This window comes from Patagioenas fasciata, unplaced genomic scaffold (genome assembly GCF_037038585.1).
Source record: "Patagioenas fasciata isolate bPatFas1 unplaced genomic scaffold, bPatFas1.hap1 Unplaced_1, whole genome shotgun sequence".
Taxonomy (NCBI): Eukaryota; Metazoa; Chordata; class Aves; order Columbiformes; family Columbidae; genus Patagioenas; species Patagioenas fasciata.
In genome coordinates, this window is record NW_027288510.1 from 1,556,549 (window position 1) to 1,699,812 (window position 143,264).

A 143,264-nucleotide genomic window follows, 5' to 3' on the forward strand; every position below is an offset into this window, starting at 1 on the left:
TGTCGGGCTCCGTCAGGCCCTGTCGGGTTTCCTCGGGCCCTGTCGGGCTCCATCGAGCCCTGTCAGGCTTCGTCGGGCCCTTTCGGGTTTGCTCGGGCTCTGTCAGGCTCCGTCGGGCCCTGTCGGGTTTCCTCGGGCCCTGTCGGGCTCCATCAAGCCCTGTCAGGCTTTGTCGAACCCTGTCGGGTATGCTCGGGCCCTGTCGGGCTCTGTCGGGACCTGTCTGGTTTCCTCGGGCCCTGTCGGGCTCCGTCGGGCCCTGTCGGATTTGCTCGGGCCCTGTCGGGTTTGCTGAAGCCCTGTCAGGCTTCGTCGGACCCTGTCGGGTTTGCTCGGGCCCTGTCGGGCTCCATCGAGCCCTGTCAGGCTTCGTCGGGCCCTTTCGGGTTTGCTCGGGCCCTGTCGGGCTCCGTCGGGCCCTGTCTGATTTGCTCAGGCCCTGTCGGGTTTGCTTGAGCCCTGTCGGGCTCCATCGGGTCCTGTCGGGTTTCCTCGGGCCCTATCGGGCTCCGTCGGGCCCTGTCGGGTTTCCTCGGGCCCTGTCGGGCTCCATCGAGCCCTGTCAGGCTTCGTCGGGCCCTTTCGGGTTTGCTCGGGCCCTGTCGGGCTCCGTCAGGCCCTGTCGGGTTTGCTCGGGCCCTGTCGGGCTCTGTCGGGCCCTGTCTGGTTTCCTCGGGCCCTGTCGGGCTCCGTCGGGCCCTGTCGGATTTGCTCGGGCCCTGTCAGGTTTGCTGAAGCCCTGTCAGGTTTCGTCGGACCCTGTCGGGTTTGCTCGGGCCCTGTCGGGCTCCGTCGAACCCTGTCGGGTTTACTCGGGCCCTGTCAGGCTCCGTCGCGCCCTGTCGGGTTTCCTCGGGCCCTGTCGGGCTCCATCGAGCCCTGTCAGGTTTGCTCGGGCCCTGTCGGGTTTGCTCGGGCCCTGTCGGGCTCCATCGGACCCTATCAGGCTTTGGCGGGTCCTGTCGGGTTTGCTCAGGCCCTGTCGGGCTTTGTCAGCCCCTGTCAGGTTTGCTCGCGCCCTGTCGGGCTCCGTCGGGCCCTGTCAGGTTCTCTCGGGCCCTGTCAGGTTTGCTCGGGCCCTGTCAGGCTCCGTCAGGCCCTATCGGGTTTGCTCGAGCCCTGTCGGGCCTTGTCAGGCCCTGTCGGGTTTGCTCGGCACCTGTCGGGTTTGCCCGCGTCCTGTCGGGCTCCGTCGGGCCCTGTCAGATTCGCTCGGGCCCTGTCGGGTTTGCTCGGGCCCTGTCAGGCTCCGTCAGGCCCTGTCGGGTTTGCTCGTGTCCTGTCGGGCTCCGTCGGGCCCTGTCAGGTTTGCTCAGGCCCTGTTGGGATCCGTTGGGCCTTGTCGGGTTTGCTCGGGCCCTGTCGGTCTCCTTCGTGCCCTGTCAGGTTTGCTCGGGCCCTCTCGGGTTTGCTCGGGCCCTGTCGGGCTCCGTCGGGCCCTGTCAGGCTTTGTCAGGTCCTGTCAGGTTTGCTCAGGCCCTGTTGGGATCCGTTGGGCCTTGTCGGGTTTGCTCGGGCCCTGTCGGTCTCCTTCGTGCCCTGTCAGGTTTGCTCGGGCCCTGTCGGGTTTGCTCGGGCCCTGTCAGGCTCCGTCAGGCCCTGTCGGGTTTGCTCGTGTCCTGTCGGGCTCCGTCGGGCCCTGTCAGGTTTGCTCAGGCCCTGTTGGGATCCGTTGGGCCTTGTCGGGTTTGCTCTGGCCCTGTCGGTCTCCTTCGTGCCCTGTCAGGTTTGCTCGGGCCCTCTCGGGTTTGCTCGGGCTCTGTCGGGCTCCAGCGTGCCCTGTCGGGTTTGCCCGGGCCCTGTCAGGCTCCATCAGGCCCTGTCGGGTTTGCTCGGGCCCTATCGGGCTCCGTGGGGCCCTGTCGGGTTTCCTCGGGCCCTGTCGGGCTCCATCGAGCCCTGTCAGGCTCCGTCGGGCCCTTTCGGGTTTGCTCAAGACCTGTCGGGCTCCGTCGGGCCCTGTCGGATTTGCTCAGGCCCTGTCGGGTTTGCTCGAGCCCTGTCGGGCTCCATCGGGTCCTGTCGGGTTTGCTCGGGCTTTATCGGGCTCCGTCGGGCCCTGTCGGGTTTCCTCGGGCCCTGTCGGGCTCCATCAAGCCCTGTCAGGCTTCGTCGGGCCCTTTCGGGTTTGCTCGGGCCCTGTCGGGCTCCGTCAGGCCCTGTCGGGTTTGCTCGGGCCCTATCGGGGTCCGTCGAGCCCTGTCGGGTTTGCTCGGGCCCTGTCGGGCTCCATCGAGCCCTGTCAGGCTCCGTCGGGCCCTTTCGGGTTTGCTCGGGCCCTGTCGGGCTCCGTCGGGCCCTGTCGGGTTTGCTCGGGCCCTGTCGGGTTTGCTCGGGCCCTGTCAGGCTTTGTCAAGCCCTGTCGGGTTTGCTAGGGCCCTGTCGGGCTCCGTTGGGCCCTGTCTGGTTTCCTCAGGCCCTGTCGGGCTCCGTCGAGCCCTGTCGGGTTTGCTCGGGCCCTGTCGGGTTTGCTAGGGCCCTGTCGGGCTCCGTCGGGCCCTGTCTGGTTTCCTCAGGCCCTGTCGGGTTCCGTCGAGCCCTGTCGGGTTTGCTCGGGCCCTGTCAGGCTCCGTCGCGCCCTGTCGGGTTTCCTCGGGCCCTGTCGGGCTCCATCGAGCCCTGTCGGGTTTGCTCAGGCCCTGTCGGGCACCATCGGACCCCGTCAGGCTTTGTCGGGTCCTGTCGGGTTTGCTCAGGCCCTGTCGGGCCTTGTCAGGCCCTTTCGGGTTTGCTCGGGCCTTGTCGGGTTTGCCCGCGTCCTGTGGGGCTCCGTCGGACCCTGTCAGATTCGCTCGGGCCCTGTCGGGTTTTCTCGGGCCCTGTCAGGCTCCGTCAGGCCCTGTCGGGTTTGCTCGGGCCCTGTCAGGCTCCGTCGGGCCCTGTTAGGTTTGCTCAGGCCCTGTCGGGATCCGTTGGGCCCTGTCGGGTTTGCTCGGGCCCTGTCGGGCTCCTTCGTGCCCTGTCAGGTTTGCTCGGGCCCTGTCGGGTTTGCTCGGGCCCTGTCGGGCTCCTTCGTGCCCTGTCAGGTTTGCTCGGGCCCTTTCGGGTTTGCTCGGGCCCTGTCAGGCTCCATCAAGCCCTGTCAGGTTTGCTCGGGCCCTGTCAGGCTCCGTCGGGCCCTGTCGGGTTTCCTCAGGCCCTGTCGGGCTCCATCGAGCTTTGTCAGGCTTTGTTGAACCCTGTCGGGTTTGCTCGGGCCCTGTCGGGTTTGCTCGGGTCCTGTCGGGCCCTGTCGGGCCCTGTCGGGTTTGCTCGGGCCCTGTCAGGCTCCGTCGGGCCCTGTGGGATTCCCTCGGGCCCTCTCGGGTTCCGTCGGGCCCTCTTGGGTTCCGTCGGGCCCTGTCGGGTTTCCTCGGGCCCTGTCGGACTCTATCGAGCCCTGTCAGGCTCCGTCGGGCTCTTTCGGGTTTGCTCAGGCCCTGTCGGGCTCCGTCGGGCCCTGTCAGGCTTTGTCAGGTCCTGTCAGGTTTGCTCGGGCCCTGTCGGGCCTTGTCGGGCCCTGTCGGGTTTGCTCGGGCTCTGTCGGGCTCCAGCATGACCTGTCGGGTTTGCCCGGGCCCTGTCAGGCTCCATCAGGCCCTGTCGGGTTTGCTCGGGCCCTATCGGGCTCCGTGGGGCCCTGTCGGGTTTCCTCGGGCCCTGTCGGGCTCCATCGAGCCCTGTCAGGCTCCGTCGGGCCCTTTCGGGTTTGCTCGGGCCCTGTCGGGCTCCGTCGGGCACTGTCGGATTTGCTCAGGCCCTGTCGGGTTTGCTCGAGCCCTGTCGGGCTCCATCGGGTCCTGTCGGGTTTGCTAGGGCCCTATCGGGCTCCGTCGGGCTCTGTCGGATTTCATCGGGCCCTGTCAGGCTCCGTTGGGCCCTGTCAGCTTGCTCGGGCCCTGTCGGGTTTTCTGAAGCCCTGTCAGGCTTCGTCGGACCCTGTCAAGTGTGCTCGGGCCCTGTCGGGCTCTGTCGAGCCCTGTCAGGTTTTCTCGGGCCTTGTCAGGCTCCTTCGGGCCCTGTCGGGTTTGCTCGGGCCCTGTCGGGTTTGCTCAGGCCCTGTCGGGCTCCGTCGGGCCCTGTCGGGTTTCCTCGGGCCCTATCGGGCTCCGTCGGGCCCTGTCGGGTTTCCTCGGGCCCTGTCGGACTCCACTGAGCCCTGTCAGGCTCCGTCGGGCTCTTTCGGGTTTGCTCGGGCCCTGGCGGGCTCCGTCGGGCCCTGTCAGGCTTTGTCAGGACGTGTCAGGTTTGCTCGGGCCCTGTCGGGCCTTGTCGGGCCCTGTCGGGTTTTCTCGGGCTCTGTCAGGCTCCAGCGTGCCCTGTCGGGTTTGCCCGGGCCCTGTCAGGCTCCGTCAGGCCCTGTCGGGGTTGCTCGGGCCCTATCGGGCTCAATCAGGCCCTGTCGGGTTTCCTCGGGCCCTGTCGGGCTCCATCGAGCCCTGTCAGGCTCCGTCAGGCCCTTTCGGGTTTGCTCGGGCCCTGTCGGGCTCCGTCGGGCCCTGTCGGGTTTGCTCGGGCTCTGTCAGGCTCCGTCGGGCCCTGTCGGGTTTCCTCGGGCCCTGTCGGGCTCCATCAAGCCCTGTCAGGCTTTGTCGAACCCTGTCGGGTTTGCTCGGGCCCTGTCGGGTTTGCTCGGGCCCTGTCGGGCTCTGTCGGGCCCTGTCTGGTTTCCTCGGACCCTGTCAGGCTCCGTCGGGCCCTGTCGGGTTTGCTCGGGCCCTGTCGGGTTTACTGAAGCCCTGTCAGGCTTCGTCGGACACTGTCGGGTTTGCTCGGGCCCTGTCGGGCTCCGTCGAACCCTGTCGGGTTTGCTCGGGCCCTGTCAGGCTCCGTCGCGCCCTGTCGGGTTTCCTCGGGCCCTGTCGGGCTCCATCGGACCCTATCAGGCTTTGGCGGGTCCTGTCGGGTTTGCTCAGGCCCTGTCGGGCCTTGTCAGCCCCTGTCGGGTTTGCTCGCGCCCTGTCGGGCTATGTCGGGCCCTGTCAGGTTCTCTCGGGCCCTGTTAGGTTTGCTCGAGCCCTGTCACGCTCCGTCAGGCCCTATCGGGTTTGCTCGAGCCCTGTCGGGCACCGTCAGGCCCTGTCAGGTTTGCTTGGGCCCTGTCGGGCCTTGTCAGGCCCTGTCGGGTTTGCTCGGGCCCTGTCGGGCCTTGTCAGGCCCTTTCGGGTTTGCCCGCGTCCTGTCGGGCTCCGTCGGGCCCTGTCGGGTTTGCTCGGGCCTTGTCAGGCTCCATCGAGCCCTGTCGGGTTTCCTCGGGCCCTGTCAGGCTCCGTCGAGCCCTGTCGGGTTTGCTTGGGCCCTGTCAGGCTCCGTCGGGCCCTGTCGTGTTTCCTCGGGCCTTGTCAGGCTCCATCGAGCCCTGTCAGGCTTTGTCGAACCCTGTCGGGTTTGCTCGGGCCCTGTCGGGTTTGCTCGGGTCCTGTCGGGCTCTGTCGGGCCCTGTCGGGTTTGCTCGGGTCCTGTCAGGCCTTGTCAGGCCCTGTCGGGTTTGCTCGGGACCTGTCGGGTTTGTCCGCGTCCTGTCGGGCTCCGTCGGGCCCTGTCAGATTTGCTCGGGCCCTGTCGGGTTTGCTCAGGCCCTGTCAGGCTCCGTCAGGCCCTGTCGGGTTTGCTCGTGCCCTGTCGGGCTCCGTCGGGCCCTGTCAGGTTTGCTCAGGCCCTGTCGGGATCCGTTGGGCCTTGTCGGGTTTGCTCGGGCCCTGTCGGGCTCCTTCGTGCTCTGTCAGGTTTGCTCGGGCCCTGTCGGGTTTGCTCGGGCCCTGTCAGGCTCCGTCGAGCCCTGTCGGGTTTGCTCGGGCCCTGTCAGGCTCCGTCGGGCCCTGTCGGGTTTCCTCGGGCCCTGTCGGGCTCCATCGAGCCCTGTCAGGCTTTGTCGAACCCTGTCGGGTTTGCTCGGGCCCTGTCGGGTTTGCTTGGGTCCTGTTGGGCTCTGTCGGGCCCTGTCGGGTTTGCTCGGGGCCTGTCGGGCTCCTTCGTTCCCTGTCAGGCTCCGTCAGGCCCTGTTGGGTATGCTCGTGCCCTGTCGGGCTCCGTCGGGCCCTGTCAGGTTTGCTCGGGCCCTGTCGGATCTGTCGGGCATGGAGACCCCCGCTTGTCCTCAGGGTCCATTGTGACATCTTGGGCACCTCCCATTGACCCCAGGACCCATTGTGACACCATGGGGACCCCCCCTTGTCACTGGGGGCCCATTGTGACACCATGGAGACCCCCGCTTGTCCTCAGGGTCCATTGTGACATCTTGGGCACCTCCCATTGTCCCCAGGACCTATTGTGACATCCTGGGGACCCCCTTGCTCCCAGGGCCCATTATGGCACCATGAGGACATCACCTTTGTCCCCAGGAACCATTGTGACATCCCAGGACCCCGCTTTGTCCCCAGGGCCTATTTTAGCACCATGGGGACCCCCTTTTACCCCAGGGCCCATTGTGGCACCATGGCAACCCCTTTTGCCCCAGGGCCCATTGTGACATTCTAGGACCCCACTTTGTCCCCAGGGCCTATTGTGACACCATGGGGACCCCTCCTTGTCACTGGGGACCCATTATGACACCATGGGGACCCCCCCTTCTTCTCAGGACTCATTCTCACATCCTGGGCACCCCCCATTGTCCCCAGAACCCATTGTGACATCCTGGGGACCCTCATTGTCCCCAGGGCCCATTGTGACATCCCAGAACCTCCTATTGTCCCCAGGGCCCATTGTGACATCCTGGGGACCCCCATTGTCCCCAGGGCCCATTGTGACATTCCAGGACCCCCCATTGTCCCCAGGGCCCATTGTGACATCCACTGCACCCCCTTGTCCCCAGGGCCCATTGTGACATTCAGGGGACCCCTCTTTGTCCCCAGGGCCCATTGTGACATCCTGGGGACCCCCCCTTGTCACTGGGGCCCATTGTGACGTTCCAGGACCCCCCGTTGTCCCCAGGGTTCATTGTGACGTCTTAGGACCCCCCATTGTCCCCAGGGCCCATTGTGACATCCTGGGGACCCCTCTTTGTCCCCAGGGCCCATTGTGACATCCTGGGGACCCCCCCTTGTCACTGGGGCCCATTGTGACGTCCCAGGATCCCCCATTGTCCCCAGGGCCCATTGTGACATTCAGGGCACCCCCTTGTCCCCAGGGCCCATTGTGACATTCCGGGGACGCCTCTTTGTCCCCAGGGCACATTGTGACATCCTGGGGACCCCCCCTTGTCACTGTGGCCCATTGTGACGTCCCAGGATCCCCCATTGTCCCCAGGGCCCATTGTGACATTCAGGGCACCCCCTTGTCCCCAGGGCCCATTGTGACATTCTAGGGACGCCTCTTTGTCCCCAGGGCCCATTGTGACATCCCAGGACCCCCCTTTGTCCCCAGGGCCCATTGTGACATCCAGGGGACCCCCTTTGTCCCCAGGGCCCATTGTGATATCGAAGGACCCCTCTGGTCCCCAGGGCCCATTATGAAATCCTGGGGATGCCCCCTTATCACTGGGGCCCATTGTGACGTTCCCAGGACCCCCCATTGTCCCCAGGGCCCATTGTGACATCCTGGGGATCCCTGTTTGGCCCCAGGGCCCATTGTGACATCCCAGGACCCCCCATTGTCCCCAGGGCCCATTGCGACATTCAGGGGACGCCTCTTTGTACCCAGGGCACATTGTGACATCCTGGGGACCCCCCCTTGTCCCCAGGGCCCATTGTGACATCCCAGGACCCCACATTGTCCCCAGGGTCCATTGTGACATCCTGGGGACCCCACTTGTCCCCAGGACCCATTGTGACACTATGGGCACCCCGCCTTGTTCCCAGGGCCCATTGTGACACCGTGGGTACCACCCTTGTCCCCAGAGCCCATTGTGACATCCAGGGGACCCCCTTTGTCCCCAGGGCCCATTGTGACATCGCAGGACCCCCCCTGGTCCCCAGGGCCCATTGTGACATCCTGCGGACCCCTTTTGTCCCCACGGCCCATTGTGGCACCATGGGGACCCCCTTTGTCACTGGGGCCCATTGTGACATCCCAGGACCCCACTTTGTCCCCAGGGCTTATTGTGACACCATGGGGACCTCCCTTGTCCCCAGGGCCCATTGTGACATCCCGTGACCCCCCTTTGTCCCCAGTGCTATTGTGAAATCCTGGGGACCCCCTTTGTGCCCAGGGCCCATTGTGGCACCATGGGGAACCCCTTTGTCACTGGGGGCCATTGTGACATTCCAGGATTCCACTTTGTCCCCAGGGCTCGTTCTGACACCTTGGGCACTCCCATTGTCCCCAGGGCCCATTGTGACATCCTGGGGATCCCCCTTTGTCCCCAGGGTCCATTGTGACATCCTGGGCAACCCCATTGTCCCCACGGCCCATTGTGACATCTAGGGGACCCCCTTGTCCCCAGGACCCATCGTGGCACCGTGGGGCCCTCCTTGTCACTTGGGCCCATTGTGACACCATGGGGACGCCCCCTTTGTCCCCAGTGCCCATTGTGACATCCTGCGGACCCCCCTTTGTCCCCAGGGCCCATTTTGACATTCAGGGGACCCACCATTGTCCCCAGGGCCCATTGTGACATCCTGGGCAACCCCAATGTCCCCAGGGCCCATTGTGACATCTGGGGGACCCCCTTGTCCCCAGGACCCATCGTGGCACCGTGGGTGCCCTCATTGTCACTTGGGCCCATTGTGACACCATGGGGACGCCCCCTTTGTCCCCAGTGCCCATTGTGACATCCTGCGGACCCCCCCTTTGTCCCCAGGGCCCATTTTGACATTCAGGGCACCCACCATTGTCCCCAGGGCCCATTGTGACCTTCAAGGGACCCCCATTATTCCCAGGGCCCATTGTGACGTCCTGGGGACCCCCTCTGTTCCCAGGGCTCATTGTGACTTTCAGGGGACCCCCCCCTTGTCCCCAGGGCTGATTGTGATGTCCTAGGGCCCCTCTGTGTCCCCAGGGCCCATTGTGACACTTTAGAGACCCCTCTTTGTCCCCAGGGCCCATTGTGACATCCTGGGGACCCCCCCTTGTCCCCAGGGCCCATTGTGACATCCTCGGCACCCCCTTGTCCCCAGGGCCCATTGTGATATTCAGGGGACCCCTCTTTGTCCCCAGGGCCCATTGTGACATCCTGGGGACCCCCTCTTGTCCCCAGGGCCCATTGTGACGTCCCAGGACCCCCCATTGTCCCCTGGGCCCATTGTGACATCCTGGGGATCCCTCCCTGTCCCCAGGGCCCATTGTGACGTCCCAGGACCCCAGATTGTCCCCAGGGCCCATTGTGACATCCTGGGGACCCCCTTTGTCACTGGGGCCCATTGTGACGTCCCAGGACCCCACATTGTCCCCAGGGCTCATTGTGACATCCTGGGGACCCCCTTTGTCTGCAGGGCCCATTGTGACACCATGGGGACCCTCCTTGTCACTGGGGACCCATTCCGACACCCTGGGGAGCCCCCCTTGTCCTCAGGGCCCATTGTGACATCCTGGGCATCCCCCTTTGTCCCCCGGGACCATTGTAACACCGTGGGGACCCCCTTTGTCCCCAGGGCCCATTGTGACACTGTGGGGACCCCCCTTGTCCCCAGGGCCTATTATTCCGTCCCGGGACCCCCATTGTCCCCAGGGCCCATTGTGACACCTTGGGGACCACCCCTTGTCCTCAGGGCCTATTGTGAACATCCTGGGGAACCTCCATTGTCCCCAGAGCCCACTGTTAGTCGTGGGGACCCCCCTTGTCCCCAGGTCCCATTGTGACATCCTGGGGAGCCTCTTTGTCCCCAGGGCCCATTGTGACATCCTGGGGACCCCCTTTGTCCCCAGGGCCCATTGTGATGTCCCAGGACCCCACATTTTCCCCAGGGCCCATTGTGACATCCTGGGGAGCCTCTTTGTCCCCAGGGCCCATTGTGACATTCAGGGGACCCCCTTTGTCCCCAGGGCCCATTGTGACGTCCCAGGACCCCCCATTGTCGCCAGGGCCCATTGTGACATCCTGGGGATCTCCCATTGTCCTCAGTGCCCATTGAGACATATTGGGGACCCCCTTTGTCACTGGGGACCCATTGCGACATCCCAGGAACCCCATTGTCCCAAGGGCCCATTGTGACATCCAGGGGACCCCCCTTTGTCTCCTGGAGGCATTGTGACACCGTGGGGACCTCATTAGTCCCCGGGGACCATTGTGACATCCTAGGGACCTCCCTTTGTCCCCAGGGCTCATTGTGGCACCATGGGGACCCCCTTTGTCACTGTGGCACATTGTGATATCCCAGAACCCCACTTTGTCCCCATGGCCCATTTTGACATCCTGGGGACCCCCTTTCTCCCCAGGGGCCATTGTGACATTCAGGGGACCCCCCCTTCTCCCCAGGGCCTATTGTTACGTCCCAGGACCCCCATTGTCCCCAGGGCCCATTGTGACACCATGGGGACCACCCCTTGTCCTCAGGGCCTATTGTGAACATCCTGGGGAACCTCCATTGTCCCCAGAGCCCATTGTGAGATCCTGTGGAGCCCCTTGTCCCCAGGTCCCATTGTGACATCCTGGGGACCCCCTTTATCCCCAGGGCCCATTGTGGCATCCTGGGGACCTCCTTGTCCCCAGGACCCATCGTGGCACCGTGGGGACCTCCCTTGTCACTGGGGACCCTTTGTGACACCATGGGGACCTCCCATTGTCCTCAGGGCCCATTGAGACATCCTGGGGACCCCCTTTGTCACTGGGGACCCATTGTGACATCCCAGGAACCCCATTGTGCCAAGAGCCCATTGTAACATCCTGGGGACCCCCCTTTTTCTCCAGGACGCATTGTGACACCGTGGGGACCTCATTAGTCCCCAGGGCCCATTGTGACATCGTAGGGACCTCCCTTTGTCCCCAGGGCTCATTGTGGCACCATGGGGACCCCCCCTTGTCACTGGGGACCCATTGTGACACCATGGAGACCCCCCCTTGTCCTCAGGGTCCATTGTGACATCCTGGGCACCCCCCATTGTCCCCGGGACCCATTGTGACATCCTGGCCACCCCCTTGCTCCCAGGGCCCATTTTAGCACCATGGGGACCGCCTTTGACCCCAGGGCCCCTTGTGGCAGCATGGCAACCACTTTTGTTCCCAGGGCCCATTGTGACATTCAGGGGACCCCATTGTCCCCAGGGCCTATTGTGACACCATGGGGACCCCTCCTTGTCACTGGGGACCCATTGTGACAACATGGGGACCCCCCCATGTCCTCAGGACTCATTTTCACATCCTGGGCACCCCCCATTGTCCCCAGGGCCCATAGTGACATCCTGGGGACCCATATAGTCCCCAGTGCCTATTGTGACATTCCAGGACCCCCCATTGTCCCCAGGGCCCATTGTGACATCCTCGGCACGCCCTTGTCCCCAGGGCCCATTGTGACATTCAGGGGACCCCTCTTTGTCCTCAGGGCCCATTGTGACATCCTGGGGACCCCCCCTTGTCACTGGGGCCATTGTGACGTCCCAGGACCCCCCATTGTCCCCAGGGCCCATTGTGACATTTTGGGGATCCCTCCTTGTCCCCAGGGCCCATTGTGACGTCCCAGGACCCCACATTGTACCCAGGACCCATTGTGACATTCAGGGGACCCCCTTTGTCACTGGGGCCCATTGTGACATCCCAGGACCCCACATTGTCCCCAGGACCTATTGTGACATCCTGGGGACCCCACTTGTCCCCAGGACCCATTGTGACACTATGGGGACCACCCCTTGTGCCCAGGGCCCATTATGACACTGTGGGTACCACCCTTGTCCGCAGGGCTCATTGTGACATCCCAGGACCCCCATTGTCCCCAGGGCCCATTGTGACATTCAGGGGACCCCCCTTTGTCCCCAGGGCCCATTCTGATACCGTGGGGACCCCCTTTGTCCCCAGGGCATATTGTGACATCCTGGGGACGCCCTTTGTCCCCAGGACCCATTTTGACACCGTCGACACCCCCGTTTGTCCCCAGGGCCCATTGTGACATCCTGGGGACACTCCTTGTCCCCAGAGCCCATTGTGACATCCAGGGGACCCCCTTTATCCCCAGGGCCCATTGTGACATCGCAGTACCCCCCCTGGTCCCCACGGCCCATTGTGGCACCATGGGGACCCCCTTTTGTCACTGGGGCCCATTGTGACATCCCAGCACCCCACTTTGTCCCCAGGGCTTATTGTGACACCATGGGGACCTCCCTTGTCCCCAGGGCCCACTGTGACATCCCATGACCCCCATTTGTCCCCAGTGCTATTGTCAAATCCTGGGGACCCCCTTTGTCCCCAGGGGCCATTGTGGCACCATGGGGAATCCCTTTGTCACTGGGACCCATTGTGACATCCCAGGACTCCACATTGTCCCCAGGACCCATTGTGACACTATGGGGACCCCCCCTTGTTCCCAGGGCCCATTGTGACACCATCGACACCCCCCTTGTCCGCAGGGGTCATTGTGACATCCTGGGGACCCTCCTTGTCCCCAGAGCCCATTGTGACATCCAGGGGACCCCCTTTCTCCCCAGGGCCCATTGTGACATCGCAGGACCCCCCTGGTCCCCAGGGCCCATTGTGACATCCTGGGGATCCCTCTTTGTCCCCAGGGTCCATTGTGACATCCTGGGCAACTCCATTGTCCCCAGGGCCCATTGTAACATCGCAGGACCCCCCTGGTCCCCAGGGCCCACTGTGACATCCTGGGGATCCCCCTTTGTCCCCAGGGTCCATTGTGACATCCTGGGCAACCCCATTGTCCCCAGGGCCCATTGTGACATCTGGGGGACCCCCTTGTCCCCAGGACCCATCGTGGCACCGTGGGGACCCTCCTTGTCACTTGGGCCCATTGTGACACCATGGGGACCTCCCCTTTGTCCCCAGTGCCCATTGTGACATCCTGCGGACCCCCCTTTGTCTCCAGGGCCCATTTTGACATTCAGGGGACCCACCATTGTTCCCAGGGCCCATTGTGACCTTCAAGGGACCCCCATTGTTCCCAGGGCCCATTGTGACGTCCTGGGGAGCCCCCTCTGCTCCCAAGGCTCATTGTGACTTTCAGGGGATCCCCCCTTGTACCCAGGGCTGATTGTGACGTCGTAGGGCCCCTCTTTGTACCCAGGGCCCATGGTGACATCCTGGGGAACCCCCTTGTTCCCCGGGCCCATTGCGATGTCCTGGGACCCCCCATTGTCCCCATGGCCCATTGTGACATCCTGGGGATCCCTCCTTGTCCCCAGGGCCCATTGTGACGTCCCAGGACCCCCCATTGTCCCCAGGGCCTATTGTGACATCCTCTGCACCCCCTTGTCCCCAGGGCCCATTGTGACATTCAGGGGACACCTCTTTGTCCCCAGGGCCCATTGTGACATCCTGGGGACCCCCCCTTGTCCCCAGGGCCCATTGTGACGTCCCAGGACCCCCCATTGTCCCCAGGGCCCATTGTGACATCCTGGGGATCCCTGCTTGTCCCCAGGGCCCATTGTGACGTCCCAGGACCCCCCCATTGTCCCCAGGGCCCATTGTGACATTCAGGGGACCCCCTTTGTCACTGGGGCCCATTGTGACATCCCAGGACCCCACATTGTCCCCAGGGCCCATTGTGACATCCTGGGGACCCCTCTTTGTCCTAAGGACCCATTGTGACGTCCCAGGACCCTGCATTGTCCCCAGAGCCCATTGTGACATCCTGGAGACACCCTTTGTCCCCAGGACCCATTGTGACGTCCCAGGACCCCCCATTGTCCCCAGGGTTCATTCTTACATCCTGGGGACCCCCTTGTCCCCAGGACCCATCGTGACACCATGGGGACCCTCCTTGTCACTGGGGACCCATTGTGACACCATGGAGACCCCTCCTTGTCCTCAGGGCCCATTGTGACATTCTGGGCATCCCCCTTTGTCACCCGGGACCATAGTAACACCGTGGGGACCCCCTTTGTCCCTAGGGCCTATTGTTACGTCCCAGGACCCCCCATTGTTCCCAGGGCCCATTGTGACACCTTGGGGACCCCCTTGTCACTGGGGACCCATTGTGACACCATGGGGACCACCCCTTGTCCTCAGGGCCTATTGTGAACATCCTGGGGAACCTCCATTGTCCCCAGAGTCCATTGTGAGTTCCTGGGGACCCCCTTGTCCCCAGGTCCCATTGTGACATCCTGGGGAGTCTCTTTGTCCCCAGGGCCCATTGTGACATCCTGGGGACCCCCTTTGTCCCCAGGGCCCATGGTGACATCCTGGGGACCTCCTTGTCCGCAGGACCCATCCTGGCACCGTGGGGACCTCCCTTGTCACTGGGGACCCTTTGTGACACCATGGGGACCTCCCATTGTCCTCAGGGCCCATTGAGACATCCTGGGGACCCCCTTTGTCACTGGGGACCCATTGTGACATCCCAGGAACCCCATTGTCCCAAGGGCCCATTGTGACATCCTAGGGACCTCCCTTTGTCCCCAGGGCTCATTGCGGCACCATGGGGACCCCCTTTGTCACTGTGTCACATTGTGATATCCAAGAACCCCACTTTGTCCCCAAGGCCCATTTTGACATCCTGGGGACCCCCTTTCTCCCCAGGGCCCATTGTGACATTCAGGGGACCCCCCCCCTTGTCCCCAGGGCCCATTGTGACTTCCCAGGACCCCCCATTGTCCCTAGAGCCCATTGTGACATCCTGGGGATCCCTCCTTGTCCCCAGGGCCCATTGTGACATCCTGGGGATCCCTCCGTGTCCCCAGGGCCCATTCTGACGTCCCAGGATCCCCCATTGTCCCCAGGGCCCATTGTGACATTCAGGGGACCCCCTTTGTCACTGGGGCCCATTGTGACATCCCAGGACCCCACATTGTCCCCAGGGCCCATTGTGACATTCAGGGGTCCCCCCCTTGTCCCCAGGACCCATTGTGATGTCCCAGGACCCCTCATTGTCCCCACGGCCCGTTGTGACATCCTGGGTACCCCCCTTTGTCACTGGGGCTCATTGAGACATCGTGGGGACCAACTTTGTCCCCAGGGCCCATTGTGACGTCCCAGGACCTCCCGTTGTCCCCAGTGTCCATTGTGACATCCGAGGAGCCCACTTTGTCCCCAGGACCCATTTTGATATTGAGGGGAACCACGTTTGTCCCCAGAGCCCATTGTGACACCATGGGGACCCCCCCTTGTCACTGGGGACCCATTGTGACACCATGGAGACCCCTGCTTGTCCTCAGGGTCCATTGTGACATCTTGGGCACCTCCCATTGTCCCCAGGACCCATTGTGACATCCTGGGGACCCCCTTGCTCCCAGGGCCCATTGTGGCACCATGGGGACATCCCCTTTGTCCCCAGGGCCCATTGTGACATTCCAGGACCCCCCATTGTCCCCAGGGCCCATTGTGACATCCACTGCACCCCCTTGTCCCCAGGGCCCATTGTGACATTCAGGGGACCCCTCTTTGTCCCCAGGGCCCATTGTGACATCCTGGGGACCCCCCCTTGTCACTGGGGCCCATTGTGACGTCCCAGGACCCCCCATTGTCCCCAGGACCCATTGTGACATCCTGGGGATCCCTCCTTGTCCTCAGGGTCCATTGTGACGTCTTAGGACCCCCCATTGTCCCCAGGGCCCATTGTGACATTCAGGGGACGCCTCTTTGAAACCCAGGGCACATTGTGACATCCTGGGGACCCCCCCTTGTCCCCAGAGCCCATTGTGACGTCACAGGACCCCCCATTGTCCCCAGGGCCCATTGTGACATCCTGGGGATCCCTCCTTGTCCCCAGGGCCCATTGTGACGTCCCAGGACACCCCATTGTCCCCAGGGCCCATTGTGACAGTCAGGGGGCCCCTTTGTCACTGGGGCCCATTGTGACATCCCAGGACCCCACATTGTCCCAAGGACCTATTGTGACATCCTGGGGACCCCACTTGTCCCCAGGACCCATTGTGACACTATGGGGACCCCCCTTGTTCCCAGGGCCCATTGTGACATCCTGGGTACCACCCTTGTCCGCAGGGCTCATTGTGACGTCCCAGGACCCCCCATTGTCCCCAGGGCCCATTGTGACATCCTGGGGATCCCTCCTTGTCCGCAGGGCCCATTGTGACGTCCCAGGAACCCCCATTGTCCCCAGGGTCCATTGTGACATCCTCGGCACCCCCTTGTCCCCAGGGCCCATTGTGACATTCAGGAGACCCCCTTTGTTCCCAGGGCCCATTGTGACATCCTGGGGACCCCCTCTTGTCACTGGGGCCCATTGTGATGTCCCAGGACCCCCCATTGTCCCCAGGGCCCATTGTGACATTCAGGGGACCCCTCTTTGTCCCCAGGACCCACTGTGAAGTCAAAGGACCCCCCATTGTCCCCAGGGCCCATTGTGACATCCTGGGGATCCCTCCTTGTCCCCACGGCCCATTGTGACATCCTGGGGACCCTCCTTGTCCCCAGGGCCCATTGTGACATTCTAGGGACGCCTCTTTGTCCCCAGGGCCCATTGTGACATCCCAGGACCCCCCTTTGTCCCCAGGGCCCATTGTGACATCCTGAGGACCCCCCTTGTCCCCAGGGCCCATTGTGACATCCTGGGGATCCCTCCTTGTCCTCAGGGCCCATTGTGACGTCCCAGGACCGCCCATTGTCCCCAGGACCCATTGTGACATTCAGGGGACCCCCTTTGTCACTGGGGCCCATTGTGACATCCCAGGACCCCACATTGTCCCCAGGGCCCATTGTGACATCCTGGGGACCCCACTTGTCCCCAGGACCCATTGTGACACTATGGGGAACCCCCTTGTCCCCAGGGCCCATTGTGACGTCCTGGGTACCACCCTTGTCCGCAGGGCTCATTGTGACGTCCCAGGACCCCCCATTGTCCCCAGGGCCCATTGTGACATCCTGGGGATCCCTCCTTGTCCGCAGGGCCCATTGTGACGTCCCAGGACCCCCCATTGTCCCCAGGGCCCATTGTGACATCCTCGGCACCCCCTTGTCCCCAGGGCCCATTGTGACATTCAGGGGACCCCTCTTTGTCCCCAGGGCCCATTGTGACATCCTGGGGACCCCCTCTTGTCACTGGGGCCCATTGTGACGTCCCAGGACCCCCCATTGTCCCCAGGGCCCATTGTGACATTCAGGGGACCCCTCTTTGTCCCCAGGGGCCATTGTGACGTCTAACGACCCCCCATTGTCCCCAGGGCCCATTGTGACATCCTGGGGATCCCTCCTTGTCCTCAGGGCCCATTGTGACGTCCCAGGACCGCCCATTGTCCCCAGGGCCCATTGTGACATTCAGGGGACCCCTCTTTGTCCCCAGGGCCCATTGTGACATCCCAGGACCCCCCTTTGTCCCCAGGGCCATTGTGAAATCCTGGGGACCCCTTTTGTCCCCAGGGCCCATTGTGGCACCATGGGGAACCCCTTTGTCACTGGGGGCCATTGTGACATTCCAGGATTCCACTTTGTCCCCAGGGCTTATTGTGACATCTGGGGGACGCCCTTGTCCCCAGGACCCATCGTGGCACCGTGGGGACCCTCCTTGTCACTTGGGCCCATTGTGACGTCCCAGGACCCCCCATTGTCCCCAGGGCCCATTGTGACATCCTGCGGACCCCCCGTTGTCCCCAGGGCCCATTGTGACATTCAGTGGACCCACAATTGTCCTCAGGGCCCATTGTGACGTCCCAGGACCCCCCATTGTCCCCAGGGCCCATTGTGACATCCTCAGCACCCCCTTGTCCCCAGGGCCCATTGTGGCATTCAGGGGACCCCTCTTTTTCCCCAGGGCCCATTGTGACATCCTGGGGACCCCCCTTGTCCCCAGGGCCCATTGTGACGTCCCAGAACCCGCCATTGTCCCCAGGGCCCATTGTGACATCCTGGGGATCCCTGCTTGTCCCCAGGGCCCATTGGGACGTCCCAGGACCCGCTATTGTCCCCAGGGCCCATTGTGACATCCTGGGGATCCCTCCTAGTCCCCAGGGCCCATTGGGACCTCCCAGGACCCCCATTGTCCCCAGGGCCCATTGTGACATTCAGGGGCCCCCGTTTGTCACTGGCGCCCATTGTGACATCCCAGGACCCCACTTGTCCCCAGGACCCATTGTGACACTATAGGGACCCCTCCTTGTGCCCAGTGACCATTGTGACACCGTGGGTACCACCCTTGTCCGCACGGCCAATTGTGACATCCTAGGGACACCCCCTTGTCCCCAGGGCCCATTTTGACATTCAGGGGACCCCCCATTGTCCCCAGGGCCCATTGTGAAATTCAGGGGACCCCTCTTTGTCCCCAGGGCCCATTGTGACATCCTGGGGATCCCTCGTTGTCCCCAGGGCCCATTGTGACGTCCCAGGACCCCCCATTGTCCCCAGGACCTATTGTGACATTCAGGGGAGCCCCTTTGTCACTGGGGCCCATTGTGACACCATGGAGACCCTCGCTTGTCCTCAGGGTCCATTGTGACATCCTGGGCACCCCCCATTTTCCGCAGGACCCATTGTGACATCCTGGCCACCCCCTTGCTCCCAGGGCCCGTTGTGGCACCATGGGGACACCCCCTTTGTCCCCAGGACCCATTGTGACATCCCAGGACCCCCCTTTGTCCCCAGGGCCATTGTAGCACCATGGGGACCCCCTTTGACCCCAGGGCACATTGTGGCACCATGGCAACCCCTTTTGTCCCCAGGGCCCATTGTGACATTCTTGGACCCCACTTTGTCCCCAGGGCCTATTGTGACACCATGCGGACCCCTCCTTGTCACTGGGGACCCATTGTGACACCATGGGGACCCCCCCTTGTCCTCAGGACTCATTCTCACATCCTGGACACCCCCCATTGTCCCCAGGGCCCATTGTGACATCCACTGCACCCCCTTGTCCCCAGGGCCCATTGTGACATTCAGGGGACCCCTCTTTGTCCCCAGGGCCCATTGTGACATCCTGGGGACCCCCCCTTGTCCCCAGGGCCCATTGAGACGTCCCAGGACCCCCCACTGTCCCCAGGGCCCATTGTGACATTCAGGGGACCCCCTTTGTCCCCAGGGCCCATTCTGATACCGTGGGGACCCCCTTTGTCCCCAGGGCCCATTGTGACATTCAGGGGACGCTCTTTGTCCACAGGGCCCATTGTGACATCCTGGGCACCCTCCTTGTCCCCAGAGCCCATTGTGACATCCCGGGGACCCCCTTTGTCCCCAGGGCCCATTGTGGCACCATGAGGACCCTCTTTGTCACTGGGGCCCATTGTGACATCACAGGACCCCCCTTTGTCCCCAGGGCCCATTGTGACATCCTGGGGACCCTCCTTGTCCCCAGAGCCCATTGTGACATCCCAGGACCCCACTTTGTCCCCAGGGCTTATTGTGACACCATGGGGATCTCCCTTGTCCCCAGGGCCCATTGTGACATCCCATGACCCCCCTTTGTCCCCAGTGCTATTGTGAAATCCTGGGGACCCCTTTTGTCCCCAGGGCCCATTGTGACACCGTGGGGAACCCCTTTGTCACTGGGGGCCATTGTGACATTCCAGGATTTCACTTTGTCCCCAGGGCTCGTTCTGACACCTTGGGGACTCCCATTGTCCCCAGGGCCCATTGTGACATCCTGGGCAACCCCATTGTCCCCAGGGCCCATTGTGACATCCTGGGGACCCCCATTGTCCCCAAGGCCCATTGTGACATTCCAGGACCCCCCATTGTCCCCAGGGCCCATTGTGACATCCACTGCACCCCCTTGTCCCCAGGGCCCATTGTGACATTCAGGGGACCCCTCTTTGTCCCCAGGGCCCATTGTGACATCCTGGGGACCCCCGTTGTCACTGGGGCCCATTGTGACGTCACAGGACCCCCCATTGTCCCCAGGGCCCATTGTGACATCCTGGGGATCCCTCCTTGTCCCCAGGGCCTATTGTGACGTCCCAGGACCCCCCATTGTCCTCCGGACCCATTGTAACATTCAGGGAACCCCTTTGTCACTTGGGCCCATTGTGACATCCCAGGACCGCCCATTGTCCCCAGGACCCATTGTGACATCCTGGGGACCCCATTTTCCCCAGGACCCATTGTGACCCTATGGGGACCCCCCCTTGTTCCCAGGGCCCATTGTGACACCGTGGGTACCACCCTTGACCGCAGGGCTCATTGTGACATCGCAGGACCCCCCTTTGTCCCCAGAGCCCATTGTGACATACAGGGGACCCCCTTTGTCCCCAGGGCCCATTGTGACATCGCAGGACCCACCCTGGTCCCCAGGGCCCATTGTGACATCCTGGGCACCCCTTTTGTCCACACGGCCCATTGTGGCACCATGGGGACCCCCTTTGTCACTGGGGCCCATTGTGACATCCCAGGACCCCACTTTGTCCCCAGGGCTGATTGTGACGTCCCAGGGCCCCTCTGTGTCCCCAGGGCCCATTGTGACACTTTAGGGACCCCTCTTTGTCCCCAGGGCCCATTGTGACATCCTGGAGACCCCCCCTTGTTCCCAGGGCTCATTGTGACTTTCAGGGGATCCCCCCTTGTCCCCAGGGCTGATTGTGACGTCCTAGGGCCCCTCTGTGTCCCCAAGGCCCATTGTGACGTCCCAGGACCCTCCTTGTCCCCAGGGCCCATTGTGACATCCTCGGCACCCCCTTGTCCCCAGGGCCCATTGTGACATTCAGGGGACCCCTCTTTGTCCCCAGGGCCCATTGTGACATCCTGGGGACCCCCTCTTGTCCGCAGGGCCCATTGTGACGTCCCAGGACCCCCCATTGTCCCCAGGGCCCATTGTGACATCCTGGGGATCCCCCCTTGTCACCAGGGCCCATTGTGACATTCAGGGGACCCCCCTTTGTCTCCAGGACATATTGTGAGACCGTGGGGACCTCATTAGTCCCCAGGGCCCATTGTGACGTCCCAGGACCCCCAATTGTCCCCAGGGCCCATTGTGACATTCACGGGACCCCCCATTGTCCCCAGGGCCCATTCTGATATGATGGGGACCGCCTTTGTCTCCAGGGCCCATTGTGACATCCTGGGGACCCTCCTTGTCCCCAGAGCCCATTGTGACATCCAGGGGAACCCCCTTGTCCCCAGGGCCCATTGTGGCACCATGGGGACCCCTTTGTCACTGGGGCCCATTGTGACATCCCAGGACCCCCCTTTGTCCCCAGGGCCCATTGTGACATCCTGGGGACCCCCATTGTCCCTAGGGCCCATTGTGACATTACAGGACCCCCCATTGTCCCCAGGGCCCATTGTGACATCCACTGCACCCCCTTGTCCCCAGGGCCCATTGTGACATTCAGGGGACCCGCCATTGTCCCCAGGGCCCATTGTGACATCCTGGGGACCCCCCCTTGTCACTCGGGCCCATTGTGACGTCCCATGACCCCCCATTGTCCCCAGGGCCCATTGTGACATTCAGGGCACCCCCTTGTCCCCAGGGCCCATTGTGACATTCAGGGGACCCCTCTTTGTCCCCAGGGCCCATTGTGACATCCTGGGGACCCCCCCTGTCACTCGGGCCCATTGTGATGTCCCAGGACCCCCCATTGTCTCCAGGGCCCCTTGTGACATTCAGGGCACCCCCTTGTCCCCAGGGCCCATTGTGACATTCCAGGGACGCCTCTTTGTACCCAGGGCACACTGTGACATCCTGGGGACCCCCCCTTATCCCCAGGGCCCATTGTGACATCCCAGGACCCCCCATAGTCCCCAGGGCCCATTGTGACATCCTGGGGATCGCTCCTTGTCCCCAGGGCCCATTGTGACGTCCTAGGTCCCCCCATTGTCCCCAGGACCCATTGTGACATTCAGGGGGACCCCCTTTGTCTCTGGGGCCCATTGTGACATCCCAGGACCCCACATTGTCCCCAGGGCCCATTGTGACATCCTGGGGACCCCACTTGTCCCCAGGACCCATTGTGACACTATGGGGACATCCACTTGTGCCCAGGGCCCATTGTGGCACTGTGGGTACCACCCTTGTCCGCAGGGCTCATTGTGACATCCCAGGACCCCCCATTGTCCCTAGGGCCCATTGTGACATTCAGGGGACCCCCCTTTGTCGCCAGGGCCCATTCTGATACCGTGGGGACCCCGTTTGTCCCCAGGGCCCATTGTGACATCCTGGGGATCCTCCGTGTCTCCAGAGCCCATTGTGACATCCAGGGGACCCCCTTTGCCCCCAGGGCCCATTGTGGCACCATAGGGACCCACTTTGTCACTGGGGCCCATTGTGACATCCCAGGACCCCCCCTGGTCCCCAGGGCCCATTGTGACATCCGGCGGACCCCCCTTTGTCCCTAGGGCCCATTGTGACATCCTGGGGACCCGTTTCTCCCCACGGCGTATTGTGGCACCATGGGGACTCCCCCTTGTCACTGGGGGCCCATTGTGACACCATGGAGACCCCTGCTTGTCCTCAGGGTCCATTGTGACATCCTGGGCACCCCCTTGCTCCCAGGGCCCATTGTGGCACCATGGGGATACCCCCTTGTCCCCAGGGCCCATTGTGACATTCTAGGACCCCACTTTGTCCCCAGGGCCTATTGTGACACCATGGGGACCCCTCCTTGTCCTCAGGACTCATTCTCACATCCTGGGTACCCCCCATTGTCCCCAGGGCCCATTGTGACATCGTGGGGACCCCACTTGTCCCCAGGGTCCATTGTGACACTATGGGGACCCCCCCTTGTGCCCAGGGCCCATAGTGACACCGTGGGTACCACCCTTGTCTGCAGGGCTCATTGTGACATCCCAGGACCCCCCATTGTCCCCAGGGCCCATTGTGGCATTCAGGGGACCCCCTTTGTCCCCAGAGCCCATTGTGACATGCTGGGGACGCTCTTTGTCCCCAGGGCCCATTGTGACATCCTGGGGACCCCCTTTGTCCCCAGGGCCCATTGTGGCACCATAGGGACCCCCTTTGTCACTGGGGCCCATTGTGACATCTCAGGACCCCCCCTGGTCCCCAGGCCCCATTGTGACATCCTGGGGACCCCCTTTGTCCCAGGACTTCATTGTGACATCCTGGGGACCCCCCTTGTTCTCAGGGTCCATTGTGACAGCCCAGGACCTTACATTGTCCCCAGGGCCCATTGTGTTACCTGGGGGAACCCCTTGTTCCCAAGGCCCATTGTGACATCCTGGGGACCCACCCTTGTCCCCAGGGCCCATTGTGACATCCCAGGACCCCCCATTGTCCCCAGGGCCCATTGTGACATCCTCGGCACCCCCTTGTCCCCAGGGCCCATTGTGACATTCAGGGGACCCCTCTTTGTCCCCAGGGCCCATTGTGACATCCTGGGGATCCCTCCTTGACCCCAGGGCCCATTGTGACGTCCCAGGACCCCCCATTGTCCCCAGGACCTATTGTGACATCCTGGCCACCCCCTTGCTCCCAGGGCCCATTGTGGCACCATGGGGACACCCCCTTGTCCCCGGTGCCCATTGTGACATCCCAGGACCCCCCTTTGTCCCCAGGAGCCATTGTAGCACCATGGGGACCACTTTTGTCCCCAGGGCCCATTGTGACATTCTAGGACCCCACTTTGTCCCCAGGGCCTATTGTGACACCATGGGGACCCCTCCTTGTCCTCAGGACTCATTCTCACATCCTGGGCACCCGCCGTTGTCCCCAGGGCCCATTGTGACATCCTGGGGACCCTCATTGTCCTCAGGGTCCATTGTGACATCCTGGGCACCCCCCATTTTCCCCAGGACCCGTTGTGACATCCTGGCCACCCCCTTGCTCCCAGGGCCCGTTGTGGCACCATGGGGACACCCCCTTTGACCCCAGGGCCCATTGTGGCACCATGGCAAGCCCTTTTGTCCCCAGGGCCCATTGTGACATTCTTGGACCCCACTTTGTCCCCAGGGCCTATTGTGACACCATGGAGACACCTCCTTGTCACTGGGGACCCATTGTGACACTATGGGGACCCCCCCTTGTCCTCAGGACTCATTCTCACATCCTGGACACCCCCCATTGTCCCCAGGGCCCATCGTGACATCCACTGCACCCCCTTGTCCCCAGGGCCCATTGTGACATTCAGGGGACCCCTCTTTGTCCCCAGGGCCCATTGTGACATGCTGGGGACGCTCTTTGTCCCCAGGGCCCATTGTGACATCCTGGGGACCCCCTTGTCCCCAGTGCCTATTGTGAAATCCTGGGCACCCCCTTTGTCCCCAGGGCCCATTGTGACATTCCAGGACACCCCTTGTCCCCAGGGCCCATTGTGAAATCCTGGGGACCTCCTTTGTCCCCAGGGCCCATTGTGACGTCCCAGGACCCCCCTTTGTCCCCAGGGCCCATTGTGACAGGGTGGGGACTCCCTTTGTCCCCAGGGCCCATTGTGACATCTCAGGATCCCCCTTTGTCCCCAGGGCCCATTGTGACATCTCAGGACACCCCAATTGTTTCCAGGGCCCATTGTGACATCCTGGGGACCGCCCAGTTGTCTCCAGGGCCCATTGTGGCATCCTGGGTACCCCTTTTATCCCCGGGGCCCATTGTGACATCCTGGGGACTCCCCTTGTCACTGGGGACCCATTGTGACACCATGGGGACCACCCCTTTCTCCCCAGTGCCCATTGTGACATCCTGGGGACCCCTTTGTCCCCAGAGCCCATTGTGACATCCTGGTGAGCCCCCTTTGTCCCCAGGGCCCATTGTGACATCCCAGGACCCCCCTTTGTCACCAGGGCCCATTGTGACGTCCCAGGACCCCTCTTTGTCCCCAGGGCCCATTGTGACATCCCCGGACCCCCCATTGTCCCCAGAGCCCATTGTGACATCCTTGGGACCCCCATTGTCCCCAGGGCCCATTCTGACATTCAGGGGACAGCCTTTTTCCCAAGGGCCCATTGTGACACCATCGGGACCCCCGTTGTCCCCAGGGCCAATTGTGACACCATGGGGACCCTCCTCGTCACTGCGGACCCATTGTGACACCATGGGGACCTGCCCTTGTCCCCAGGGCCCATTGTGACATCCTGGGGACCCTCTTGTCCCCAGGGCCCATAGTTGCACCCTGGGGACCCCCTCTTTATTCCCAGTGCCCATTGTGACATCCCAGGACCCCCCTATGTCCCCAGGGCCCATTGTGACACCATGGGGACACCCCTTTGACTCCAGGGCCCATTGTCACATCCCAGGACCTCCCAATTGTCCCCAGGGCCCATTGTGACATCCTGGGGACCCGCCCTTGTCCGCAGGGCCCATTGTGACGTCCCCGGACCCCCCATTGTCCCCAGACCCATTGTGACATCTTGGGGACCCCCTTTGTCCCCAGGGCCCATTGTGACATTCAGGGGACAGCCTTTGTCCCAAGGGCCCATTGTGACACCGTTGGAATCCCCGTTGTCCTCAGAGCCCATTGTGACATCCTGGGAACCCCCTTTGTGCCCAGGGCCCACTGTGACATTTCAGGACCCCACTTTGTCCCCAGGGCCCATTGTGACATCCTGGAGACGCCCTTTGTCCCCAGAGCCCGTTGTGACATCTAAGGACCCCCCAATTGTGCCCAGGGCTCATTGTGACATCCCAGGACCCCCCATTGTCCCCAGGGCCCATTGTGATGTCCTAGGCCCCCCCTTTGTCCCCAGGGCCTATTTTGACATCCTGGGGACCCCCCTTTGTCCCTAGGGCTCGTTGTGACATCCTGGGGACCTCGTTTGTCACTAGGGTCCATTGTGGCACCATGGGGATGCCCTTTGTCCCCAGGACCCATTGTGACATCCTGGGCACCCCCTTTGTCCCCAGGGCCTATTGTGACAGGGTGGGGACTCCCTTTGTCCCTAGGGCCCATTGTGACATCCTGGGGACCTCGTTTGTCCCCAGGGTCCATTGTGGCACCATGGGGACCCCCTTTGTCCCCAGGGCCCATTGTGAAATCCTGGGGACCCCCTTTGTCCCCAGGACCCATTGTGACATCCTGGGCACACCCTTTGTCCCCAGGGCCTATTGTGACAGTGTGGGGACTCCCTTTGTCCCCAGGGTCCATTGTGAAATTCTGGGGACCCCCTTTGTCCCCAGGGCCCATTGTGACATCCTGGGGACCCCACTTTGTTCCCAGGACCCATTGTGATGTCCACAATGGCCCCGTTGTCCCAAGGGGTCATTGTGACATACTGGGGACCTCCTTTGTCCCCAGGGCCCATTGTGACGTCCCTGGACCCTCCATTTTTCCAAGAGCCCATTGTGACATCCTGGCGACCCCGCTTTTTCCTCAGGGCCCATTGTGGCACCATGGGGAGCCCCTCTGTCTCCAGGGCCCATTGTGACATTTAGGGGACTCATCTTTGTCCCCAGGGCCCATTGTGACATCCCAGGACCCCCCTTTGTCCCCAGGGCCCGTTGTGACATCCTGGGGACCTCGTTTGTCACTAGGGTCCATTGTGGCACCATGGGGATGCCCTTTGTCCCCAGGACCCATTGTGATATCCTGGGGACCCCCTTTGTCCCCAGGGCCCATTTTGGCACCACAGGGACGCCCTTTGTCACTGGGGCCCATTGTGACATCCCAGGACACCCCTTGTCTCCAGGGCCCTTTGTGACATTCAGGGGACCCCTCTTTGTCCCCAGGGCCCGTTGTTGCATCCTGGGGTCCCCCCTTGTCCCCAGGGCCCATTTTGACATTCAGGAGAGCCCTCTTTGTCCCCAGGGCCTGTTGTGACATCCTGGGGACCCCCTTTGTCACTGGGGCCCATTGTGACATCCCAGGACCCCCCTTTGTCTGCAGGCCCCAATGTGACATTCAGGGGACCCCACTTTGTCTCCAGGGCCCACTGTGACGTCCTAGGACCTCCCTTTGTCCCCAGGGCCCATTGTGACACCGTGGGGACCCCCTGTTTTCCCCAGGGCCCATTGTGACATCTGGTGGACCCCCTTGTCCCCAGGGCCCATCGTGGAACCGTGGGGACCCTCCTTGTCACTAGGGCCCATTGTGACACCATGGGGACCACCCCTTTCTCCCCAGTGCCCATTGTGACATCCTGGGGACCCCACTTGTCCCCAGAGCCCATTATCACATCCTTGGGACCCCTGTGTCCCCAGGGCCCATTGTGACGTCCCAGGACCCCCCATTGTCCCCAGGGTGCATTGTGACACCGTGGGGACCCCCTTTGTCCCCAGAGCCCATTGTGACATCCTGGGGAGCCCCCTTTGTCCCCAGGGCCCATTGTGACATTTCTGGACCCCCCACTGTCTCCAGGGCCCATTGTGAACATCCTGGGGACCCCTCTTTGTCCCCAGGGCCCATTGTGACATCCTGGGGTGCCCCGTATGTCACCAGGGCCCATTTTGACACCGTGGGGACCCCCTGTTGTCCTCAGGGCCCATTGTGACATCCCAGGACCCCCAATTGTCCCCAGGGCCCATTGTGACACCATGGGGAACCCTCTTGTCACTGGGGATGCATTGTGACACAATGGGGACCCCACCTTTGTCTCAAGTGCCCATTGTGACATCCTGGGGACCCCCTTTATCCCCAGGACCCATTGTGACGTCCCAGGACCCCATTTGTCCCCAGGGCCCATTGTGACATCCCAGGGCCCCACTTTGTCCCCAGGGCCCATTGTTACAGGGTGGGACCCCCCTTGTCCCCAGGGCCCATTGTGACATCCTGGTGACTCCCTTTGTCCTCAGGGCCCATTGTGGCACCATGGGGACCCTCTTTGTCACTGGGGCCCATTGTGACATCCCAGGACCCCACTTTGTCTTAGAAGGTCACTAATCGGACTACTGGTACATCCTGACTCTGCTTTCTCAATAAACATTGAAGAACACCCGGGGTTTGTTTGCTCCAAGGGAAAACTTCCCTGCCACGGTTCCTGGTTCCTGGTCCTGTTTCCCGGTCCGGTTTGGCTTCGCTATCAGAACAGCTGCTGCCTCCACAGCCGCGCTCAAAGTCCCCGTTGTGACACCGGGATGGCGGGAGAAGGGGGGTGGCGGGGGCGGCAGCGGCGGCGATTGGGGGGGGGCAGTCGGGGCTGGGCGGACAAGCGGCGGCTGCTGCGGCTCCTCAGGCAGCGACAGCAGCAGCGATCGGGGGGACGTGGGGGGCGGACAAGCGGCGGCTGCTGCGGCTCCTCAGGCAGCGACCGCAGCAGCGATCGGGGGGACGTGGGGGGCGGACAAGCGGCGGCTCCTGCGGCTCCTCAGGCAGCGACAGCAGCAGCGATCGGGGGGACGTGGGGGGGCGGACAAGCGGCGGCTCCTGCGGCTCCTCAGGCAGCGACAGCAGCAGCGATCGGGGGGACGTGGAGGGCGGACAAGCGGCGGCTCCTCCGGCCGCGGCCAGGACGTGGCTTCGCCGGCACCGGGGCCCGAGACCGCGCGCTGTGGGGCTGCGGGGCGGCTGTGGGGCCGGGGGGCTCCGGGGGTCCCGCAGCGGCCGCTGTGGGGCGGGATGGGGCGGCTGTGGAATTACCTGTGGGGCACTCATGGGGCTGCTGTAGGGGTCTTAAGAGGCATGTCTGGAGCACTTATGGGGCGACTATGGGGCAGGTGCTGGGCTGCTACAGCGGGACCTGTGGGGCACCCAGGTATGTGCACCCAGCACCGCGTGCACGCACACGCAGCTACACACTGATGTGTAAGCAAACACGTGGCCACACACACGCACACTTCCACAAGCGTGCCCAGTCCCATCTATTGACAGAAAGACGTACGTGAAATGTACTGACATGCTTGAGGGTAAACACGTGCGTGGATGTTTGGCACACTGCACACACGCACACGTCTGAACGATGATGCTCCAGCTTTAGCATAAATGGAGCTGACATCAAGGCACTCACATGTGGACAGACCAACGTTTATAGGCACTAAGGCTTTCGCGCACAGGTTCGTCCAAGAACAGGCACATACCTGCAGGCACCTCCGAATGTGTGTTCTGTGCATTCTCTTAAGGGACGCTAGATGGCAGCAAAGACCATGAAATTATTAACCTCAGTCTAACCCTAGGTTTATGACATTTTTTCTTACTATAGATGCGTTTGATGCTAAAAATTCCCCCAAATTGTAATGAATATGCGATAATTGTGTGAATACAAGCATCGCAAGAGCATCCAGTTTTTGGAGCACTTATGGAACATGATAAAGCCAGGCAGAGCCTGACAAAGTGCGACAGAGCCCAACAGGGCTTGACAGAGCCTGATAGAACTCAACAGGGGCCGACAAATCCCGACAGCGCCTGACAGCGAACAGTGGAGTCTGGCAGGGCCTGACAGAGGCTGTCACAGCACGACAGAGCCAGAGGAGCCTGACAGAGCCCAGCAAACCCGACAGGAATAGACAAGGCCTGGGTGCACAGACCTGGGTGCGTGTGGAAAGGTTTCTGCCTGTTTTCCAGTGAGGAATGGTGTGTGTGCACGTGGACAAACAGAAGGCGAAGCAGCTCGGTTCCAACACTGAAGAAGGCTGTACAGTCACGTAGACACGGGGGCTGCTCCGCTCCTGCTCTCTTGCAGGACACAGAGGCCTCAGAGCCCTGTTCAGTTCAGTTCAGTTCCATACAATGTTCACTGACTGCAAGAAAATCCCTCAAATCCCCCACAATGTGGGGCTCAAAAGGGAGTCCCCCTGAAAAGAGGGGGTCACAGTCCAAAAATGCCTGAAAATTCCTGGGGGAGGATAAAACTTATTAAACCCTGTAAATATGAGCGTGAGAATTTCAAACAGAGAGAAGTCTGTCGTTTGTATTTATATATTGCAGAATGGTATTCATGTAGATATAAAATGATTTTAAAATAAAACCCCTTTTCTACTCTGTTATATAAAGGATTTTAGAATGTAAAGAATTTCTGTTGATGGTTTTAAGAATACAAACATCTTATCTATTTGTAGATTAAAAAGTGAAGGACTTGAAAAAGAAAAAAATATCTAGATAGGAACTTAAAATAGAAAAAAGTGTGAGTAGGCAGAGCTATGTATAATTACTACGTGTTACATAGTCTAAATAGGTAATAAATATCATCTATATATATCCACTCACACCCGTATACATACCTTTAATTTATTAATAAATGTAAATCGATATCCCAGTCTAAATATATATAATTGTAAATATGTCAAAATCTGTAAATTTGAAAAGATACCTGAGTGTTAAAATGGAAGTTTAAATGTATTTAAGTGTAAATAGACACCGGATCAGAGCGCAGCGCGGGACAAACGGGGACGGGTGATGATAGGCGGAGAGAATGGAAATTGACGTGCTTAGCTGGCCAATCAGATTGCGGAGAGGGAAGAGAAGGGGCGGGCCGCGGGGGCAGGGTTGTCTCGAGGGCTTCCCAATGCGCATGCGCAGAAGTGGGCGCTGCGAGGTGCACGGGGCGCTCTCGGCGGCCACGTGCGCGCACCGTTGGAGCCCGGAGCGGACTCGCTGCGCCGCTGTTTCTGCGAGGCCCCGGGGAGTGCCCGGCCCGGCCCCGCCCGGCCCGCTCCGCTCCGTCTCAGAGCCGCCTGGAGAGCCGGGTCGGGCAGCCCCTTCTCGGCTCCACCTCTTCCCGAGCTAAGCCACGCCCCCTTGGGGCCGTGCCATGTTGACCGCACCCTCTCCCTACCCCAAGAGGCTCCTCCCATGGGGGCGTGCCCCAGAGAATGCCCGCCCCCAGACCACCTCCCATGGGGCGTGACACAGAGGCTCCGCCCCCCCGAGGGGCTCCCCGTGGGCGTGCCCTCTCAGTACCCGCCCCTCGGCACTGACCCCACCCCATGTAGGCGGGGCCACACCCAGCTGCCCCCTCCCATCTGTGACCCATAACCAAGCCCATAGCAGCCCTATGGCTGCCCCACAGGTCCCGCTGTAGCAGCCCAGCACCTGCCGCTTGTCCGCCCAGCCCCGACTGCCCCCCCCCAATCGCCGCCGCTGCCGCCCCCGCCACCCCCCTTCTCCCGCCATCCCGGTGTCACAACGGGAGATGTTGCAATGGGCCCTGGGGACAAAGGGGGTCCCCAGGATGTCACAATGGGCCCTGGGGACAAGGGGGCCCCCAGGATCTCACAATGGGCCGTGGGGACAAAGAGGGGTCCCCAGGATGTCACAATGGACCCTGGGGACAATGGGGGGTCCTGGGACGTCACAATGGGCCCTGGGGACAAAGGGTTCCCCAGGATGTCACAATGGGCCCTGGGGACAATGGGGGTCCCCAGGATTTCACAATGGGCCCTGGGGACAACGGGGGTCCCGACGGTGTCACAATGGGCCCTTGGGCCAAAGGCTGTCCCCTGAATGTCAAAATGGGCCCTGGGGACAATGGGGGTCCCCAGGATGTCACAATGGGCTCTGGGTACCATGGGGGGTCCGGGAACGTCACAATGGGCCCTGGGGACAAAGGGGGTCCTGGGACGTCACAATGGGCCCCAGTGACAAAGGGGGTCCCAATGGTGCCACAATGGGTCCTGGGGAAAAAGGGCGTCCCCAGGATGTCACAATGGGCTCTGGGGACAAGGGGGGTCCCCACGGTGTCACAATGGGTCTTGGGTACAAAGTGGGGTCCTGGGATGTCACATTGGGCCACAGTGACAAAAGGGGTCCCCATGGTGCCCCAATGGGCCCTGGGGACAAAGGAGGTCCCCATGGTGCCACAGTGGGCCCCAGTGACAAAGGGGGTCCCCACGGTGTCATAATGGGCCTTGGGTACAAACTGGGGTCCTGGGGTGTCACACTGGGCCACAGTGACAAAAGGGGGCCCCATGGTGCCACAATGGGCCCTGGGGACAAAGGGGGTCCCCAGGATGTCACAATGGGCCCTGGGGAGAAAGAGGGGGTCCCCATGGTGTCACAATGGGTCCCGAGTGATAAGGGGGGTCCCCACGGTGCCACAATGGGCCAGAGGGACGAGGCGGTCCCCATGATGTCACAATGGGCCCTGGGGACAATGAGGTGTGCCCAGGATGTCACAATGGGCCCTGAGGACAAGGGGGGGTCCCCATGCTGTCACAATGCGTTACCAGTGACAAGGGGGGTCCACATGGTGTCACGATGGGCCCTGGGGACAAACGGGGGTCCCTATGGTGTCACAATGGGTCCCCACTGACAAGTGGGGTCCTGAGATGTCACAATGGGTCCTTGGGACAAAGGAAGGTCCCCAGGATGTCACAATGGGCCCTGGGGACACTGGGGGTCCCCATGGTGTATACAATGGGTCCCCAGTGACAAAGAGGGTCCCCAGGATGTCACAATGGGCCCTGGGGACAAAGGGGGTCCTGGGACTTCACAATGGGCCCTGCGTACAAGGGCGGGTCCCCAGGAGGTCACAATGGGCCCTGGGGGCAAAGGGGGCTCCTGGGATGTGACAATGGGCCCTGGAGTCAAAGGGGTGTCCCCATGGTGTCACAATGGGCCCTGAGGACAATGGGGGTCCTGGGATGTCACAATGGGCACTGGGAAGAAAGAGGGGGTCCCCAGGGTGCCACTATGGGCCCTGGGGACAAGAGGGTCCCCAGGATATCACAATGGGCCCTGGGGACAACGAGGGTTCCGACGGTGTCACAATGGGCCCTTGGGAAAAAGGCTGTCCCCTGAATGTCACAATGGGCCCTGGGGACAATGGGGGTCCCCAGGATGTCACAATGGGCTCTGGGGAGAAAGGGGTGGTCCCCATGGTGTCACAATGGGCCCAAGTGACAAGGAGGGTCCCCATGGTTCCACGGTGGGCCCTGCGGACAACGGGGTCCACCGGATGTCACAATGGGCCCTGGGGACAAAGGGAGGTCCTAGGATGTCACAGTGGGCCCTGGGGACAAAGTGGGGTCCCCTGACTGTCACAATGGGAGCTGGGGACAAAGGGGGTCCTGGGATGTCACAATGGGCCCCAGTGACAAAGGGGGTCCCCATGGTGTCACAATGGGCCATGGGGACAAAGGGGGGTCCTCGGATGCCACAACGGGCCCTCGGGACAACTGGGGGGTCCTGAGATGTCGCAATGGGCCCTGGGGACAATGGGGGGTCCCCACGGTGCCACAATGGGTCCCCAGTGACAAGGGGAGTCCCCAGGATGTCACAATGGGCCCTGGGGATAAAGGGGGTCCCCAGGATGCCACAATGGGCCCTGGGGAAAAAGGGGGGTCCTGGGATGTCACAATGGGCCCTTGGGAAAAAGGCTGTCCCCTGAATGTCACAATGGGCCCTGGGGACAATGGGGGTCCCCAGGATGTCACAATGGGTCTTCAGTATAAAGTGGGGTCCTGGGATGTCACAATGGGCCCTGGGGATCAAGGATGGTGCCCAGGATGTCACAATGGGCTCTGGGGACAATGGGGGGTCCTGGAATGTCACAATGGGCCCTAGGGACAAAGGTTGGTCCCCAGGTTGTCACAATGGGTCCTGGGGACAACTGGGGGTCCCCAGGATGTCACAATGGGCCCTGGGGACAAGGGGGATACCCACGGTGTCAAAATGGGCCCTGGGGACAAAGGGAGGTCCCCAGGATGTCACAATGGGCCCTGGGGATGACGGGGGGTCCTGGGACGTCACAATGGGCCCTGGGGACAATGGGGCGTCCTGATATGTTACAATGAGCCCTGGGCACAACTGGGGGGTCCTTAGATGGGGGGTCCTTATGTGGGGGGTGATGGTTAAAGTGTAAGTATGGAGAAGCTTGGCAGATTGATTATATTACACTTCCACAAACACGCCAAGGTAAGCATTATGTACTTACAATGGTGGAAGCAACCACGGGATGGTTGGAAACATCTGCCGTACCTCATGCTACAGCCCGAAATACCATCTTGGGCCTTGAGAAGCAAGTCCTTTGGTGGCCGGGTACGCCAGAAAGAATTGAATCAGACAATGGTACTCATTTCAAAAACAGTATTATAGACAATTGGGCCAAAGAACATGGTATTGAGTGGGTGTATCATATTCCATATCATGCACCAGCCTCTGGGAAAACTGAAAGGTACAATGGTTTGTTAAAAACTACACTAAAGGCACTGGGTGGTGGAGCCTTTAAAAACTGGGATTCACATTTAGCAAAAGCCACTTGGTTGGTCAACACCAGGGGATCAACCAATGGAGCCGGGCCTGCCCAATCAGAAATTCTATGGACTGTAGAAGGAGATAAAGTCCCTGTAGTACACATGGAAAATATGTTAGGAAAGGCAGTCTGGGTTCCTCCTGCCTCAGGCACAGGCAAACCTATTCGTGGGATTGTTTTTGCCCAGGGACCTGGCAGCACCTGGTGGGTGATGCTTAAGGATGGAGAAGTTCGGTGTGCACCTCAAGGGGATTTGATTTTAGGTGAAAATGTGCAATGCTGAACTGTACGATGTGAATTGCCGCACTAACAATGTTTAATAAGTGTCTTTCAGATCAAGACAATGGTGATGAAACCAGCGCTGGCTTCTTCGAGTGGCGCCCGACACCTTCTTCGAAGTTGGTGTCCTTAACCCACCAACAGGGGTCATGAGATGCACTTGGACCATTTTCCCTGCCCTGGGAGACTGTGGTGACAAAATGAACTTAATGAACTTTTCAAAGGATGGTCCACTGATTAATTACTCCTGTGTATATATGTACATATGTATATATATATATATATATATATATATATATATATATATATAGTAGTAGTGATTAATTAGATTGTATTGATAGATTGTATTGATAAGGTTTAAGTATTCAGTGAATGTCATATGATAAGGGGTGGAATGTCCTGGTTTTGTTAAAAACAAGTTTCTCTTTTAGCGAATTTTTGCCTGTCAGCTAAAGCCTTCATGTCAGCTGCATTTTCCTGGAGAACCCGACACATGTTTTGGTTAAACCCAGCAAGGGAATGGAAACTTATTGACAAGCACGGATGGACATCTCGCGAGAGGGGCAACGAGAAACTGGTGATCGAGAGACTGACCAACGGTGAATAACATTCCGTTCACGTGAATACTTCATATAAAAGCGGGAGATCACGAGAATCTCGTCCCTTTTCCTTCCCTTTTGCCTTTTTCCTTCCCTTCTGCTCATGGCCGACATTAGGAGAGGACCTTGCTGGTCGTCCCTGCGAACGGAGGCCAGTGAGAGACTGAATCCAGCTCCGGTTGGCTGCAGAGTCTGATCCAGGACTTTGGGTGCTGGCTCTGCAGTTGCTGAGACTTACAAGATGGGTTTTGTATATTTGTATTATTTTCTCTGTTCTTATCAGTAGCATCAGTAAAACATCTTTAACTTTTCCAACTCTCTTCTCTCTGTCCTTCTTTCCCTCCCGATCGCCTGTCCTGAGTGGGAAGGGGGGAGAGGGAGGGGCAAAAGGGGGAAGTGGGGGGGAGAAGAGGTTAACAATACATCTGCCAGGGTTTGATTGTCACCCCGCAATCCTAACCCTCGACACTCTGTCTACAACTACCTAGTAGGGAGTTATAGAGAAGACTGAGCCAATTTTTTTTGGAGGTGTATAGCAAAAGGACAAGAGGTAACAAACTGCAGGAAGGGAAATTCCAACTGAAATAAAAATATATCAGCTTCACCGTGGAGTGGGTTTAGTGGTGTGACAAGGGTCGGAGAGGTTATGGGAACTCCAGTCATGGAAACATTCAAAACTTGTCTGATCAGCCTGACCTGACTTTGAAGCTAGCACTGCACAAGAAGGGTTTGGACAAGAGAGTGTGAGCTAAATTATGAGTTTATGAAGATTGAATGAAAGTAACACATGGAAATGCATTCCCGGAGTCCAGAGCTTCTTTCACACTCAATTTCAGGAAGAAAATTGTGTTCCCGTAGGGACAAACAGGATATCAGGAGATCTCAAAAACTCAAGAATATTTAATGTGAAGGAATAATCAAGAATGAATCCAAAAGGTAAGGAAGGATTTCAAGAAAAATTGGACCACTATTTAAATAAACATCATGAAGCCCAGGAGCCAGACTCCCCCACTCCTGAAGCCACGTGATAAACAAAACAACACCTGAGCTCAGTCGCTGCTCCTGCCCCAGCATCCAGACCTGGCAGGACATTTCCTAATATCCCACAACCTGAGCACCTTTCAAGCAGGTTACAGTTAAAATTAAAGCTTCCCATGGAAATGCTGCTTTTCTCTCTCTGCCTTTCAAAGCACAGATTAACTAGAAGTCAGGAGTTAACACGACCCACATCTAACATCAAAAGCTGCTGATGTTTAGCTGAGCATAAGTGACAGGTCTGATTCTTTCTTGGCACAAAAGAGTTATTAACTTTTTCAAGGCCCTGTTTTTGCATTTCCCACTACGTCATTACTTCAGTTCTTGTGTGATGGACCAGACCACAAGGCACCAAACTTTCAGTACGTACTTAGGAGAACAGGTGTTAAGAAGGACAGCAACAAGTTACAAACCGGGGTTCTACAAGAGTTTATGGTGTTCCAAACCTCTCGATTCGGCTGCTGAGAACCTTCTCAAATTTCACTAATCAGCCTTAAACTCTGAAAGGCTCTTTGAGCAGTAATATCTACTGCTTCAAAGTATGAGATTTCAGGGGAAAAAAAAGTCTCTCCGTTGTTGGAAGAAAATATTTCTAAATCTGAACAACTTCCCCTTGGTACAGAACTGGCTCTGGTGGAAATTCAGTTTTAGCAATTAAGTCAAAGCTGGGTTTGATTCAATTATCACCTTTTTAAATGCCACCCTTCAAGCACATACTGAGCATCTGACCATCAAGAAGCTAAGAGGACATGCCAGTACAGGCCAACAAGCTAAGCTGGATCTAACTTCAGGGCCAGTAACCCACTAACTATCCACCACCTGCTTCAGTACAATAAAATAATTTGCCTGTGTGGTGGAACAGTGCCATTAATCCCCACATTTACACGTGTGGAACTGAGGCTCCCAAAGATGAGCGCAGCTCCATCGCACTCACCATCAGTCATTTAAGTGCTGAAGTCGGAAGCCCAAAGCTCCCTTCAGCTGGTCCCTTCTACAGCCAGAGGGCGTTTCAACCCACCCCAAACCTGCACATCCATCTGGAACTACTCATCCCTCCCCGCTGACCACAAGAGGCTGGAAAGTAACTAAGCTTCTCAAAGCCATGGGCAATGGTTCTGGAATCCATCCAAAACTAACAAGGAATTAAGGAATGGCCTAAGGTCACCCACTTTACTCAGGGCACACATGTGCTGTGTCATTTTTAGGTAGGAGACTGCATTCTGCCCACCAGAGCTAGAGGAACACAGCTCCGCAGCCTCTTGTAGCATCGGGACAAGCTTCAAGTCCCACAGGACAGCAACTGCACTTACTTGGAAGATATTGGAGAAGTCTCTCAAGTTGAAAATGTAGTGGAACTTGATGGCTGTTGGAAGGAATGTAGCGGCTACTTTCTGGTGCAGTCCCAGGGCAAGGGCAATCAGCTGCTGAGCTGATTTTTGCACAGCCCCCGAGAAATTTCCACTTGTCAGGTGCTGCGTTAAAATGGTGCTATAGATCCTGGACAAGGCATCCTGCCCAGGGATGGACAGCGCGAAGACACAGAAGTGACGCTGAGGGAGAGAAAGGAAGGCATGGAAAGGTCAGAGAGGTAGAAAAACACCTTTCAAGCAAAATGCCCTTGGGGATTTGCTGTGATAATCTCATCTAGGCTCCCTTTCCCATGAAATGCTGGACCAGATGATCTTTTGAGGTCCCTTCCAACCTGGGTTGTTCTATGATTCTCTGATTTGCAGTCCACCTGAACAAGGTTATTTCCCTCTCCCAGTTTGCCAGCAGAGCTCAGGTGGGAAGTGACATCACTCTGCTCACTAAACCAGGGATTTTCAACTGCATCTCACCAATGCTACACTGGAAGTGCAGTCCATTGAAGAGCCAAAGGGCTCTGAAGGTCCCACCGACCTCTGACAAAGCCCAGTCACTGTCTCTATTAAGAGCAGCCCCTGGAAGGTGCCATCTCCCAGAGGACCTCTTTACTAATTTGGAACTTGCAAAGTTGCCCATGGGACACTTCATTTTAACTCCACACCTTGCTGAAGAGGAGCCAGGGTCCAAGCTGACTCTGGTCATTAGGTTTCTCCATGATGAAATGAATTTTGCTCACTGCTACCCAGTCCCTCCATCGGTTGGCAGCTCCCAAAAGTCAAAGTCTAATGTTTAAGATCTCTTCCCAAATCTTCTGTTATCAGCAGCGCTTGAACTGCTTTTTGTTTGGCTTGGGGTTTTTTTGTTCGGTTAGGTTTTTGGGGGGATTTGGTTGGTTGGTTGGTTTTGGTGTTCTTTGTTTTGTTGGTTTTGTTTGGTTGCTTGGTTTGGGGTTTGTTGGGGTTTTTGTTGTTGTTGCGTTTTGGTGTGGCTTGGGTTTTTTTTTAGTTTTGTCTGTTTTCTTCGTTTGGGTTTCTCCCCCACACCTCTTTTTACTGACAGCTGCAGCAGACAATTCTGGAAAGCAGGCGGCGTTAATGCGCCATGCTTCAGAGCTAAATACGAGCTAAATGAAGGCAAAATCTGCCTGTATGGACCAGAAGGTTGTCCTGAAAGTAGGTGTTAAGCTGGCTGGCAACTTTTGACTTCCTCCTCTGACGGAGCTGCAGAATGCGAGGAAAAACAAACAAGGGAATAAGGGACCCAGTTCGGTGCTTCACTATTAGGAATCACAGTCACTCGACAGATTCGTGCCATTTGTACTGATAAAACAACAGCAGGATCTGCCAGTGGTTGTCCTCTAACCTCACGTTTAAATGATCCACCCCAAAATAAACCCAGCGATGCACCTGCCGTTGTGCAGGGCTTTACCTGCAGCCGAGGGTTGATGGTGAAGCTCCCCGCCGTCGGGTTCACGCACGACACATACTGCACGTTCGTGATCTCCTTCAGCGACAGCTTGGTCCGGTCGTACCTTCGGGCAAAACACAAGCAGCAGCACAGTGACCACGGCCACTGCCTCTCTCAGTACGTGTCCCTGGGCTGCCAGAGGCCGCTTGTCTTCAGGGGGTCAAATTCTGCGTCTTGCCAAGATGAGGCCCAGGCCCAGGTTGCCGGCCTATCTGTACACGGCCTGGCACACGCGAGTCCTGCTCCTGGTGGAAATCCTTCAGCTTCAACAACCTGTAGCTAATATTTCTATCAGTAATAAGCACTGAGCAAAGCCCCTGGGCCATACTCTTCACTTGCATGGAAATGGCAGAAAACAGCAGGAGTGTCTCTGGTTTGATCCCAACCCGGGACAGGGTGTGAGAGACTACAAGGGTGACTCTCAAACACTGTGGCAAACCCAGCCCTGCAACACCCAGTCATGGGAGACGGGCCATCGTGAGCAGGTGAATGGTGATTTACATGTCAAGGCCGAGGTGACAGCCACAGACAAAGGCTGGGTGACACAGGCAGTGCTGTGTTGAAGGACACGCAGCCTGTGCGCTGACAGGCCCGACACGGTGTCAAGGCCCAGGCTGAGAGACCCTTCGGGCCTCCCCCATCTTCCACAATCACCCCCAGTGACGCCTGCACAAAAGCCCAGGTGATCCCGAGGGCTATAAACCCTATAAAACCTGTGCCAGCACGGGCAGGGTGCCACCCTGGGGACCCTTCCACCCACCGGGCTGACCACGGGAACCGAACCACACACCACAGGGTGCTGAACCCTGACTACAGACCCAAGCATTCCTGCGTAGGAACTGGACCTGAGACTACAAACCCCTCAAACACACCACGGAGCCCTAAGGGTGGTGAGACCTTTCCTTTCCCTTTCCTTTTCCTTCCCTTCCCATTTCCTTCCCCCTTCCTTTCCCCTTCTTTTCTTCCTCTCTCTTTCCTTCCTATATTCCTATTTCTTTGCCTTCCTTTTTGTGAGTAATACAGTAACATAAGGTTTAGAGCCCCACTTGTGCCACAAAACTCTTTCATGTGAATCTTTTCGCTGCTAAACTGTTTATCGATTGAGCTTAAGTAACATAAATCCTTCTGCCACTGAGTCATTTGCCAATTGGACCAAGCTACAAAAAATAAAGGTCTTTTGTTTGTGGACCTTCAGGATTGTATGTACTTTTTTCCAACCCAGGGGACTGACAAATCTCAGTCACACTTCCCCCAACCATAGCGCCAGGTGGGACATGACAAGGGTCAGCAGGCTGCTGCTGCCGGGGGAGGACAGGGAGTCCTGGGCTCCCTGGTTTAAGAAGGACAAGGAATTACTGGAGAGAGTCCAGTGGTGGCTACAAAGATGCTAAGGGATCTGGAGCACCTTTCTTGTGACAAGAAACTGAGAGAGCTGGGGCTGTTGAGCTGGAGAAGAGAAGCTGAGAGGGATCTGATCAATGGGATCAATATCTCAGGGTGGGTGTCAGAGGATGGAGCAGACTCTGTTCAGTGGTGCCCAACGCCAGGGTGAGGGGCAACGGGCACAGACTGAAACACAGGAGGCTCCATCTGAACATGAGCAGAAACTTGTTTGCTGGGAGGTGCCAGAGCCTGGCCCAGGCTGCCCAGAGCGGGTGTGGAGGAATTGAAAACCATTCCAGTGGTTAAAATTCAGACAGTCAAGAAAACACACCTTCAATGAAAATAAAGAAATAATGGGAAGGGTTATTAGAATGGAGTCGTGAGACAGGTAAACTGAGCCTGGGCAGCTAGGAAGTGTCAGGTAGTCTGTAAACCCTGCCGTACCCAACCAACGGGGAACTGGGGAGGGAATTTGCAGTTGGGATTAGGGGTGGATATAAGCAGTGGCTTTTTGCCCTGTTTTGTGTGCCTACCTTTAGGTGGAACACCCGACCTTGCAAAATCGTTAATAAAATATGCTTTGCTGAGAGATCCTACCTGAGCCTATTATACTGGTGAGATGATAACTTCCTGCATGCAATACAGTGCCCAGTGGGCACTGCTGAGCACATGGGCAGAAGGCCTCGATGTGTCTGGGAGGGGACCCATGGCATGCTGCATCCGCCCGCACCTCGCTGCATCCCCTGTACGTTGCTGCATCCGCCCGCACCTCGCTGCATCCCCTGTACGTTGCTGCATCCGCCCGCACCTCGCTGCATCCCCTGTACGTTGCTGCATCCGCCCGCACCTCGCTGCATCCCCTGTACGTTGCTGCATCCGCCCGCACCTCGCTGCATCCCCTGTACGTTGCTGCATCCGCCCGCACCTCGCTGCATCCCCTGTACGTTGCTGCATCCGCCCGCACCTCGCTGCATCCCCTGTACGTTGCTGCATCCGCCCGCACCTCGCTGCATCCCCTGTACGTTGCTGCATCCCCCCGCACCTCGCTGCATCCCCTGTACGTTGCTGCATCCCCCCGCACCTCGCTGCATCCCCTGTACGTTGCTGCATCCCCCCGCACCTCGCTGCATCCCCTGTACGTTGCTGCATCCGCCCGCACCTCGCTGCATCCCCTGTACGTTGCTGCATCCGCCCGCACCTCGCTGCATCCCCTGTACGTTGCTGCATCCCCCTGCACCTCGCTGCATCCCCTGTACGTTGCTGCATCCGCCCGCACCTCGCTGCATCCCCTGTACGTTGCTGCATCCCACCGCACCTCGCTGCATCCCCTGTACGTTGCTGCATCCGCCCGCACCTCGCTGCATCCCCTGTACGTTGCTGCATCCGCCCGCACCTCGCTGCATCCCCTGTACGTTGCTGCATCCCACCGCACCTCGCTGCATCCCCTGTACGTTGCTGCATCCCACCGCACCTCGCTGCATCCCCTGTACGTTGCTGCATCCCACCGCACCTCGCTGCATCCCCTGTACGTTGCTGCATCCCACCGCACCTCGCTGCATCCCCCTATGCCTCACTCCATCCCCCACACCTCGTTGCATCCCTCTGCGCCTCACTGCATCCCCCTACTCCTCGCTGCAGCCCCTTGTGCCTCCAACGCTCCCTCCCAGCTCCCTCACCCTCTATCTGCCTGACTTCCCTGACACCCACAGCCCAAGATTTCTGCCTCCGCTCCACTGTCTCTGTTCCTCGGAAGCTTTTGGCAGAGCTCAGGCATGCACACAGCTGAGGAGAGTGGAAATTGCAATGCGTCCCTGCCCTGTATTCCCTGTGGAGAGAGATGCAAATATTCATGTCCCACACAGAGCTGCTGGCTAAAGTGTAAAACACACCAATCTCCTTCCAAAACAGTCACTGCTTTTCCTTCAAATCACCTCTGGCTAGATAACGGTTGTTTGCTGCTGCCTGACAGAAGACAATGTTAGGTGCTCACAGCAGGGGGGTTCACCCCAGCTGAGGCCAAATCCACAGCCGCCTCTGCTCTCAGCGTCGCGGGGCAGCAAGGCCGAGCATCGCGCTCCCCTCGCAGGCTTTGCACTGGGACCACAGTCACAAGCCACAGCAAGAGCAGAGCAAAGCTCCTCTCAACCCAGCTATGAGTAAGCAATCAAGCGGTATTAAAGAAGCGATGGACAACGTCCTCGGACACACGGTGTGAACTGTGGGGTTGTCCTGTGCAGGGACAGGAGCTGGACTCGATGATCCTTGCGGGTCCCTTCCAGCTCAGGACGTTTTGTGATTCTAAGTGAATTTGTTTGCTGGGGACAGGGGAAGCCCTGAGGGTGCTCAACTCTCAGTTCACCCAGAGCCTCCCAACTAGCTCTAGCCCAGCAGTATGCAATGGGAAGAGGGACCCACGCTTTGAGATTCTCTCAAACCCACTCCCCAGCACTGGAGCTGAACAAAAAGGTCTCCGACAACCAAGCCCAAGCAGGCTCCTACCAGTGGCCGTAGTCCAGGTGCTGCCGGATCAGCGTATGGGGCTGCACTGTCCCGTAAGCGTCCACCTCGGGCATGTTGAGATCATCAATGAAGTACACGAGCTCCTTGGTACCTGGAGGGCCATAATTCCTACCAGCCTTTTTCTCCAGAGGTTTCTCAAGCATACCTGTAGGGAGGCAGAGGTGCAAAGCTCATCTACTGGGAGAGCAACTGCCGCAAAATAAAAATGATTTCTCAGCCCAGCTCAATGCTGTGCTGTGTGTAGCTACAGCGGCCCCTCAAGGAGCTGAGATGTCCCCCAGCTGCAGCTGTATGAGGAGCAGCTGAGGGGCCTGGGGGTTCAGCTGGAGAACAGGAGCTGAGGGGAGACCTTCTGATCTCTGAACTGCCTGAAAGGAGCTTGGAGCCAGGGGGGGTCGGGCTCTGCTCCCCAGGAACAAGCGCCAGGAGCAGAGGAAACGGCCTCAAGTTGCACCAGGGGAGGCTGAGGCTGGATCTGGGGAACAATTTCTTCCCCAAAGGGCTGTGGGGCATTGGAACAGGCTGCCCAGGGCAGTGCTGGAGTCACCAGCCCTGGAGGGTTGGACAGACGTGGAGATGAGGTTCTCAGGGACCAGAGTGCTAGAGCTGGGTTACGGTTGGACTCGATGATCCTGAAGGTCTCTTCCAACCAAACTGATTCTATGATTCTACAGTGCAGCTGCGAGCCCTGCAGGGACCCTTGGTCAGCACTTTGGTTTGACTTAAATCAGAAAGCTCTCAACTCTTCCTTCCAAACAAAAATACAACAAACTTCGTCTGCTACAAAACATGTCTACCTCAGAGCAAACAAGAGCTTTTCATGCAAGATAAAGCCTTTTGAATCTCTTCTGCATAATTTTTTAAACGAAATCTTGCTTGCAGAGGTGGCTGTGCCAGAGCAGTGAGCATCCCCTGCTGCCTGCCCCGGCGATGCGGCAACTGCAGCGTGGCCAGGGCAGCAGGCACTGGGCGCTGCGATGGAGAAAGGGAGATGGATGCTGTGGGCACAGAAGCCCACGAGCAAAGCTGCTGGTTTTGTGAATATATGCATCTTTTACCCTGTTAGACAAAAATAGGCGATCTCAGGGCCAAATTCCTGGACATCTTCAGAACAACCAACATGACACTTTTATTTAAATGCATCAAATAATCATAAGTTCCCTGATCTTCTCACCAGCGTTACCCAACCCTCCAGATAATGTGACAAGACTTAATTCCAACACGAGCTGTCAAATTACCACCTAGTTTCAAGTAGGGTCACGCACACGCAAAGGAAAGCACGGAGAGAACAGTTTCGCATTTCAAAGCCTTGGAAGACTTTAATTTGTTTTAGCAGAAGGCTGGGGTCATATGTTGCTCTAGCTCATAAAACGTGGGGAATATTTATAATCCTGGGCTGATATTTAATAAAAATCACCCCACGTCGCTGCACATCATGTTCTATAGGTTATTGATTCCTCTGATTGCAGCCCAGGCAACCTTTACTGTCTCAGTAAGTGGAAAAGCAAACGGAAGCAACGCTCCTCTGCCCAGACCCCGGGTGGGTTTTCTGCCCTGTGCTTACTCGAAGAATTTGTTTCATTAGCAGTTTTGGGTTGGCAACAGACCTATAAGGTGCTATAAAGCAGCACACGGTAAGTAGCAATTCTTTGTAATTAGGGAAGACTGGCAAATGTAAACGGGACTGGGAGTTTTTTTAAGCCATTTATTATCACGTGCAAAAGTTGTTAAGGAAGATTTATATTCCGTTGGTTTGTTTCAGATCACAGACCTTTCAAAACGCTGGGTTTTTCCTGCTTGGGTGCACTGCAGACAGCTCGCCTTGCTCACCACTCAAAACGCAGCTGATTTCTTGTCACAGACAGTTGCTGCACAAAGGAATGGATTGTGCTACGAAAAATGATGAATCTTTCCTCAGCGGAGCCTCTCTCCCCGTTCAATAAAACCACAATATTTGAAATTTCTGGTAGCAAGTTAAATTAAGTGTTTCAAATAAGCATTTAATTTAAATTTAATTAGTCCCTAATTAACATATAAAATCAGCCCTTTTTGAGGTTAAACAAGTATGCAAGAGATTCATCACACTGAAATGCAATTACTGGGGATCAAGTGACATGTTCGTGGAAGTGGTATTTTAATTCAAAGCCGTATCTCACAATAATAATAAGGGGCGGTGTGTCTGTGTGAGATCCTGACACATACTCAAACCAGCACCTCAAAGAAACAGTCTGGACACCTCGTACCTTCTGGTTGGGGAGCAAGGGAGAGGGAAAAAAAGAACCCAAACAAAAAAAACCACAAGATTTATTGCAATTTCTCTGAATGACAGAAGTCAGGGCTACATCTGATGGAGGGGCAGAGGCCCAAGAGGGCACGAAGCAGAGCGAGGCCCAGGGCAAATGCCACAGAATGTGGTATTTAGTCACAATAAACTACAGAAAATCCCCAAACTGGCCCCAGGTTCAGGCAGAGAGAGTGTTGGGCTCCTTTTAACCCCTGTGCACATGGCGCTTCTGGAAGCCACAGGATGCAGGGATGGGTTGAACAACAACTCTGCTTCCCCTAAGGGCTGCATCTTATACATCTCTGCAGCAACAGGCACCTTGTCTAAGGAACTACTGGAACTCAGGTTAGGATCTTTTTTAAGTAAGAAAAAATCCAAAATTACTTTGTGCCCATGTTTTACAAATTTAAAGATGTGCCTGCTGGGGAAAAGAATAAAGCAGCCAAGTGACAAACTACACAAAAAGGGACAAATTAACTCTAAAAAATGAGCAGCAGGGATCCAGGCCAAGCAGTATAAATCATGCTTCTCAATGCAAATCTCACCACCACATCTTCATCCACACACAAGACAACTTGCTCCTCTGTGCAGGGGAAGAAAATCACTGACTCAGCCCACAGCTCATGACCAGGGACACGGTGCCAGGTCTGCCTGTACAAATAACACCTGCACACACTCGCCCATCCAGCTGGAGACAAACGGCTGCACATTCACAGAATCACAGGATCCCAGGCTGGTTGGGCTGAAGGGACCTCTGCAGATCCCCCAGTCCAAGCCCTGCTCACGCAGGGTCACAGAGCAGATCACACAGGTGGGTCCAGGCGGGTTTCAATGTCTCAGAGGAGACTCCACACCCGCTCTGGGCAGCCTGGGCCAGGCTCTGGCACCTCCCAGCAAACAAGTTTCTGCTCATGTTCAGATGGAGCCTCCTGTGTTTCAGTCTGTGCCCGCTGCCCCTCACCCTGGCGTTGGGCACCACTGAACAGACTCTGGTCCATCCTCTGACACCCACCCTGAGATATTGATCCATTGATCAGATCCCTCTCAGCTTCTCTTCTCCAGCTCAACAGCTCCAGAGCTCTCAGTCTCTCCCCATAAGAAAGAATCTCTAGGTCCCTCAGCATCTTTGTCCCCCACCCAGGCAGCTGGACAGAGAGACAGACAGACAGACAGACAGACAGCCAGACAGCTCAGCCCATTTAGCAGCTCAAGGGCATTTTGCAGAGACCCCAACACAGGGAAAAAAGCAAAGGGGCACCTGGGAGGGAGGAGGGAGACTGCAGCCATCACACACTAGCAAGACCCAAAACCCTTCAGACCTGCCCCAGAAAGCTGCCGTGACTCCACGACACAGCCCCAGGTGACACAGCGTGGGCTGAGCCTGTGCTGTCACCTCTGCGAGTGGATCAGTCCCACAGGGCAACTTTAAACTCTGACACCTTCCTTAAAACATCTGCAGTGTCGGGAGCCCAGCAGAGCACAGACAGGGGCTGTGATGCTCATGGCCGTGAGCGTGTTCGCCCCAGGGCCACCTGGCCAGGAAAAACCCACATGGTGAAGGTTAAAACCTTGGTCTCACTGGTGCTGGTCCTGTAGAGGGAGTAAAGGGATTTCAGGACACTTGGGTCAGACCAAACTCTATAAAGGAAGTTATTTTGGTTTACAGTGACCCACAGCTGTTGTTCAACTCAAAACAAGCAAGGTTGTTTCATTCCTGATTAATAAATACATGTAGAAAATTATCCTCTCTCTTTAGGTCAACTGAAAGTGAAAATACCATTCCAAAATGAGTCACTTTTCAACAATTCCCTCTTTCTCTTCATCTGTGAAAAGACTACACAGCAGAACTGACCTTATCCTGGTCTCAAACTTCATCTTTCACTGATGTGCCAAAATCCTCATCAAAGATATTCTCATGGGCTTCCCCAGGTCAGAGCCTCCCAGGGTCAGCAGCCGTGTCCCCTGGGGCGGTGGGATGTGGCACCCGCTCCGTGGGAGCACACGGGGCTGCATCAGGATGCGGGGGACAGCCCAGGAACCAGCAGCACCTGCACATCCCCATTAGCACTGTCCTCACTGACAACTGGGATGCAATTCCCATCATTGCACTCTGAGGACAGCTTAGATCCCAGCCCAGCAACCCATTCTATTCAGCACGGGCTTAAATTCAAGCGTATTAAAGACACACCTCAAGTCAAGTACGAGCTGTGTGCTGTAGAGAACAGCAGCAGATTTAAGTGTGTGCTTTGCACAGCCCTGAACCAGAGTCGTGGTGTTCAGAATTCAATCCCTCATGTTGGGAAATGCCATTTTCCATAAAACCAGGAGTCTGCGGACCAGTGAGTTTCACAGTGGGATTTAAGAGTCAGTGGGTGCCAGTGCAGTGCCCACAGTGCACACCCAGCTCCAAACCCCGACGGACACCCCAGGAATTTGGTGACCTGCCAGGCAGAAGTCCCACATCTCAGCCATTGTCTTACCTTGCAGCATGGCAGAGGTGGTGTAGTAGTTAAACGGGACCTTCTTCACCACATAGGCGTCTGTATCCAGTGAGCAGAGCTTGTCCCCCACCAGCACAGACTGCCCCGTGCCGGCGTTGCCCACCAGCATCACGGGGCGCCGGCGCTCCAGGAGCCTGTCCATGAAGTACCGCACACGGACCGTCTCGGTGGTGGGCACCAGGCAAGCCTGAGAGGGGCAAAACGAGCAGGTAAGTGTACCCATCTGTGGCACCACCCCACTGCCATGTTCTGAGGAGACATCAAACTGGGAGAGCCAGGAATGAGTGCGGTGACCTGAGTTTCTAGATGGCGCTAGGAAGGGAACAATACACTGCTACCAACCATTCAAGTCAAACTATCTGTACAGACGAAACAATGACAGCGGGATGCTGAGAGCAACATCTGGATCTCCCCGCAAACACACATTTTGCTAAAATGGTAACAATTTTTACAAGTCATCTGCTCACTGTGGCACCTCTAAAAGGAAAGAAAGGCATAGCTGGCAAACGCAATTCACTACCTGCAGCAACTCTCATTTTTCGTCCAAATCATATAAACAACCCTATTTTCAGCCACGCAGAATGACGAGATGGTGTCTCAGGGACTTTGTCACTACGTTGTCCCACATCCTGCTTCTCTCTGCAGGCCAAACGCACCTCCATCCCGCACCCTGGGCACACCAGCCCTGGCTCATAGGTGTCTCTGAGCCTGCGCCTCATGTACATCACTCAGCTCTGGAAGATGGATGGAGGATGAGTCTTCACAGTCAAAGTACAGTAAAGAAAGATGGGTAATTGAGTTGTACTTCATAAAGAATGTGTCAAGGGTTTTGATTGTGGGGTGACAATACAACCATGGCAGATGTGTTGTTAGCCCCCTCTCCCCCACCTTCAGCCCCTCTCTCTCCCCCATTCCCACTCAGGACAGGTGATTGGGAGGGAAAGAAGGATAGATAGAAGAGAATTGGAAAAATTAAAGATGTTTTACTAATGCTACTAATAAGAATAGAGAAAATAATACAAAATATACAAAACCAATCTTGAAAGCCCCAGCAACTGCAGAGCTGGCACCTGAAGTCCTGGACTGGACTGTGCAGCCAACCGGAGCTGGATTCAGTCTGTCATGAGGCCTCAGTTCGCAGGGACGACCAGCAAGGGCCTCTCCTAATCTCGGCCATAAGCAAAATGGACGAGATCCTCGTGATCTCCCACTTTTATATGAAGTATTCACGTGAATGGGATGTTATACTCTGTTTGTCAGTTTCTTGGTCACCTGTTTCTCATTGCCCCTCTCGCGAGATGCGAATCTGTCCTTATCAATAACCTCACATTCCATTGCTATGTTTACCAAAACATGGATCTGGTTCTCCAGGAAAACGCAGCTGATATGAAGGTTTTACCTGACAGGCAAATTCACTAAAAGAGAAACTTGTTTTTAACAAAACCAGGACGGAATGCCATTCTTATTATGAAGTGCTTGACCTCGAAGGAGACTTCAATTGAAATGCCTGCATACAGTCACTAAAATGCACGTGCTCTTCCCAGACAAAACACGTGCTAGGTTCACATACCTGTAAGGGCATTTCTGGATCAAATTCAAACTGAGGAATAAGTTTAGACCAAGGTTCAAACTTCTTCGTTTCTGGATCAATGTAGAAGTCAAAGACTGTGCCCTGAGAGGGAAACTTGATAGTCTTGAATTCTGCCACCCACCACTTGCTGAACTCCACTCTGTAGTCCACAAGCTATAAGACAAAAAGTGGAGAAAATACACTAATCTGGATCAATTAATTAGTAATGGAGAATGTTATCTATCCCAGTCCACCAGAGCGGGATTAGTCCTTAAAATATATTCCACAGCATAAAGTTCTTATCATTTTTCCTGCTATTAAGCCTAATTTTTCATTTTCTTCATTTCTGCTCATCAGTCCTATTTATTCATCTAAATAATTCATCCTCTGTGTTGATCACTCTTGGTATGTCTGAGACTAGATGGATGGATCAATTTGAAAAAGAGAAATACGTGCCTATGACTAAACAGACCACTTGATTGATTCTTGGTGCCTACTTCTTCCAACAGACAAGGACACAACATCCGTCTACATCTGTGCTCATGGTCAGTCACAGCATGCATACCAAAGCCTTTCCTCATCAATCACAGCACTCTATTCAGAGTGAGTTGTTGTCTTCTGGCTTCTTTTCAAGCCACAACGTTTCAGACAAGCAGGACTGCAGACCCCAGCGTACCAAAGCAGCAGCGAGGGTCTGCCCCTCTGACCCCGCCGTGATTCTGCGCTGCCACATTCCCCTCAAAGCACCCGTTTCCTTGCTTTTCCCCATTGTATCTTTCTACACATGGAGATTTTGGAGCATCTGAATTTTTTCAACTGGGGTGACAGTTTTGCTTTAGATGCTGGGTCAGGACTCACAAAATGTGCTTAGTCCCCTCCTCTGCCCTAGGTCTCCTGTATGACATTGGGCCAGCCATTCTGCCCAAACACCTTCCCATGTGGACAATGGGAACTGGAGAGAGGTGGAGGGGAGGAGGAGAGGAAAATTGCTGTGAGAAAGATGTTTGTGAAATACCGGACGCATCATTTAGCCCGTTTTAACAGCACAGTTTGTTCCTGGGGTGTCTGCGGGTCTCTCCTCCCCATAGCCATACAATGTGGGGTCACCAACACATTGTCCATAGGCTGCTCGGCCTCCATAAGGAAACCTGGGTTTGTTGCTGAACTGAACCAAGTGTCCTCCATAAAGCCTCCTGAGCCACAGTCCCTCAAAAGACCAGTGGATTTGAAAAACACATTAATAGTATCCACGATTTTGCAGACTCGTGCTATTCAGAGAGGCAGAATCCCTGTAATTCTCCGTTCTCCTGTTGTTATAACTCCTCAGCAGCGGCAGCAGAGTAGCCCGCAGTGGAGCGGGACGTGCGTGGCTGCTAAAAGCTTTCCCACAAGGGTGCCCTTACCCCGCACAGCCAGACCGCCTGCAAGCGCGCTGTGCCGCGCTGCCCGCCCTCCCTGACCCCGCGGTTCAATGGAGCCACTCCAGCCCCAGCTCTATTGCCAGAACGGTGTGCAATTCAAACCACTTCCTTAATAAAAACCCCATATGGATTACCGCTAATTTCAGAGCCAGGAAATGGCAAATCTATCATCTGTTTTTATACAGGGGCCCCGCTACCCACCAACAAGCACCGAGTAGCGGGAAGCCTCCCAGACTGTTTCTCCTGACATTTCGGCCGCGAAAGGTCAGCGCGAAGGGCACCTTCGGTGGAAAGCAATAAACAGATTTTATATTGGATCATTTTTCATCAGGCTCCCCATTGCTCGGACTGCTGTATCCTCGCACTCTCAGCTCTGACATTTACAGAGCATCGCGGGCAGTAACGCACAGCCAGGCTCCCGGCGGAGCCTCCCGGAGGGTCGCTGTGCCTGCAGCTGCTCCTGCAGCCCACCCAGAGCCACTACCGCAGGCAGGAGCCCGGCCTGATGCACCCGAGACTGACTGTGCGGCACGGGGAACACAGCGGCCAGCTGCCACAGCACCGCACACCAGCATACTTGCGCTTGTACTGCTGAAGCAAAGACAAGTAGTGCTTCCCAGGCTTTATTGTGCTTTGTTTTGTTTCTTTAAGTCATCCTAAACTGGCAACACTAAGGCTGAGTATTTCCCAGCTGGCACATGGGAAATGGAGGCTCCACAAGGACCAAGGAAGCTGGTCTCGCACAGGTCATTCAATGGTCACAAGGTGTGATGGCACCAAGTGAGCACCCAGCTGAGCTTGAGCTGTGTTGTTCAGCACTTCCTGAAGCATCTGATCCTTGGCATGGAGCAAATCTGAAGAGACCAGCAGACACTCTAGGTCTGGCGTTAAGGTACAGGAAAACACACAAAGAGACCCCTGGGAGCACTTGAGCAGCCATCAAGAACGGCAGTGCCTCCACCCGAGCTGGGGAGGGGTGTCTGGTGTTACATTCGTGGAGAGACCTCCCGCATAGTCCAGACAACACAGAGTTTGACACAAGCCCAGCGGAGATCAGACGTGGATCTCCAAGCCCTTGACAGCAGTGCAGTGTGGGCAGACCCAGACATCAGGACTACACACTTTAGATCTGAGGATAAGGCGTCCTCTGACCAGGGGATGCAACCACCCAAGAGTAGGTGTGCCCCTGTGGCCACGAAAGTCAATGGCACCTGGGGTGCGTTAGGAAAAGTATGACCAGCAGGTCAAGGGAGGTTGTTCCTCCGGCTCTGCTCTGCCCTGGTGACAAAACACCGGCTGGTTTGTGTTATGTAGCACGTCTACCTGTGCAGTCAGAAGGCTGAAAGACTGCTCCACTGATACATCCATCTGATAAATCAGTCTTAATTTGATCACATTATGCACATCCACAGGCTTCTATAAGTTAACCTTATGTTTCTCCCCAGTGAAATGCATCTGCATAAGCAAACATCCCTCCACCTCTACCACTGACCCCTCAGCTGTTCTCCGGTGGTGTTACACCCTGGATAACGAGGCCTTTCGTAAAAGGAATTGTTGTGTTTCTAGTTTATTATCACCTATATGAGAGCCCCAGGAAAACAGCATTACTGGCATAGCACTATGTTTCAGAAAGTATGAAGAAATCAAAACAACACAAAACCACACAAACAAACTGTGTGAAAGATGCTGAAGAGGCATCTTCCGTCTTACCTGATCTCGAAACATTGATCCACCAAAGGCCCAGACGGCAGCAAAGACAAAGTAAAGTTCATAAAGCTCCTTGGGACAGTCAGGAGGTGTGTTCTCCTCTGCCAGGAGACATTCAAGGAGGTAGCACAACATCTGAACCATACTCTGTTCAGGAATGGGAATAATCTTCTTAAATCTAAGGGATGGAAATTAGAAAGCAATACGTCCATCACAACCCAGGAAGACTAGAAATGCTCTTTCAGAACACTGGCATTCTGCTTGTCAGCGGTACGTGTCCTATTCCCAGGTACAATAAAGAGAACACCCATTCTCACACTCAGACCCGCTGGCACCGGCACATATACAAGTAATAACAATAATCAGAAGTTTCAAGCATTTTAAAACTTTGATCTTCTTGAAAGAAGCAGAATGGAAGACTTGCTAAAGGCAATGATTTCCTGCGAGCACGATGAGTTCAAAAGCGGTCAAATAGAGGAGTAATAAAATAAACCCTTTCATCTTGCCATTTTACATTCATTTAAGCTACACTTACAGAATTCCAAACTAATATTGTAGCTGCACTGAAGTCCTCCATAAAGTAATTATAGCTATTTGAAAGGTTGGTTCTACGATTTCTGAATTAAGCAAGCTACCAAAACACTCAGCTCAGGGTTGCCCGCAGCTAATCCCGTGGATTTCACGCTCTGAGACAATGTTCAGCAAACAGAATGGGAAACGTCCGATTGACTTTGCTACCAACAGTCAAAACCAACTTGGTCCCACAGAGAGAAGTTCCCTAGCACAATGTTTAAGTCCTGATTCCAGACCCTTCTGACACATCCCCCTTTTGGCTGACATCTCCCATGCTCACTGATTTTTCTTTTGTTTTTAAAGGAAAGTGCAACTATAGGAAGCAAGTAGAGGATGGGAGATGCTCCCTTAAGTTTTCTGGGACTCTCCTTTGGCCAGTCCTCACCACAGTATGAGAAAGAGAATGGTTTCACATGATGATAAGCAAGAACCACATGACTTCCCTGTGGACACTGCTTTAAAGCCAAATCAAGCCAAGAAGCACTAGGACCCTTCCAAATACCCAAGTTCTTAATGAAAAATAACTTGTGGAGTGGGCTCAGGTCTAGCCTGACACATCAGGAGGCTGAAAAGCTTTCTCTTTGGGATCTGCCGGAATTATTTTCCAAGAGATAGAGAGTTGATACAGGAAATACAATAAAAATCAAATCAAAATCAGATGAAAACCAGATCTGACCAACACGATACAGGCAGGAGCGTCACTTTGCCCACCTCGCCCTGCTGGTTCTCTGAGCTTAAGCCAATGATGCTCAGGGCTTCCAGGGGCAAGGAGGATCATGTGCAGCACAACCCAGCGCAGCACAGCTGGGCTGGACAGTGGCAGGTGTCCCCATGCCCTCACCACGGGTGACACAATCACTCATCAGATGGTACCTTGTTCTGAGGGTGTCCAGGCAAATGGGCAGGTACTTATCAAACAAAATGGTCAGGTTGGCTCTTTCGGACTGGATCTCTCGCCTGTCGATCCAGCTGCTCACTGGAGGATTCCAGCCCAGATCCGACGGGTTGATGTACAGGATCCCTTTAGGCCCAGGGTAAGAGAGAACATATAGTAAAGACATAGCAGAAACTGTTCCTTTCTTCCAGCAGAGTTTACCAGGTACTTTCACACAACTAAAACCCTATCAAATATGACGGGACGTCCCATTACCTGCCCCCTTTTCCTGCCCCACTGCAGAGTAGAAACATGAACAGTGAAGAAACTTCACCCTTGAAACCACGGCGCTTTTCATGACCTTGCCCTAAATTCAGAACATTGTCTTGTCTGAGCAGTTTCATTGCTCTGGGCCCCATTTCCCCATGTGTAAAACTAGGGGACACCTCCATTCCCTTCTCCCATACTTCATGCACTTCTTCAGAAGATCAAGAACTCTTTGAGACAGATACTGTCCTTCTCCTCATAAAGTCCATCCAAAGGGCTTTGCACAACAGGAGCACTCAGCAACGCTGAAGCCATGATCACCCACCAACAGTCAGAGTGCTCTGGGTAAATCTCCAGGATGATGACAGCTCCACATGTGCATTTGGGGTCAGGATCCTCAGTTTGTCTGTCAGAAACCTGCCCTGTCCACCCACGGCCGCTGTGATCTCAGGTTGGGTACTTGCAACAGGAGTCAAGTTGGCCAACAGAAGACTGGTTAATGGCACTAGATCCTCCTGGGTTCACGGCAAATCCCAGTGCGGAGCTCAGGCCAGGACTCACCCGCTCGGGACACGGTTGCTGGGGTGGCTGTGCGCAGGTGGCTGATCTCAAACACCAACCGCATCGTTGGGTTCAGAGGGATTCTCTCATTGCTCGCCAGGGTCAGCACCTGCATTGGGCAGACAGACAGACAGAATGACATCTTCCCCAGGAACAGGAATGAAAAGCATTCAGCACTTTGCACTAAAAAGCTTGGTTGCTGCCAGCACAGTTCCTTGAGGGAATGCAGCTGATTTCCAGCAGGTAGTAGAACTGTCTTCCATGACTCAAAGGAACAGCGCTCCCTTCGAGCGGCGGAAAAAGGTGTGGAATTATGACCCCACTGAACAGAGTCTGGTCCATCCTCTGACAGCCACCCTGAGATATTGATCCCATTGATCAGATCCCTCTCAGCTTCTCTTCTCCAGCTCAACAGCTCCAGCTCTCTCAGTCTCTCCTCACAAGAAAGAAGCTCCAGACCCCTCAGCATCTTTGTAGCCCACTGCTGGACTCTGTGCAGTTATTCCTTCTTAAACTGGGGAGCCCAGAACTGGACACAACTCCAGATGTGGCATCACCAGGGCAGAGCAGAGCGGAAGGAACAACCTCCCTTGACCTGCTGGTCATACCTCTCCTAATGCACCCCAGGTACCATTGGATTACTCTCATCCTTCAGGTTTGCTCGGGCCCTGAGCATCCCCAGCCCCATGTGACCGCACCGCAGCCGAGGTGGGAGCCATACCTTGTAGTCCATCTGCTCGGAGCAGTTAAACACGTACACCATGATGCCCAGGGCTCGCCCCAAATCTTTCGTAGTCTCCGTCTTGCCAGTGCCCGCAGGGCCTGCAGGTGCTCCGCTCATGGTCAGGTGCAGTGACTGGGTCAGGGTGATGTAACATCTTTCACAGTGAATGATGAATGAAAAAAGGAAATATGTCCAATAGGTCAACTGTGGGCTGCAGGGCAATAGCACTAGAGCATTGCACTCAGCAGAGCCTCTCCTCTGAAAAGCTGTACGTGAGCAGGGGTCATGTCTGAGCTGAAAGCCTTCTTGGCATTAATTACCACCTCTGCTCAGCTCTGTTTTCTCCAAGAGATACTCATCTTCCACCAAGGTCTGCCCAAACCTCTTCATGTCCAGCTTGTGTTCTCTCTGGATCCTCATACAACTCATGGATATTGGGCACATCTCAGGCAGTATGAGAAAAGGACAGCTTTTCTGGAAGACCTGTCACTGACAGAAACCTGCTCAGGTGGCCTATGAGTGAACCCAACTCAAAGCTGCAGCAAGTCCCAAAGTTTCTCCATCATGTTGATGATGGACACTGGGGTGGTGTCCACATGTGAGTATCTATACTACCTGTATAAGCCACAGAGGTGTAGTCAATATAGCCAACAAAACCTGATGATACCTGGGGGCTTGACGCAGCTGACTAACACAGGTGACTAGAGCCACCTGAGATGCTCTTGGTTGCTGAAATGTCACATAGGGTGGAGAGATATGACAAGGGGTCCATAGGAGACTTTTACACTTCTGGATTGGCAGCTGGAAGCCAGGTGGGACAACACAGAGTATCTCAAGTAACCCTAGGTGTCCCCACTGAGGCAACCAGGTAGATGTCTGCTTCAAGATGGGATGAAAGCTCTCTAGACTCACCAGCTTTATGGACTGTGGACATCTTGTGCACAGGAAGACACCCACAAGTGTTTTAATGTGTGAGCTGAATCCCACCCAGGGATCTGATGTACAAATTCCCCAGAGGGTACCACCAAAAACCAGATAAGAGTTAGAGCTCGACCACTGGAGTGCTGGGACATGGAGACAGAACAAGAGGGATACAGGTGTCTGAACTAAATCCATCTTTGGTTGGCATCTCTCTCTCTACCTGTGTGGCAAAGCCCAGCTATGACATTGTGTCCCAGGGACTTACCTGTCGGTCAGCGGAGTGATCACAAGCCGAGGGGTATTGCCAAGGTATTCATAGGAGTACAGGAACTGGGCGTCACAGATGTTGGCAAAGCAGTGCCGTTCCTCATCTGACCATCTGTGCCGGAGCTGTGACAGCCAAATGAAGGCCTGGGCATTGTCCACCTGCAACACACCCACAAACACCATCACAGGAAGGCCGGGGATGCCAGACACATGCAGCTCGGGGGCCAAAATAGCGACTGCTATAAAATTTTCATGGGGGATGACTGGTCCTCACTGCAAGGCAGGTGTGGTGAGGAAGGCCGCCTCCTTGCAATGCGGTGAGAAATGTCACCTCCCCATCTCCCATCAGTAAAGGGGAGGAACCAAATTAGTGACCACATTGGTGGGAGAGGAAAAAATTAATGGCCAAGAGAAAGAGCCTTACAAAAAGACTCCTGAATAGATTTAAGAAGCAGCAAGTCATGAAGAAGGTCTCATAATGCAACCAGAGTGAGAGAAGGAGCAGAGGCCATCTAGACAAGGAAGAGGTTGCAGACAGCACCAAGGAAACAGACTGGGGACAGGTGGACAAAGACAGGCATGGCCAGCGCTCTCTGCACAACCAGCAGGCAGGTCCAGATGCATCACTTCACCCCAGGCTGGACCAAGGCACCACTGAGCCCAGCTGAGCCTTGAAGACAGAAACCCTGTGAGCAGCCTGGCTGCCTCTGAGATGACACAGATGAGGGAAGAGCCACAACCCAATACATTCAGGGCATCTTCCCACCCACCTGCAAGGCTAAACACTTGGCATGGTGTCAGGGACAGGGGAGTAGTGTGGGAGAGGTGTTGCAGGAGAAGGGAGTCCCACATAAGTCCCTGTGGCCCCACACCAGACAAAGGACGCTACAAAGAACAACGCTTGAATGCTTTTTCTTACTTTCTAAAGTCAAAACTGAGACTGAGTCCAGCAGCCTCCCAACACAGCACCATCATCCACCAGCACATGTCTTGGCACCAGGACGCAGTGCCGCGCTCTCACTCCTGGTGTGAATCTGCAGCAACTACAAGTTGGTGTTGCAGGGCCATGACACAGCACAGCTCTGCAGGCTTACAGGGGCTTTCTGCACACTTACTACAAACATTGTAGAAATAAATTTAGTCATACGTCTCCCACTGAGACCGGCAGTGATCTGAATGGCCAGTGGTTGGGCCCCCTGAAGCCCCCTCTCCAGCACCCACAGAACTGTGCTGAACTGCCAACACCAACCTTCTGTGCTATCATCTTTGCCACCACATCCCGAGCATGCACGTCGATGGTGCAAATGGTCATGATTTTCTGTCTGTCGCCCTTGGAGAGCTGCCCGATCAGCATGGTAACGAGGGTGTTCAGCTGGGTCACTTGCTTCTTGTGATATTCCTTCATCGCATTCTCGTAGCCTTCCTCCACCCTGGCAAAGGCAATCCCAACCTCGGTTGTCCACCAGATCTGGGTGCAGCAAAGCGCCACCTAGGGAAATAGGCTGGTTCAGTATCAGGGAAAATACCAAAGCTTCCTTATGTTCAAGAGTGTCGGATCCACAGGGAGATCAAGGATGAAACATCCGTGACATGAAATTAAGTATTTTTTCATACAGTAGTCACAGCAGACAGTACAACAAGGATCTGCTCCATGACATTCATTTAAAACACCATATCAGTGATAGACACATTTAGCAGCTAGTTATAAGTAAATCAGCACCTTTCACATGCCTGACACAGCAGAGGAGGAAGAGTTGGAGACCACGAGGTTGTCAGAGGTGCATCTGAGGGGCTCTTCACTCTTATCAGGCCTCACCACTTTGCCTTCCTGCTGCACCTCTCACTGCTCTGGCTGTACAGACTGCACTGCCCAAGCCCCTGGGCTCTGTCACCCAACCAAGAGCCCCAACCAGAGCATGGAGCTCAGCCTGAAAACTCCATCAGGAGACCGCCAGGATAAAGGACAACTCATCCTCCCTCTCTCCTGGATAGCAAGGTGGAGGCCAGAAACATGCCTGTCCACAGCTGCTGAAAGAAGGGAAGGGCAGGACTGATGGGGAACCCAAGAGCTACCTTTCCACGAGCCAGCCTGAGTGGTGATAAGAAGCAGTGGCAGATACCTGGGCAGGATAGTCAAAGAGCCATTGTTCCCTTGGTTTTTCCTCATAAGCCATGACGGCTTCTGTCATCTCATCTCTCACAGTAGCCCTCATGCTGTCTAGTACATGACTGAGCCAGACTTCACCCTGGAAAAGAGATTAAATCCCAGTAACACATTTGCTCTTCTTAAGTGCCTTTGGTAATTAGTGAAGATAGGAAATGAGGCAAGCATCTCAGTTCTCTTTAGACTGGACATGAGGGAAAGGTTCTTCACCCAGAGGTGCTGGACACTGAACAGGCTCCCAGGGAGGGGTCACAGCCCCAACCTGACAGTGTTCAAGGAGAGACTGGACAACGTCCTCAGACACACGGGGTGACCTGTGGGGTTGTCACTGCAGGGACAGGACTTGGACTCCATGATCCTGGTGGGTCCCTTCCAGCTCAGGACATTCTATGAGTTAACCAAACCTCACAGCCTCCTTCAGACTGGGTAGATTTGGCTAATTCTGGTACTGTAGGATTAGCATCTACTTCCAGACACCAAGAACAGAAGACAGATTTTTTTCTTGAACTCTAGCTACAGGAGGAACCAAAATGAACTCCGTCAATGAATAATTTGGTCAGGTGTGTTCCACCTCCAGGCCATGACAGAATCCCTGGTGGGATGTGGGCAGTCTGCCAGCAGCAGAAGAAAGATGCTGCCAAACTTGGGAACACAATTCCTGCTGAATTTCATATTTCACAGGCAAAGCCCTCAACAAGAAGACAGACTGAACGCAGCAAGCTCCATTGCTGGGGAGCTCAGTAGCCGGTATTACGTACTTTAGCTTCCTGTAATAGACCGTGCAGAAAGGTGAAACTACCAGGATAGATAAGCTGAGCAGTAGCTTGATTCTTACATTTCATACTTTCACTCGTGGTATGAAATAATGAAGACTTGAGAAACAGGTAAAAGGCCTTCTCCTGCCAAACACACCCGTGCAGAGGTACTATGGAATAGCTTAGTCTCTTTTCAGTCTGCATCCCCTCCCTCACCGAGGATATTTGTAGCAAGCTTTAAGACTAACCTTCAAAAGGTCTTAGAAAAAATCAAATTAAAAACCTAGTCAGAAAAATGGCACAGCTCTTTCTCTCACAGTGGACTGCGACATCCACGTCCCCCCTTAGTGAGGACCTATCCAGAGTGACACGAAAGGTTGTGGTGTAAGGAGGTACTAAATCACCACCTCTTCCAGCTTTTCTCATGCACCAAGGGAGAGCAGTGAAGCTCTATGACGTCTTGGCAAGGGATCTCACACGAGGGGCAGGGGAGCAGACTCCACCGGACAGTTTTGATAGACAAGGACTTCCCTCTCACCTGCCCACTGCAGTCCCAGGGCTCGCTGAAGCTGACGTACTCCTCCTCTCTACTGTACATTCCCAGGCCAACCTTGGTTGGCTTTTGCTCAGAGTCCAGCTGGAATTTCATCCTGGCCAAGCTGTCAAAGAGTTTGGAAAGATGACGTTGCACCTGCAAAACGGGTTGTATAAATAAAGCAACCGAGATAGGACGAGCGGAATGAAGATCACTATACATGTCACAAGCAAAATCATGTTAACAAAATATCTTGGATATTTAGGTAGCACCACATCTTCTCAAATGTGGCCAACATACTGCCAACAAAAGCCTCTTGCTGTCTCTTGTAATACTTCCACCTATTTCTACGGAATTTAGAAAACAGACATGCCTTAATAAATCATGTTTCTCCATTGGGAAATCTTCCATACAGAGCAAAAGCATAGAAAACATTGAAACACCTCATGACTCCTACCCCAAATTTCCCTACATGTAGTGATGAGAAGTCTGTAGCCATTTCTCCACCTCATCCTATTCTCAGCACAACGTGGAGTTTTCTTCACTATGAACTTTCCTGTTTTTCCACTACTAGAAACTGATTTTGTGCTAGTGAAATATCCTAAATTCTCTTTCATGGAGAAGAAAGATCTTTATTTCTGCCTAAGACCTATGATAAACAGCCCAGACCTCCTATAGAACAACCATGTTCACCAAAAGCACTCTTCCAGAAGGAAAAGAATAATTCAGTTCTTTCCTGTTCACCTCCATCTGAGTCTGCAAAGCCAACAGGGAGATGCTGTGGGCTCTCAACATCAGCATCTGCCTGCTGGGAGCTGAGCAGGTCACCAGCACTTCTTCCAGACCACTGCGTAACACACAACTGCATCACTGCGCGCCCCACGCCAATGAAGGTGAGATTCTCCTAGGATTGACGTCCCCACAGAAAGGGGAAGCTCCCAAAGCAGTCCCAGACAGGAGCTGCCTCTCTCAATTACAGCAGAGAGGTAGAAAAACTCCCATAGGGGAGATGAGAAATGAGGGAAAGGGACCTGGGGGTCCTGGGGACAGCAGGGTGACCATGAGCCAGCACTGGGCCCTTGTGGCCAGGAAGGCCAATGGTACCTGGGGTGGGTTAGAAGGGGGTGGTCAGTAGGTCAGAGAGGTTCTCCTGCCCCTCTGCTCTGCCCTGGGGAGACCACACCTGGAATATTGTGTCCAGTTGTGGCCCCTCAGCTCCAGAAGGACAGGGAACTGCTGCAGAGAGTCCAGCGCAGCCACCAAGATGCTGAAGGGAGTGGAGCATCTCCCGTGTGAGGAAAGGCTGAGGGAGCTGGGGCTCTGGAGCTGGAGAAGAGGAGACTGAGGGGGGACTCATTCATGTTTACAGATATATAAAGGGGGAGTGTCAGGAGAATGGAGCCAGGCTCTCCTCGGTGACAACCAGTGATAGGACAAGGGGGAATGGGTTCAAACTGGAACACAGGAGGTTTCACTTAAATTTGAGAAGAAACTTCTTCCTGGTGAGGGTGTCAGAGCCTGGCCCAGGCTGCCCAGGGAGGTTGTGGAGTCTCCTTCTCTGCAGACATTCAAACCCGCCTGGACACCTTCCTGTGGAACCTCAGCTGGGTGTTCCTGCTCCATGGGGGATTGCACTGGATGAGCTTTCCAGGTCCCTTCCAACCCTGACATTCTGGGATTCTGCGTGAGATGCCCAATGCTCTGATGCTTTCAGAGAAGGAAGGGTGGAGGTGGATTTGTCCATCTAATTCTGACTCACTGACTCACAAAGAACTACAACCCTCCCTCTCATGAGCTGTGCTGCAAGTGGACGCAGCTTCTCACACACATACAAGCAGGGCCAAACCCTGGGAGGTGCTAAGTGACTCTGAGAAGCACAGGGCACTCAGCATCCCCCCAGATCACAGAATCATTTTGGGTGGAAGAAACCCTCAGGATCAAGTCCAGCCATACCCTAGCTCTGGCACTAATCCATGTCCCTAAGAACCTCGTCTAAATGTCTTTTAAACCCCTCCAGGGATGGTGACTCCAGCACTGCCCTGGGCAGCCTGTTCCCATGCCCCACAGCCCTTTCTGGGAAGAATTTTTTTACAATATCCAATCTGAACCTCCCCTGGCACAACTTGAGGCCATTAAGCGTATCTTGAGGCCATAAGCTTATCTCTTTTCAAACCGTAAGTAAACCGTAGAAACTTTTTCTTACATGTAGAAGCTTCTGGTCACAAATCCCCAGCTGCCCCTTCCCAGACCCTGTCCAGTCTGGAGGGTTCGGACACAACCCCAGCACTTGCTGCGATCCTGCTGCCAGAGCCCGAGCGCACCTGAATCTGCACAAGTTCAGCACCCAGTTCACGAGGATAATGTCATTGTGTATTTAATCCTCCTTTAGGAATCATCAGACTTTGAAACTACATTGGGAAGGCTGAGAGTGTATCTATGTATGATACTGCTTGACATTTACTTTGATTTTACTGCAAATACTTTTGAATAACAGAAAACACCAGGAATTTCTTCTTACTCAACAGAGCATTTCAACACAGTATCTTTGCTTCCTGTGTTTTTTTTTTCCTCTTCATTTTAAATATCAATCAACTATGTATTTATGATACTCTGTGGGCTGAAATCACCCAGCAGCAGACACAGATAGAAGCAGCGTTAAAGGTTAGAGGTAAACAACAGCATTTCCAAATACACATGCAAACCTGCTCCATTCCTGTGCTCACATCAATACTGAAAATGGTGGAAAGCCTGAAGAAAGTGAAAATACTCGCTACCAAAAGACAGAATTAGGACTTTGTTCATCATCCAACACTCGCCTTTTGCTGTGAACGTTTTGACTGGTTTTACGCACCAACCTCTGAATAAAAGATGCGTCCCAAACAAGGCCAAGCAGAGCTGTGCAGGGGTGGGTGGCAACCCAAGGAAGTCCTGCCTTGGCCACAGCCACTGTCTGACCACCAGCTGTCTTACCTCTTCCAGGCTGTGTTCTGCTCTTCCCCTGTAAACAGGCCATCCCAAAGACCTTTGCATGGGGGAAGGAAGAAGTGGCTGACTAGCAGATGTCTCCTCTGCCTAAAAACAGAGACGTCTCCAAGCCCTCGGTTGTCAACACTGTCACATTTGAATGATCGGTCTGTGGCTCTTTCAACAACAGATGCTGTTTGCTGGCATCCCAGCTTGGGGAACCAAGCTCAGCAACAAGTTTTGGCTGAGATCCTCAAGAAATGGTTTCCCCCAACCTCACTGTATCCCAGCAGAAACAAACCCACTGTTTTTATGGTATCAAGAACATAGCTCTGCTCTGTGCAGTGCTTTCAGAACCATCTGCAAGCATCACCAGGGACAGATGGGACAACATACAGTGTGCGCATTGCCTTTCAGAGACGACAGATGAAGGCCAGCAGTGAAAGAGTTATTGTTAATCCAAGTGAGGGTGGGAGAAAAGGCACTCAAGAAAGGATAAGCTACAGCTGAGTCCCTAGACAGCATCTTCCACCCTGACATTACTGACAGCTGGAAAATGTGAAGGTGACACAGTGCAAGGCTTACCAGCTGTGGGTTGGTGCCATTGGAAAGAATATCCAATAAATCTGCTGAAGAAACAAAGTAAAATCTGGGAAAGGCCAATCTTTTCATGTCCAAATATTCAGCCAAAGCCTTCTCACACAGGGACAACCTGGGGAGAAGAGCAGAAAAATAGAGCCCAGGACAGGCGGGTGAATATCCTTTAATGTGTCGTGCTACAGTTTGGGTTATCGAGCAGATTCTCCCCTCCCATGGGGAAATGCCAGACATGAGCTGAGCCTGCAGGCTGGTCCTTTACAGCATTTTCCAAATAGATAACAAAGCACATAGTAACTCATAGATCTCTCTCCACTCCCAAGGGTCAAACAGACAAAGAGTCAGAGAATCCTCACCAAAAAGCAGAAACACAGGTGGAAGAAGAGGCTAGAAAGGCTTTGCAGTCTGACTTACTGTTTTAGACAAGCTCTCAACTGCCACAGGTGATTTCACACTAGGATGAAAGTTTCCAAAACTGCTTTTATTCTAATGAGCACATTTTAAAGTCTGATTCAAACCTACTCAGCTTTTTGTGCTTGTGAAGCCTGAAAAGAAACTTGTTTGCTCCGTTCTAAAATGAATCTCTCAGTGTTTACATGTTAAACTGCTGCTGAGCTTTCAAAGTTCATAAATAACATGCAGTTAGTCCTCTGTGGGGAACACGGGCCTTATCTGTTTAGGAAGTAAAATTAGATCTCTATTTTAAATGGATAGTTATTACTGACACAACAGCTATCACGTTAACTTGTTAGGTGTGTTCCAGGTAGAGTAGCTCATATGTTAGGTGAGAACTGTATCCATCTCTGGACATTAAGGTCTTTCTCAGGGAGTTTAGTTATACCATCTGTGAAGGGTACACACACAAAGATAATTTTGTTAATTAAAGCACATGGGATCAGCTCTGCTGCAGATATCCCTGCTTGGACTGCTAAATAGATATTTAAGACACCAAATTTGGGGTGGCAGTGAGGCCACATGTTATTAAAACCAACTGAGTGCCTAGCTTTGTATGTGTGCAAATCAATATTCAAGATAAGAGTTTGCACATACGCAAAGCCAGAATCCACCTTGGGGGCTTCAGGGTGATGGATCATGAATAAAAAGACTCAATGTGTGAATGCAAAGAACGCACAGTCCAGAAGGAAAGCCTTGGAGCACAGGTTAAACCAACTTATTAGAGCTGATCCCAGTCTCTGACAAAATCCTGGGACTGAAGTTGTACCTACCTACTCTGAATGTCCTCCAGTTGTTGGGACAGACCTGGTTTATTGGTGGCCTCAACCACATTTGGGGTTTTCTGAGTTTCATAGGCCAGTTCTTTAAAGTCCACATCAATCCCTTCAAAGCGTTTGGAGTCCTAAAAAGCAACACAAACATGTTCATGGTAAAACATGGATTTTGTGCTAAAGGTCTCCATCCTCTGGGTGCTGTCTTTGGGTTGAGGGGAAAACCTTCTGTCCAGTGCAGACAGGGACCCCTCCACCATTCCAGAATGGCTCTTCCACTGACTTGCCTGAAACTAGTCTGCAAACAGGCACTTGCCTTCTTGTCACTGTATCCCAAAGGGGTTGTGGATAAAGTGCTCCACGCAGGAGGCAATGTCTAGGACCAACCATTTTCATGGGATTTAATTCCCCTTGGAAAACCTCATAAATCTCTCTCTCCCATGTCCAGGTGAAGTACCAAGTTTCCCTGGCTGCAGCAGCAGGAGATGCTCCCACACCGTGGAAAGGCTACCAGCCTCATGTGAGTGCACTCCTCCCCTCCTGCTACAGCACAGGAATCCCAACACCCATCCACAAAACGGGTATGATGACTCTTGTAGAGGAGAGCCCTTCCTTGCCTTCAATGAGGGTATGGAAACCCCATGTCAGCACCGGAGGCCCACGTCAACAATTATGCTCCATATCTAACAGGGACTCTGAATTTCTGGAGCTAAACACTGAAGAATAAAGCAAGCTATGTTCAAAACATCTCTGCTCCTCCCTTCTTCCCAGGTCAGGCCTCCTAAGTGAGGCGGGACACTGAACAAGTGTTCCAAGCAGTCCAGGTAACACTTCCACGCTACCCTGTGTTCAGCCCCAGGAGCAAGGCTCCATCTGGAAGGTCGAGCCCTCCCTACACTCACGCCACAGATCCAGCTCCAGGTGAGCATCCCACAGCCTGTCAGCACATCCCCCCAGCCCTGGATGCATCCTGAGGGTGCTCAGCTACAGAGAATTTGAGCTTCAGTCTTTCTTTTACGGAAGAGAAGCTGCTGACTGAGCCACCTGTGTCCCTGGAGCCAAGAGGGCCCCGTGTCCTGGTGCATCCAGCACAGCACGGCCAGCCGGGCAGGGAGGGGATTGTCCCGCTCTGCTCTGTGCTGGGGCGGCCTCACCTGGAGCATTCACTGTGTGCAGGGCTGGGGACACAGGAGAAAAGGAGATAAAGCTACTGGAGTGTCCAGAGGAGGGACATGAACTTGGTGAAGGGTTCGGAGGGGAAACCGTATGAGGAGCGGCTGAAGTCCCTGGGTTTGCTCAGCTGGAGCAGAGGAGACTGAGGGCAGAGCTCATGGGGCTGCAGGTTCCTCAGCAGGAGCAGGAGGGGCAGGGCTGAGCTCTGCTCTGTGACAGTGACAGAACCCAGGGAATGGCAGAAGATGTGCCAGGGAGGGCAGTGGGACATGAGGAAAAGGTTCTTCACCCAGAGGTGCTGGACACTGAACAGGCTCCCAGGGAGGGGTCACAGCCCCAACCTGACAGTGTTCAAGGAGAGACTGGGCAATGTCCTCAGACACACGGTGTGAACTGTGGGGTTGTCATTGCAGGGACAGGAGTTGGACTTGACAATCCTGATGGGTCCTTCCAAGTCAGGACATCCTATGGTTCTATGGTTCATACCACTGCCAGACAGCTACTGAGATGCAGACAGCTGCCCAGCAGGATGCAAATGTAAATCATGATGCAATTTCATACATGACATTAGATAGCTCCTGGATATTAAGAGCTTGCTGGCACATGGTACAGCCTCAGGGCACTGGTTATCAGCACCTGTATATATTGCCCAGTGAGCGAGGTGTGCCCAGATTCACAGAATCATTTAGCTGGAGGAGACCATTGAGATCACTGAGTCCAACCATAACCTAAATCTAGTACTAAACCATGTTCCTCATCTATACATCTTCCAGGGCTGGTGACTCCAGCACTGCCCTGGGCAGCCTGTTCCAATGCCCCACAGCCCTTTGGGGAAGAAATTGTTCCCCAGATCCAACCTCAACCTCCCCTGGCGCAACTTGAGGCCGTTTCCTCTGCTCCTGGCGCTTGTTCCTGGGGAGCAGAGCCCGACCCCCCTGGCTCCAAGCTCCTTTCAGGCAGTTCAGAGATCAGAAGGTCTCCCCTCAGCTCCTGTTCTCCAGCTGAACCCCCCAGGTCCCTCAGCCGCTCCCATCACACTTGTGCTCCAGCCCCTCACCAGCTCCATTCCCTTCTCTCAACTTGCTCCAGCACCACAAGGGCTTTCTTGGTGTGAGGGGCCAAAAACTGCCCCCAGGACACTCAGCACAGCGTGCTCTCTGAAGCAGATGGAGGAACAGTCCAAGCAGAGCAGAGTGCAGGGCTGGAGACAGAACAGTGTGTTGTCCAGGGGTCAATGGGCTGCGCACATCCCCTCGTGGGTGTTCGTCCCACAGTGGTGCTGTCAGCGATGCTGCTCGTGAACAGGGACGGGGGTCACACAGCCAACTGTGGGTCACTCGTGAGTGAAAGGCAGGTTCCTCCACAGGGCTGCGAGTGGTCCAGCGCGGCCAGGAACAAGCTTGGAAGATTTTCTAAATAATCAAGAGAATAGGGAATAAGACTGGAAGCTGGACTCAAAGACAGCCCTGAGGAGGTCACAACCCTGAGGAGGGCATCAATGACAACTCTGCTCAATTTTCTGAAGCTGAAGTGGGAGAAGAGCTGCTCTCCCGCTGCACCAGCACTGGAGGCAGGGAAGCGGATACTGCAAAGCTGCCTGGTCCAGCTCTGATTTGACAATTTGCACCATCTGAGTAATTATCTCCGTCTTCTCCCCTCCAAGGAAAGAGGGAACATGCCTGTATCACTGAAGGAAGCCAGCAGCCTCCTGCTCAGCCTCCAGGAACTCTGCATCTGCTGTGCAATGGTGGAGGGGAGGAAAAACAGTTTCTCAGCAGGGTTCAGGCACAACCAACAGTACAAAAACATCCTGGGGCAACACTGGGGAAACTGCTGTAGCATTAAGGGAGCCTCCAAGAAAGCAATGCAGCAAGAGAACAGTCCTGCTTGGGGGAACACGGCAATATAGACAACCTTCTTCTGTGTAATGGAGGCTCTTCTTCAACGCTTTCCACACAGGAAAAATAGGATTTGGGATTTCATACCTTAGGAAGCTGTGCCCGTATATCTTCTGAGCCTATGAATATGCTCTCCAAGTGAGACCACGTACGCTGCACTTCGAACCAGAGAGAAATGACGGAATCTGTTGTGGACAGCTTCCTCTGCCATATGGACACTTCCTCCAAGAAGAAAGCAATACATTTGGATGTCATTAAATTCTGCAGCTGCACCTGGTTGTCTTCTAAAGTTTCTATGAGTTCCTCGTCTGACTTCAGCAACGGGATGTTCGTCCGGGGGTGAGGCTCATACTGAAACTCCATGGTGCTCCAAGTCATTTTTAGCTCCTTCAGGACTTTCTCCATACTCATTTCTCGTACCGCTTTGTCCACAATGCCACGAACCTCATCCTCAAAGTTATGGAGGTTGAGCTTCAGGAGGTCAGCCAGCGCGGTGTCCGAGTCCATCACAAACCTCACACCCGTCACCTGCATCAGCTGATTCCAGTGCCTTTCCCTAATGGCGGGATTTTGAAGTTCTGCCACAGCTTTCAGGGCCGTCAGCATGTTCTTCACCTTGCTGTCCAGCCCAGTGAAAGCATCCCACGCCCTCACCTCCTTATCCAAATTCCGAATCTCTCTTGCAAACTTTTTACACTCCAGATCCATGTTTTCCACGTTAATATCCGCCCATTTGGTGGTCTGCCAGTCATCAAGGCAAGTGCCCACAAGGGAGATCATATCCCAGAGCTCTTTGAGAAGACACAGCTCCTTTCGGCACTGCTTCAGTTGTTTATAGTCTGGCACTATGACTTCAAACAGACCAGCTGATTCATAAATCGAGGTCATGGCTGACTCCATTTGTTTAATCTCAATGTGCTTTGTATCCAGCAGTTGATAAGGCTTTTTGGTGTCAAACCTAGAAAGAAATGTTTATTCTTCATAAGTGATATTGTAACAACTTCTAAAGAAAACATAAAACAAATGGTGCCTCTGAGACACAAAGCAGACATGATACATCTATAGTACCCATTGATGGTGCAGCCACATGGCACTGCTGACAACCCCTTTAAGCAATATTGTGCACTCAGCATCCAGATTGAATCTCTTGCTAACACCTTACAGTGTTTGCAGGGACAAAACACCCAGGGCATAACAGATACAACACCGTGAGCAGGTAGGAAATGTATGCAAGGGTTCAAGAACACATCCTCAGGACACTCCGAGATGATCCCATGAAGCTTTTCTTCCTCAGGGCTTCTCTGATGTTATAATTTCACTGTACCTGAATGGTGCTTCTTTCCGAAATCGCTCTCTGAATCTGTGTTGCTCAACATCAAACGCCGCACAGCTCTTGCGCACAACTGTCATTTCGTTCGCCTGCAGAGGAGCCACATGCTGCTTCACAGCTATCGCCAGCTTCTTTATATTGTTCCATTTTTCTGGCAGCTCCTGCAAGCAAAATTTAAATGACGGTAGGCAGTATTTGCTATTTGATATAAGATGTGACTGATCTGTTTATGGACAATCACAGAACAGGAAAAGCAACAGATTCCATGCCTAAAACTGCAAGGAAGTTTTGTTGTGATGCAAAAGCTAAACACAATTTGGGATAAAACTTATCAGTTATCCACAATTTTGAAGACGAATGAAGACTGAGACTTTAAAACTGACTGCTCTGATTGCAAAAACATGTTAAATAACTTCAGAAGAAGGGTCCCAGACCAGATCCTGGGCTCCCAGGATGGCTCAGTGGTTGCGAGAGCACAGTTCTCCTGACACCGAGCCCAGCGGGACCCAGAGCTGGCTGGAGGCAGGAGGGTGGGCTGAGGATGCAAGTTCATCAGATCGTCCGGCTTCCCAGAGCTAATTAAGAAACAGAGCCTGGGAAATTTCCAGCCAGCTCTTAGAGCAGAAGATATTATGCCAGAAGGACTTCTACAGAGCTTTCTGGGGCAAATCCCTCCAGCCTGCCTGTATAATATTAGTACTAAATAAGACAGTTTCTTTCTCAGGACTGCATCCAAGCTGCTGGTGCACAGCACTGCTAACAATCCACCCTTTGCACCTGGGATTTTATTTAGAAAGAGATTTGATTTCTTCTCTTCTCACTAGACTTCTCGAGCCAAATCCTCACCCCAGACAGTGACACCAGCCAGGGCTCTGCTGTCCTCAAGTCCCACAGCTTTGCTCTCCCACTTCCCCAGGTACTGTGCCAGCCTACAGGAAAGACTTTGGGCTTCTTTTCATCCCAGTGCACATAGTTGAGAAGACTAATGGAGATGCACCAACACTATGCAAAGAAGCGAAATAACCTGGAGGCAGCAGAGGCTGTCAGAAAAATAAATCAGTTGTTCAAATCTACACGCACAAACAGGCACCAAGCAAGCAGCTCTTGGGCAGAGGAATCAGCAGAGCTGGGTTCCCCATAGCACCATTTTTTATGCTGAACTGAAGCTGCTGTAGCAGCCAAAACATTCATTTAATGCAGCTCTTCTGTTTTTCAGGGTGTCTGTAGGAATCCAGTTATCTTTAGGACCCTTACCCGTGTCAGATTTGGTGATACAACCATCCGTGGATCACGGCTGCACCAGCAGAAAACTGGGGGATTGCTAAACCCCGCTCAGGTCCCATCCAAGCCTGCAGCAGAGGGAGGAACTTCTCCCCAAAAAGCTCTGCCTTAAACCTGGTGTCCTACACAGAGCCCTCTGCACACAACGCCCCGTGACTAAGGGGTATCCATCAGTATGCAGCCACACGCTCCTCCACCGTAACATGGTGACTGCTGCCAGTTCCCCAAGGCTGGCTGGGCATCCCACAGGCTTTTCCAACCTTCACCTCATGGTCCCCTGTCCAGAAATGAGAAGAATTCCCCAAAGAAAAATTGATTCATCAGGGCCAGATGTGGAAAGGTGCTGAAATACTTTCATAACGTGCTCCCAGTGATGTCCTTTGGGTCAAGCAGATTGGGTGTTATAGACCTAGTGGAGGACTGAAGTCCTATGAGAAGGCGACTCCTCTGCCAACATTATCCTTCCCATCTCCACAGTTGCCAAGAACTGGCTTATTTAAAAATAATTATAATTCAAACTAATTAACAGATGTATTTGAAAATGCATTAATTTTTTTCAAGAGTAATCGCTGAGAGTTGGAGCAGGCAATTCTATGTTTTTCATACATAACAAAAGGCTTAATCTCTGCTTTAAAAGAAAAATCTCAATATAACTCCAAAATTTAGAGCTATTAAGGCACATCCCACAATAGTAAAATACTATCCACTGAGGCCCTCTAATGACAGGGAGTGGGGCTTTAAATATTCCTGCAATGCTCTTAAGCTCATACTCTTTGACGCTGGCTACTCGGCAAACCGCCGTGTCCACCGCAGCTTTTCACCCACCTCCAGTTGCTTATAGACTTCCTCCGGCAGCTCTTGCTCATACGTCTTCAGCAGTTCGACGGTTTGCTTCAGGGGCTCGAACATGGCATCGGTGACACTGTGCCTTTCCTTAACGGCCAGGAGATGCCCCGTGATCTCCACCAAACCATCATAATCGCCTTTTTCAACCTTTTTGCTCAAACCTTTGTCAGCAGTTTTTATGAACTCGTCCAGGTCAGACAAGCTGTAGAACACAAAACAGGAAAGCACCAAATGAGAGCAGTTCCTACCGGAATCATCCAGGCAGCTGGACTGGCACGGAGAGGGAAAGGCCTGGCTAACTCTGCCCATCACATGGCAACATGCTGAGGGCATCAGAACCACAGTTCATGCTCACAGGGATCCATAGATGTGGTACAGCTTCCTGTGAGGAACGGATAAATGGGTTGGGACTTCACAGGTTGGAGAAAAGGCATTTGAGGAGCACAAGTCTTACGAGGAGCAGCTGAGGGAGCTGGGGCTGTTCAGCCTGGAGAACAGGAGATGAGGGGAGACCTGATCTCTGCAACTGTCTGAAAGGAGGTTGGAGCATGGAGGGGGTTGGTCTCTTCTCTCAGGTAGCAAGTGATAAGATAAAATGGCCTCAAATTTCTCCAGGGGAGGTTCAGATTGGGTATTAGGAAAAAAATTATTCACAGAAATGGCTGTCGGGCCTTGGAACAGGCTGCCCTGGGCAGTGGTGGAGTCACCATCCCTGGAGGGGTTGGATAGACATATAGATGAGGTTCTCAGGGACATGGGGTAGTGCCAGAGTTAGGTTATGGTTGGACTCTGTGATCTTGATGGTCTCTTCCAACCAAACAGATTCTATGACTCTATCCTATGATTCTATAAGGGAGACCTGTGAGCTCGGGTCTGTGGTCTGAAGAGAGTGAATTTGAAAGGACAGTTTTCATGTCATCTCTTCCAATACAAGAATTCAACAAATGAACCTGGTAGGTTGTAAAGCTACAACAAACAGGGATTCTTCTTCGCACGCTGCCTTATTTCAGAGGGTAAGTCTCTGCTGCAGAAGGATGCAGATGTTAAAAATTCACAGCGGTTCAGAAAAGCAACCGAACATTTGTGGGAGAAAAAAAAATCCATCCAGGTCTTTAGATACAAAGGTACAACCCATGACTCTCAAAGTCCTCAGGTACGAATGGTTAGAGACAAGGAGACTATTTGGGGGAAGTTTCCCTACCTGCTTCTTGATCTCACCAGCTGCTGGACACTGTTAGCAGAGCTTGATGGGCTCCTGGATCTTTGGTCCTTTCCATTCTTCCCTTCTCAAAACGCTTACTTTTGAAGTGCCCGCTTAAATTCTGTGGATGCTGCTGGACCAAAACATAGCCCTAAACACTTCACCTATTAAAGACTAAACTGCTGAGTCAGGAGCTCTTAATAAGAACTCCTAAATGCCTGTTCTAACCTATGCAAAAACCTCTTTGCACAGGAATTATCGTGCTGAAAAGAACACAAGAGATCACAGCAGCCACCACACGCAGCAGCCTTCACTAGTACATATGTCTGTAAATATTTCTTCGTAAGCATCCAAGCCCTGTGGCATCCTTCAGCTGCTACTACTCAAATAAATCACCTAACACATCATCCTGCAGAGACCAGGCGGCTGAGCAGCTATTCAGAGCAGGGAACACATGTTAATTCAAAACTTACATCCAAAGCTCCTCCTTTTTGTAACCTTGAAACTGCCTCCCCATGACTGCTCATGCCAGGCAACCCAAATTACTTTTTTTACAAAGAGTGCACTCAAAAGAGCACTGCATTTAGAAACGGAGCAAGTATCTCATGGCATTAATGCAGCTTTACTGATGGCAAATTCAACAAAATAAGCATAGAGCCCTAGAAGAGATTAGATTAGTTGGACCAGGATGAACAGACAAACAGACATCCTGTCCAACACCACACAGCAGGTCGTAGGAGCATCAGCTCGCAGGATGTCGATGGTACCGAGTTCGTGGAACTGTTTGCACTTTACACACTCAGCTGGACCAGCTGCTCCCAGCAGAGACGAGGGGATGAAAGTTAGCAGAGATGCGATGGAGCTGGCAGGGGGTGTGTGCCCCCTCCTCTTGCTCCTGTATTAGCCTTTTGCTTATCAGTGTGAAATGATAAAGCCCAGCCAACACAAGAGAAACCCACTTTGGTTCTGGGAAGAAGAGGTAGAACGGTTCCTACCTGTGCATGACGTGGTCCATGAGATGCTGCTTGAACACCAAGCTCCACCGTTTAATCACATTCAGCAGAGACGCTTTGAAAGGCCGAGCATCAACTTTCATCCAACTCTGGAAAATGCTGATGGGCTCGATGCGATTCACCTCCTCATAGATCTTCTCGTAGGAGTCAATCTGCTCTCGGAACTGCTGCAGCGTGGGAGGTGACTCAGGGACCCCGTTCTCTGCATGGGCCTCGATTTCTGCCGCAGTGAGAATGTGCCCGTAGAGGAGGAACTGGCGGAAGAACTCCTTTCTGTCCTCCCCGTACAGGTAGGAGTAGTGGTCGAAGGCACTGCGGTAATCACAGCAGGCCGCCATCACGGCCTGCACACGCCCCATCAGCTCATGGCGCATGTCGGCCAGGTCAGCCATGTCCTCCATGTCAGCCTGGAGAGAAGAGGAGAGGAGCTCGCAGTGATGCGGGGGCAGCGTGGCACCTCCTCACTGCCACACAGCGTGAGGGAGCTCCACAGCCACGGACCTGGTAGTGGAGGAAGCCGCTGTGCTCAGCCAGCCTGGGCACCAGCGATGAGATCCGGTAGATGTCGTTGAGAAGACCTTCCACCACGTCGTAGAAGCCATCGTTTGTGCCAGGGTCCAAGGAGGGTTGAAATATCAAATCTGGGATCACCAAATCCAGCTGCACCTCAAACAGGGGAGGAAGCCCTGCCTTGGGATCTGGTAGGGAAGAACAGAGGTGCCAGGTTATTTTTGAAGGGGAGAAAAGTGATCTAGAGCCACCACTAACATCCCACCACAAGACACACACATGCCCCACAGGGACACCAGGCAGGTGGGACACCCACTCGCTGGGTCCAGTGACATTGTGTCTGCATACAACGCAGAGGGGAGGCTGCCAAACCAGCTGGTGTTCTGGTACCCACAGGAGATACTGGAGAACAGATGAGACACAAGTGATTTAAGGACCGGAAAAATGCTGTGGAGGGAAGCCTTAAAGAGACCAGGCTCTTCAGCTAATCAAAAGGGAGTCTGAGAGCTGAACAATTACAGCGCATAAGTACTTAAAGAGGAGAAAAACAACAGGAACCAAGAGGCTCTTTAATTTAGTGGAGAAAGGCATGAAAAAATAAAACACCAACTGGTTTCACAAATGTGAAATTATGTGCTTGTTTTTAACAAGATGGTGAGGAACTGGATGCAATTCTCCAGCTCAGTGTGCCTCCACATCCAGGAGGGAAGCGTTCTGAAGATGTGCTTTAGCTGGACACAGCTGCTCTCAGCAGAGTGACCCTCCGTGGCAGCCTTAGGCAGGAGCTCTGCTTTGGTGACCCCTCTCCTCACTCCTCAGTGATGGAGGTTTTTCTTTCATGTCTTTCATCCACAGAACCAACTCTTGAGACTCTCCACAAACGAAAGGTTGTGTCACCTTGATGCTTTGTGCATGGGAGGTCAGGAGATGGCTGATGCCCAAGAACAGACTTGGAATGATGCCTCAATTTTGTCTGTTCACAAATCCCAGCAAATGGTGCACAGTCATCTCTGTCCCTTCCCTTGAGCAAGGCTTTGCTCCAGTGACCAGGGGACAGAGTTACCCTCTGAGTCTGGAGGCTCCTCCAGCACTTGCTGTAGACAATGCAAGAGGCAGAGTAGAAAGACCACCACAAGTCAAAGCACAAAACAGAAACTTCCTTTTGGTGAGACTGAAGATGGTATCACGGCCAGAGCTGAGGAACCAGCAGTTACCTGTGTTTTCGAGGAGGTACTTGAGTGAGCACTCAATGGCAGTGAAGAATCCATCCAGAACTATCTCATCCACGTCATCCACATAGGCCTTCCAGATGTCAGATGCTGGGTCTGCAAGTAAGAGGCTCTGGTTTTCCTGGAAGAAAAAGACGACACTTTGAAATACAGCGGGGCTGAGTCTGTCCTACAAGAGCTGCCCACAGCTGAGGACTCATGGCAATGAGCACACAGGTACCAGCCCTGCGGGGGGTGAGAAACCAGACAGACGGATGTTGCTGCTGGTAGCATGGCCACAATTTTCTCCTTCTGTCAAGGGCTGCTTTGTCATCTGAAGCAACTCAAAATAATCACAAGGTAAAAATGGAGTGCGTGAGAGACTTAGCAGCCCTGCAACCTTCTCCTCCCTCTTCTCTGAGGCCAAAGGGCTCAAGGGTGCTTTGCAGACCTGGGCCAAAGGCTCATCCCAATGCATGAAGCCTCAGTCCTTGTGGCCTGTATAATGTTACCTTGGGTGGATGAGTCCTTCCAAGTGGACTGCTTACACCTCTGCCCTACAAATGGTCATCTCAAAACAAGAGAACTTTAAAATTCAGAAAAGGGTTTTTAAATAAACCAAGTGAAAATAGTTAAAGATTGGGATCAGAAGACAAAGGGTTGGCTTACAGCCTCCCTTCTCAGCTTATTGCGTTCCTTACCTCCAGGCAAGTTCACAGTCAGGAAATTCACGGTTTTCTAGGCCACAGAATGGCCCCATCCTTCTTGCGTCTCCTCTTCCACACCCACAAGACCAGCCTGGGTATCCATCCCCTGCACCTCCCAGGCTCTGCCGTGATCCTGTTCCGGCCTTGCTATGCCCTCTGAGGGCTCTTTCTCCTAAGCCTGCCAGGGGCTCTCAACACAGGCACGGGCTCAAAAAAAACGTAAGGTCCAGCTTGCAGTCTGCTGCCAGGGGTTCAAAGCTGGCTGTATTTCATCTCTGGGGACACAGGAGAGGGTGCCGTTCCCAGTGGCATGGCAGCTTGGCACACGTGAGATCATAGAATCATTCTGGTTGGAAGAGACCCTCAAGATCATTGAATCCAACCATAACCTAACTCCACCACTAACCCATGTCCCTAAGAACCCCATCTGTACATTTGTTAACACCTCCAGGGATGTGACTCCACCACTGCTCTGGGCAGCCTATTCCAAAGCTTCACAATCCTCTCTGTGAATTATTTTTTCCTAATATCCAATCTGAACTTTCCTTGGTGCAACTTGAGGCCACTTCCTCTCATCCTATCTCTTACTACTTGGGAGAAGAGACCAACCCCCTCCATGCTCCAACCTCCTTTCAGACAGTTGCAGAGAGCAAGAAGGTCTGGCCTCAGCCTCCTCAAGATAGAGTGGCATTGCCAATTGGGCTTGAGTCAACCCCGAGTCGCTGCTCCCCAACTTTACACATCAACGCTGAGTGATTAAACTGTTAACAGAGCAAGCCAGGGCTCTGGTGCCTTGCAGACTCACCTCCACATTTTGCTGACACAAGAGAAAGGGGAACTTCACAGGACTGAACACTATGGGAATGCCCATTTGAAAGCACCACCCCCTCTTCACCGTCCCATGCCCTTGTATTTGACAATGCCCCCTTGTCACTGGTGTTCTACTGAACCTTTACTCCAGAGGCCTCATCCTGGTGCAAAAGGGCAATGCAAGCCAGCATCTCACTGTCCTGCCTGTGCTTGTGGGTGCACGTACCCAAACTCTCTGTGCTCTTCTCTCAGCAGCCTCAAGACTCACCTGCTCAAAAGAAGACCTGAACACCCAAGGGAAACACAGCAGACCAGCTCTTGGCCCCTTTGCTGCTGTTCCTCCAGGTTTGACCAGCACAGCAGGACAGAGGCATGGGGACATCCTATTTTGGGCCACGGTGCCTTTCCCTCCCCAGGACCTTCATGCTGCTTTGCAGTTGGTCCTGCCCTGTGAGCCACCGGAGCAGCGGTGCCAGCCCTTCTGCCTTGGCCACAGCCCCATGTTCTCTCCGGTCAATTTAGGAAGTGTTCCCATCTTTTGGGTGTAGCTGGAGGTGGTTGAGCCTGTCACAGCTGTAGCAGCAGGACAACGTGGGCATAGTAAAATCCTCGCCGTGGGTTCAGAGGCTACAGAAGTGGGTCAGAAGCCCAAGGCTGAGTGCAGACAGTGAAGTAAGGTGAGCAACAAGGGCTCAGTGTCCCAGAGAGGGTCAGCCCAGTCTCTCCAGAGTCCAAGGCCAGATGGTGACCCTCAGGAGTGGGCTGGACCTAAAATCCATCTGCCTTCCAGCCAAGGTGCTGTCCCTGACACGCTAAAACCTCTGGGCAGGTGAGGCGCAGAGATTTGGGCTTTCTCCTGCTCTGCAAAGAGGACTCTCAGCTCTGGCAAAGCCACTGGAAAAAACCCAGGGTTCAGACAGCAGCTTTTTTCTTGTTACTCAGCTTCTCCCTGGACTGACAGCGTCACCTCCTGCTCCCACAGAGGAACAACAAGCCTAAAGCAGAAAGGTCAGCCACAGCCAGCTGCCTCTCCATTTTAAGGTGAATATTTCGGAGGAGTTTTTCCTCTGAGCAGGATCCCAAAGCCTGATGCACGACTCCCCTCTAGTGGCTTCACAAGAACCAGGACTGGGAGCCAGACTGGGCTGCATCGGCTCCCGCTCCTGCTCCAAACTCAGTGCCTGGTCAGCAGCCCCGCACACTCAGCTGTACCAGCTCACCCATCAAAGTATTCCTTAATCAACAACAGGTAAGTTTTTCAAATGAGTTAAGGGAGTTAATTTTAAGGTGAAGCAGCTCTGGACATTTTCACCAGAGCGGAGAGACACCCAGAGCCTATGAAGAGTCAACAAACCCCTGGAGAAGGTCCCCCCTCACCTTCACCAGCAGATGAATCCTCTGCCCCGACTCTCGGACAAGGCTGTAACGCCGTTCCAGGCGGTCCTGACAGTCCTCCAGGCTCAGCAGCGATTCTCTTTTACAATCTCTTCTCACAAATATGGGCGACGCCCACGATCCCACGATGGTCTGGATCTCCTCAACATTGTTTTTGGCTTTCTGTATCCTCTGCTCGAGGTCATGGACATCATCCATCACCATGGAGATGTGATCCCAGACACCTGGTAAAAAATGAGATGATTGACTACTTTTTTTCAGAGCTGCATGGCCAAGCTCTTGTGCACTCTCCATAAGACTTTTCCCCCACGGTTTCATGTATTTCTCACCCATCATTAACACAAGAGACTTACCACCTCAACCAAAAGAGTCACTTCTAGCTCCCTCCTACCCCAACAATCCATGGTACAGCTGCAGCCTCTGTTTTCTGCCAGGAGCACCAGCACCGTGGGGACGTCTGACACTTCCCCCTTTCCCGTACCCAGATTTAATCTGCTACCAGAGAGAGAACAAGGACAACAGGCTGAGTGTTCCTGCCACTGTCACTAGAGCAGGGACCCACAGCCCCACAAACACAGGCTGTGACAGCCCAAGGTACCAGCGAGGGCTGCATTTAGATTCAGGGAACTTCATCTGCAGGAAAGTCCCTTCATCTTTGGTGTGCAATGGAGAAAGAGTTTTTCAGCATGAGGAATTCTGCTTTGCAAGTTCCCAAGGGAGGACACTTGTTCCTGTTCATACCACAAGCCTGATGACAGAAATATATATTCCAACAGCGAGCAGTTTGCTTTCACCAAGAGGAAACAAATTGTCTTCCTCCATTCTGCTTTGCAGTTAAAACTGATCAAGCAAGAACACTGGTTAAATCATCCCAAAGTCACGGTGCACAAACCTCACCACTAACCACAGTATTTCATCTGGCTGGAAAGGATAACGAGGTGGCCCTGGCCCCCACCGGGAGAAGTCTGTCCCAAGCCAGATGGCTGGGCCAAGGGGTCCCAGTCCCTGCACAACTCAGGGAGAAAGCAGTGCCTTGGGGACACAGGGACATGACCACACAGTGGGTCACTTGGGCTGGCACGGGCAGGGAGCAGACTCTTCAACCCCAGCCTTGCCAGCTCTCACAAACCCCAATCTTGCCGTTTCCTCAGCATCACTGCTTACAGGGCAGCCTCTCTTCCCCAAAAGCCCAGAGGGAAGCTGAAGGGATCAGGATCCTGTCCCCAGCCCAAGCAGATCAAGGTAAGATGGGAAGGAGCAGGCAGGCTGGGGGCTGCCCTTTGTCTCCCCAGTGCTGGCTCTGCTGGAGAGTCCCCTGCCCTGCTGTGAACTGTCACTGGGAACCAGGTGATGGAGGCTGGGGACATGGGAGGAATCAGATGAGACCCAAGTGAGCAGGTTAACCATGAGCAATGTGCCCTGTGGCCAAGAAGGTTGATGGTACCTGGGCAGCGTGAGTAGGAGTGTGGCCAGCAGGTCGAGGGAGGTGAATCCTCCCCCTCTGCTCTGCACTCGTGAGGCCCCATCTGAGTGGTGTGTCCAGTTCTGGGCACCCCAGTTTAAGAAGGACAAGGAATTACTGGGGAGAGCCCAGCGGTGGCTACCAAGATGCTGAGGGGTCTAGAGCATTTTTCTTCTGAGGAAAGGCTGAGAGAGCTGGGGCTGTTGAGCTGGAGAAGAGAAGCTGAGAGGGATCTGATCAATGGGATCAATATCTCAGGGTGGCTGTCAGAGGATGGACCAGACTCTGTTCAGTGGTGCCCAGCACCAGGGTGAGGGACAACGGGCACAGACTGAAACACAGGAGGCTCCATCTGAACATGAGCAGAAACTTGTTTGCTGGGAGGTGCCAGAGCCTGGCCCAGGCTGCCCAGAGCGGGTGTGGAGTCTCCTTCTCTGAGACATTGAAACCCGCCTGGACCCACCTGTGTGATCTGCTCTGTGACCCTGCGTGAGCAGGGGGGTTGGACTGGGAGATCTCCAGAGGTCTCTTCAGCCCTCACCAGTCTGGGATTCTGTGAAATCCTGTACGGCCTCTTTTGCCCTAACACAGAGCTAGCTCACCCTCCATCTTCCAGTTGAGTGTTTCTTCTGCCTTCTTCAGCTTCAAGTTAATATCCCACAGCTGCTCCTGTATGAGAGGGTATTCGACCTCCAGGACTGTCTTCAGGACCTTGTTGTATCTGTTCACCATCAGCTCCAAGTTGGCCGCCAGCTGCCGGTATGACTCCTTGGAGGAATAGATTTCTGCTGCCGTGGGTGGGATGGCTCCCAGCCGGCTGCCAGACAGGTAGCTCAGCTCCCTCAGCACCGACACCAGCTGCAGAAACAAGGCAGAGAGCTGAATGTGAGACAATCCTCCCCATTCACCTGGTAGACACCCTCCCGTCAATTCTGGGGATCTTAGGGGGTTCCTGCTGTTTTATTCACAAAGCAGTACGCTCTGAGAAGGGCCTGGACACCTCCTAGTCCAGACCATCTCCCTCCCATTGATCTTTGCCTCTGATTTGCTTCCCAATCAAAGACATCTAGCTCTGTTAACTACCCAGCCAGCAAACCCTGTGCAGCCTCTAAAAGCCATGATGATCTCTGGTCTTCTCAGCTATCCTCATCAATACAGTCTTTCAGCAATACTGTGCCTGCAGGAGGAGGCACAACCAAAAGCATCTTTGAGTTGTGATGGAACGGGATTGAGTGGGTTATTAAACTATAAACCCAAGTAGAAGTGAGTCCCTGCAACAAACGGAGCAGCAAGGTCTTCCAACGCAATATATCACTTCTAAGACAAAAAAAAAAAATCTTTGCTCAGTTTAGTGGCTTGTGAGAGGGAAAATGCTCCTGAAACTGCACATTTTGGCTGGGTGACAGAAATTCAGTATATTGTATGGGCAATGGCAGGGGTGAGGAGTATCTACAATACTAAAGTGACTATGTCCACAATGACAAGAAGAGGAAAGAAAGACGGAGCGCAGAAGGGTGAAGGGAGCAGTTTGAGGAGGTGGATGGAAGAGGATGGGATGGCAGGAAGGGAAAAGCAGGGGATTGAGGGAGCAGGAGGCCAAGTGAGATAGAACCAAACTCCCCTCCCTTTTATGCACTGGAATGTCTGAGACATCCCCACCATGGTGTCAAGGATGTCTTACCCTCTTTCCCTCTCCTCCATGGAAGGTGAGCTCTGGAAGATTCTTTAATGTTGAAGGGTTGCAAATACATCCTCCCTTTAGGCAAAATGAGGTGCTCCTATCTGCTCTGAAGGGCATGAAGGGGCTGCTAAGCAGGCACCTGAGGACATGAGGCAGTCCTCAGTATGGAAAGCTGAGAGCAGCGCAGAAGCACTCAGAGACTGGAGCTGAGAACATGCTCAGCACGTCACAGGCTCCAAACCCTGGCACCAGGGTGAAGGGTGGAAAACATCCCCTGGGGCCATTTGCTTCCCACCTTAGCAAGGAGATTCCAAGGACCTGGACAAATCCTTTGTCTGAGAGCCAAGCTGGAATGAGCTCTGGAACCTCAACACTTTTCTCTAACAGCAGCAAGTCCCAGGGAAAGGGGGAAGTGTTTGATGTTTTCCCAGGCCCCTGAGATTCAGCACCTCCGCAGCAAATGGCATTTCACATTTGAGAGGCCCCAGCTCTCATCAGGCCCCAGAACCTTTGAATCCACCTCTGCACTCTGCTGGCTTGGACCCTGCCTCTGCTTTGGGCAGGGGGATGGTCAGGCCTCCCTGTGCTGGAGAGGGCAGCCCTAGGGAACAGAGACCTACTGGAAGCCTCCTGCACCACAATTAAGGAAATCCAACAGCCACAACACTGAAGTAACAAAACAAACCTTTCCTGGGATTTTTATACCCTTTCAGGAAGCTCAGATTTCAGGTAAACATAACACGAACCCACGTCTGTAGGATGATGCTCCTACGCTCCCCACACCAGCGTCAAACCAACCTGCTCTGGAGATGTTGACACCAGTTAACATCTGGCTACTCACAGACTTTCTGGCTTTAATTACAATCTGCGCTGCTTAAACTGTAATCCTGATATTTTACCAGGAGACAGAGCCCACAAAGGGGATGGTTAATTCATGTCACCCATAACAGATGCTCCAGGGACCTCAGCAGAACAGATCTAGTAGCGATCCCACCAGACTTGCCATGCACGGTGGGGCACAGCTTGGAGACGTGCCCTCCAGCAGACAGGAAAGCTAGTTCTTACCTGGGGATCAAAATTAACTGTGATCAGTTTGGTTTCTGGATCTCGCCGGATAAGCGGTTGAGTAAGGTTGTACTGTGATTTTTCAGAGACTGTCTGGGACCAGTCTGCATAGAGCTTCTCCTGATACCTGCCGGAAAACAAACAAACAAATTAAAACATCCACCACGTAGCTGCCAAGCCCGCACACCAAGACATAGAACCAAATAAAAGCCAAGTCCACTTCTGAGGGCTGAAGAACATCAAGGAATATTTAAAACCCACCCACACCACCTCCATAAAGATCTTGGCTTCAAAGACAAACACCTGAAAACCAGTGACAGCATCAAGTCAGGAAAACAAAGATCCCCCAAGTACCATTCTTAGCAGAGGATTCAAATTTGGGGACAAACATTCAAAAGCTCAGAGCAATCAGTTCAGTTTTAGCATCAAACATTAAGATATTAAGTGAGGTGCAACGAATCCCACTCCCACTTGTGGAATACACACATTACAGCCACGGTAAGTACACTGTGAATGGGCACAAGTGGATTGAGACTTCTGGTCAGCTCAGGTTTTCTACCACAGCATCTCCTACATCCAAAAGAATCTCGTTCCAACATTTCTGCTGGGCTGCACAGCCCCTGTCCCTCCCATGCAAACTTCTCATTTCAAGATATCACAGAAAGACTGTGGTGTGTAGCAAAGGATTCCTCCTCCTCTCTCATCACAAAATTCCTTCTGGCTTAGAAAGAGACATTCTCAGGCCCTGGGCTTGCAAATGTGCTGAAAGGTGGTTTAGAGAAGGAGAAGGAAATGGCCTCAAGTTGCACCAGGGGAGGTTCAGACTGGATATTAGGAAACATTTCTTCCCCAAAGGGCTGTCGGGCATTGGAACAGGCTGCGAGGGCAGTGGTGGAGTCATCATCCCTGGAGGGGTGGACAGACGTGGAGACGAGGTTCTCAGGGACACGGGGCAGTGCCAGGGTTGTGTTAATGGATGGACATGAGGGTCTCTTCCAACCAAAACAATTCTATGATTCTATAAGGTTTGGCTTTTTTTCATATAGTTACAGTCATGCCTGAGCCACCACTTACCTGTCGAGCAGCTGGATCATTTCTTCATACTTCTCTATCACCCTTCTTCCTTCAGCAGAGTCCAAGCAGCTGGTGGCACAACAGACAAGCTCAGCGTTACATTTAGCCCTGTGAGGCTGCAGTCTCTATTTACCCCTTCCCAAAACCACCCACCACCTTGCAGGCAGAGCCTGGCTGGGGATCTTACATTCCAACCCCACCATATCGCCCAAAACCATTTCACTGCACAAAAGCTCTCCAAGCCCCAGTGCGCCCTTTTGCGGGTGTTTGCATGGCAACTGGCAAATGAGAACCACGTCCTGGGGGAAGAACGAGGGCCCAGAGCTGCTGGAGGAACACTGGTCTCCGTAACATACTCAATGCTCCGGTGTTTGCACAGAGCAGGGCAACCTCTGCTCACCAGCCACCACTTTCTGAGGTCAAAGAGGCACAGAAAGAAGCAGAGTGTGGCTCCCGGCAGATGAAGCTCTTGGCGGTGCCCAATTCATGCCCCTCAAACCGAAGAGCAAAGGTGTCCCAGAGTGCGGGAGGCAGAGCCCTGGCCACGCTGCCAGGGCTGTACAGCCCAGGGAACAGCAGGCCAGAGGAATTCTTATCATGCTGTCTTTTCCCCACTGTTTCATCTACAATATCCAAGTTTTCCTCAAGATGGTTGTTGATTTTGGAGGACATATTGACAAAACTTGAATTAACTTAACCAAAAGCTGGAAAAAAGGAGCGCCTGAGCAGTCACCGCTGGGCAAGTGCTGAGAAACCTGCTGGAAGTAAACAAGTCCTCTGAGCAAATCCAAGTAAATCCCAGCAAAACCACTTTTGTTTCTCCTTTTTAATCCTTTTTCCCTTTCAACAGCATCATGTCACCACCGTTGCAGAGCATGTTATTAACTACTCTAAACAGAGGACAGAAAATCAGTGTGAAATGCAGATCTGGGTCCTTCATGGTGGACAAAAATTTGCCATTTAGGTTCAAATCAGACATGATAACTTGGGCTCTGTGCTGGGAACAGCCCAAGAGTTTGTTTCATTGCACCAATGTCTTTGCTGCTGCAGAATAACTGTGCACTTAAAGACACTTAATGGCAAGATACAGTGAGAGAAGGTTACAAACATGGCACAGTGACGGTCAAGTTATTTTGGTCAAGTACATTAAAAAAGTGGATCCATTTACACAGAATCCTGACCAGCACACGTGAAGCCATTCCTGTGAGCTACCAGGTGCAGTCCCTAGAACACCCTCAGTTGTCATAAGTCCAACACTGCCTTGCTTACAGAGCTCTTAAATGTTGTCTCATGTGGTGCCAGCTGTGAGTATGAGGCCATACTTCCCTGACACCATCCGTTATAACAAGCATTTGGGTGATAAATATACCAGCATTGGTTTCTTTCCTTGATCTTGGGAGATGGCTCCTTTGTTTAACGCTGAGAAAGTTTTCTTCTGCCCAACAAAATGCTCATCTGCTCCCCAACATGCAAACCCAGCTCCATCGACCCATCTCAGCTGAGTCCAGCCCAGCACTTCTCTGCTATTCACAGTTTGGATGATGCCAGAACCAGGACTTGCAGCTGAGGAGGTCCTGGAGAACATGCTGAGTGGGATTGCAGCAGGAAAGGTTCTGATACCTCTTTCAATTGCAACCCGGGAACTATGTCTGAAAGCTGAATAGCCCACTGTGCCTCTTAATCGCTTCAAAACAAATCCAGTTAATGAGTTTCTTAAAAAAAATAATGATCACAAGGAAGCTGAAAAGCACCAGTGCAACCACTTCACACCTCTTTGACTAAGAATTATTTCAGCTATAAGCATGGGATAATGTTCACCACAGAAAGAAAATCAGATTGATTACAGAGAAGATAGCAAGGTGGTCATAAAGCAACTTAGCTGGAACAGACACGCACAGATGTGGGATGTGCCTGAAGTGATCAAACGGCACCTGGATTCGCGCTCGCAGCTCCTGCGCCCAGCGCAGCGCTCCAGCCACCGGCGGCATGTTCTTGTGCACAGGGGGGGATCCTGGGGAGGGCACATTGGAACAGCGTTTGACTGAACGCTGCACTTGTAACCCCAAAGATGCAACAACAGAACCTCATTTGCAGAAAACTGCTCTGATTTCCCAGCTTCCTTCCTTAAATCCAACATCTGCCACACTGATGTAGGTCTGTGACCAAGGCGAGTGCCTCTGGATCTTGAATAAGGAGCTGAGATCGAACGAGAAGCCCAGACTATGTCCAAACCTGAGCTGATGTGAGGTGTCCCTTGCCTGGGACACATTCCCCGCCCCTCACAAACACTGACATAGGGATTTCTGACCAGGAGTTACTTCTGTCCGCCTTATCTAACAGCCACAGAACAATAACCACAAATTCACAGCAAATGATTCTCTCCATGATTCTCTCCAGTCCAGGACTTGTCTCGTTCCAGTATGACCTTTCTGAGGCAAGTAAATAGGTTATTGTTCAAAATGACACACTTGAATCCTCATAATCTGATAGAAATCCACCCATTCCCCCCTGTGCCAACAGTCACGGGGAATAATAAACTTGGAAAAGGCTGATTAAACCCTTGGTTACAAAGTCCCACTCGCATACTTTGCATTTTAAGCATTGTAAGGGAAACAAAATAAATTCATTCTGAGGAGCACATGAGTGGGTTTGCAGGTCCCATGGGGTGTTGGAGGCAGCACACAAATGTGGAGAGAAACCTCCTGTCACAGCCTCGCTGGGAGAAAAGCTCAGCATGTGTCTCCATTCCCAGTCACATATCATGCATACACATTTGAAAAAGGGTATTTTTACTCCTAACCAATTATTTGCTTTAATACTAAGAACAGAGCTTTCCCAGGCATTTCCATTGCCACTAGGAGCTACAGAGGCTGAAAACATCTGCAATTTGTAAAGTTTTGGGTTCCTTAGAAAAATAAATCATTTCCCCCCCAAATTAACCTCAATCAAACTCCCTGTAAAACCCATTTTACTCAGCACGTTCTACCTACCGAGCTTCAGCTCTGCCTGGATGTGCCGGGAGTAGATCAGCCTGGCGTGGTCCAGGGCCCTGCTGAACATGCTGATGAGGACGGAGTATTTGCCAGCAGCATCTGCAGCGACTACCGGTTGCTCCAAAAGGCTCCCGAACATGTCCAGCAGCTGTTGGGGTGAACACGCAGGAAAAGAAGAGGGGAAAAATTTACAACCCCGACTCCTGCAGAGAGATCAGCTGGGACCTTCCTCCCCAGCCCAGATGCTTCAATACTGTCCGCACCGATGGGCACTTTGGAAAAAGGAAATTTGCTCCCTTTGTTACGGGGCCTCTCAGACTTTCTCTGGGGTTGGACCACATTCCAACTGTTGTTCTTCAAATGCTTCAAGATTTTCTATTTTTTTCAAAAAACTTACAAAGATAAACACTGTCACTTGCTAAAGTCTTTTCTACAAATGCTTATATTGATTTTTTTAAAAAAATACCATTTATTATTTCTGCAAGATAGATTAATTGATAAATAAACCAGCTTTGTTTCTAGAAAACCTGTTTCCAAAACTGAAACAGATCCATGTATTAATAATATTAACAAATTGATACTAACAATATCAATTCTCACCAGGAAATCCTAGAAAAAGCATGATTTCCCCCGACTTGCAGAGAGAGACACAAATATATCTCCTGGCATCCAAAAGCTTTGTGAGGGACCCACCAGCCTGAGCATCCCAAACCAAGAGCAGCCCAAAAGCTACAAGTCCCACTGTCCCACCAGCAAACACCAGCCCCATGTGCCTGTGGCTCCAGCACTGCCTGGTCTCCTCAGCGTGATTCTCACCGAGCCGGGTGCCCTGATTTCCCTTTTAGGGAAGAGCAAGGGAGCGATAAACAAACCTTGAAGGCGTGGTCCAAGTTGGAGGCGTCATCAAAAGCCTGGATGAAAATGGTGCCCAGCCGACGGTCCATGTCTTCTACTTTCTGCTGGAAACCAAAGGCATCCTGCTCAAAGTCCTGCACAAAGGCAAAACACAAGCTGTGAGGCTGCAAGATGGCACTAGGAAGGTACCTGTAACTCCTCGATCCAGAGATGCCCTCTCTTATTCACCGTGAACTAAGCCACGCCTCTGGCCAATCTTCAGCCATCGCAACGTGGCAAAGTCCTCACGAAGCTTGAGAACATTTCTGTGCTGTCCCATGGCTGAGATGTTGGCCCTTTCTCTGGGAGGGACCCTTTGGTCCTGAGGGCTTTCCACAGCCCACATGGCACTATCTTCAGCCTACAGGCAAGATGGACTATTTCCACACCCTCTCCCCCACCACTTGGCCTGAAGACCACACCATCATCCAGAAAACCCACGGATGCACCTGCTGAGTCCCAAATCCAACCTACTTTCAAGTCAAAACAAGCCTGTGGTTCCATGGTGAGCTGGTTGTGAGTGAGGCAGTTTCAAAACACTCGCACAGGTTGCCCAGAGAGGCTGTGGAGTCTCCACACTTGGACATAGGTAATCTTGGAGATATTTCACCTGACCAGTCACAGTCCTGCTCTAGCTGAGCCTGCTTTGAGCAGGGAAGGTGGACTGGGTGATCTCCAGAGGTCCTTTTCAAACTCAACAGTACTGGGTTTCTGTAATTTCCATCATCTTCTTGCACTGCTTTTCTTGCTTCAATTGTAATAAATCCTTTGAACTTCAAGAGTAACATCTATATTTGTTTTCCTACACGTAAAAGAGTCCAAATCAAAGACTGAACTTGACAGTCCGTGACAGTCCTTCTGTTCTAGCTTGGACAAAACCACTAAAAATGAGGTCATGTGTCTCTTTTCCAAAGGACAAAGTGCAAGGAAATAGCTTTTACTATTGCTACTGCTGAGCTCCAGCAGATCCAGATGCCATGTTTTAGCTAAAAAAAACGGCTCCAGCAGTGGCAGAGGGTGCAAAACTAGAGCACTGAAAGAACAAACATGACTCAGAGTCACACAAATGGCCATGGGGTCACCAAACCCAAGCCACCTCCTGCAGAGCCACTGTCACCTCTCCTCTGTGCCTGCCCTGCTGAAGGAGGGGTGCTATGGAGCAAGCAGCTTTCCAGCAAGAAACACTGGGGACGTGCCACCCCCTGCAGAGATGTACTGGGAGCTGCAGGAAGCAAAGCACGAGCCACCCATCCCCACACCAGGCAGGTCCCAGAGGGCTGGGAATATTCCTTTAATTAAAGCACTACTGATAATAAAATAGAGCATCCTTGAATTCTGAGAGCCCCAGATGCCATGTGTTCATCTAGGCAGGAGCGAACACATCCCAGAGACGATCTGAGTTGGCCCTCATCAGGCAAACTACCTTGTTTTTCCAAAACTAAGACAGAGTCTTATATTAATTTTTGCTGCAAAAGATGCTTACTTTTTTACATGTATAGCTGCCTGGACCCTATTTAAATTGACTTTTTTATGAACTGTAACTAGGGCTAATTTTTTGAATAGGGTTCATATTTCAAGCATCCTGAAAAATCACGCTATAGCTTGTTTTTGGGGTAGGTCTTATTTTTGGGGAAACATGGTAAATACCAAGAGCAGGAAAGCAAAGAGATGTGGGTGTTGGTATAGCTCTTATACCTCAGCAAGCACCATGTACAGCAAAAGCTTGTGCATAACTCATGGAAATCCCAGTTTCCCAGCTGCACTGATCTAAGGTGCTGATCTAGCAAGATATGTTAGATATAGACGTGCAAGAAGTCCCAAATCTCTGCAGGAAAGGCCAGCGGCTCCCTGTTCCCTCCAGTACCAGATCAGATCATAATGAAAGGAGGAAAGAGCTGGGAAGAAGATAGCAGGAAACTGCTGCTTTGGAAACATGCACATGTTCCTGATGTTCCCGCAAACTGGTCCCACCTACCGTGTTGGTCAGGTCAAGACAGTCATAGGTTCGCTCTGAAAACACCTTGTATGCCTCCTGGAATTCCTCATACATGTCCAGGACCTGCTGGCCCAGGGTCTTCCCTTTAATCCCACTGAATTCAATTTTCTCCAGCTTCATCAAGTCCAAGGAAGTTGCCAGGAGATCCTTCAAAGTCAACGGAGGGAGACACAGGTCATGATGTTGACAAAAGAAGATGACAACAGTTGTCACGACAGAGTTGCACTTGCTGAGGGACCTTCCCAAGCACAGCGCTGGTGCTCAGGCTGGGTGGCAGGGATGGGAAGGGGGGAGCCTGATCTGCCTGTCCTGAGCATCAGTGGCTGCTCGTAACACGTCCCTGCCCAGTGAGACCTGCTGCAGCCACTAGAAATACCATGACAACTGTAAAATCGCTTTTAAGTGTATTTAAAGGACAGATCCAAAGCAGGATATGAGACTCTTATATGTCATCCAGCATAGCTAAGAATCCCAATTTTATAGGTATTAACCAAGGACAGATTTCTAATATTTACAGGTACCCAAACTGTCCAAAGCTCCTGCGCAGTCAAACCTCCACGTGTCCAAGTGGGTGTTGCAGCACCTGCCCCGCTGGCCCTCTCTGCTGAGGTGGCACACGGGTCCTTCCCTTCCCTTCCCATCCTCTGCAGCCTGGCAGTGTCACCTCTTGGGAAAATGTCCCGCTCCCCCAGTGGTGGTGGCAGCACTGGGCAGCTCTGCTGCCATCCCACCTCATCTGTCTCCCTAGGTAGGGCCAAGTAAGGGCTGGTTGAACATCCATTGTCTCAGAGGACCAGGAGAAATGTGCACAGGAATGTACTGGTGGCCACTCTCTGCTTGCACTTGTCCTGGGGCCACCCGAGCAGGGCAGCAGGTTTTACCACAGACACGTAATATGAAACAGTGCAACGAACCAAAGGAAAGGGATCCTTCCCTCTTCACGTGCTCATGGGCTACCCATGCACCAGTGTAACTGCAGCTTTTATGAAAATTCGAAAACAAATGCACATATGCATTCATATTCACTTCGACACACCAGCACATCCGCTTGAACAAATACCTAGTAAGGCAAAAAAATAATGTGGAAATACCAGTTGTCCCTTGCTTTGTCTTGCAAGGTTGCTTGAAATGAAGTGATGAGGGGAAATTGAGACGGAGAGAGATGCAGCAGTTTTCCTCATTAACAGGCTGGTGTGCACTATGCTTTTAATTATTGTTTTACAGCTCACTCCGCAGGCTCTCCCTCTGACTCCAGATACTGCAGCTTCTACTGTCCCTGGAGTGTGGGACAGCCACGGAAGGAGGAAACAGACACTGGTCAAAACGCACAGTGCCCCAGCTCAAAACCTCCCCACTGGCTTTTGTCTGCAGCCCATATCCACAGTGTGCCCATGGCATCCATGGAATCCCAGCAGTCAGTGCCCCAGAGCCTTTACAGGGTCCCAGTAAACCTGTCACCAACACTGTCCTCATGATAACCTGCAGTTATTCCTGTGTCTATTTATATTCCTCTCTACACTGACCAGCATAATTTGGTTTATTTCACATCAAACCCTCCTGGAAACCATCATTATGAATACTTTTAAAATAGGCACCAGTCATGACAGTTTTCAACATAGTTAATTAAGGAACACATGAAAGTATATGGCACATTTAAAGCAGTAAAACTGCAAACACCAGCAACCTGTACACTGGCCATCCAACCCTACACACTGAGAACGCAGCAACAATCAACAAAGAAATTCATTTGGGATGTGTGTGGAGAGCAGATGAATGTGTGTGGTTAGCCACGTGAGACATAACAGGTACATGCAAGGTCTGTACAAGAGGTACATACAGTATCTGTGTAAGAGGTATATACAGTGTCTGTATAACAGGTACATATGGTGTCTGTATGTCTGTGGTCTCCAGACACAGCCATGTGGTAAGGAGAGCATAGGGAGCTCCCACATTCACACTCGGACCTGCTCTCTGCAGAACATCTCCTGTGGCTCAAGGAGCCCTTGGCCACACTGGGAGCTCAGGGATGACACCCCAATGTCCCTGCCTCAGGTGACAGATCTGGCAAACAGGGACACCCCTGAGCCACAGCACCCCAGTTTGATGGACTATGAGGATGCGAAGGGACAACCTGGTGAGGAACGTGTCCCTGCTCCTCCCCAGGCCCACGTGGCACAGCCAAGGGGATCCTGCCATCTGGCCTCTCCAAGACAGGCAGGACCCAGCTCTAGGGTGTCATAGAATCATAGAACCATTTCAGTTGCAAGAGACCCTTAAGATCATTGAGTCCAACCATAACCTAAATCTGTCTCTGATGGCACCAGGAGACCTGGGAGATTACATTGCTTTATTTACAGCTGTGCAAACCACACCTCCAGTAATCCTCCTTTTCTTGCCCCAACAGGAGCAAGGAGTCCAACGGGACTCCTGAGAGCAAAAAACACACCTATCAACCTGACCAGCTTACATATGCACTGAGCAGGACATAGTAAAACACAGTCTTAGACTCGCTGTAACAGGAGACCTAACAGCAAAAGAGTGGCCCCATTCCCTGGTATCAGGTGAAGCTATAGAAAGGAAAGATGCCAGCAAGTGATCTCCTGGCTACAGAGTTCTCCTGACGGTTTGCAATGTTTTTCAAGACCAGAGTCTCACCTCCACCATCTCCAGTCTCTTCAGGAAGGTGTCCAGCCTCGCAAACACCATCGTGGAGCTGACGTCCCACTCCCTCACTTCTTGGCCTGGTTCATAATACATGTGCAGTTTTTCCCTTCTCTCCTCAAATGCCTCTTTGAACATGTTCAGGATACCGAGCACCATTCGCACCTTGCCCAGGCTCTCCTCCATGTCCCCTTTCAGAAGGTCTTCTGGAGACAGGTACACCAGGGCCTGGAAGAGCAAAATCACACCTGAGAGGTCACTTCTGCCATCATGGAAAACAAGGACTTCTTGTGTTGAACACATTTGAACCTGTTTATTAAGTTAAATGTTGCCTAAAGAATCACTTTTCCAGGGAAGGACAATAGGAAGAAGGGGAGAGGGGACACAGGGGACTGCAAACACAGGCATCACAGCCACAGACCTGCTCAATGAGAAGGTTGCAGATCTCCTGGAGCAGCACCACTATCCGCACGGGCATGTTGTAGTGCTTGGAGGTGACCCAGATCAAACACACCACGTGGAGCAGGGGGAGCAGGAAAGGCTTCACCTCGCTGAACTCAACCCTCTCTACGTCTTCCAAGCGGCGCTTGAGGGGTGTCAGGTGCAGGTGAACGTCCTGAGCTTCAGTCAAAGCTGTGTTGCGAGACGTGAGAAGCGGTAAGAACCACCCAGCTGCGGTGTGCTGGGTTCCCAGCTAGGTGCTGGCCTCACCACATGGAAAAGTGCCTGGGAAAAGAAACTGTCCTGACAAGCACCGAGCACCCTCAGCCACCTGTGTGCTGCAGGTCACTCACTCGTGAACATCACTCACCTGCGGCAGTAACCAGAACAGAAATAAGCTGATGTGATGGCAGGGGACAGGGAGCTGGGACAGGGCTTCGTGGAGAGCCTGAGTCCACAACTGCTAAAAAGTCACACGGAATTTGCCCAACAGCACCAAAAATACAGTGCTGCCATGGCTGTGAGCCATGGCCTTGCTGTACAGCACGACAGGCTGTACAGCCTTGGCCTGAGCCCTTTTTAGCTCAGTTTTGGCTCAAGCAACTCCTTGTCCAGTGGGCAGATGACGACGGCCCCACTAGTCCTGACTGTAATAGAAAACCTGTCAACAGTAAAGCAACTGATGTCTGACTCGTCGAAAGCTTTAGCTTAGCTCTGTACAGCTGTGTGGTTTTACCCTGAAGAATTACCCCAGAGCGCAAGCATTAATAAAACCAGATCGTTGTGCAATTAAACCTGTGGACCAACAAGAAGTGACAGAAGTGCTTGAATGCATGCAAAAATAACCCCTAAGGCCCAAGACCAAGGAAGAAGAGACTCCCACTATCAGCATCACCCTCCCAGCAAATCCACCAACAGCAGCCACACCAGTACAATGCCAGGGAAAGGGGCAGAGACTTAAAAGCAGGTGCACACAAATCTGAACTGCGCTGTAATGGAAATTAACAATTATAGTCCAAATTATCCAATTAGGGTTAGTATCGCTGTAGCCGGATTAAAACCAAATATTTGTTGTATTTTGATTAAACCCTTAAAGTATTAATTAGTTTAACAATGAACCCTTGGCTCCTTATATAAGGGGTGTTTCTCCAGCCCATTTAAACTGCACAATGCAGAGTGTGACACAGATCCTTAAGAGATTCAATGTTTGCACGTGAAGTGGTGAAGAACAGTGTTTTCTGCCAGCACGTGCACAGCTAACACAGTCTAGATGGTTTCATTGTGCCAGAGAGCAGCTGGGTTGGACATGGATGTCCAGCTGTGTTGGTCTGCAGGGACAGACCAGCAGGACTACACTGTTTTTCACTACAGACAGGGATTTGCAATATTTCCTTGGGCTGCGCTCAACTCCCCTAAGCAAAGCAAAGCAAGGAAATTCGGGCTGCAGTGGCCAAAGCCTGAGAAGCAGCGCTCTAACAAAGCAGTCTTAGGTACAAGATCTGTCCTCTTAGTCTGAACTCCCGTTCCTGCATAATAACACCAGAGGAGCTGGTGGAAGTTGAGGTGAGTCCTGTTAGAGTAATGCAAACACTTTATTACAGCAGAATAAATTCCCAAACCCATTCACCCTGAACTTTGGCAAGAGTCTGGCTCAACAGACCAGCGATGGAGCTTGTCCCAGCCTGGAAACAAAAGCCTAGACTCAAGCACAAGCAGCCCAGTCTCAATTCACAAACTAGAAAGATTTGGCTTGAAATCAGTCACACCAGGCCATGAAGAAAGGCCAGAAGCCAGCACTGTGGTAAAGTTGCCCCAGCATCTCACCTGCCTCAACATCCATTAGCATGGTTTTGAAGGCTGGGATGTAGCTGCTCTCAACTCTCTCCAGCAGCTCCATCATGTTCCTGACCTTCCTCGTTGTCAGCTGGTTGTAAATGCATTCCAGGTCATCACACCTACAGCAACCGAGACACAGAATCACAGAATCAGTTGGTTGGAAGAGACCCTCAAGATCCAGTCCAACCATAACCTAACCCCTGGCACTGCCCCGTGTCCCTGAGAATGTCATCTCTGTGACTGTTCAACCCCTCCAGGAATGGTGACTCCACCACTGCCCTGGGCAGCCTGTTCCAATGCTTCACAACCCCTTCTGGGAAGAAATGTTTCCTAATATCCAACCTCAGCCTCCCCTGGCGCAACTTGAGGCCGTTTCCTCTGCTCCTGGCGCTTGTTCCTGGGGAGCAGAGCCCGACCCCCCTGGCTCCAAGCTCCTTTCAGGCAGTGCAGAGATCAGAAGGTCTCCCCTCAGCTCCTGTTCTCCAGCTGAACCCCCCAGGTCCCTCAGCCGCTCCCATCACACTTGTGCTCCAGCCCCTCACCAGCTCTATTCCCTTCTCTCAACTCACTCCACTACCTCAAGGTCTTTCTTGGCCTGAGGGGCCCAAAACTGATTTGAGGTTTGGCTTCCCCAGCGCTGAGTACAGTGGGACAGTCATTGCCCTGGGCCTGCTGGCCACACTGTTCTTGATGCACACCAGGATGCTGGTGGCCATGTTACCCACCTACACTGGGCCATCAGCTGTCCCCCAACATCATCTGTTTCCCCTGGGCCTGATTCAGGGCTTCCTCCAGCTACACATGGACTGTGGAAATGGGAGAAAGCTGCATGAGGCACAGACAAACCCTACAGGACAGAAAGTGCTGAGTTCAGCATGACAGCAGCTCTGCTACTGACAGAACATCGCTGAAAAAAAGCCATCGTGTTTCTGCAGGCATTAGCAACAGCTCTCCAGCCAGCAGGGCTTTGCCCCGAGTCAGCCTGAACCAGTACAGCACAAAGGTTTTCAAAGGGCAGGAGGAAATACCACTCCCAGGCTCCTGAGCATCTAAAGCCCCTCTGGCCCTGACAGATGAACAGCAGCCAGCTGAGATGCACCATTTCCAGACAGCCCCCAGCAGGTGTCCATCAGCAATTACTCCTGTGGATGGCTCCTAGTGAACAGTGACGAAAGAGTGCCCAGAGCGGGTGTGGAGTCTCCTTCTCTGAGACATTCGAACCCGCCTGGACCCACCTGTGTGATCTGCTCTGTGACCCTGCGTGAGCAGGGCTTGGACTGGGGGATCTGCAGAGGTCCCTTCAGCCCAACCAGCCTGGGATCCTGTAAAGGGCATTTCTGAAAAAAGTCCCTTGAGGTGTAGCCCCTGTGGTGGGGCTAAGTTAAAACACAGCCAGCTGCCCAGTGACCTCCCAGGCACTTTGCAGATCATGATGATTTTCTGTGCGGGAGCAATTTTCCTTAGTTGAAGCCTACATGAACCCCAAGTGGCCTGTTCTTCTCAACTCATGGAATTAGCAGCTCCACCACCAGCACTCTCCCTCTACACAAAACCAGCACCACAGGGCACCGTGCACTGGCCAGGCTGCTCTGGGTACCTGTTCTTCCAGAACTCCAGCTCCACCTTCGGGTTCGGATTGCTGCCTTGCAGGAGAGGCTCTGAAGACTCTTTCTTCAGTGCCTCCTGGATCTGGTGGCTCCAGTCTATGATGGCCGACTCCATGGCATACACCAGAGATTTATCTATCCGTTCCATGCTGTAGTAAACAGAGTACGTGATTAACTTTGTTGATGTGCATTGCTCAGTTGGATCTACTTCCAATGGCCGTGTGGGCAGCTGGATTTTACAGGGTTTCACATTTCAAAACCACAAAACAATCAAACCCCATAAGATTTTGTCACTGGTTTAATATAGGAATTACACTCTGGAGAAAATGGCTGAATGTCTGCAGCAGTGTGGGCAACAACACTGTTCATAAAGTGAATGGTGGAAATGAAGAGCCAGTCGCCACCTCTCTGCACAGCCAGTCATTGTCACATCAGATCCATTCAGGTTCAGGATCTGACCTGGAGACTCACACATCCAGCAAGATTCTCTCTCCCCATACCATTCTCCCTCAAAATATTCTACATCCCTGCAGTCATTAACTCACTTAATTCAGCAAGAAACACCACCAAGTGGGCTGGGAAGCTGAGGACAGGTCACCCCACTGCCTTGGAAGCAGTAACTTCTCACAAAATCCCACCCGCACCACGTCCTGTCTGAGGAGTGATTCATTCCACTGCACCCACACATCTCCTGGGGTTCCACAGGGGCACGCACGCAGCCCAGACACGATGACAACTTGATGTACAAACGCATCTGCTTCTCTGGACCTTCCAGAACCTGTTATTTTGGGGTGGTACTCACGATTTCTCATTTTCCAGATCAATGTCCTCAATTCCCTCTGAGCCAGCTGGGAGAGGCAGCAAGGTCTTGCCGTCTACTTGGCCAACAACTGTGAAAATGGTACTTTTGAGGTTGTGGACATGACGCACGATGTCTTGTGACACCACTTGTGGCCAGCCCTGATGGTTCTTCTTGTTCGTTAGGATGGGCACGATCACCTACAGCGGGAGTCACGGAAGACCAATGGAGAAAAAAGTGCAGCAGGAGACGGACGGGCCACCAGGCTCTGAGGTCTGTGCTTGGCCAAGCCTGGAGACCCATATTCATTGCTGTCTCAAGCAGTTCCCATGTGAAATAGAGGCAGCTGATGATGAATGGGCATCTCTACAGGCCCACTTTATACAGCAGAACACCCTTTTCCCCAAATCCAAGCAGCCAAGGAGGGTGGAAGCCAGTAGGCAAAGTGAGCAGCCCCATCCCCAGGCTCTCCCAGCCTTTCAAGCCCGCAACTGGAGATGGCCCCATGGGCTGCTGTCCCTTGCCCTCACAACTGTCCCCGGTGCTTGGTCCCCATGTCCCTGCCCATGGGCACAGCCGTCAGGCTGCCCTTTGAGCCTGCCAGGGCTGGGCTGAGCTCAGTGTGCTGCAAGGGAAGGTCTGCTGGTACCCCCTGGGATACACTGGTGGTGAGGGTCCCCCAGGTCCCAGCTGCAGCCCACCAAACAGGAGCTTTGCCTTTATCAGCACTTTTACTGACCCGGCAGCATGGGGTTGTGGGGCTGGTCGGGGTTTGCCCAGATTTGAGCTGCTTTTGGCTTGTTTGAGCTGTGACAGCAACACCGTGTCTGTCACCTATCCTGGCTGGCTCTGCACTGGGACCAGCCTGTGGCAACAGCCTAACAAAGCCAGGTTGTCCCTAGTGACAAACAACAGCCCTTTGTGTTACTGGACTCAGGGTGGGGGTAGGGGAGGGGGGGGAGGTGACTAAAGGCATAAAAATAGCTGCAAATGGACATAAAATTGAAACGGAATAAAGCAGCTCAGCACCTCCATGGTGCTGTCCCAGGATGCTGAAGACTCTTTGGAACTGTGGCTGGCTCTGTAGACCCGAAGAAGACCCGACCAGCCACCTTCGTGCCCAGGGAGCCGTGGGAAGGGGGAGCACAACCCCAGGGAACACACGGGCAGGTGCTGACGAGTTCACCTTCAGCAGTTTTAGCTGCATTATTAGCAAGATGTGTCTCTATTACTTAAAGCATGTGGACTGCTAATGCCAGTGATGTTGTAACCAGGCAAATGATAGCCGTTCATTTTCTTTCTGACTGTTAAAATGATAACTGGACTCAGGATGAAGCCCCAGCCCACAGAGCAGGTGTGTTCCCTTCGGCACCGCAGGAGTGAAGCAACAAGTGGACAAGGTCACCAGCTGTGACCCCTCACCGAATAAAGACAAAGTGTGGGCAGAGGAACACACGACCCCAACCCCAGGAAATTCAAGACCTTTTTCACCTTCACGCAGACCCAGCCCATCTGCCTGACCCAGCACCACCGCTGCTTTTGCCTTCAAGTGAAGCTTGAGAGGAAAATAGGATGAAAACCAGGCACAATCTGCTCCCTGCAGAAATACTGCATGTCTGCACAGGGGAGAGCAAAGCCTGCAAACACGCAGCTGGGACGCACAATCCCGGCTCCCAAAGGCATTCAGAAAACAGGATTTAACAGGATCTGCCAAAGTGTTCCTACCCCACCATCTCCCCGTAGCAGACGGTGCTTGCAATGCTATTGGCCAGCCGTGATGCAAAACCACTGTTTGTGCAGACTTCGCAAGACCACGGGGCTCATCAAAACAAAAGCTCCCCGTATAAATAATGTGTTTTCTCACAAAACCAGGATAACCAGTCTGGCAGCCTGCTCTTGGGAATCCAATCTATCAGTCACCATCTTAATATACCAAACATCATGATCAGAGCTTCTCAAATCCAGCAGCTCCTCTGCTTTCCCATTACAGCCTCATTCCTGAGACTTCTCCAGGTGAGGAGCCATCAGGAATAAACCGAAACAACATTGTCTAGTTCAGGCTAATAACACAGCAAAGCAAAAGCACTCGAACCTCTTGACGATCTCTTTAAGAAAACATCAGCCCACCTGAGATAACCCGACACTGAGCTACAGGAGGCTCCTGAACATCACAAAACACTTTTTCACTATGAGAGTAATCGAGCACTGGCCCAGGTTGCTCAAAGAGGTTGTGAAGTCTCCATCCTTAGAGATAATGAAGAGCTACCTGGACATGGCCCTGGGCAACTGGCTCTGGATGGCCCTGCTTGAGCAGGGGTTTGGAGTAGGTGACCTGCAGATGTCCCCTCCAGCACCTGTGGGTACATCAGTCCCACAAGGACCCCACTGATAGACAGAGCTGATGTGGATCAGCATTCAGGTGGTTTATATGAGTTCTAAAGCCGTCCATGGTACTGCAAAGGGCAGAGTTAAGGGTACAAGTGCATCAGCAGAGAAGGGAGGGAGGCCAAGGAGCCTGTCTGTAGGAGGGGACACCTTCCCCGCTGCCATGTGCGAGGGGCACCCGGTACTCATGGGTGCCAGGGCTCCCTCTGCACCTCCGGGGCTGCCCAGGCCTCACAGGATCCCAGCCTGGTTAGGTTGAAGGGATCTCTGCAGATCCCCCAGTCCAAGCCCTGCTCACGCAGGGTCACAGAGCAGATCACACAGGTGGGTCCAGGCGGGTTTCAATGTCTCAGAGAAGGAGACTCCACACCCGCCCTGGGCAGCCTGGGCCAGGCTCTGGCACCTCCCAGCAAACAAATTTCTCCTCATGTTGAGCCTGCCCCCGTGGCCCCTCATCCTCACCTCCTCCACGAGGGCGGCAAAGTGCCGCAGGGCATCGGCGGGCAGGTCCCCGCAGAGCAGCTCCCCGGGGCCGGCGCCGGGGGCCCGCAGGAAGAACAGCCCCTTGCGGCGGGCGGCGGGGGGCGGCGGGGGCGGCCCCAGCTCCAGCTCCCCGGCCGGGCCCCGCCAGAGCAGCAGCGCCGGCCCCGCCGGCCCCGCCAGGAAGCTCCGCAGCAGCGGCCCCGCCGCCTCCCCGCCTGCCCAGCGCTCCCAGCGCTCCGCCGGCACCCCCAGCCCCCGCGCCGCGCACCGGCACAGCCGCTCGGCGCCGGGCACCGGCTCCACCGCCTGCTCCATCCGGCCGGCACCGGCGGGTGTTTGCGGGGAAGAGCCGCGTTGCCCGGGGGAAGGGACACTGCGAGGAGCCGGGGGCGGGCCGGGGCGGGACCCAGCTCGCCTGGGAGACGCAGCTGCCCCGGGCAACCACGGGTATCAACACAAGCTGGGCATGGAGGGCCTGAGAGCAGCCCTGCGAAGGACTTGGGGGTGCTGGGGGATGCTCCCTCTGGGGGGGGTCTGGATACCACTGGATCCACCTGGGCACCCCCAAAGTGGCTTTTTAGCACTTATTTTTCTCCTGAAAAAGCAAACACAGTGGGGCTTTCTCCCACCTGGTTTGGCCTTTAGGAAGGGAAGAGCAGAAGAAGGGGCCTTGGGGACTAGAACCACTACGCAAACATTTGATTAGGGAGACAGGAGCTAGAGATTTGTCTGTCACTGTGGAAGAGGTGACAGCGGTGTGATCTTTGCCTCCAGACTAATCCCAAAAATATGCCCAAGCTAGAAATGGGTCAAATGGGGAAAGGGAATGGGCCTGGACCACAATGGCAAACTGATTGTTCAGAACTCCCAGGAAAAGGGGGGTACCGATATTTGTTGGTATTAACTGATGTTTTTTCAGGTTGGCCAGAAGCGTTCCCTACCAGGACAGCAAAAGCTTAGGAGGTGACTACAACACTGATACACAAAATAATACCAAGGCTTGGAGGCCCAGCTGTTAGATCCTCTGATTGAGGGCCACATTTTACTGACGAGTATGTGAAGTCTTTTGCAGAAAACTTTGAAACCATAATAGGAAGGTCCATTTCAAGACCCCCTGACTGCTACCAATATCGGAGAACAGAATGCCTGGATTCGCCATTCTAGAGTGAAGAAAGCCTGCGAAACACCACGGAGGGTAACCCGGGCGCAACCTGGAAAACTCTGTTTTTCACAGTCACCTTTTGGTCCTTCTGGGGGACCAGCCTGGGTGGTGCTTCCCGCTTTGGGAAGAAGAAACCCAAAAGAACAAACAAGTAGAATTTTTGGTAGATATGGGGGCAACACTAATGAAAACCTGGACAGAAGAAACTTCAACCCCATGACGGGAGGGGCCTTTTTCTTGTTTTGTTAACTACAGAACCAGCCGCTGCCCCCACCCTGAAGCACACAGGCTGTTGTCCCACACTGCCAGCACCACCCCCCTTCTTTTAGCAGGATCATTTTATCTGAGCATGGCAGTGGCCCTAAAGGCACTTGCTTTGATAGAGCTGTCCAATAAGGTGTTGAACAAGTCCTCGCAGACACGCAATGATGTAGCATGCTATAGAAATCAGTGCTTCTGTTACTTCGATTAAAGAAGTAATTTCTCTCAATATTCCAAACCAAGATTCTAACAATCCCATGAGTGGACTATCTACACCTGAATTCTCAGCCAATTCTTCTGCTGAAGCTGTGGTTAGACATATATCACCTTTTTCTGCCAACATCCTATCTGGGACCATGTTATTTTCCCATGCCATTCTACCAGTAGCATCTAATTGTTTGGTGATTCCTTTAACTGCTTGTCTAGTATAACTTATAAATAAATGTTATTTATCCCGTCTACATTCTTGTTTGTAGTTACCTACCAAAACAAAAAGGACTCAGAACCCGCAGCTAACTTGACTTCTTGCTTTGTGTTCCTTGGGGACTCCTCTGGGGACCCCAATCTAATTGAAATAAACCCTGTCATCAGAGGAAAGCCCTCAACTCCTTTTTCTGTTGCCCTGATGGATCACAGGGTTCAAATGCCAGGGTAAAAGGAATTTCCAATTGTACGACGTCACAGGTACCTTCCCAGTGGGGGATAAAATGGAATGAAGTGTCATCTTCCCACAGTACCACCAAAGATCCACTCAAGAAGCATTTGAGGACATATGAGGACCAACTTCCCGTGTCTCTGCACACCTACTCGTGTTCCTAGGAACTTGGTATCATTCCTGCCGCGTCGTGAGAGACAGGCAGTATGATTTCCAATTATTCCTGAAAATGCCAGGGGAATTTTGATATTTTTCCCTGCAAAGCTGGAAACAGTAGGGAGAGAGTATGACACGACTTATTTCTCCATGCCGTAGAGTCTTGGCATAAGGCTAAGATGCACTCCATCCCCTGTCAATCTTCGCTCCACCCCAGAGGGAAGGGTACCACTTGGGCCACAGGCCTTCCTGCCGCACAGGCATAGCAATTGCTCGTTTAGGCTTTGCACCATATATTTGATCCATTCTACCCAGGCATTTGTACCTCCATATATTTTGAACCTTCCCAGGGCATCTTTTCTACTAATGTCTATTTGTGATCCATAAACCCCACTTACTGAATCATCTGCTCTCTGCCTTGCAATTAGCAAAGGGTTGCACTGCAGAGACTCACACCCTGGGAGAGACTGTCCTTTAGATAGGGTCATTTTTCTTTGCAACTCTATAACCGTTCATTGCTCACTGTCCATCCCCTAAACTCTGTGCTCCAAATAACACTGTACCAGGAGGGGCAATGAGAGCACAGGCGGCGGCCTTCCCCGGCCCCAACCACCGCCTGCCCGCCCCAGTCCGCCGCAGCGAGCCCGGCCGCCCATCCCCGCCCAGAGTTCCTCCCCACCCCCCGCCCCGGCCTTTCGCCAGCGAGTTCGCCTCCCCCCCGGGAAGCCGGGGCGTCCCTGCCGGCTCCGTGCCCGGGGTGGACGGGGGTGGACGGCGGGGGGGGGTGGACGGGGGCGGGGGGGGGGGCACGCGGGCGTCCCGCGGTTTCTCAGCCCCGCTGTCGGAGGCCTAACCCCCTCACCTGCCCGTGCTGCCGCCTCCCGCGCTTCTTCCTCGGTGGCTCGCTCGCTCGGTCCCTCGGCCCGCTGCCCGCCCCGGCCGCGGGCTGAAGAAGAAACCGACCCCGCCAGCGGCTTTGCCTCCCCCCGGGGAGGCATAGAGACACCGCGTCCCCGTCCCCGTCTCCCCGTCCCGGCCCGCCTGCCTCCCTGCCTACCCGCGCGCGGGGTTCCTCGGCCGATCGGCAAGACGCTCCCGCGCTGGCCTCCCCGCGACCGCCCGCCCGACGGGCTTGACTCCGAGCGACTGACCGTTGGGCACCTGGCGGGGGGCAGGGGGCCGGTTGCCGGGCGGCGGGGAGAGCGCGCATGCGCGGCGCGCGCAGTTGCCGACCCCCTCCGGCCCTTCCCGCGGGTGGGCCGGAGGGGGCGGGGGGCAAGGCGAGGGCGGGAGAGACCGCGCTTTGGGGTGCGGGCGGGGGGGGGGGTGTTTGTGCTCGCCGTGCAGTCTGAGCCGGAACACGAAGTGAAATTATACGGCGGCGGCGGCGGCGGCAGGTGCGGGTGGGGGGCACGACGACACCACCACGACCCCGCCGCCCCTGCCGAAATAAACCCCCACCAAAAAAAAAAAAAAACACCGCCACGAAACCCGCATCCCCACGCCACGCGCGAGCCCCGAAACTCCAGACACGGACTCGCCGAGCGTGTGCACGGATCGCGAGGGTCGAAAAGCTCGACTCGTAGAGTCGCGTACACTGTCCCGCAGCCACCCGCGAGAGGCTCGCTCGGTCGCGTCCAGATCCTGTCCCTGCGTAGGACCAACCGCCCCGCCGTTCCGGTTCAGTCCTTGCCCGCCGGTCCCACTTACTTAGACTAAGCCTAAAATGCAAAGATCTCTCCATAAGGATGGGTTTTATACTCTACTTCCACAATCTGCTGGCAGTACAAAAGAATAAGCGGCAGATCTACTTAGGCTGAGTCACGGTGCTTTGCTCCTAAGACCATGCATACCATGGGAATATTTCAGCTGCATGTCCCACCCCAACCCCAGAGAGCAAGAGCTCCAGGAACAGGTGGAGAAACAGGGAAGGACACTGCAGTGCTTCTGAGAAATAAAGCAAGGACAGAAAGGCAGACGGGCATGCTGTGGAACCTTCTCCTTACCCGGCTGTGCTGCTGCCACTCACTTAATGACACTGTAGAGCAAGTACTTTTAGCACCTTTTTTGTGTTTCACGTTCCAGGAACCCTTCCCCTGGAGGTCCAGCTGCTGAGGTGGAGACTCAGGACCTGGACCCCATGGCTTCGGGGCAGAGGCTCTGATGGAGAGGAGAGGAGATCAGGGGTTGCACTGGGAAATGTGTCTGCACTGCAGGGGATGTGAGAGAGGTTCCTAAATCCTGTCCCCAGCATTTCTGGTAGCAGTTAACTCTTCCTGCCCATGGCTGTGCTCCTGCAGCTGTGTCTCTGTCCCTGGGTCTGCTCCCTGTCCGTGTCACAGACCCCGTCCCACCCGCTGTGTGCTCAGCTCTGTCCTGCTCACACCGCCTGGCACTGCCCAGGGGCAGCTCTGCGTGTGCAGGGGCTCAGGAGCAGCTCAGACAAGTCCTAACGAGAACTGGGGTCTCAGTGTCTTCTCCAAAGAGAGAAATAAATCCCCATCTCCCACTGCACACCCAGACAACCAAGAGTGGAAAACTGAAAGCACAGACTCCTTCCCTTGCAGCTGTTGCTGTCTTGATGTCCTTGTTCAGAAGGACTCTCTGCCATGTCCGTGGGGTTGATCTGGAGCTCTGAGCAGCCTTGACCCACACAGCACCCTCCAACCCCACAAGGTCCCTGCCTGCCCTGCCGGGGGTCGCTCCTTCCACCCACAGCTGCTGCCATGGGATCTCCCGGGCAGGCTGAGCGCTGACCCTGGCAGGCGGCAGAGTCCCTGCCTGGCACAGCCCTGGGGTGCAGGGACCCTGCTCTGCAGGACAGCCCTGGGCACCCCTGGGGGCTCACCCGGTTTCACAGCTGTTCAACATTGCCTGACAAGAGCCCCCTCCTTACAGATCCCACCAGCTGTGCCTGTACCAGTTTTAGGAGATGCCTCCAGGAGCTACAGCTGCATTGCCCTGCACCCAGAGACTTACCATGGCAAGGGCTGCAAAGGTTTCTCCTCCAGTGAGCTCTCAGTCATCCTCCCAGTCCTGACCACCTTTAATCTCTCTCTGCCTTGCTCGTCTCCCTGAGATCCCCAGGCAGAGCCCTCAGCCCTGCTGCGTGTGCAGAGGAGCTGCTCCTGGGCAGAGCTGTCTCTCTGCAGCGCTGCCGCTTGCCAGGAGCTCCCTCTGTCCCAGGAGCCCAGCCCAGCTCAGCAGCACAGGAGCAGCCCAAGGCGCTTTAATGACCCCTCTGGTGGCTTTGGTGCTGAGTCCATGAACATCAGACCTTGAGGGGAAGAAGAAGAAACTTCTCAAGAAATCAAAGTCAGATTCAAACTCCATAGTTTCTGGTATTGTTAATGGGTCTCACTGAGGGACACTACTGAGCAACGGTCTCCAGGATCTGGTTAGAGTAGAAAACCGGAGGCAGTGATGACAGTTCGGGAAAAGCAAAGTAAAGGTCTCTCAGATGCTGAGTAAACCTGGATGTGTTTCATTAACCAAAGGTCAAGCCCTGACCCCCAGCCCTGGGAAGGCAGATCCTGTCCCTCCCACGTTGCCCAGGGCCCTTCCTGGACAGTGTGATGTGGGGCTGTGCAAGGCCAAGGGCAGGACTATGGTCCCACACCTCCCAGGTTCCTGGCTGGGGACAAGGAGGGTTTTGGAGCTCATTGACAACGTCTTCCTGACATGGGTGACTCAGGAGTCAGTGAGGTGAGGTGCCCAGCCACTCTCACTCCCAGTTCCAAGACTTAGCCATGTACATCCAGTTGGATGTTACAAATTACTTGACCGTGGAGAAGAAATGGAAAACATCTTCTGTCAGCAACCTTAGGATGTCTCCAGTCAATGAGCAGGTTCCTATGGAGAACTGTAATGACCCTGACACTCACTGGCCAGGAGGTGATCTTGGGCCGACTTCTTAACATGTCTGCCTGGTGGGCCAATAGGGGTGATGTTCACCTGGATCTATTCCTGATCAAGAAGGAAGAGCTGGTGAGGGATGTGAACGTCAGTGTCCACCTTGGCTGTTGTGACCAGGAAACAGTGGGGTCCCAGTCACCAGAGGGGAGGGAGGAAGGCCAGCAGCAGAGCACAGGCTGGTGGGCTGCAGAGAAGGCTTTGACGTACTGGAGGATGGCAGATGAGGTGGTTACGTGGAAGCAGGCCTGAAAGGTGAAGAAGCTCAGGAAACCAGAGCAGCCTTACAGGACAGGCTGCTCCAAGCACAAGAATGATTTCTTTGAGAACCCATGAAAAGAAGCATTTATCTTGTGAGGCTGCTCATCTGAACTGATGGAGCTCCAGGACAAAAAGGCAGCACACAGGAGGTGGAAGCAGGGGAAGCTGCAGAGGAGGAATTCAGAAACCTTGTCCATCGATGTAAAGGTGATGCCAAAGCTGATCTGAACTTCATAGCTGCAGGGGAGAATGAAGGCAGCAAGACGAGCTTACACAGTTTCCTTAAAACAAGAGACGTGGGCCTCCTGCTGAACTTTGTAAGAGTACAATCAGACAGGACTGAGGTTCTTCACGGCTTCTTTGCCCCCATCTTCACCAGCAAGGTCTCCTGGGAGTTCATTCCGAAACTCAGGAGTCTGGAGAAAACCCAGCAATGGATGGGGCTCAAGTCAGGGTGACCTGAGGCAACTCAGATACTCAGACACCATTACAGAAAATGAAAACTGAGCATGGAAGGAAATAGAAGAAATTTAGCTTTATTGCTATTTATTATGGAAATGCTCTCTGTTTGACTATTTCTGAAATCTCCCTCATCATCAACAACAGACTTGAAGCCTTTAGGAAAAAGATGCACAGAGCCTTGCCTTGTAAGAGCATTTCAGATGTTCATGAGCCCTCTGCTGCCATGATCCTGAACTGCAGCTACTGAAACAACGAACAAACCTCTAATGAAGTGAAAGGCAGAAGCAAACCCCAGGTTTCTGAGGGTGTTTGGGACCCCACGAAGGGCCATCACTGACACAGCTGTGAAGGAAACAACCAGTGCAGGTCCCTGTCCCTGGAGACCGGTGAAGGAAAGACTTGGAGACACTGGTTACAGGTGGTGAGGGCCATGTGGAGGTGGCTCTGATGCCATGTGAGCCCTTGATGCTGGTTCATCACCAGAATGGCTGAGCCCTGACCCCTGGGACCTGGTAGATTTTTCTCCAATGTTTTCCAAGGCTTTTCCTGTGGTCAGTGTGAGTGTTTTGTGTTTTGGGGTGGGTTTTGTGTCAAGTGGTGTTGCTTTAACTGCAAGGCTCTGGTTTTCTGTGGAGCTGCAAATGCCTGTGAGTTCCTCACAACTCATCCAGCTTCTTTCATACACCTGGCAATGGTCACCAATCACCTCAATGTCCCAGTCCCAAACTTGCTTGAATCCTCTATTTGGATCCATACCCATCACTCCAGGAGGTTCATGGATCCACCAGGCTCATGGATGATTCCTGAGGCCCATCCAAGTGTGGGCAGCGTAAGAGAGGAGCAGGGCAGGGCCAGCTCATGGGCCATGGCTGAGCACAAACACCCCAGCAGCAGCCATTCCCCATCTCCCAGCACAGCCATGCCCACAGGATGGAAATGACACTGCCATACATGATCAGCCCAAGAGAGGCCTTTCTTCCTTCCACATTCCCAGGAAAATCTTCCTCCTGTTCCTCCTCCACCTGCAGACATCAACTGCTTTCCATTTCTGGGCTCAGACATGGCTGGAAGGGTTCACTGAAGCCATCGGCCATCTCACTGCTTCTCCCTGACAGGCCCTGACCCTCTCCCACACCTACACATGGCCAAGCACGGCTGCTCAGGGCCTCCCGCTCTTCAGAAGACGCCTTAAGCTTCTTGGTTCTTCCTGGTGCTTATTATGAACTTCCTCGCTCTCTCCAGAGATCATGGTGAGCTGTCTAGTCCATAACAGCCCCTTTATGGCCATGTCTTACTGAATGGTTGTCTTTGTATGATCATTTGTGCAGAAAGGGCAGTCACAGGACAGCACCCAATGTGTCAAAACTGATGCCGAGGGAAATGCCGTAAAGCCCTGATGAGTTCCCCCTGTGTCTGTGTCTCTCCTGGAAGGAGTCTGTCCCGAGAAGGGGATCCAGCTCCTGCCACTCTCTGCAGAGGCACATGAGCAGTGTCCGTGCACCTGGGGACACAAAGGTGACGTTTGCCAGACCACCCTGCATCTGATCCACGTAGATGTGTGCTTGTGGATGAGGTACGAAGCCTTATAGTGCAAATACCTATTTAGGTATCATTGCCAGAGGGACTACCACTGATGCAGAGTGCTATTTTACAGATATTTAAATATTAGCCTGGTAAACTTTCATTTTTCTTTAAAAACTGACATTCCTAGGCGTATTACACAAACACTTGAAGGATGCTTTTTAACATGATTGTCCACAGAAGCCCACCAGCTGTGCAGCTCAAGGAATTGGATTTCAAGGGCAGGATGGTTTGGGCTCTGTGCTGGGATCTGGAAACTGAAACGTGCTCCCATCTCCCACCCCCTGCCCTCCTCAGTGGGGCTGTGAGACATTCTGCCAGCAGGAAACACAGGTCAGCCAGGAGTGGTGGTGGAGCTGCTCTCTATGTGAGAGAGCAACTGCAATGTACTAAATTCTGCCCAGGAGCGGATGGGGAACGAGTTGAGAGTGTATGGGTCAGGATCAAGGGACAGGCTGGCAGGGGTGATACGGTTGTAGGTGTCTATTACAGGCCACCAGATCAGGCTGAGGAAGTTGATGAGGCCTTCTATGCGCAGCTGAGAGTGGCCTCGCAGTCACAGGCCCTGGTTGTTGTGGTGATTTTAACTCCCCTGATGTTTGCTGGAAGGACCATTCAGCCAGCCAGCCACAGTCCAGGAGGTTCCTCCAGTGCATTGATGATCACTTCCTCATGCAGATGGTGGAGGAGCCCACCAGGAGAGGTGCACTGCTGGATCTCATCCTCACTAACAAAGAGGGTCTGGTCGAAGCAGTAAAGGTCGAGGGCTGCCTGGGTTGCAGTGACCACGAGAGGGTGGAGTTCAGCATCTCGTGTGGCAGGAACAGAACAGCAAGTAGAATTGCAACCCTGGACTTTGGCAGGGCTAATTTCGGCCTTTTCAAGCAATTGCTGGGGGAAATCCCATGGGCAAGACTGCTTGAAGGAAAAGGGGCCCAAGAGAGCTGGATTGCATTCAGAGATTGCTTCTTCCATGCTCAGGATCAGAGCATCCCCACACGTAGGAAGTCGAGGAAGGGAGCCAGGAGGCCTGCGTGGTTCAATAGGGATCTGTTGGGTATGCTCAAGCAGAAGAGGCGAGTTTACAGGTCATGGAAGCAGGGACTGGCCACTTGGGAGGAATATAAGGCTGCTGTTAGAGGATGCAGGAGGGCAGCTAGGGTAGCCAAGGCCTCCTTAGAATTACAGCTGGCGAGAGGGGTCAAGGACAGCAAGAAGAACTTTTTCAAATACATAGCAGATAAAACTAATACCAGAGGCAATGTAGGCCCACTGATGAATGAGGTGGGTGCCCTGGTGGCAGAAGACACAGAGAAGGCAGAATTGCTGAATGCCGCCTTTGTCTCTGTCTACTCCGCTGGAGGCTGTCCTGGGGAACCCTGTACCCCTGAGACCCCGGATGAAGCCAGGTCAATGGAGGAGTTTGCTTTAGTCGATGAGGACTGGGTTAGGGAACAATTAAATAGTCTGGACATCCATAAATCCATGGGCCCAGATGGGATGCATCCGCGGGTGCTGAGGGAGCTGGCTGAAGTCATTGCTAGACCGCTATCCATCATTTTTGCCAAGTCTTGGGAAACGGGAGAGGTGCCCGAGGATTGGAGGAAAGCAAATGTCACTGCAGGCTTCAAAAAGGGCAAGAAGGAGGACCCGGGTAATTATAGAGCGGTCAGCCTCACCTCTGTCCCTGGGAAAGTAGTGGAACAGCTTATCCTTGGTGCCATCTGAAGGCACATCAGGGATAAGAGGGTCATTAGGGGCAGTCAGCATGGCTTTACCAAGGGGAAGTCATGCTTGACCAACCTCATAGCCTTTTATGAGAATGTACCAAGGTGGATGGATGATGGCAGAGCGGTGGATGTGGGCTACCTTGACTTCAGTAAAGCCTTTGACACAGTCCCTCACAGCATCCTCACAGCTAAATTGAGGAGGTGTGGTCTCGACAATAGAGTAGTGAGGTGGGTTGCAAACTGGCTTAAAGAGAGAAGCCAGAGAGTGGTGGTCAATGGTGCGGAGTCCAGTTGGAGGCCAGTATCTAGTGGAGTGCCTCAGGGGTCAGTACTGGGGCCAATATTATTCAATATATTCATTAACGATTTAGACGAGGGAATTGAGTGTACTATCGGCAAGTTTGCTGATGACACTAAGCTGGGAGGAGTGGCTGACACACCAGAAGGCTGTGCTGCCATCCAGCGGGACCTGGACAGGCTGGAGAGTTGGGCGGGGGATAATCTGATGGAATTTAACAAGGGCAAGTGTAGAGTCCTGCATCTGGGCAGGAACAACCCCAGGGTCAGTATAGGTTGGGGAATGACCTATTAGAGAGCAGTGTAGGGGAAAGGGACCTGGGGGTCCTGGTGGACAACAGGATGACCATGAGCCAGCACTGTGCCCTTGTGGCCAGGAAGGCTAATGGCATCCTTGGGTGTATTACAAGGGGGGTGGTCAGTAGATCGAGAGAGGTCCTCCTTCCCCTCTACTCCGCCCTGGTGAGACCCCATCTGGAATATTGTGTCCAGTTGTGGGCCCCTCAGTTCAAGAAGGACAGGGAACTGCTGGAGAGGGTCCAGCGTAGGGCAACAAAGATGATTAAGGGAGTGGAGCATCTCCCTTATGGAGAAAGGCTGAGGGAGCTGGGGCTCTTTAGTTTGGAGAAGAGGAGACTGAGGGGTGACCTTATTAATGTTTATAAATATATAAAGGGTGAGTGCCACGAGGATGGAGTCAGGCTCTTCTCAGTGGCAAACAATGATAGGACAAGGGGCAATGGGATCAAGCTGGAACACAAGAGGTTCCACTTAAATTTGAGAAAGAACTTCTTCTCAGTGAGGGTAACAGAGCACTGGAACAGGCTGCCCAGGGAGGTTGTGGAGTCTCCTTCCCTGGAGACATTCAAAGCCCGCCTGGACACATTCCTGTGCGACCTCACCTAGGCGTTCCTGCTCCAGCAGGGGGATTGGACTGGATGATCTTTTGAGGTCCCTTCCAATCCCAAACATACTGTGATACTGTGATACTGTGACCCCGCTGACTCCCATTGACCCCCATTGACCCATTGATCCCCATTGACCCCATTGACCCCCATTGATCCCATTGACCCATTGACCCCATTGACCCCATTGACCCATTGACTCCCATTGACCCCCATTGACCCCGTTGACTCATTGATCCCCATTGCCCCCCATTGCCCCCCATTGATCCCCATTGACCCCATTGACCCCCATTGACACCCATTGACCCCATTGACCCCCATTGATCCCATTGACCCATTGACCCCATTGACTCCCATTGACCCCATTGACCCATTGATCCCCATTGACCCCATTGACCCCCATTGACCCCATTGACTCCCATTGACCCATTGATCCCCATTGACCCCATTGATTCCCATTGCCCCATTGACCCCATTGCCCCATTGACCCCCATTGACCCATTGATCCCCATTGACCCCATTGACCCCCATTGATCCCATTGACCCATTGACCCCATTGACTCCCATTGACCCATTGACCCCATTGACCCATTGAGCCCCATTGACCCCATTGACCCCCATTGACCCCATTGACTCCCATTGACCCATTGATCCCCATTGACCCATTGACCCCATTGCCCCATTGACCCCCATTGATCCCACTGACCCCATTGACCCCGCTGACTCCCATTGACCCCCATTGACCCCATTGATCCCCATTGACCCCATTGACCCCCATTGATCCCATTGACCCATTGACCCCATTGACTCCCATTGACCCCATTGACCCCCATTGACCCCATTGACCCATTGACCCCATTGACCCCATTGACCCCATTGACCCATTGACTCCCATTGACCCCCATTGACCCCGTTGACTCATTGATCCCCATTGCCCCCCATTGCCCCCCATTGATCCTCATTGATCCCCATTGCCCCCCATTGATCCCCATTGCCCCCATTGCCCCCCATTGATCCCCATTGCCCCCATTGACTCCCATTGCCCCCCATTGCCCCCATTGTCCCATTTCAGGTAAAAGAGGACATAAACAAGAGAGAAAAAACAAAACACAACACATTTGGGTACTCCTGGGTCCTTTGGGGCACTCCTGGGTCCTTTGGGGCACTCCTGGGTCCCTCCTGAACTCCTGGGTCCTTTGGGGCACTCCTGGGTCCCTCCTGAACTCCTGGGTCCTTTGGGGTACTCCTGGGTCCCTTGGGGTACTCCTGGGTCCCTCCTGAACTCCCCATAGACCCCCATAATTTCCCCCTTAGGGACCCAGGAGTGCCCCATAGTGACCCATAAGTGACTCATGGAGCCCCCTAAGTGCGTTCGGGTCCCCTCGGGTCCCTTCGGGTGAGTTCGGGCCCCACTCGGGTCCCTTCGGGTCCCTTCGGGTGTGTTCGGGTCCCCTCGGGTCCCTTCGGGTGTGTTCGGGTCCCCTCGGGTCCCTTCGGGTGCGTTCGGGTCCCTTCGGGTGCCTTCGGGTACCCTCGGGTGCGTTCGGGCCCCACTCGGGTCCCTTCGGGTGCGTTCGGGTCCCTTCGGGTGCGTTCGGGTCCCCTCGGGTCCCTTCGGCTCCCTTCGTGTATCTTCGGCTCCTCTCGGAGCCGCCTCCGCGCACGCCACGCACAGTGGGCGTGGCCACGCACCCCCCCTTCCCATTGACCGCCGCCTGAGGAAGGGGGCGTGGCCTCGCTCGCAGCCGCCGCCGCGGCGGGAAACGATCGTGAGGCGGGAAAAGGGGGAGAAAGTGGGGGGGGGGGGGGGGAGGAAGAGGAGGGGCCGGGGGGGGGGAGCGGAACACGGGTTTTGGGGTAAAAAGGGGGGGATTTGGGAGTTTGGCGCCTTTTGGGGCACTTTCGGGTGGGTTCGGGTCCCTTCGGGGAGACTTCGGGCCCCTTCGGGTGGGTGCGGGTCCACTCGGGTGGGTTCGGGCTCCTTCGGGTGGGTTCGGGCTCCTTCGGGTGGGTTCGGGTCCACTCGGGTGGGTTCGGGTCCACTCGGGTGAGTTCGGGTCCCTTCGGGTGGGTTCGGGTCCACTCGGGTGGGTTCGGGTCCCTTCGGGTGCGTTCGGCTCCACTCGGACCCCTTCGGGAAGACTTCGGGTCCCTTCGGGTGCGTTCGGCCCCGGCCGGGACTCGGGCGCCGTTCGGCTCCGCTCGGGCGCCGTTCGGCTCCGCTCGGGCGCCGTTCGGCTCCGCTCGGGCGCCGTTCGGCTCCGCTCGGGCGCCGCTCGGCTCCGCTCGGGCCCATTCGGCTCCGCTCGGGCGCCGTTCGGCTCCGCTCGGGCCCATTCGGCTCCGCTCGGCTCTTTCCGTCTCCGCTCGTTTTCCCGCGCTTTCCCTCAGAGCGCGAAGCGAAGCGCGGGGACCCCCGGGGCCGCTTTTTTCGCGCTTTTCCCGAGGTGACAACAGCGGGGGCTTTGGGGACACAGCTCGGGGAGCCTCAGCGGGAGGGTTTTGGGTTGAAAAAGCGCTATTTTGGGTCAATTTTGAGGTGGTTTGTGGCCCTCCCGGCGGGGCAAGATGGCGGCTCCGGACATCGAGGGGCTGCTGGGTGAGTAATGAGGGGGAATTAGGGGTGATTAGCGCGAATTAGGGGGTAATTAGGGGGCAGCGGGGATATGGGGGGGTGGGGGGGGGTGTTAATTAGCGCTGCCGAGGGTGTTAATTGTTAATGAATGCAGAGGAGGAGCCGTTGCAGGAGCTGCACCCCGGGCTGGCCCCGCTGAGGGGGATTGGGGGGGTGGGAGCGGAGCTGGAGAGGGAGGTGAGACAGGTAAGGGGGCATTGGGGACAATGGGGACAGAGAGAGAGTGTGCGGATCAGCAGTGATCACCCCAAACCTGCCCCGCAGACACGGCACCCAAAATCCTGCACCCCAAAATACTCTTCCCAAACCTGCACCCCAGATCCTGACCCCAAGCCCTGCACCAAAACCCTGCCCCTCAATCCTGCATCCCCAAATCCTCCACCCCCGATCCTGTCTTCCCAAACCCTGCACCCCAGATCCTGCACCCCCAAATTCGGCCCTACCAAACTCTGCACCCCTAAACCCTACAACTGAAACCTTGCACCCCCTAATCCTGCCCTCCCTACCTTCCTGAACCCCGAAACCTGCACCCCAAACCCTGCATTCCCAAATCTTTCCGTCCTATACCCTCCACCCCTAAACCTGCCCCCAACCCCTGCACCCCAAAGAATTCCCTCCCAAACCCTGCATCTCCAAATCCTGCACCTCAAAGGCCTGGCAACCCAAACCCTTCAACCCCATCCCTGCAACACCAAATCCTGTACCCCAAACCCAGCACCCCAGAATCCTGCACCCCAAATCCTGCCTACCAAACCTTTCACTGCAAACCCCTGCACCCCGAGGTTGTGCTGCCCTAAACACTGAACCCCCAAATCCTGAAGACCCGGATCCTTGCCTCCCAAGACTCTGCACCCCCAAATCCTGCACCCAAATCTCTCACCCCCACCACCCTGCACTCCCAACCCCTGCACCCCAAAACTCCACACCTCCAAATCCTGAACCCTGAAAACCCGCACCCCCAAATCCTGAGCCCCAGTCCTGTGCACCCCACACTCTGCAACCTTAAATTTCCCCCCAAGCCCCTGCACCCCAAACGCTGCACTCTTAGACCTGACTTCTAAACCCCAAGGGCCCATTGTGACATCCCAGAACCTCCTATTGTCCCCAGGGCCCATTGTGACATCCTGGGGACCCCCATTGTCCCCAGGGCCCATTGTGACATTCAGGGGACTCCTCTTTGTCCCCAGGGCCCATTGTGACATCCTGGGGACCCCCCCTTGTCACTGAGGCCCATTGTGACGTCCCAGGACCCCGCGTTGTCCCCAGGGTTCATTGTGACGTCTTAGGACCCCCCATTGTCCCCAGGGCCCATTTTGACATCCTGGGGACCCCTCTTTGTCCCCAGGGCCCATTGTGACATCCTGGGGACCCCCCCCTTGTCACTGGGGCCCATTGTGACGTCCCAGGATCCCTCCTTGTCCCCAGGGCCCATTGTGACGTCTTAGGACCCCCCATTGTCCCCAGGACCCATTGTGACATTCAGGGCACCCCCTTGTCCCCAGGGCCCATTGTGACATTCCGGGGATGCCTCTTTGTCCCCAGGGCACATTGTGACATCCTGGGGACCCCCCCTTGTCACTGGGGCCCATTGTGACGTCCCAGGATCCCCCATTGTCCCCAGGGCCCATTGTGACATTCAGGGGACTCCTCTTTGTCCCCAGGGCCCATTGTGACATTCCGGGGACGCCTCTTTGTCCCCAGGGCCCATTGTGACATCCTGGGGATCCCTCCTTGTCCCCAGGGCCCATTGTGACGTCCCAGGACCCCCCATTTTCCCCAGGACCCATTGTGACATTCAGGGGGCCCCTTTGTCACTGGGGCCCATTGTGACATCCCAGGACCCCACATTGTCCCCAGGACACATTGTGACATCGTGGGGACCCCACTTGTCCCCAGGACCCATTGTGACACTATGGGGTCCGCCCCTTGTTCCCAGGGCCCATTGTGACACCGTGGGTACCACCCTTGTCCGCAGGGCTCATTGAGACATCCCAGGACCCCCCTTTGTCCCCAGGGCCCATTGTGACATCCAGGGGACCCCCTTTGTCCCCAGGGCCCATTGTGACATCCTGGGGATCCCTCCTTGTCCCCAGGGCCCATTGTGACGTCCCAGGACCCCCCATTTTCCCCAGGACCCATTGTGACATTCAGGGGGCCCCTTTGTCACTGGGGCCCATTGTGACATCCCAGGACCCCACATTGTCCCCAGGACACATTGTGACATCGTGGGGACCCCACTTGTCCCCAGGACCCATTGTGACACTATGGGGTCCCCCCCTTGTTCCCAGGGCCCATTGTGACACCGTGGGTACCACCCTTGTCCGCAGGGCTCATTGAGACATCCCAGGACCCCCCTTTGTCCCCAGGGCCCATTGTGACATCCAGGGGACCCCCTTTGTCCCCAGGGCCCATTGTGACATCGAAGGACCCCCCTGGTCCCCAGGGCCCATTATGACATCCTGGGGATGCCCCCTTATCACTGGGGCCCATTGTGACGTCCCAGGACCCCCCATTGTCCCCAGGGCCCATTGTGACATTCAGGGGACGCCTCTTTGTACCCAGGGCACATTGTGATATCCTGGGGATCCCTGTTTGGCCCCAGGGCCCATTGTGACATCCCAGGACCCCCCCTTGTCCCCAGGGCCCATTGCGACATTCAGGGGACGCCTCTTTGTACCCAGGGCACATTGTGACATCCTGGGGACCCCCCCTTGTCCCCAGGGCCCATTGTGACATCCTGGGGATCCCTCCTTGTCCCCAGGGCCCATTATGACGTCCCAGGACCCCCCATTGTCTTCAGGACCCATTGTGACATTCAGGGCACCCCCTTTATCACTGGGGCCCATTGTGACATCCCAGGACCCCACATTGTCCTCAGGGCCCATTGTGACATCCTGGGGACCCCACTTGTCCCCAGGACCCATTGTGACACTATGGGCACCCCGCCTTGTTCCCAGGGCCCATTGTGACACCGTGGGTACCACCCTTGTCCCCAGAGCCCATTGTGACATCCAGGGGACCCCCTTTGTCCCCAGGGCCCATTGTGACATCGCAGGACCCCCCCTGGTCCCCAGGGCCCATTGTGACATCCTGTGGACCCCTTTTGTCCCTACGGCCCATTGTGGCACCATGGGGACCCCCTTTGTCACTGGGGCCCATTGTGACATCCCAGGACCCCACTTTGTCCCCAGGGCTTATTGTGACACCATGGGGACCTCCCTTGTCCCCAGGGCCCATTGTGACATCCCGTGACCCCCCTTTGTCCCCAGTGCTATTGTGAAATCCTGGGGACCCCCTTTGTGCCCAGGGCCCATTGTGGCACCATGGGGAAACCCTTTGTCACTGGGGGCCATTGTGACATCCCAGGATTCCACTTTGTCCCCAGGGCTCGTTCTGACACCTTGGGGACTCCCATTGTCCCCAGGGCCCATTGTGACATCCTGGGGATCCCCCTTTGTCCCCAGGGTCCATTGTGACATCCTGGGCAACCCCATTGTCCCCAGGGCCCATTGTGACATCTGGGGGACCCCCTTGTCCCCAGGACCCATCGTGGCACCGTGGGGCCCTCCTTGTCACTTGGGCCCATTGTGACACCATGGGGACGCCCCCTTTGTCCCCAGTACCCATTGTGACATCCTGCTACCCCCCTTTGTCCCCAGGGCCCATTTTGACATTCAGGGGACCCACCATTGTCCCCAGGGCCCATTGTGACATCCTGGGCAACCCCAATGTCCCCAGGGCCCATTGCGACATCTGGGGGACCCCCTTGTCCCCAGGACCCATCGTGGCACCGTGGGTGCCCTCCTTGTCACTTGGGCCCATTGTGACACCATGGGGTTGTGACATCGTGCGGACCCCCCCTTTGTCCCAAGGGCCCATTTTGACATTCAGGACACCCACCATTGTCCCCAGGGCCCATTGTGACCTTCAAGGGACCCCCATTGTTCCTAGGGCCCATTGTGACGTCCTGGGGACCCCCTCTGTTCCCAGGGCTCATTGTGACTTTCAGGGGACCCCCCCCTTGTCCCCAGGGCTGATTGTGACGTCCTAGGGCCCCTCTGTGTCCCCAGGGCCCATTGTGACACTTTAGAGACCCCTCTTTGTCCCCAGGGCCCATTGTGACATCCTGGGCACCCCCCCTTGTCCCCAGGGCCCATTGTGACATCCTCGGCACCCCCTTGTCCCCAGGGCCCATTGTGACATTCAGGGGACCCCGCTTTATCCCCAGGGCCCATTGTGACATCCTGGGGACCCCCTCTTCTCCCCAGGGCCCATTGTGACGTCCCAGGACCCCCCATTGTCCCCAGGGCCCATTGTGACATCCTGGGGATCCCTCCTTGTCCCCAGGGCCCATTGTGACGTCCCAGGACCCCAGATTGTCCCCAGGGCCCATTGTGACATCCTGGGGACCCCCTTTGTCACTGGGGCCCATTGTGACGTCCCAGGACCCCACATTGTCCCCAGGGTTCATTCTTACATCCTGGGGACCCCCTTGTCCCCAGGACCCATCGTGACACCATGGGGACCTCCCTTGTCACTGGGGACCCTTTGTGACACCATGGGGACCTCCCATTGTCCTCAGGGCCCATTGAGACATCCTGGGGAGCCTCTTTGTCCCCAGGGCCCATTGTGACGTCCCAGGACCCCCCATTGTCCCCAGGGCCCATTGTGGCATCCTGGGGACCTCCTTGTCCCCAGGACCCATCGTGGCACCGTGGGGACCTCCCTTGTCACTGGGGACCCTTTGTGACACCATGGGGACCTCCCATTGTCCTCAGGGCCCATTGAGACATCCTGGGGACCCCCTTTGTCACTGGGGACCCATTGTGACATCCCAGGAACCCCATTGTGCCAAGAGCAGATTGTAACATCCTGGGGACCCCCCTTTTTCTCCAGGACGCATTGTGACACCGTGGGGACCTCATTAGTCCCCAGGGCCCATTGTGACATTGTAGGGACCTCCCTTTGTCCCCAGGGCTCATTGTGGCACCATGGGGACCCCCCCGTGTCACTGGGGACCCATTGTGACACCATGGGGACCCCCCCATGTCCTCAGGGTCCATTGTGACATCCTGGGCACCCCCCATTGTCCCCAGGACCCATTGTGACATCCTGGCCACCCCCTTGCTCCCAGGGCCCATTTTAGCACCATGGGGACCGCCTTTGACCCCAGGGCCCCTTGTAGCACCATGGCAACCACTTTTGTTCCCAGGGCCCATTGTGACATTCAGGGGACCCCATTGTCCCCAGGGCCTATTGTGACACCATGGGGACCCCTCCTTGTTACTGGGGACCCATTGTGACACCATGGGGACCCCCCCATGTCCTCAGGACTCATTTTCACATCCTGGGCACCCCCCATTGTCCCCAGGGCCCATTGTGACATCCCAGAACCTCCTATTGTCCCCAAGGCCCATTGTGACATCCTGGGGACCCCCATAGTCCCCAGTGCCCATTGTGACATTCCAGGACCCCCCATTGTCCCCAGGGCCCATTGTGACATCCTCGGCACGCCCTTGTCCCCAGGGCCCATAGTGACATTCAGGGGACCCCTCTTTGTCCTCAGGGCCCACTGTGACATCCTGGGGACCCCCCCTTGTCACCGGGGCCCATTGTGACGTCCCAGGACCCCCCATTGTCCCCAGGGCCCATTGTGACATCCTGGGGATCCCTCCTTGTCCCCAGGGCCCATTGTGACGTCCCAGGACTCCACATTGTCCCCAGGACCCATTGTGACATTCAGGGGACCCCCTTTGTCACTGGGGCCCATTGTGACATCCCAGGACCCCACATTGTCCCCAGGACGTATTGTGACATCCTGGGGACCCCACTTGTCCCCAGGACCCATTGTGACACTATGGGGACCACCCCTTGTGCCCAGGGCCCATTGTGACACCGTGGGTACCACCCTTGTCCGCAGGGCTCATTGTGACATCCCAGGACCCCCATTGTCCCCAGGGCCCATTGTGACATTCAGGGGACCCCCCTTTGTCCCCAGGGCCCATTCTGATACCATGGGGAACCCCTTTGTCCCCAGGCCATATTGTGACATCCTGGGGACGCCCTTTGTCCCCAGGACCCATTTTGACACCGTCGACACCCCCGTTTGTCCCCAGGGCCCATTGTGACATCCTGGGGACCCCACTTGTCCCCAGGACCCATTGTGACACTATGGGGACCCCACCTTGTTCCCAGGGCCCATTGTGAAACCATCGACACCCCCCTTGTCCGCAGGGGTCATTGTGACATCCTGGGGACCCTCCTTGTCCCCAGAGCCCATTGTGACATCCAGGGGAACCCCTTTCTCCCCAGGGCCCATTGTGACACCGCAGGACCCCCCTGGTCCCCAGGGCCCATTGTGACATCCTGGGGATCCCCCTTTGTCCCCAGGGTCCATTGTGACATCCTGGGCAACCCCATTGTCCCCAGGGCCCATTGTGACATCTGGGGGACCCCCTTGTCCCCAGGACCCATCGTGGCACCGTGGGGACCCTCCTTGTCACTTGGGCCCATTGTGACACCATGGGGACCTCCCCTTTGTCCCCAGTGCCCATTGTGACATCCTGCGGACCCCCCTTTGTCCCCAGGGCCCATTTTGACATTCAGGGGACCCACCATTGTCCCCAGGGCCCATTGTGACCTTCAAGGGACCCCCATTGTTCCCAGGGCCCATTGTGACGTCCTGGGGAGCCCCCTCTGCTCCCAAGGCTCATTGTGACTTTCAGGGGATCCCCCCATGTACCCAGGGCTGATTGTGACGTTGTAGGGCCCCTCTTTGTCCCCAGGGCCCATTGTGACATCCTGGGGAACCCCCTTGTTCCCCGGGCCCATTGTGATGTCCCGGGACCCCCCATTGTCCCCATGGCCCATTGTGACATCCTGGGGATCCCTCCTTGTCCCCAGGGCCCATTGTGACGTCCCAGGACCCCCCATTGTCCCCAGGGCCTATTGTGACATCCTCTGCACCCCCTTGTCCCCAGGGCCCATTGTGACATTCAGGGGACACCTCTTTGTCCCCAGGGCCCATTGTGACATCCTGGGGACCCCCTCTTGTCCCCAGGGCCCATTGTGACGTCCCAGGACCCCCCATTGTCCCCAGGGCCCATTGTGACATCCTGGGGATCCCTCCTTGTCCCCAGGGCCCATTGTGACGTCCCAAGACCCCCCCCATTGTCCCCAGGGCCCATTGTGACATTCAGGGCACCCCCTTTGTCACTGGGGCCCATTGTGACATCCCAGGACCCCACATTGTCCCCAGGGCCCATTGTGACATCCTGGGGACCCCTCTTTGTCCTAAGGACCCATTGTGACGTCCCAGGACCCTGCATTGTCCCCAGAGCCCATTGTGACATCCTGGAGACACCCTTTGTCCCCAGGACCCATTGTGACGTCCCAGGACCCCCCATTGTCCCCAGGGTTCATTCTTACATCCTGGGGACCCCCTTGTCCCCAGGACCCATCGTGACACCATGGGGACCCTCCTTGTCACTGGGGACCCATTGTGACACCATGGAGACCCCTCCTTGCCTCAGGGCCCATTGTGACATCCTGGGCATCCCCCTTTGTCACCCGGGACCATTGTAACACCGTGGGGACCCCCTTTGTCCCTAGGGCCTATTGTTACGTCCCAGGACCCCCCGTTGTTCCCAGGGCCCATTGTGACACCTTGGGGACCCCCTTGTCACTGGGGACCCATTGTGACACCATGGGGACCACCCCTTGTCCTCAGGGCCTATTGTGAACATCCTGGGGAACCTCCATTGTCCCCAGAGCCCATTGTGAGTTCCTGGAGACCCCCGTGTCCCCAGGTCCCATTGTGACATCCTGGGGAGCCTCTTTGTCCCCAGGGCCCATTGTGACATCCTGGGGACCCCCTTTGTCCCCAGGGCCCATGGTGACATCCTGGGGACCTCCTTGTCCCCAGGACCCATCCTGGCACCGTGGGGACCTCCCTTGTCACTGGGGACCCTTTGTGACACCATGGGGACCTCCCATTGTCCTCAGGGCCCATTGAGACATCCTGGGGACCCCCTTTGTCACTGGGGACGCGTTGGGACATCCCAGGAACCCCATTGTCCCAAGGGCCCATTGTGACATCCTGGGGATCCCTCCTTGTCCCCACGGCCCATTGTGACATCCTGGGGACCCTCCTTGTCCCCAGAGCCCATTGTGACATCCAAGGGACCCCCTTTGTCTCCAGGGCCCATTGTGGCACCATGGGGACCCCCTTTGACACTGGGGCCCATTGTGACACCGTCGACACCCCCCTTTGTCCCCAGGGCCCATTGTGACGTCCTGGGGACCCCCCTTGTCCCCAGAGCCCATTGTGACATCCAGGGGACCCCCTATTGTCCCCAGGGCCCATTGTGACGTCCCAGGACCCTCCATTGTCCCCAGGGCCCATTGTGACATCCTGGGGATTCCTCCTTGTCCTCAGGGCCCATTGTGACGTCCCAGGACCGCCCATTGTCCCCAGGGCCCATTGTGACATCCTGGGGATCCCTCCTTGTCCCCAGGGCCCATTGTGACGTCCCAGGACCCCCCATTGTTCCCAGGACCCATTGTGACATTCAGGGGACCCCCTTTGTCACTGGGGCCCATTGTGACATCCCAGGACCCCACATTGTCCCCAGGGCCCATTGTGACATCCTGGGGACCCCACTTGTCCCCAGGACCCATTGTGACACTATGGGGACCCCCCCTTGTCCCCAGGGCCCATTGTGACGTCCTGGGTACCACCCTTGTCCGCAGGGCTCATTGTGACGTCTCAGGACCCCCCATTGTCCCCAGGGCCCATTGTGACATCCTGGGGATCCCTCCTTGTCCGCAGGGCCCATTGTGACGTCCCAGGACCCCCCATTGTCCCCAGGGCCCATTGTGACATCCTCGGCACCCCCTTGTCCCCAGGGCCCATTGTGACATTCAGGGGACCCCTGTTTGTCCCCAGGGCCCATTGTGACATCCTGGGGACCCCCTCTTGTCACTGGGGCCCATTGTGACGTCCCAGGACCCCCCATTTTCCCCAGGGCCCATTGTGACATTCAGGGGACCCCTCTTTGTCCCCAGGGGCCATTGTGACATCCTGGGGATCCCCCTTTGTCCCCAGGGTCCATTGTGACATCTTGGGCAACCCCATTGTCCCCAGGGCCCATTGTGACATCTGGGGGACCCCCTTGTCCCCCGGACCCATCGTGGCACCGTGGGGACCCTCCTTGTCACTTGGGCCCATTGTGACACCATGGGGACCTCCCCTTTCTCCCCAGTGCCCATTGTGACATCCTGCGGACCCCCCTTTGTCCCCAGGGCCCATTTTGTCATTCAGGGGACCCACCATTGTCCCCAGGGCCCATTGTGAGCTTCAAGGGACCCCCATTGTTCCCAGGGCCCATTGTGACGTCCTGGGGAGCCCCCTCTGCTCCCAAGGCTCATTGTGACTTTCAGGGGATCCCCCCATGTACCCAGGGCTGATTGTGACGTTGTAGGGCCCCTCTTTGTCCCCAGGGCCCATTGTGACATCCTGGGGAACCCCCTTGTTCCCCGGGCCCATTGTGATGTCCCGGGACCCCCCATTGTCCCCATGGCCCATTGTGACATCCTGGGGATCCCTCCTTGTCCCCAGGGCCCATTGTGACGTCCCAGGACCCCCCATTGTCCCCAGGGCCTATTGTGACATCCTCTGCACCCCCTTGTCCCCAGGGCCCATTGTGACATTCAGGGGACACCTCTTTGTCCCCAGGGCCCATTGTGACATCCTGGGGACCCCCTCTTGTCCCCAGGGCCCATTGTGACGTCCCAGGACCCCCCATTGTCCCCAGGGCCCATTGTGACATCCTGGGGATCCCTCCTTGTCCCCAGGGCCCATTGTGACGTCCCAAGACCCCCCCCATTGTCCCCAGGGCCCATTGTGACATTCAGGGCACCCCCTTTGTCACTGGGGCCCATTGTGACATCCCAGGACCCCACATTGTCCCCAGGGCCCATTGTGACATCCTGGGGACCCCTCTTTGTCCTAAGGACCCATTGTGACGTCCCAGGACCCTGCATTGTCCCCAGAGCCCATTGTGACATCCTGGAGACACCCTTTGTCCCCAGGACCCATTGTGACGTCCCAGGACCCCCCATTGTCCCCAGGGTTCATTCTTACATCCTGGGGACCCCCTTGTCCCCAGGACCCATCGTGACACCATGGGGACCCTCCTTGTCACTGGGGACCCATTGTGACACCATGGAGACCCCTCCTTGCCTCAGGGCCCATTGTGACATCCTGGGCATCCCCCTTTGTCACCCGGGACCATTGTAACACCGTGGGGACCCCCTTTGTCCCTAGGGCCTATTGTTATGTCCCAGGACCCCCCGTTGTTCCCAGGGCCCATTGTGACACCTTGGGGACCCCCTTGTCACTGGGGACCCATTGTGACACCATGGGGACCACCCCTTGTCCTCAGGGCCTATTGTGAACATCCTGGGGAACCTCCATTGTCCCCAGAGCCCATTGTGAGTTCCTGGAGACCCCCGTGTCCCCAGGTCCCATTGTGACATCCTGGGGAGCCTCTTTGTCCCCAGGGCCCATTGTGACATCCTGGGGACCCCCTTTGTCCCCAGGGCCCATGGTGACATCCTGGGGACCTCCTTGTCCCCAGGACCCATCCTGGCACCGTGGGGACCTCCCTTGTCACTGGGGACCCTTTGTGACACCATGGGGACCTCCCATTGTCCTCAGGGCCCATTGAGACATCCTGGGGACCCCCTTTGTCACTGGGGACGCGTTGGGACATCCCAGGAACCCCATTGTCCCAAGGGCCCATTGTGACATCCTGGGGATCCCTCCTTGTCCCCACGGCCCATTGTGACATCCTGGGGAACCTCCTTGTCCCCAGAGCCCATTGTGACATCCAAGGGACCCCCTTTGTCTCCAGGGCCCATTGTGGCACCATGGGGACCCCCTTTGACACTGGGGCCCATTGTGACACCGTCGACACCCCCCTTTGTCCCCAGGGCCCATTGTGACGTCCTGGGGACCCCCCTTGTCCCCAGAGCCCATTGTGACATCCAGGGGACCCCCTATTGTCCCCAGGGCCCATTGTGACGTCCCAGGACCCTCCATTGTCCCCAGGGCCCATTGTGACATCCTGGGGATTCCTCCTTGTCCTCAGGGCCCATTGTGACGTCCCAGGACCGCCCATTGTCCCCAGGGCCCATTGTGACATCCTGGGGATCCCTCCTTGTCCCCAGGGCCCATTGTGACGTCCCAGGACCCCCCATTGTTCCCAGGACCCATTGTGACATTCAGGGGACCCCCTTTGTCACTGGGGCCCATTGTGACATCCCAGGACCCCACATTGTCCCCAGGGCCCATTGTGACATCCTGGGGACCCCACTTGTCCCCAGGACCCATTGTGACACTATGGGGACCCCCCCTTGTCCCCAGGGCCCATTGTGACGTCCTGGGTACCACCCTTGTCCGCAGGGCTCATTGTGACGTCTCAGGACCCCCCATTGTCCCCAGGGCCCATTGTGACATCCTGGGGATCCCTCCTTGTCCGCAGGGCCCATTGTGACGTCCCAGGACCCCCCATTGTCCCCAGGGCCCATTGTGACATCCTCGGCACCCCCTTGTCCCCAGGGCCCATTGTGACATTCAGGGGACCCCTGTTTGTCCCCAGGGCCCATTGTGACATCCTGGGGACCCCCTCTTGTCACTGGGGCCCATTGTGACGTCCCAGGACCCCCCATTTTCCCCAGGGCCCATTGTGACATTCAGGGGACCCCTCTTTGTCCCCAGGGGCCATTGTGACATCCTGGGGATCCCCCTTTGTCCCCAGGGTCCATTGTGACATCTTGGGCAACCCCATTGTCCCCAGGGCCCATTGTGACATCTGGGGGACCCCCTTGTCCCCCGGACCCATCGTGGCACCGTGGGGACCCTCCTTGTCACTTGGGCCCATTGTGACACCATGGGGACCTCCCCTTTCTCCCCAGTGCCCATTGTGACATCCTGCGGACCCCCCTTTGTCCCCAGGGCCCATTTTGTCATTCAGGGGACCCACCATTGTCCCCAGGGCCCATTGTGACCTTCAAGGGACCCCCATTGTTCCCAGGGCCCATTGTGACGTCCTGGGGAGCACCCTCTGCTCCCAAGGCTCATTGTGACTTTCAGGGGATCCCCCCATGTACCCAGGGCTGATTGTGACGTTGTAGGGCCCCTCTTTGTCCCCAGGGCCCATTGTGACATCCTGGGGAACCCCCTTGTTCCCCGGGCCCATTGTGATGTCCCGGGACCCCCCATTGTCCCCATGGCCCATTGTGACATCCTGGGGATCCCTCCTTGTCCCCAGGGCCCATTGTGACGTCCCAGGACCCCCCATTGTCCCCAGGGCCTATTGTGACATCCTCTGCACCCCCTTGTCCCCAGGGCCCATTGTGACATTCAGGGGACACCTCTTTGTCCCCAGGGCCCATTGTGACATCCTGGGGACCCCCTCTTGTCCCCAGGGCCCATTGTGACGTCCCAGGACCCCCCATTGTCCCCAGGGCCCATTGTGACATCCTGGGGATCCCTCCTTGTCCCCAGGGCCCATTGTGACGTCCCAAGACCCCCCCCATTGTCCCCAGGGCCCATTGTGACATTCAGGGCACCCCCTTTGTCACTGGGGCCCATTGTGACATCCCAGGACCCCACATTGTCCCCAGGGCCCATTGTGACATCCTGGGGACCCCTCTTTGTCCTAAGGACCCATTGTGACGTCCCAGGACCCTGCATTGTCCCCAGAGCCCATTGTGACATCCTGGAGACACCCTTTGTCCCCAGGACCCATTGTGACGTCCCAGGACCCCCCATTGTCCCCAGGGTTCATTCTTACATCCTGGGGACCCCCTTGTCCCCAGGACCCATCGTGACACCATGGGGACCCTCCTTGTCACTGGGGACCCATTGTGACACCATGGAGACCCCTCCTTGCCTCAGGGCCCATTGTGACATCCTGGGCATCCCCCTTTGTCACCCGGGACCATTGTAACACCGTGGGGACCCCCTTTGTCCCTAGGGCCTATTGTTACGTCCCAGGACCCCCCGTTGTTCCCAGGGCCCATTGTGACACCTTGGGGACCCCCTTGTCACTGGGGACCCATTGTGACACCATGGGGACCACCCCTTGTCCTCAGGGCCTATTGTGAACATCCTGGGGAACCTCCATTGTCCCCAGAGCCCATTGTGAGTTCCTGGAGACCCCCGTGTCCCCAGGTCCCATTGTGACATCCTGGGGAGCCTCTTTGTCCCCAGGGCCCATTGTGACATCCTGGGGACCCCCTTTGTCCCCAGGGCCCATGGTGACATCCTGGGGACCTCCTTGTCCCCAGGACCCATCCTGGCACCGTGGGGACCTCCCTTGTCACTGGGGACCCTTTGTGACACCATGGGGACCTCCCATTGTCCTCAGGGCCCATTGAGACATCCTGGGGACCCCCTTTGTCACTGGGGACGCGTTGGGACATCCCAGGAACCCCATTGTCCCAAGGGCCCATTGTGACATCCTGGGGATCCCTCCTTGTCCCCACGGCCCATTGTGACATCCTGGGGACCCTCCTTGTCCCCAGAGCCCATTGTGACATCCAAGGGACCCCCTTTGTCTCCAGGGCCCATTGTGGCACCATGGGGACCCCCTTTGGGGCCCATTGTGACACCGTCGACACCCCCCTTTGTCCCCAGGGCCCATTGTGACGTCCTGGGGACCCCCCTTGTCCCCAGAGCCCATTGTGACATCCAGGGGACCCCCTATTGTCCCCAGGGCCCATTGTGACATCCTGGGGATTCCTCCTTGTCCTCAGGGCCCATTGTGACGTCCCAGGACCGCCCATTGTCCCCAGGGCCCATTGTGACATCCTGGGGATCCCTCCTTGTCCCCAGGGCCCATTGTGACGTCCCAGGACCCCCCATTGTTCCCAGGACCCATTGTGACATTCAGGGGACCCCCTTTGTCACTGGGGCCCATTGTGACATCCCAGGACCCCACATTGTCCCCAGGGCCCATTGTGACATCCTGGGGACCCCACTTGTCCCCAGGACCCATTGTGACACTATGGGGACCCCCCCTTGTCCCCAGGGCCCATTGTGACGTCCTGGGTACCACCCTTGTCCTCAGGGTCCATTGTGACATCCTGGGCACCCCCCATTTTCCCCAGGACCCATTGTGACATCCTGGCCACCCCCTTGCTCCCAGGGCCCGTTGTGGCACCATGGGGACACCCCCTTTGTCCCCAGGACCCATTGTGACATCCCAGGACCCCCCTTTGTCCCCAGGGCCATTGTAGCACCATGGGGACCCCCTTTGACCCCAGGGCCCATTGTGGCACCATGGCAACCCCTTTTGTCCCCAGGGCCCATTGTGACATTCTTGGACCCCACTTTGTCCCCAGGGCCTATTGTGACACCATGGGGACCCCTCCTTGTCACTGGGGACCCATTGTGACACCATGGGGACCCCCCCTTGTCCTCAGGACTCATTCTCACATCCTGGACACCCCCCATTGTCCCCAGGGCCCATTGTGAGATCCACTGCACCCCCTTGTCCCCAGGGCCCATTGTGACATTCAGGGGACCCCTCTTTGTCCCCAGGGCCCATTGTGACATCCTGGGGACCCCCCCTTGTCCCCAGGGCTCATTGAGACGTCCCAGGACCCCCCACTGTCCCCAGGGCCCATTGTGACATTCAGGGGACCCCCATTGTCTCCAGGGCCCATTGTGACATGCTGGGGACGCTCTTTGTCCACAGGGCCCATTGTGACATCCTGGGGACCCTCCTTGTCCCCAGAGCCCATTGTGACATCCAGGGGACCCCCTTTGTCCCCAGGGCCCATTGTGGCACCATGAGGACCCTCTTTGTCACTGGGGCCCATTGTGACATCCCAGGACCCCCCTTTGTCCCCAGGGCCCATTGTGACATCCTGGGGACCCTCCTTGTCCCCAGAGCCCATTGTGACATCCCAGGACCCCACTTTGTCCCCAGGGCTTATTGTGACACCATGGGGATCTCCCTTGTCCCCAGGGCCCATTGTGACATCCCATGACCCCCCCTTTGTCCCCAGTGCTATTGTGAAATCCTGGGGACCCCTTTTGTCCCCAGGGCCCATTGTGACACCGTGGGGAACCCCTTTGTCACTGGGGGCCATTGTGACATTCCAGGATTTCACTTTGTCACCAGGGCTCGTTCTGACACCTTGGGGACTCCCATTGTCCCCAGGGCCCATTGTGACATCCTGGGCAACCCCATTGTCCCCAGGGCCCATTGTGACATCCTAGGGACCCCCATTGTCCCCAAGGCCCATTGTGACATTCCAGGACCCCCCATTGTCCCCAGGGCCCATTGTGACATCCACTGCACCCCCTTGTCCCCAGGGCCCGTTGTGACATTCAGGGGACCCCTCTTTGTCCCCAGAGCCCATTGTGACATCCTGGGGACCCCCCTTCTCACTGGGGCCCATTGTGACGTCCCAGGACCCCCCATTGTCCCCAGGGCCCATTGTGACATCCTGGGGATCCCTCCTAGTCCCCAGGGCCCATTGTGACATCCCAGGACCCCCCATTGTCCCCAGGACCCATTGTGACATTCAGGGGTCCCCTTTGTCACTGGGGCCCATTGTGACATCCCAGGACCCCACATTGTCCCCAGGACACACTGTGACATGCTGGGGACGCTCTTTCTCCCCAGGGCCCATTGTGACATCCTGGGGACCCTCCTTGTCCCCAGAGCCCACTCTGACATCCAGGGGACCCCCTTTGTCCCCAGGGCCCATTGTGGCACCATAGGGACCCCCTTTGTCACTGGGGCCCATTGTGACATCCCAGGACACCCCCTGGTCCCCAGGCCCCATTGTGACATCCTGGGGACCCCCCTTGTCCTCAGGGTCCATTGTGACAGCCCAGGACCTTACATTGTCCCCAGGGCCCATTGTGATATCTGGGGGACCCCCTTGTCCCCAGGGCCCATTGTGACATCCCAGGACCCCCCATTGTCCCCAGGGCCCATTGTGACATCCTCGGCACCCCTTTGTCCCCCGGGCCCATTGTGACATCCTGGGGACCCCCCCTTGTCCCCAGGGCCCATTGTGACGTCCCAGGACCCCCCATTGTCCCCAGGGGCCATTGTGACATCCTAGGGATCCCTCCTTGTCCCCAGGGCCCATTGTGACATTCAGGGGACCCCTCTTTGTCCCTAGGGCCCATTGTGACATCCTGGGGATCCCTCCTTGTCCCCAGGACCCATTGTGACGTCCCAGGATCCCCATTGTCCCCAGGACCTATTGTGACATTCAGGGGACCCCCTTTGTCACTGGGGCCTATTGTTACGTCCCAGGACCCCCCGTTGTTCCCAGGGCCCATTGTGACACCTTGGGGACCCCCTTGTCACTGGGGACCCATTGTGACACCATGGGGACCACCCCTTGTCCTCAGGGCCTATTGTGAACATCCTGGGGAACCTCCATTGTCCCCAGAGCCCATTGTGAGTTCCTGGAGACCCCCGTGTCCCCAGGTCCCATTGTGACATCCTGGGGAGCCTCTTTGTCCCCAGGGCCCATTGTGACATCCTGGGGACCCCCTTTGTCCCCAGGGCCCATGGTGACATCCTGGGGACCTCCTTGTCCCCAGGACCCATCCTGGCACCGTGGGGACCTCCCTTGTCACTGGGGACCCTTTGTGACACCATGGGGACCTCCCATTGTCCTCAGGGCCCATTGAGACATCCTGGGGACCCCCTTTGTCACTGGGGACGCGTTGGGACATCCCAGGAACCCCATTGTCCCAAGGGCCCATTGTGACATCCTGGGGATCCCTCCTTGTCCCCACGGCCCATTGTGACATCCTGGGGACCCTCCTTGTCCCCAGAGCCCATTGTGACATCCAAGGGACCCCCTTTGTCTCCAGGGCCCATTGTGGCACCATGGGGACCCCCTTTGACACTGGGGCCCATTGTGACACCGTCGACACCCCCCTTTGTCCCCAGGGCCCATTGTGACGTCCTGGGGACCCCCCTTGTCCCCAGAGCCCATTGTGACATCCAGGGGACCCCCTATTGTCCCCAGGGCCCATTGTGACATCCTGGGGATTCCTCCTTGTCCTCAGGGCCCATTGTGACGTCCCAGGACCGCCCATTGTCCCCAGGGCCCATTGTGACATCCTGGGGATCCCTCCTTGTCCCCAGGGCCCATTGTGACGTCCCAGGACCCCCCATTGTTCCCAGGACCCATTGTGACATTCAGGGGACCCCCTTTGTCACTGGGGCCCATTGTGACATCCCAGGACCCCACATTGTCCCCAGGGCCCATTGTGACATCCTGGGGACCCCACTTGTCCCCAGGACCCATTGTGACACTATGGGGACCCCCCCTTGTCCCCAGGGCCCATTGTGACGTCCTGGGTACCACCCTTGTCCTCAGGGTCCATTGTGACATCCTGGGCACCCCCCATTTTCCCCAGGACCCATTGTGACATCCTGGCCACCCCCTTGCTCCCAGGGCCCGTTGTGGCACCATGGGGACACCCCCTTTGTCCCCAGGACCCATTGTGACATCCCAGGACCCCCCTTTGTCCCCAGGGCCATTGTAGCACCATGGGGACCCCCTTTGACCCCAGGGCCCATTGTGGCACCATGGCAACCCCTTTTGTCCCCAGGGCCCATTGTGACATTCTTGGACCCCACTTTGTCCCCAGGGCCTATTGTGACACCATGGGGACCCCTCCTTGTCACTGGGGACCCATTGTGACACCATGGGGACCCCCCCTTGTCCTCAGGACTCATTCTCACATCCTGGACACCCCCCATTGTCCCCAGGGCCCATTGTGAGATCCACTGCACCCCCTTGTCCCCAGGGCCCATTGTGACATTCAGGGGACCCCTCTTTGTCCCCAGGGCCCATTGTGACATCCTGGGGACCCCCCCTTGTCCCCAGGGCTCATTGAGACGTCCCAGGACCCCCCACTGTCCCCAGGGCCCATTGTGACATTCAGGGGACCCCCATTGTCCCCAGGGCCCATTGTGACATGCTGGGGACGCTCTTTGTCCACAGGGCCCATTGTGACATCCTGGGGACCCTCCTTGTCCCCAGAGCCCATTGTGACATCCAGGGGACCCCCTTTGTCCCCAGGGCCCATTGTGGCACCATGAGGACCCTCTTTGTCACTGGGGCCGATTGTGACATCCCAGGACCCCCCTTTGTCCCCAGGGCCCATTGTGACATCCTGGGGACCCTCCTTGTCCCCAGAGCCCATTGTGACATCCCAGGACCCCACTTTGTCCCCAGGGCTTATTGTGACACCATGGGGATCTCCCTTGTCCCCAGGGCCCATTGTGACATCCCATGACCCCCCCTTTGTCCCCAGTGCTATTGTGAAATCCTGGGGACCCCTTTTGTCCCCAGGGCCCATTGTGACACCGTGGGGAACCCCTTTGTCACTGGGGGCCATTGTGACATTCCAGGATTTCACTTTGTCACCAGGGCTCGTTCTGACACCTTGGGGACTCCCATTGTCCCCAGGGCCCATTGTGACATCCTGGGCAACCCCATTGTCCCCAGGGCCCATTGTGACATCCTAGGGACCCCCATTGTCCCCAAGGCCCATTGTGACATTCCAGGACCCCCCATTGTCCCCAGGGCCCATTGTGACATCCACTGCACCCCCTTGTCCCCAGGGCCCGTTGTGACATTCAGGGGACCCCTCTTTGTCCCCAGAGCCCATTGTGACATCCTGGGGACCCCCCTTCTCACTGGGGCCCATTGTGACGTCCCAGGACCCCCCATTGTCCCCAGGGCCCATTGTGACATCCTGGGGATCCCTCCTAGTCCCCAGGGCCCATTGTGAAATCCCAGGACCCCCCATTGTCCCCAGGACCCATTGTGACATTCAGGGGTCCCCTTTGTCACTGGGGCCCATTGTGACATCCCAGGACCCCACATTGTCCCCAGGACACACTGTGACATGCTGGGGACGCTCTTTCTCCCCAGGGCCCATTGTGACATCCTGGGGACCCTCCTTGTCCCCAGAGCCCACTCTGACATCCAGGGGACCCCCTTTGTCCCCAGGGCCCATTGTGGCACCATAGGGACCCCCTTTGTCACTGGGGCCCATTGTGACATCCCAGGACACCCCCTGGTCCCCAGGCCCCATTGTGACATCCTGGGGACCCCCCTTGTCCTCAGGGTCCATTGTGACAGCCCAGGACCTTACATTGTCCCCAGGGCCCATTGTGATATCTGGGGGACCCCCTTGTCCCCAGGGCCCATTGTGACATCCCAGGACCCCCCATTGTCCCCAGGGCCCATTGTGACATCCTCGGCACCCCTTTGTCCCCCGGGCCCATTGTGACATCCTGGGGACCCCCCCTTGTCCCCAGGGCCCATTGTGACGTCCCAGGACCCCCCATTGTCCCCAGGGGCCATTGTGACATCCTAGGGATCCCTCCTTGTCCCCAGGGCCCATTGTGACATTCAGGGGACCCCTCTTTGTCCCTAGGGCCCATTGTGACATCCTCGGGATCCCTCCTTGTCCCCAGGACCCATTGTGACGTCCCAGGATCCCCATTGTCCCCAGGACCTATTGTGACATTCAGGGGACCCCCTTTGTCACTGGGGCCCATTGTGACACCATGGAGACCCCCGCTTGTCCCCAGGGCCCATTGTGACATCCCAGGACCCCCCTTTGTCCCCAGGGCCCATTGTAGCACCATGGGGACCCCCTTTGACCCCAGGGCCCATTGTGGCACCATGGCAACCCCTTTTGTCCCCAGGGCCCATTGTGACATTCTTGGACCCCACTTTGTCCCCAGGACCTATTGTGACACCATGGGGACCCCTCCTTGTCACTGGGGACCCATTGTGACACCATGGGGACCCCTCCTTGTCCTCAGGACTCATTCTCACATCCTGGACACCCCCCATTGTCCCCAGGGCCCATTGTGACATCCACTGCACCCCATTGTCCCCAGGGCCCATTGTGACATTCAGGGGACCCCTCTTTGTGCCCAGGGCCCATTGTGACATGCTGGGGACGCTCTTTGTCCCCAGGGCCCATTGTGACATCCTGGGGACCCTCCTTGTCCCCAGAGCCCATTGTGACATCCAGGGGACCCCCTTTGTCCCGAGGGCCCATTGTGGCACCATGAGGACCCTCTTTGTCACTGGGCCCCATTGTGACATCCCAGGACCCCCCTTTGTCCCCAGGGCCCATTGTGACATCCCAGGACCCCACTTTGTCCCCAGGGCTTATTGTGACACCATGGGGATCTCCCTTGTCCCCAGGGCCCATTGTGACATCCCATGACCCCCCTTTGTCCCCAGTGCTATTGCGAAATCCTGGGGACCCCTTTTGTCCCCAGGGCCCATTATGACACCATGGGGAACCCCTTTGTCACTGGGGGCCATTGTGACATTCCAGGATTTCACTTTGTCCCCAGGGCTCGTTCTGACACCTTGGGGACTCCCATTGTCCCCAGGGCCCATTGTGACATCCTGGGGACCCCCATTGTCCCCAGGGCCCATTGTGACATTCCAGGACCCCCCATTGTCCCCAAGGCCCATTGTGACATCCACTGCACCCCCTTGTCCCCAGGGCCCATTGTGACATTCAGGGCACCCCTCCTTGTCCCCAGGGCCCATTGTGACATCCTGGGGACCGCCTTTGTCCCCAGGGCCCATTGTGACATCCCAGGACCCCAAGTTGTCCCCAGGGACCATTGTGACACCGTGGGGACCCCCTTTGTCCCCAGGGCCCATTGTGACATCCCAGGACCCCAAGTTGTCCCCAGGGAACCATTGTGACACCGTGGGGACCCCCTTTGTCCTCAGGGCCCGTTGTGAACATCCTGGGGACCCCCTTGTCCACACGACCCATCGTGGCACCGTGGGGACCCCCCGTTGTCCCCAGGGCCTATAGTGACACCGTGGGTACCCCCTTTATCCCATGAGCCCATTGTGACATCCTGGGGACACCCTTGTCCCCAGGGCCCATTGTGACACCATGGGGATCGCCTTTGTCCCCGTGGCCCATTGTGACATCCCAGGACCCCGCGTTGTCCCCAGGGCCCATTCTGACATCCTGGGGACCCCCCTTGTCCCCAGGGCCCATTGTGACATTCCGGGGACGCCTCTTTGTACCCAGGGCACACTGTGACATCCTGGGGACCCCCCCTTGTCACTGGGGCCCATTGTGACGTCCCAGGACCCCCCATTGTCGCCAGGGCCCATTGTGACATCCTGGGGATCCCTTCTTGTCCCCAGGGCCCATTGTGACGTCCCAGGACCCCCCATTGTCCCCAGGACCCATTGTGACATTCAGGTGGCCCCTTTGTCACTGGGGCCCATTGTGACATCCCAGGACCCCACATTGTCCCCAGGACACATTGTCACATCCTGGGGACCCCACTTGTCCCCAGGACCCATTGTGACACTATGGGGACCCCCCCTTGTTTCCAGGACCCATTGTGACACCGTGGGTACCACCCTTGTCCGCAGGGCTCATTGTGACATCGCAGGACCCCCCTTTGTCCCCAGGGCCCATTCTGATACCGTGGGGATCCCCTTTGTCCCCAGAGTCCATTGTGACATCCAGGGGACCCCCTTTGTCCCCAGGGCCCATTGTGACATCGCAGGACCCCCCTGGGCCCCAGGGCGCATTTTGACATACTGGGGATGCCCCCTTGTCAACGGGGCCCATTGTGACGTCCCAGGACCCCCCATTGTGTCCAGGGCCCATTGTGACATCCTGGGGATCCCTGCTTGGCCCCAGGGCCCATTGTGACGTCTTAGGACCCCCCGCTGTCCCCAGGGCCCATTGTGACATCCTGGGGATCCCTCCTTGTCCCCAGGGCCCATTGTGACGTCCCAGGACCCCCCACTGTCCTCAGGACCTATTGTAACATTCAGGGGACCCCCTTTGTCACTGGGGCCCATTGTGACATCCCAGGACCCCACATTGTCCCCAGGGCCCATTGTGACATCCTGGGGACCCCATTTTCCCCAGGACCCATTGTGACACTATGGGTACCCCCCCTTGTCCCCAGGGCCAATTGTGACGTCCCAGGACCCCCCATTGTTCCCAGGGCCCATTGTGATGTCCTTGGGAGCCCCCTCTCTTCCCGGGGCTAATTGTGACTCTCAGGGGACCCCACCTTGTCCCCAGGACTGATTGTGACGTCCTAGGGCCCCTCTGTGTCCCCAGGGCCCATTGTGACGTCCCAGGACCCCCATTGTCCCCAGGGCCCATTGTGACATCCTCGGCAACCCCTTGTCCCCAGGGCCCATTGTGACATTCAGGGGACCCCACATTGTCCCCAGGGCCCATTGTGACATCCTGGGGACCCCCTCTTGTCCCCAGGGCCCATTGTGACGTCCCAGGACCCCCCATTGTCCCCAGGGCCCATTGTGACATCCTGGGGATCCCTCCTTGTCCCCAGGGCCCATTGTGACATTCAGGGGACCCCTGTTTGTCCCCAGGGCCCATTGTGACATCCTGGGGACCCCCTCTTGTCACTGGGGCCAATTGTGACGTCCCAGGACCACCCATTTTCCCCAGGGCCCATTGTGACATTCAGGGGACCCCTCTTTGTCCCCAGGGGCCATTGTGACGTCTAACGACCCCCCATTGTCCCCAGGGCCCATTGTGACATCCTGGGGATCCCTCCTTGTCCTCAGGGCCCATTGTGACGTCCCAGGACCGCCCATTATCCCCAGGGCCCATTGTGACATCCTGGGGATCCCTCCTTGTCCCCAGGGCCCATTGTGACGTCCCAGGACCCCCCATTGTCCCCAGGACCCATTGTGACATTCAGGGGACCCCCTTTGTCACTGGGGCCCATTGTGAACATCCCAGGACCCCACATTGTCCCCAGGGCCCATTGTGACATCCTCTGCACCCCCTTGTCCCCAGGGCCCATTGTGACATTCAGGGGACCCCTCTTTGTCCCCAGGGCCCATTGTGACATCCTGGGGATCCCTCGTTGTCCCCAGGGCCCATTGTGACATCCCAGCACCCCCCATTGTCACCAGGACCTATTGTGACATTCAGGGGAGCCCCTTTGTCACTGGGGCCCATTGTGACACCATGGAGACCCCCGCTTGTCCTCAGGGTCCATTGTGACATCCTGGGCACCCCCTTGCTCCCAGGGCCCGTTGTGGCACCATGGGGATACCCCCTTTGTCCCCAGGGCCCATTGTGACATCCCAGGACCCCCCTTTGTCCCCAGGGCCATTGTGAAATCCTGGGGACCCCTTTTGTCCCCAGGGCACATTGTGGCACCATGGGGAACCCCTTTGTCACTGCGGACCATTGTGACATTCCAGGATTCCACTTTGTCCCCAGGGCTCGTTCTGACACCTTGGGGACTCCCATTGTCCCCAGGGCCCATTGTGACATCCCAGGACCCCACTTTGTCCCCAGGGCTTATTGTGACATCTGGGGGACGCCCTTGTCCCCAGGACCCATCCTGGCACCGTGGGGACCCTCCTTGTCACTTGGGCCCATTGTGACACCATGGGGACCCACCCTTTGTCCTCAGGACTCATTCTCACATCCTGGACACCCCCCATTGTCCCCAGGGCCCATTGTGAGATCCACTGCACCCCCTTGTCCCCAGGGCCCATTGTGACATTCAGGGGACCCCTCTTTGTCCCCAGGGCCCATTGTGACATCCTGGGGACCCCCCCTTGTCCCCAGGGCTCATTGAGACGTCCCAGGACCCCCCACTGTCCCCAGGGCCCATTGTGACATTCAGGGGACCCCCATTGTCCCCAGGGCCCATTGTGACATGCTGGGGACGCTCTTTGTCCACAGGGCCCATTGTGACATCCTGGGGACCCTCCTTGTCCCCAGAGCCCATTGTGACATCCAGGGGACCCCCTTTGTCCCCAGGGCCCATTGTGGCACCATGAGGACCCTCTTTGTCACTGGGGCCCATTGTGACATCCCAGGACCCCCCTTTGTCCCCAGGGCCCATTGTGACATCCTGGGGACCCTCCTTGTCCCCAGAGCCCATTGTGACATCCCAGGACCCCACTTTGTCCCCAGGGCTTATTGTGACACCATGGGGATCTCCCTTGTCCCCAGGGCCCATTGTGACATCCCATGACCCCCCCTTTGTCCCCAGTGCTATTGTGAAATCCTGGGGACCCCTTTTGTCCCCAGGGCCCATTGTGACACCGTGGGGAACCCCTTTGTCACTGGGGGCCATTGTGACATTCCAGGATTTCACTTTGTCACCAGGGCTCGTTCTGACACCTTGGGGACTCCCATTGTCCCCAGGGCCCATTGTGACATCCTGGGCAACCCCATTGTCCCCAGGGCCCATTGTGACATCCTAGGGACCCCCATTGTCCCCAAGGCCCATTGTGACATTCCAGGACCCCCCATTGTCCCCAGGGCCCATTGTGACATCCACTGCACCCCCTTGTCCCCAGGGCCCGTTGTGACATTCAGGGGACCCCTCTTTGTCCCCAGAGCCCATTGTGACATCCTGGGGACCCCCCTTCTCACTGGGGCCCATTGTGACGTCCCAGGACCCCCCATTGTCCCCAGGGCCCATTGTGACATCCTGGGGATCCCTCCTAGTCCCCAGGGCCCATTGTGAAATCCCAGGACCCCCCATTGTCCCCAGGACCCATTGTGACATTCAGGGGTCCCCTTTGTCACTGGGGCCCATTGTGACATCCCAGGACCCCACATTGTCCCCAGGACACACTGTGACATGCTGGGGACGCTCTTTCTCCCCAGGGCCCATTGTGACATCCTGGGGACCCTCCTTGTCCCCAGAGCCCACTCTGACATCCAGGGGACCCCCTTTGTCCCCAGGGCCCATTGTGGCACCATAGGGACCCCCTTTGTCACTGGGGCCCATTGTGACATCCCAGGACACCCCCTGGTCCCCAGGCCCCATTGTGACATCCTGGGGACCCCCCTTGTCCTCAGGGTCCATTGTGACAGCCCAGGACCTTACATTGTCCCCAGGGCCCATTGTGATATCTGGGGGACCCCCTTGTCCCCAGGGCCCATTGTGACATCCCAGGACCCCCCATTGTCCCCAGGGCCCATTGTGACATCCTCGGCACCCCTTTGTCCCCCGGGCCCATTGTGACATCCTGGGGACCCCCCCTTGTCCCCAGGGCCCATTGTGACGTCCCAGGACCCCCCATTGTCCCCAGGGGCCATTGTGACATCCTAGGGATCCCTCCTTGTCCCCAGGGCCCATTGTGACATTCAGGGGACCCCTCTTTGTCCCTAGGGCCCATTGTGACATCCTCGGGATCCCTCCTTGTCCCCAGGACCCATTGTGACGTCCCAGGATCCCCATTGTCCCCAGGACCTATTGTGACATTCAGGGGACCCCCTTTGTCACTGGGGCCCATTGTGACACCATGGAGACCCCCGCTTGTCCCCAGGGCCCATTGTGACATCCCAGGACCCCCCTTTGTCCCCAGGGCCCATTGTAGCACCATGGGGACCCCCTTTGACCCCAGGGCCCATTGTGGCACCATGGCAACCCCTTTTGTCCCCAGGGCCCATTGTGACATTCTTGGACCCCACTTTGTCCCCAGGACCTATTGTGACACCATGGGGACCCCTCCTTGTCACTGGGGACCCATTGTGACACCATGGGGACCCCTCCTTGTCCTCAGGACTCATTCTCACATCCTGGACACCCCCCATTGTCCCCAGGGCCCATTGTGACATCCACTGCACCCCATTGTCCCCAGGGCCCATTGTGACATTCAGGGGACCCCTCTTTGTGCCCAGGGCCCATTGTGACATGCTGGGGACGCTCTTTGTCCCCAGGGCCCATTGTGACATCCTGGGGACCCTCCTTGTCCCCAGAGCCCATTGTGACATCCAGGGGACCCCCTTTGTCCCGAGGGCCCATTGTGGCACCATGAGGACCCTCTTTGTCACTGGGCCCCATTGTGACATCCCAGGACCCCCCTTTGTCCCCAGGGCCCATTGTGACATCCCAGGACCCCACTTTGTCCCCAGGGCTTATTGTGACACCATGGGGATCTCCCTTGTCCCCAGGGCCCATTGTGACATCCCATGACCCCCCTTTGTCCCCAGTGCTATTGCGAAATCCTGGGGACCCCTTTTGTCCCCAGGGCCCATTATGACACCATGGGGAACCCCTTTGTCACTGGGGGCCATTGTGACATTCCAGGATTTCACTTTGTCCCCAGGGCTCGTTCTGACACCTTGGGGACTCCCATTGTCCCCAGGGCCCATTGTGACATCCTGGGGACCCCCATTGTCCCCAGGGCCCATTGTGACATTCCAGGACCCCCCATTGTCCCCAAGGCCCATTGTGACATCCACTGCACCCCCTTGTCCCCAGGGCCCATTGTGACATTCAGGGCACCCCTCCTTGTCCCCAGGGCCCATTGTGACATCCTGGGGACCGCCTTTGTCCCCAGGGCCCATTGTGACATCCCAGGACCCCAAGTTGTCCCCAGGGACCATTGTGACACCGTGGGGACCCCCTTTGTCCCCAGGGCCCATTGTGACATCCCAGGACCCCAAGTTGTCCCCAGGGAACCATTGTGACACCGTGGGGACCCCCTTTGTCCTCAGGGCCCGTTGTGAACATCCTGGGGACCCCCTTGTCCACACGACCCATCGTGGCACCGTGGGGACCCCCCGTTGTCCCCAGGGCCTATAGTGACACCGTGGGTACCCCCTTTATCCCATGAGCCCATTGTGACATCCTGGGGACACCCTTGTCCCCAGGGCCCATTGTGACACCATGGGGATCGCCTTTGTCCCCGTGGCCCATTGTGACATCCCAGGACCCTGCGTTGTCCCCAGGGCCCATTCTGACATCCTGGGGACCCCCCTTGTCCCCAGGGCCCATTGTGACATTCCGGGGACGCCTCTTTGTACCCAGGGCACACTGTGACATCCTGGGGACCCCCCCTTGTCACTGGGGCCCATTGTGACGTCCCAGGACCCCCCATTGTCGCCAGGGCCCATTGTGACATCCTGGGGATCCCTTCTTGTCCCCAGGGCCCATTGTGACGTCCCAGGACCCCCCATTGTCCCCAGGACCCATTGTGACATTCAGGTGGCCCCTTTGTCACTGGGGCCCATTGTGACATCCCAGGACCCCACATTGTCCCCAGGACACATTGTCACATCCTGGGGACCCCACTTGTCCCCAGGACCCATTGTGACACTATGGGGACCCCCCCTTGTTTCCAGGACCCATTGTGACACCGTGGGTACCACCCTTGTCCGCAGGGCTCATTGTGACATCGCAGGACCCCCCTTTGTCCCCAGGGCCCATTCTGATACCGTGGGGATCCCCTTTGTCCCCAGAGTCCATTGTGACATCCAGGGGACCCCCTTTGTCCCCAGGGCCCATTGTGACATCGCAGGACCCCCCTGGGCCCCAGGGCGCATTTTGACATACTGGGGATGCCCCCTTGTCAACGGGGCCCATTGTGACGTCCCAGGACCCCCCATTGTGTCCAGGGCCCATTGTGACATCCTGGGGATCCCTGCTTGGCCCCAGGGCCCATTGTGACGTCTTAGGACCCCCCGCTGTCCCCAGGGCCCATTGTGACATCCTGGGGATCCCTCCTTGTCCCCAGGGCCCATTGTGACGTCCCAGGACCCCCCACTGTCCTCAGGACCTATTGTAACATTCAGGGGACCCCCTTTGTCACTGGGGCCCATTGTGACATCCCAGGACCCCACATTGTCCCCAGGGCCCATTGTGACATCCTGGGGACCCCATTTTCCCCAGGACCCATTGTGACACTATGGGTACCCCCCCTTGTCCCCAGGGCCAATTGTGACGTCCCAGGACCCCCCATTGTTCCCAGGGCCCATTGTGATGTCCTTGGGAGCCCCCTCTCTTCCCGGGGCTAATTGTGACTCTCAGGGGACCCCACCTTGTCCCCAGGACTGATTGTGACGTCCTAGGGCCCCTCTGTGTCCCCAGGGCCCATTGTGACGTCCCAGGACCCCCATTGTCCCCAGGGCCCATTGTGACATCCTCGGCAACCCCTTGTCCCCAGGGCCCATTGTGACATTCAGGGGACCCCACATTGTCCCCAGGGCCCATTGTGACATCCTGGGGACCCCCTCTTGTCCCCAGGGCCCATTGTGACGTCCCAGGACCCCCCATTGTCCCCAGGGCCCATTGTGACATCCTGGGGATCCCTCCTTGTCCCCAGGGCCCATTGTGACATTCAGGGGACCCCTGTTTGTCCCCAGGGCCCATTGTGACATCCTGGGGACCCCCTCTTGTCACTGGGGCCAATTGTGACGTCCCAGGACCACCCATTTTCCCCAGGGCCCATTGTGACATTCAGGGGACCCCTCTTTGTCCCCAGGGGCCATTGTGACGTCTAACGACCCCCCATTGTCCCCAGGGCCCATTGTGACATCCTGGGGATCCCTCCTTGTCCTCAGGGCCCATTGTGACGTCCCAGGACCGCCCATTATCCCCAGGGCCCATTGTGACATCCTGGGGATCCCTCCTTGTCCCCAGGGCCCATTGTGACGTCCCAGGACCCCCCATTGTCCCCAGGACCCATTGTGACATTCAGGGGACCCCCTTTGTCACTGGGGCCCATTGTGAACATCCCAGGACCCCACATTGTCCCCAGGGCCCATTGTGACATCCTCTGCACCCCCTTGTCCCCAGGGCCCATTGTGACATTCAGGGGACCCCTCTTTGTCCCCAGGGCCCATTGTGACATCCTGGGGATCCCTCGTTGTCCCCAGGGCCCATTGTGACATCCCAGCACCCCCCATTGTCACCAGGACCTATTGTGACATTCAGGGGAGCCCCTTTGTCACTGGGGCCCATTGTGACACCATGGAGACCCCCGCTTGTCCTCAGGGTCCATTGTGACATCCTGGGCACCCCCTTGCTCCCAGGGCCCGTTGTGGCACCATGGGGATACCCCCTTTGTCCCCAGGGCCCATTGTGACATCCCAGGACCCCCCTTTGTCCCCAGGGCCATTGTGAAATCCTGGGGACCCCTTTTGTCCCCAGGGCACATTGTGGCACCATGGGGAACCCCTTTGTCACTGCGGACCATTGTGACATTCCAGGATTCCACTTTGTCCCCAGGGCTCGTTCTGACACCTTGGGGACTCCCATTGTCCCCAGGGCCCATTGTGACATCCCAGGACCCCACTTTGTCCCCAGGGCTTATTGTGACATCTGGGGGACGCCCTTGTCCCCAGGACCCATCCTGGCACCGTGGGGACCCTCCTTGTCACTTGGGCCCATTGTGACACCATGGGGACCCACCCTTTGTCCCCAGTGCGCATTGTGACATCCTGCGGACCCCCCGTTGTCCCCAGGGCCTATTGTGACATTCAGGGGACCCACCATTGTCCTCAGGGCCCATTGTGACGTCCCAGGACCCCCCATTGTCCCCAGGGCCCATTGTGACATCCTCAGCACCCCCTTGTCTCCAGGGCCCATTGTGACATTCAGGGGACCCCTCCTTTTCCCCAGGGCCCATTGTGACATCCTGGGGACCCCCCCTTGTCCCCAGGGCCCATTGTGACGTCCCAGAACCCGCCATTGTCCCCAGGGCCCATTGTGACATCCTGGGGATCCCTGCTTGTCCCCAGGGCCCATTGGGACGTCCCAGGACCCGCTATTGTCCCCAGGGCCCATTTTGATATCCTGGGGATCCCTCCTTGTCCCCAGGGCCCATTGGGACGTCCCAGGACCCCCATTGTCCCCAGGGCCCATTGTGACATTCAGGGGCCCCCGTTTGTCACTGGGGCCCATTGTGACATCCCAGGACCCCACATTGTCCCCAGGGCCCTTGTGACATCCTGGGGACCCCACTTGTCCCCAGGACCCATTGTGACACTATAGGGACCCCCCCTTGTGCCCGGTGACCATTGTGACACCGTGGGTACCACCCTTGTCCGCACGGCCCATTGTGACATCCTAGGGACACCCCCTTGTCTCCAGGGCCCATTGTGACATCTTGGGAATCCCTCCTTGTCCCCAGGGCCCATTTTGACATTCAGGGGACCCCCC

General features: G+C 55.7%; 2 protein-coding genes across 2 annotated transcripts; both read right to left on the reverse strand.

Moving 5' to 3' along the window:
• Positions 1-35,659: 35,659 nt before the first annotated feature.
• Positions 35,660-92,288, reverse strand: LOC139826687 (dynein axonemal heavy chain 9-like). The gene is made up of 29 exons (XM_071803098.1): positions 92,080-92,288; positions 91,653-91,886; positions 88,977-89,144; positions 86,980-87,096; positions 86,105-86,255; positions 85,011-85,125; positions 83,115-83,183; positions 82,041-82,167; positions 79,897-80,152; positions 77,815-78,056; positions 74,931-75,062; positions 73,704-73,895; positions 73,185-73,609; positions 70,968-71,190; positions 68,856-69,022; positions 67,619-68,489; positions 64,461-64,591; positions 63,223-63,349; positions 59,677-59,829; positions 58,340-58,465; positions 57,469-57,708; positions 56,218-56,378; positions 55,035-55,185; positions 52,036-52,215; positions 48,905-49,078; positions 47,314-47,521; positions 42,529-42,694; positions 38,608-38,710; positions 35,660-37,364 (listed from the first exon to the last, which is right to left on the reverse strand). The coding sequence occupies exons 1-29, from the start codon at positions 92,134-92,136 to the stop codon at positions 36,909-36,911; spliced, it is 5,922 nt and encodes a 1,973-aa protein (XP_071659199.1). The 5' UTR covers positions 92,137-92,288; the 3' UTR covers positions 35,660-36,908.
• A 3,133-nt stretch (positions 92,289-95,421) lies between these two features.
• Positions 95,422-102,823, reverse strand: LOC139826713 (dynein beta chain, ciliary-like). Its single transcript, XM_071803118.1, has 3 exons — positions 102,501-102,823; positions 96,345-96,541; positions 95,422-95,691 (listed from the first exon to the last, which is right to left on the reverse strand). The coding sequence occupies exons 1-3, from the start codon at positions 102,651-102,653 to the stop codon at positions 95,478-95,480; spliced, it is 564 nt and encodes a 187-aa protein (XP_071659219.1). The 5' UTR covers positions 102,654-102,823; the 3' UTR covers positions 95,422-95,477.
• Between the last annotated feature and the right edge of the window lie 40,441 nt (positions 102,824-143,264).

Excerpts from the sequence above, each read along its gene's own strand:
- LOC139826687 (XM_071803098.1), bottom strand. The coding sequence starts at position 92,136 with ATGCCCGTGCGGATAGTGGTGCTGCTCCAGGAGATCTGCAACCTTCTC. Across the intron at positions 47,522-48,904 it reads ATCCAGAAATGCCCTTACAG|GCTTGCCTGGTGCCCACCAC; the intron begins GTATGTGAACCT and ends TGCCCCTCTCAG. Across the intron at positions 38,711-42,528 it reads CACCTGGACTACGGCCACTG|GTACGACCGGACCAAGCTGT; the intron begins GTAGGAGCCTGC and ends TTTTGCCCGAAG.
- LOC139826713 (XM_071803118.1), bottom strand. The coding sequence starts at position 102,653 with ATGCGCGCTCTCCCCGCCGCCCGGCAACCGGCCCCCTGCCCCCCGCCA. Across the intron at positions 96,542-102,500 it reads CCGAGGAACCCCGCGCGCGG|GTGATCGTGCCCATCCTAAC; the intron begins GTAGGCAGGGAG and ends CTCCCGCTGTAG. Across the intron at positions 95,692-96,344 it reads GATCTGGAAAATGAGAAATC|CATGGAACGGATAGATAAAT; the intron begins GTGAGTACCACC and ends TGTTTACTACAG.